This window comes from Grampus griseus, assembly GCF_964374135.1.
Source record: "Grampus griseus genome assembly, chromosome: 3".
Lineage (NCBI taxonomy): Eukaryota > Metazoa > Chordata > Mammalia > Artiodactyla > Delphinidae > Grampus > Grampus griseus.
In genome coordinates, this window is record NC_139019.1 from 166,033,682 (window position 1) to 166,176,183 (window position 142,502).

The window sequence follows — 142,502 nt, forward strand, 5'->3', positions numbered from 1 at the left end:
ACCTCCATCCACTTCCCCCACCCACATCTCAATCTTCCAATTGATAGAATCTCATTGCCATACAGAAATCTAGCTGCAAGGGAGTCTGGAAAACATAATTTTTAGCTTTGCAGCCTCTGTAGTGTAGGAATGCACACTAGGAGGTTGGGATGGTGCTGAGAGTCAATTCATTGTCTTTTGGTTTTGCTTACACAGGAATTTTTCCCTCTTTCAATGGTAAAAGTTCCATATCTCCCCCTGCCACATACACTTCACTCCCTTGTTTTCCATCCAATATAGATTGAATGAGGCTAACTCCACTTTCTGGGTCCAGAGGGGTGACCTATGAGCCAGGTCTGGTCAAGCCACATAATCAATTCCTCTGAAACCATGATTGGCTCAGGGATGGGCACATGACTTGGGATGGACCAATGAGAGACATTATTTTGCAAGCTCTCTTTTTGCTGAAGTTGCTGAGCTTGGAAGAGGTAAGCTCCTGGGAATTATCTTTAACACCTCCTGGCTAAAAGGGATCCCTTGTAGAGAATAGTAGAGATGATAAATGGAGAGAGACAAAATTCTGATGAGGTAACAGAACCCCTGGATCCAGCCATGCCTGAATTCCATTACCTCTGGATTTTTCTTTCAGTTATGTGAGCTAATAGATATTCTTTTTTTGTTTAAGATGGTTCAAGTTGCCTTTCTGCTACTTGCTATCAAAGGAGCCCTGAATAATATATGGAGGGGTCAGCAAGAGCAAATGTATGGGTAGACATGAATGGCCTAGATTCATTTACTCATTAAATTCTTCTTGATCATCTTCTCCATGTCAGGCCCTGTGCAGAGTATGCGAAAACAAAGGCCTGGACTGTTTCTTCCTCTGGCTGGACACATAGAGGGGTCACAGGTGAGTAAAGCCAATGGCTACCCAAGCATCAATTAAGAAAACCCAACGGCCAGCTGGCGAGAGTTGGCAGGGGTCCACTGCCCTTCTCCCCTGCCTCTGCACATTGTGGAGAGCAGACTGCGCAGTACCAGACCCCAAGCCTCCTGGTCCATCAGTTTTATTGTACAAGGTCCTCGAGAAGCTGATCTCTCTTCAGTGACGGTGCACAAGGCAGACATCATGCTCATCGTAGCACTGACCATGGTGCTGATCTTGAAGCTGACAACCGTACACCCGGGACACCGAGTATGACCCTGACCACAGTACAACACGATAATAATGCTGACCATAGCCTGGCCAGGTCACTGTCCAACGCTAGGTCAGAACACTGACCACAGCATGACCAGGACAGTGATTGTGACTCTGAGCCACACACAGCCAGGAAGCTGACCACCACACTGACCACAGCACAGTCAAGAATGACCAGTGGAGACCACAGTACTGACCACGATGCTGACCACAGTAGAACCGGGATGCTGAGGGCAGTGCAGATCACGGTTTAATAGAACATTGACACAGCATGATCAGGCCACTGGCAGTGCCACTGACCACAGCTGTGGTTACGTCTACAGCACTGAATGTATTGACCAGGGTCTAGTCAGAAAAACAAAGCTCACGCCAGATAGTTCAATAGCAAGAATTTAATATGGGGATTTAGTTACAGACGTGTTAGTTAAGCTTTAAGAGCAAATAGGGGGCGGTGAACCTACTCTAGGATAGCAAGCCACCGCCTTCCAAGATCTGAAGCAGCAAAGGGAGGAGGTGTTTACCAGAGTTACGGCCACCTGGCAGGAGCTGAATGAACCATGGTGGGGACCCTCAAAGGGGCTGAGACCACAGAGGCTGAGACAACAGCCACGGCCAGAGGCACCCAAACTGGAGAGAGAGGGAGAAATACCCTGGCTTCTTTTTTTCTCCGGTCCTCCAATCTCTCTCCAGGCTTCCCATTGCCTGAGCCCAGCCTGGGAAATGTAGTTTGTAGGGATCAAGGGAACCTGGGAAATGTAGTTTTCAGGGGCCATCTCTCCTGAAACAGAGCAGGGGAAGGGTGAGGAATGGACCTAAGGGCCTATTGACCCATGTCAACCACACAACACAGGCCATAGCTTGACCATACAATGACCTCCTCCGTGACCAATCCCAAGGAGAACATTGTCCGTGGTTCTGAAACACAGCACTAACAAGGGCAAGGAAAGGGACAGGGACGAGTAGGGCCCTCCTCCACCCGAGTTGACCACAGCCCACTCTTCGTCAAGAGCTCGTGGGTTCCAACAACCAATACCCCTCTCCTATCCCATGCCTAATGCAGGCTTGGCCTGAGGAGTCAGCAAAAAGATCATCTCGCATCTGGGAAAAAGAGGGAGAGGGATGACGAGATGCCTTTCCTGGCTCAGATTCTGTTTTGTGTCCCACATCCCATGGCCAGTGTCCTCAACCCCACGCTTCATTGTAGTAATGCCCTCTGGGGATTGGGCGCTGGTTAGGTGCTCTATTCACTCATAAGTCACAGAAGTCCCCAGCACCTCAAGAGGAAACAGGTCTCCTAAGAGAAGGAAAGCTCTTTGCCTGGGGTCACATGGCCAAGAAGTGACAGAACCAGGGTCGAACCCAGGTCTTATTGGATAACAAGCTCTTTCTCCTTGCTTTGACAAAACCATAACTTATCTACAGGGCACACAGTAGGGTAAGAAAAATGCCAGGCTTCCCCACTCCCAATATTTTATGGCTGATTTCTCTATAACCTGACTTGCTTGCTCCCTCACCCAATAAACCATAGAGGAACTTTGGTGAGGGAAGATATCTGGGGAGACCGATGAGGGGGGACAGGCAGAGAAAGTCCGGAGGCTGGACGAGGACGTCCTTCATATGCAAATAGCTTCGTGTGGAGGTGGCCTTAATATTTTGATTCTCTCAGGATCTGGTCTCTTGTCTTGGGCCATTGCAATGGGAAACAGAGACTGTCCCAGGTGTGATGGGGGAAGGAAGATGCCCACCAGCTGGCCATCCCCTTTGGCCTAGTCTGGAGATCTCCCGCCCCCTGTATCTGTCTCTCACTTTCTGTCTCCATCTCCGCCCCCGTCCCTGCAGTGATCCGTCCCTCGAAGCCCAATTTCACAGACTCTGTCTCAGTTTCTCTGTTGACTCCTGAGCTTTTTAAAGAGGAGGCCTCTCAATTTCTCTTCTTTGCTACCAGGCCTTCCTCCTACGCCCCCTGCCCCTTGATCCCTCTCCCAGCCCCATTTATAACGTGGGAAATGTCCAGGGAGGGTGAAATTGACTACCACGTGAAGGAACCCCCTCACCGTCCCCATCTCCATGAGCCACCCCCAGATTGGCCTTGGGGTTCTGGGTCGCAATCCCAGCTACCCTCTCGGGTGCCGGCTTCCCCCCCGCCCCGCTTCGCCGACCCCAGACCCCGCTCCTTCGGCGCCCTAAGACGAGCTGGGGGCGGGGCGGGGGGCGGAGCCCGCAACAAAGACTCGGAGCGAGCGAGGGGCGGGGGTGGGGCGGAATCCCAGCCGCCCGCGAGGCCGGGGAGGCGGCGGCATAGGGTCGCCCGGCCCGGCGGGCGGGGTAGCGCCTGGTGGCGGTCCCCGTGCCGAGGCGTCGCTAGGGCGGGCGGGGAACGGGACGCCGGGCCGGGGGCACGTCATGTGGCCGCTCACGGTCCCGCCGCCGCCGCCGCCGCCGCTGCCGCTGCCGCTGCTGCTGCTGCTGTGTTCAGGCCTCGCCGGACAGGTAGGGGCCCGGCAGGCAGGTGCGGGCGCAGAGGGCTCCAGAAGGGGCGGGGGCTCAGGGGGCCCCGCAGAAACGGGACTGGGGGCTCCATGAGCCCCCCGCGGCTGCGAGGGAGGGGGCGTCGCGGCGAGGGAGGGGCTGGGACGTCCACCCTGGCTTTGGGAATGGGAAGGGGAGCTTCAGATCCAGCCTCAGAAGTGGGATGGTTTGGGAGACAACCTGATCCCAGCTTTGGGGTTCTCAACCTCTCGGTGACCCGGAGCCCACACCCGCCATCTCGCTCGAGCTAAGTGGGGTCGTGGGGGGACTTCAGGGGGCCTTGTGTGTCGCTTATCCTTCACGTCCCCCATCATGGCAGGAGGTGCCCGGCTTTTATAGCCCCCCACTCCTCGCCCGCACCCCCAAGGTGGGCAAGGGGGCGGGACTCACGTGTGAGTGACTGACGGGGACGTGTGTGAAGTGCTGGAGGGTGCTGGGTAAACGTGTGTGCCTGTGTGTCACAGCTGGGTGTGACTGAGAGTTTGCGTGTGTGGCTGTGCAGGTGTGCCCAACCGTGCATGACCTGGGGCATGATTGGGGGAGGGTGTTTGTACCTGAGGCAGAGTCTGTATGTGACAGTGGGAGGTTGTGACTTGGAGGGCCGCTGAGGAAGGCTTGTGAGCCTGAGACCGGGAGTTGTGTATCTGTGTGCGACCGGCTGTGTGACAGCAAGTGAGGACTGTATTAATCCCAGCGGTATGTGGGCAGCTGTGGCCGTGTATAAAGGACGGTGTGTGTCAGTGTCCCCATGACCCTGGCCCATCTGCCCGGGTGTTGTACAAAATGTGGGTGACCAGGTGAGTGGCTGTGTGGCAGCTTTGGGTAACCATGTGTCATTCTGTGCCTAAGTCACTCTAAAAGCGGATGTGCGGGGCAAGGGCTGTGTGTGCGAACGTGTACATCCGTGTGTGTGTGTTGGTGCCTTGCACACTACATGCTTTCACAGGAGCACGTCTCCCTCTCCATGGTACCTCATCTCTTGGGCAAGAGATGGAGACTTTTCAAAATGCGGGGGGGTGGTCCCAGCTTTCTAATGCTATTGGGAAACCTCCTTCCTCCTCCATCTTGGGGGTGGGAACCCCCTAAGTTCTCCAAAATAATAAAATAATTATAATAACAGCTAACACTTATTAAGTACTTATTATATGCTGGGCACTGTTTCAAGCACACCGAATGAACTAAGACGTTTAATCCTCTGAGCGGCTTACCTTCATTTTACAGATGGTGGGGGCTGAGACACAGAAAAGTTAGGTCACTTGCTTAAGCTCAGACAGCTTGGGAGTGGCAGAGCTAGGATTGAACCAAGGCAGTCCGGCTCCTTAGCCCACACATTCACCCTGTTGTTAAATAGTCCACTCCATTGGTGTGAACAGTGCCTGTGTAAACACTAGGAGGGTTTCTGGGTAGAAGCTCAGAGGAAAAACAGTCCTGGCACCTTCTCTTTCCTGGCCAAGAGAAGAATCAGAACCTTGTACCCACCCTGAGGGGGGCTATTGGGAGGGATGGAGATCAGACTCTAGATAGAAAGATTTCCAGGCTACAAGGAGACCTCGTGAGGTCCCCTCCCTCACTCCTCTGTTTCCCTATCTCAGGACCCACATACTAGCTGGGATGGGAAGTGTGCTCAGAGGCCAAGCATCAGGCCACACACACTGGGTGCTCAACTGATATGTGAGCCCCAAAGAAGTAAAGAGAGTCAGCTGAGCGAGAGACGAGAGACCGAAAGAGGTATACACTTGAGAGAATGGTGCATAAAAATGCACCAGGAGTGAAGTTGAATTGGGTCTCCAAGGAGGATCCTTGAAGCCACTACCTGGGGATTTTCCTCCAACCCTGCCGGCCCCTAGGAAACTCTAGATATCCTGTTCGTTCTCCAAGATTGCCTAAGGGTGTGGGAGAGTGCAGTGAGAGGTGATGTTGGGTGACCCCAGAGGAGGGTGGGAGATGCTTGGGGGCAGGGCTAACATGAAGATGCACGAGAGCCATACCAGGCTCTTTAGCGGGGGGGAGGGGGGGGGACACTAAACTGGGTTCAGTGGAGGTGGGGCTAAATGGCCGGTGGGGCGGAGCTAAGCTGGAGTAATCAGGTGGGGTGAGACTGGTAGGGTCCTGCCACCAACTACAGTGCCTCCAGGCGGCCATGGGCACTACAGTGTTGCGTGCCCCAGCTTGCCCACCCAGCCTGGCGCCCCAGGGAAGGAAGAGGTCTGGAGAATGGATGCTCTGTCCCATCTCCGTCCCCTCCATCACTTCCCAGAACCCCCTCCTCGGTCCTTGATGGGCCCTGGTCTCCACCAGGGGTCCTTTCTAGAAATCATTCATTTGTCCATTCATTCAGCAGATATGATGAAACATTGGAGATATAGCCATGAGCCAAGTCATCAAATCCCTGCCCTCCTGGAGCTGACCTTGTTGCAGGAGAGACAGACAAGAATCGAATAAATATATAATACAATGTCAACAGCTAAATCAATATATAATACAATGCAAGTGGCCTGAAGAATAATAAACAGGGCAAAGGGGATTAAAGTGTGATGGTGGTGCAGTGGGGGGCTATTTTAGCAGGTGTGGTAGAGGCGGTGTCTCTAAGAAGGTGGTATTTGAGGCGACACTTGAAGGAAGTGAGAGAAGGATGCCTTCTGTATCCAGGAGAAGAGAATTCAAAGCAGAAATAGCAAGTGCAAAGGCCCTGAAAGTGGGAACAAGCATGGTATGTTTGGGGAGCAGCAGAGAGGCTGGTGTGGCTGGATAGGTGCGAGTGAAGGGGGAGTTGGGGGGAGATGAGGCCAGGGAAACCAGGAGGGACCGACCAAGTGGGAACTTGTGGGCCGTGGACAGCAGTTTGGATTTGACCCTGAGAACAGGGGAGTAGGACCTGTCAGAGAAGTTGTCCATCCCTCCAGTGTCTGGAGCTACCAGAGAGCTTGACAGGTCCAAGGCCCACCATCTTACCCGTGGGAAAGATGGTCCCTTCCTGACCACTGGGGAGTCCTCCTTAAGATCTAGCTACAGGGCTTCCCTGGTGGCACAGTGGTTGAGAATCCGCCTGCCAATGCACGGGACACAGGTTCGAGCCCTGGTCCGGGAAGATCTCACATGCCGCGGAGCAACTAAGCCTGTGCGCCACATCTACCGAGCCTGCACTCTGCAGCCCTCAAGCCACAACTACTGAGCTTGCGCACCACAACTACTGAAGCCTGTGAGCCTAGCGCCCGTGCTCCGCAACAAGAGAAGCCACCGCAATGAGAAGCCCGTGCACTGCAACGAAGCCCCGCTCGCCACAACTAGAGAAAGCCCACGCTTAGCAACGAAGACCCAATGCAGCCAAAAATAAATAAATAAAATAAATACATTTACAACAACAACAAAAAGATCTAGCTACATCTTTGGTACTATCTGGGTTTGGGGTCACCTCTTTCCTGGGGTCCCCACAGGATGGGACAAGAGGAGTAGCTCAGTTTACAATGCATGCCTCAGGACCTTTGCAGTTTGCATTTCCTCTGTCTGGGACACTGCTCCCCCAGGTAACTACTCAACTTCCTCCCTCTCTTTCTGCTTAAATGTCACCTCCTCTGAGAGGCCATCAAAAATAACCTCCCACCGCCACTTTCTGAGCTCTTCCTCTGTGTTATTTTTCTTCATAGGCTTTGTCACTACATTTCCAGGATTTGTTTCTTCACCTATTGTCTGTCTTCCCTTAGAGGGGCAGCTCATCAGGGTCCAGTGGTCTCTGTTGTATCCTCAATGCCTACAGCAGAGCCTGGCACATAGTAGGTTCTCAACAAATATCTGTTGAATGAATGGATGAATCCCCCTCCTCCTCCCACAGAATCTCTTTCTTTCTCAAACAGTGGAACTCTTGTGTCAAGGGAGGGTCGGGGGAACAACTCTCCCCTTGGGTTATCCCATACCCATTTCAAGTCAACCACAGCTCCTGGATCAGAGGCATCAGGAAAACCCATCTTCTTCATCTGTGCCTAAAATTCCACCATTGCAGGGCACCACTATTTGGGGTTAAGATGCTGTTTCTCCCAGGGCGCCTTTAGAAAATGTAAATGTCCCAGGTAGATGGAAGTAAAAGGAAATCTTGAGGACTCCCAGATAATAAGTGAACTGGACATTTTCTTCCTAAGGAATGGTGGTGTCGATGCTGAGCCGAAGATGAAGGAGCTGGGGCGACACCTAGTGGTAGAATGAGGTTTGTTCAGAGACTGTGTACGTCCCTGGGACTCTGGGGAAGACGTGTGGGCAGATGCCCCTGGGTGTGTGTGTCAGCCAGGGTCCTGATCAGGGTGTGAAGCAAACGGGGCACTTGCCTTGGGTGCAAGATTGAAGGGAGCGCCCAAAGCCTCAGAGACCAAGATAAATACTATTTAAATGCAATATTTTAAGAAACTCAAAATTAATGCAAAAGATCCATGATGAACAAAATATCAAAATTTAAATAAAGGCAGGATCTACCTCTGCTCTTGCATGACTCACCTCACTGTAACTCTGGCCCTATAGGAGTGTGTCTGTAGTGTCCATGGGTGTGTGTGTGTGTATGTTTAGGAACATGTTTGTGGGTGCGTGGGCACAGTGACTCTGTGTCCATACAGGTTGACCATGTGGGCGTGTGTGGATTTCTCATAATCCCAGCAGTTGTTGTTGGCAATGACTCCGTGTCCCCAGAATTCAGTGTCAGTGCCTGGGAGGCAGTAACTTGCTCTTTTCATTTATTCATGCATTCACGTATTCATTTAGAAAGCGTCCATTGTGAGCCTTCTGTGTTTTGAGCCTTATACTGGACACCAAGGCTGGGTGGCTGCTGGAGCTCTCAAGGACTGGGATGGAAGATTTAACTTCTCTAAAGTTGAGCCTGGCTGTGCTGGGGAGAAGGGAGTTGTGACAAGGGCAGGAGATTTTGTTCCCATTTTTCAGGAAGTCTTGTCCAAGAACACTGACATATCTTTACTCCCAGAGCGGAAGCCTGGTATGTCTCACAACCTCATCCATGCAGAGCTCAGCCACAAATCAAGGAGAAACCAGAGGAACAGAGGAGTCAGAATAGGTTCCATGAAGTCTGTGTGCAGAAACTGACTTGTGTTGCTTCTGGGAAACCCAGGAGGGTCTCAGTGCCTGTTAGCATCTAAGCCCTGCTTAACAGATGAGAAGACAGGGTGTCGCAGCGTGAGAAGAAAGAAACCAAGAGGCAAAGTCGGTTGAAGCGATTGAGTGAGATGGCAGATAGCTTCTTACCTTTTAGGTGCTGAGAGGATCCTGGTTGTTCCCAAGAAAAATACACGGGGAGCACATGATGAGCCAGATTCTTTCTAGTCCTAATTTCTCTAGTAATTCCTATGTGAATGACACCGAGCGAGGTACTGGGGAAGTGGAGGGGTGCGACACAGCCCACTGTGGAATCATTCTCAGGGCCAAGTAAGGGTGTGTGTGTGTGTGTGTGTGTGTGTGTGTGTGTGTGTGTGTGTGTGTGTGTGTGTGTTTAAATAAAAGCATTTTTTAAATTGTGTCAAAATACACAGAATATAAAATTTACCATCTTAACTATTTTTAAGTGTACAATTCAGTAGCATTAAGTATATTTGCATTGTGGTGCAAGCATCGCCACCATCCGTCTCCAGAACTCTTTTCATCTTGCGAAACTGAAATTCCACCCACTAAACAACAACTCCCCATCCTCTACCCCCAGCCCCTGGCAATCTTCATTCTACTTTCTGTCTCTATGAATTTGACTCCTCTAAGGACCTCACATGGGTGGAATCAGGCAGTGTTTGTCTTTTTGGTTTATTTCACTGAGGATAATGTCCTCTAGGTTCATCCACGTTGTAGCAGGTGTCAGAATTTCCTTCCTCTTTAAGGCTGAATACTGTTTCATTGTATGGTTGGAACACATTTCGTTTATCCATTTATCCTTCAATAGACATTTAGGCTGCTTCCACCTTTGGCTATTGTGAATAATGCTGCTATGAGCATGAGTGTGCTAATATCTCTTCAAGACCTTGCTTCTAACTCTTGGGTGTATACCCAGAGGTGGGTCTTCTGGATTGTATGATAATAATGTGTTTAACTTCCTGAGGAATATGCATACCATTTTCCACAGTGTCTGGACCGTTTTCCGCTCCCACCGACAGTGCACAAGGGTTCCATTTTCTCCACATCCTCACTAACACTTGTTAGTATTTGACTTTTTGATCCTAGCTCATCCTAAGGGGTGTAAGGTGGTTCTTCATCGTGGCTTTGATTTGCATTTTATTAAGAGTTAGCGATGCTGAGCATCTTTTCATGTGTTTATTGGCCATTTGTATATCTTCTTTGGAGAAATGTCTAGTGAAGTCCTTTGTTCCTTTTCAAAACTGGGATGTTTGCTTTTTTGTTGTTTAAATAGAAGGTTTTAAAGCCAGGAACGAGACATGGTTGGATTTGTGTGAGGGACAGATCCTTTGACTGAAACTAGAGTAGGGACAGTAAAGGTGTGAAGACAGAATTATTTCAGGAGCTAACAAGACCTGAGGCAAGTTGGTGACAGCCAGAGGCATAGTAGGACTGATATTTGGGGGAGGACAGGGGGAATGTACCTCTCATTGTCTGGTGTCCAAGGTCCTCAGCCAGGACTACTGTCTCCTTTGGAATCTCCTCTTGGAATTCTGAAGCAGGCAGGAAAGCAGAGATGGCAAGAGAGAGAATTCCAGGGAGAATTCAACACCATTTCCAAACATTTGCTGTAACCGAGCAAAAAACGAAAAGCAGGCATAGGCTAGAAGATTAACACCATTTGTGTTCCAAGGGGTGCAAAGCTGTGTATGTGCAGACGTAAATTCATGCCTTTCCTCTGTGTGAATGAAATACTGTGGAGACCAAGAAGGCAGAGTTGGTTGACAGACCATTTGGCTTCTAACAAAGGACAGTGAGTTTTGCTTGGTTTATGTTTTCTAGCTTTTCTACTGGAACTTCTAGCATTTTTACCTGCTGCACATCAAACAGAAATGACCCTTATGTTTTATACTTGATACCTTAATTCATATTTTTGAGTAAACTTCCTTCTTGACATAAAACATAGCTACAAAGAAGTATGCAAATCATAAAGGTGCAGCTTGATAACTTGTCTTGAAGTGACATAATGTACGAGGTCAAGAAACAGAACTTTGCAAGAATCCAGAAACCCCCTCATCCTCCTTCTAGTTGCCACCTGCCCCCTCAAGAGTAACAGCTAAGCTAATGTCTCTCACTCTGCACTGGTTTGACCTGCTTTGTAACTTAATGAAGTCATTAAGCATGTAGTTTTTGTGCCCAGCTTCTTTTGCTCCACATAATGTTTGTAAGATTCCTCCGTATTATTGCTTTGTGATTGATTCTCTGTTTTTGTTGCTTTATGGTGTTCCGTTGTGTGGATATATCGCATGTGGTATATCCATTCTACTGTTGCTTGGCATTTGGGCTGGTGAAGTTTGTGGCTGACACAAACTGTGCTGAAATAAACACTCTGACACGTGTCTTTAGTAAATGCTTGTTCACACTTCTGTTTGGTATATGTGTACAGTAGATTCTCTATTCGCAGTAATTATGTTCTATAAAGAATTAGTGAACACTGAATTAGTGAATACTGAATCATCGTGGGGTTAGATTCTTGCAAGCTTCTGGTCACGACATTTTTGTTGATCAAAGAATATGCAACCTTCTTTTATGAATGTTTCTGTTTAAAAACACCTTATTTCACATACATTGTTGATTCATTGGCAACAAACTCACTGCCAAAGGCACTATAACTCATGCTTGAGTGAAACTTATGGACAAGTTGTATTTTCTCTGGAAGACATGTTACAACCTTCTTGCGCCTAGAGCACTAGACAGAACCTAGCGCTGTGCATGGGGCCACTTAAAAGAGCGAGATCACCAATAAAAAGCACGAGAATGTGAAAATGTTGGCACTAAGTAGACTGTGAAAAAGACACTTGATTACAGTTATGAGAGCTAAAACAAAAAGGCCAGAGCATGGCTGTGGTGGATCTCCATTGGGAACCTGTGTGTCAGTGACTCAAGTTTTTGCTACCCTGTGGATGTCCGTGAATCACCACAAAAGCCCCATGAGAATTGACTTGGGGGTTACAAATAAACTGTAGTGAGTAGGCGAGTTTGACAATATGGAACCCACAAATCGTGAGACTCAAGTGTATATACCGAGGAGTAGAATTGCTGAGTCATAGGCGAGGAATATATTGAACTTCAGGAGATAACTGCTGAACAGCCTTCGAAAGTTCCAAAGACTCTTCAAAGAGTTTACCCATTTACTCTCTCACTAGTAGTGTCTGGGCATTCGAGTTGCTCTACCTCATCACCAACGCTTGGTGTTGTCTTTCTGTTTCACTTTAGACATTCTGATGGATGTTTAGTGCTATCACATTTTGTATTTAATTTACATTTCCTGATGACTAACATTTAAATACCTTTTCACATGCTTATTGACCACTTGAGTATCCCCTTTTGTGAAATGCCTGCTCAAGTCTTTTGCCCATTTCTCTACTAGGTTGTCTGCCTTTTTCTTATTAATTTGTAAGAACATGTGTTTTTATACATCCAAATTTTATATCTGTGTTTCTCTCTCTTTTACATAAATTAAAAATGAGGATATCGGTTATTTGTTGGACATAGGATTGCAAATATCTTCTCCTACTATGTAGCTTGTCTTTTCATTCTCTTAGTGATGTCTTTGATAAATAGAATTTCTTAATTTGAATGTAGTTTAAATAATAACTGTTTTTCCTTCAGGGTTAATGCTTGTTAGTGTCCTGTTTTAGAAATCTTTGCCTACCTCAGAGTAATGAAGATATTCTTCCATATTTACTTCTAAAAGATTTATTATCTCTCCCATTTTGATGTAACATCTACATGGAATTGATTTTTGTATGTGGCTTGAGGTAGGGATCAACATTTATTCTTTCCCCTTTGAATAGGGCCAAATGACCCAGGAACAGGCTCCAGACTCTGGAGCCTGACTGTCTGGGATAGATTCCTGGGGGCTGGGAAAAGTTTCTTAGCATCTCTGTGCCACTATTTCCTCATTAAAAAAAATGGAATTTAACCCAATCTACTTCACAGTGGTATTCTGAGGGTTAAATGAGTTATTACATGTACATTGTTGCAGATGGTGCCGAGCTCATAAGTACTCAATAAACCTTAGCAACTATTGTTATTGTTTCTGAGAGTTATGAACTTTTTTCCTCCTGATCATTTTCAGGTCAGGGGAAAAAAATTTCTTTTCATGGCACCTGGCCTTAGTGTGTTCAGGTTGCTATCATAGAATACCATAGACCAGGTGGCTTATGAACAACAGAAATCTATTTCTCACAGTTCTGGATTCAGGGAAGTCCAGGACCAAAGTGAAAGTGCTGTCAGGTTTGGTGTCTGGTGAGGACCAGTTTCTTGGTGTCTTCTCATATGATGGAAGGGAGAGGGAGCTCTCTGGGGGGGGTCTCTGTATAAGGGCACTAATCCCATACATGAGGGCTCCACCCTCTTGAACTAATCACCTCCCAGAGACTTCATCTCCAAATACTATCACATTGGGGATTAGCTTTCAACATATGAATTTGGGGAGGGATACAGGCATTCAATCTGTAGCACTCCCCAACACGATGTTTAGAGTAATGATGGTGACAGTGAGGAAGGGATTCTTTCTGGAGATATTTCTACATCAATTTCAGCTGGCATTGGTGATAATTTGAATGGAGTACGGAAAGAGAAGGAAGGTGAGAGGGGCACTATCTGTAGTTTCTAACTGTGGGTACATTTGGTCCAGGACCAGGGTGAGGCAAGCAAGAAATCTAGGGTGCAAAATTTAAGGAAGGACTCATTCTCATGTCAGTGCAGGGCTCCTGGGGGGCGGGAACTTGCAGGGAAAGTTTAGGTATATTCCTCCTTTTAAACAGTTTTATTGAGATATAATTTATATACCATTAAATCCACCTGTTTAAGTGTGCTACTCAATGACTTTTAGTAAATTTGCAGAGTTGTACAAACATCACCCCAATCCAGTTTTAGAACATTTCCATCACTCGCAAAAGATCCCTCATGCCGGGGGCTTCCCTGGTGGCGCAGTGGTTGAGAGTCCGCCTGCAGGGGATACGGGTTCGTGCCCCGGTCCAGGAAGATCCCACGTGCCGCGGAGCGGCTGGGCCCGTGAGCCATGGCCGCTGAGCCTGCGCGTCCGGAGATCCCTCATGCCATCCCCACCCCATCCCCAGTTCCAGGCAATCACTAATCTAATTTCTGTCTCTATATATTTGCTTTCTCTGGACATTTTGTGTAAACTACTCATACAAAGTGTGGCCTTTTGTGTCTGACTTCTTTCACTTAGGAAAATATTTTTGAGGTCCATCCATGCTGTAGCATGTATCAGTAGTTCGTTCCTTTTTATCGTTGAACGACATTCCATTGTATGCATGTACCACAGTTTGTTTATCCATTCACCAGTTGATGAGCATGTGAATTGTTTCATTCATTGGGAACAATGCTGTTATGATTATTCACATGCAAGTCTTTCCATGGACATATGCTTTCATTTCTCTTGGGTAGATGGAATTGTTGCATCTTATGGTAAATTTCAGTTTACATTTTAAGAAACTGCTAAATTGTTTCTTAAAGTAGTTGCAGCATTTTATGTTCCCACTAGAAAGCGGTTTAAGTTTCTCCACTGCATCACCGATACTTGGTACTGCCTGTCTTTTTTTTTTTTTTTTTTTTTGCGGTACGTGGGCCTCTCACTGTTGTGGCCTCTCCCGTTGGGAAGCACAGGCTCCGGACGCGCAGGTTCAGCGGCCATGGCTCACGGGCCCAGCCACTCCGCGGCATGTGGGATCTTCCCGGACCGGGGCACGAACCCGTGTGCCCTGCATAGGCAGGCGGACTCTCATCCACTGCGCCACCAGGGAAGCCCTTGCCTTTTGATTGAGGTTATTCTGGCGGGTGTCATATGCTATTAGTCCTGTGAAACACACAAGTGGAGATGTCCAAGAAGCAGATGGGCATAGGGGTTTGAGCTCTAGACGGAGATCTGGGCTGCAGAAATGCTTTTGGGAGCCTCAGCTGTAGATTCATTTAGTCAGTCAATAAACAATTTCTTGAGCACCGACTATGTGCCAGTCACTGTGCTAAGCCCTAGGGATGAGGCTGTAAAAAACACAGACATGTAGGAGCCCTTGCGGAACTGAAAGTCTAGTGGAAGAGACAAACCATAAACAAATAGAAGTACAATATAATGTCACATGGTGATAAATGTTGTTCAACAAAATAGAGCAGAGTAGGGGACGGGGGCAGAGGGGTTGCTGTTGTAGATGAGGTGGCCAGGGGATGTCTTTCAGGATACAGTAGCCAACTCGCTCAGAGACCAATCAGGGAAACAAACCAGTCTAGGTGTCTCAAAGAGAGGAAATTTAATATAGAGAATTGGTTAAGTGTGAGATGGAAGAGTTGAGAAGCCAGACTGATGGGATGATCAGGAATAAACCACAGCACAAAGCTACTGGCGGCACATGACAAAAGGGTAGTGTGATGAAGAAAAGTTTCTTGTGTGGGAGCTGGGATCATGGGATCATGGAGTAGGTATGGCCGCCGTCAGAATACACACCCCCACCCTAAGCAGAAAGAGAGAGAAGAAATACCCTGGCCTCTCCCTTCCTCCCCACTCTCCAGTCTCCCTCCAGTGCCTCTCATTGGGTGAGACTAATAGGAAGCCAGTGTGCCAGGGAACCTGGGAAGTGTAGTTTTCTGGAGAAGGGTAGGGCATTGCTCTGACTTGCACAATGATAGCGCAGAAATATAAATGAAGTAAAGGAACAATCCACATGTGTATCTGTGGTAATAGTGCTCTGGGTAGAGCAGACAGCAAGTGCAAAGGTCCTGAGGTGGGAGTGTGCCAAATGGAACCAAAACCCTACATGTGAGTGTGATGGATGGTCCAGGCACAGTATACAGAATGACAGTGGCTAGGGACCTGGGGCAAAGCCGTGGGAGACATTTAGGGATAAGGCAGGAGACAGTGATAGTGCAGCCTTTAAGTCAAGGGACAAATGACTTTCAAGAAGGAGGGAATGATTCATGAAGACTTACCTGTGAGAGTGACTAAATGAGGGCTTGTGTGAGACTGTGGGACCAGCAAATCGTAAGGTCACTGGTGCCGTTAGTGAGAGGAGTTTTGGAAGCATACAGGAGGTGGGACGTAAGGAAGCAGAGACAGCAAGTGCAGATGTGAGTGTAGACCACTCCTTGGAGGAGTTTGGCTGGGAGGAGGCAGGGCAGTTTCCTGCATCACCAATGGTGAGAGAGTGAGAGAGTATCATTGGGTTCCAGATTATCTAAACAGCAAGGGCTTGGAGCCCAGGTCCGAAATCAGACCCACCTAGGTCCAAATCCTGGGCTCCCATTTATGTGCTGGGTCACCTTGAGCTGGTCCCCTCTCCTCTCTGAGCCTAGTTTCCTCTCTTGTAAATAGGGAAGTTGCTGTACTGTTCATGGGAGGTTGCATCCAGTACTCAGCAAGTGTGTTTGCAAAGTGTTCAGTACTCATAAATGCAAGCTGCAGTACAAGTAGGCAAGGAGGTATCTCATTTTTTAAAGCTCATTATCAGCTGCAAATAATTACAATGTCAGCTACTATTTATGAAACACCATGTTCCAGACACCAGGCAAAGTGCTTTACAAGCATTATCTCTCCCCAGTCTGCCCCAGTTCACTCTGCTGCAACCACACTGGCCTCGTTCCTGTTCCTTGAACACTTATGCTCCTGCCCCAGGGCCTTTGCACTTGCTGTTCTTGGTGCCTGGAACTCTTCCTTCAGATATCCAAATGGCTCCCTCCCTCACCTTCTTCAGGTCTCTGCTCAAATGTCACATTCCCCAACCACCTCGATTAAAGTTTTACTCCCCTACCTAGTCCATATGCCCCTTCCTCCCGATACCCTAGGTATTTTACTCCCCACCCCACCCCCACTTGTTGTCTGACTTATTCCATAGAATGTTCATCTCCACATAGGCAGGCATTTTTAAAAATAATTAATTAGTTAATTATTTTTTGGCTGCACTCGGTCTTTGTTGCGTGCAGGCTTTCTCTAGTTGCGGCGAGCAGGGGCTACTCTTCGTTGTGGTGCACCGACTTCTCATTGCGGTGGCCTCTCGTTGTGGAGCACGGGCTCTAGGTGCGTGGGCTTCAGTAGTTCTGGTGTAGGGGCTCAGCAATTGTGGCTCGCTGGCTCCAGAGCACGGGCTCAGTAGCTGCTACACTGGGGCTTAGTTGCTCCACGGCATGTGGGATCATCGCGGACCAGAGCTCCAACCTGTGTCCCCTGCATTGGCAGGCAGATTCCCAACCACTGTGCCACCAGGGAAGTCCCAGGCAGGCATTTTTTAAATCTGTTGTTTACAGTGCTTGGGACATAGTAGATGTTCAATAAAGCTTTCACTTGATTCTCAGGACACAGGAGCCATTTACACGTATTAGGTCCATGGGTCCTTAAACCACCCACTTTGCAGATGAGGAAACTGAGGCAGAGAGAGGTCATTGCTGTAAGTCCCATAGGGGCAGAACCTGCCTCTCCCTGCTGTTAAGCTAAAAAAAAAGGATACTTCAAGACCCCCACCATCCCTACCCCCATGTTCAGTGCTTCTCCCGAGGCGAGCCCTCGGTGAGCTGCCACGGCCCAGGGAAAGGCCTGAGTCATCGCCGCCTCCATACGGCGGCGGCGGCCGCGAACTGAGGGCGACTGCAGCGGCCGCGGCGGCAGCGCGAGGTGATGCGGGGACGCCACGAGAGGGCGTGAGTGCAGGGAAAACAGAGGAAATTAAACCAGCCGGGCTCTCCTCCCGGCGGCCTCGCCGCCCCGCCGCCGGCTGGTGCGTGGGTGCAAAGCTGGGGCACTGCACTCCCCCTTCCTTCGAAAGGGCGGGCCCCGGAGCTGCTCCCTGGGGTCTGGAGGAAGGTCCGAAGTATCAGTTCCCCGCCCCCACCCCAAGTCCAAGTTGTGAGTGGAGACCCAGCTGGGACTTGCCGGCAAAAGGCTAGCTCCCGTGTCGGCCGTCCGGGGTTGTAATGCCGCCCCCTGGAGTCATGGGGGTCCTCCTGCTGCAGAAGTGACCCCACTCCACATATCCCAGTAATCGCCTGTTGCTTTCGGACCTGCCACTCTGCGCTTCCCGCGTTCGGAAACAACCAAGCGGTCCCCAAAGTGGTCCTGGTACCAGGGAAGCCCCTTCCCCAAGGGAAAAGGAAACACTTGGCCACCCGATTCAAGGGAGCGCACTGGAGCCCACCGCCCCATACCTGCTCTGCCGGGTTTTAGTGAGCCGGGGTCGGTGTCCTAACAGTAGGTGGGTGGGGACTTGCGACTCCGGCCCCCTGCCAGCTTTGGGTGCACGGGGTGGGGCGGTTGCCCATTTAAACGCAGGCCGAGCGCCCGGGGCTCTGAAAGGGGCTGTGAGCGGAGGGTGGCCCGGGAATACCTCGCTTCGGGGGGCAGGGGCGGGAACACCGCTGGGGGCGGGGCTGGGAATGCCGCGGCAGGGGGTGGGGGGCAGGTGGGGAATACCGCCGGAGGGGGCCCCTTGTGGGGTGGGGCGATCCCGGACAGAGGGGTTGAAAGGCCGGGGGAGAGGGGTGGGGACAGCCGGGGCGCCGCCCGCCCCCCGCCGGGCTCCGGGCCGGAGCCGTGACGTCACAGCGGCTGGAAGTGCCCGGCGCGGAGGCTGTGGGAGGCGCGGGAGGGGGTGGGGGGGGGCCGAGGCGGCGCTTTATAAGCGGAGCCCGCCGGGCGCGCCGAGCCGCAGCCCGCGTCCCCGAGCCCCCCCGGCCGGCCCCGGCCCCGGCCCCCCAGCTCGCGCTCGCGCCCCCTGGGCGGCTGGGTGGCAAGGGACCGAGCACCAGGCGGCGGGCGGCCGCGGGGCATGAGGCGGGGGCGCGATGTCGGTGCCGCTGCTCAAGATCGGGGCCGTGCTGAGCACCATGGCCATGGTCACCAACTGGATGTCGCAGACGCTGCCCTCGCTCGTGGGGCTCAACGGCACCGTGTCCCGCGCGGGCGCCTCCGAGAAAATCGTGAGTGGCCGCCGCGCAGGGGGCGCTCCCGGGGGGCGTGGTGCTCGCGCCGCCGCAGCAGCAGCCCCCGGGGGCCCCCGCCCCCCAGCTTCCCGGCGCGCCCGGCCGGGGAGCGCCCTCCTGGGGCTGGGGACTGGACGCGGAGGCGGAGGAGCCCTAGGACCCGCAGCCACCTCCGCGCCTTTTATTATTGTTATTATTATTATTTCTTATTATTAGTGTGCAGTGTCCGAGCGGCAACAATGTACTAGGCTCGCTCTGGCCCCGGGGCGCAGGCGGAAGGGCTGCGGAATTCAGCCTGGTCCCGGCTGAGTGGGGCGGAGCTGGAGGGTAGATTCGGGCGGCTGGTTGGAACCCTGCCTCCGAATAGGGAAGTCTCCGGGTCTCCGAGGGTCTCCACCTTCAGCATCTCTCCCTGTTTGTGTCTCGGTGTCTCTGAGTAGCCCCTTGTCTGTCTCTCTCTCCCCCTCTCTTCTCTCTGTCTCTGTCTCTATGTCTCTCTCTTTCTGTCTCTCTCTGTCTCACTCTATTCTTTTTCCTCTGGTTTGCGTCTCTATTTTCCTGTCTGTCTCTGTCGCGCTGTCTCCGAGTTTGTATCTTTTTTTTTTCTGTCTCTCCTTTTCTCTCCCCTGCACAACACCCCACCCCCTGCATCTCCCTCCTCATTACCTGCCTCACCACGTGCTGAATATTTATTCCCATAACTGACCCTCCGTAGGAGGCCCGGTCTCGTACTGGGGTGGGAGCCGCGGTTGGGGCTCATGCTGCCCCCAGAAACTGAAGGATTGCCCCCTCCCCCGTCCCATCCTATCCTCTTCTATCACCTTCATCCTCCAGCTTCCCAAGCCACAGAGTTTGGCTGGGGGGTGAAGGGGGGCAGGATGTGTGTGTTGGGGGGCACTCCCTCGGGGTTAATAATGGTGGTCCTGGGGTCCTGGGGAGAGGGGAGGAGACATCCTCCACTGTAAACTTCCCTCAGCCTCCTCCAGATACGCCCCTTCCGTCCCATTCCTTACCCTCTTCAATCTGGTTTCGGGACTCCTCCCAATACCTGGAACTGGGATTCATGGGGGCTCCCCCTCTTGCTTGATGTTCCGCCAACTTCATCAGCCCCCCTGTTTAGCCTCCAACTGCCACCACACTGAAAGCTAAGAGGTCTTTGCTCCCAAGCGTTGTGGGCAAGTGGAGAGGGGGGTGCCCTGGGCTCAGGCTTTGTCCAGCTCCTGGAGGGAATTGTCCCTGGGCTTGGCCCAGGTGAGGGCTTGCAGTTTAAATCCTCAGAATTGAAGCCAATGTGTGAAACAGTGTTGATCTGTCACATCAAGCGATATTTGAATATGTCCTGGTGTATCTATCTATGCATGGTGTGTGTATGGGTGTGTGTGTGAGTGGAGGGTGTGAGAAAGTGTATGTGCTTTGCTAGCATGAGGGCACAAGTGTGTCTGCCTGTATATGAGGGTGCATCCCAGAACGAGTGTGGGTGTGTCCCTGAGTACTCGCTGTATCTCGGTGTGGATGTGTCTGCAGTTGTATGTCCCTGACTATGGGTTTGCATGTATGTAATTGCATGTGTGCATATAAGTTTATATACATGAGTCCGAGACAGACTTCTTGCTATTGCCTTCTGAGGGGGGAGAGAGATGGTGTCTCATTGAAATCAGAAGTCAGATTCCCCTCCCCTACCATCTAAAAAGTTTGAGTCAGTGTAAATGTGTTCATGTATTATGTAGAGCATATGTGTAAATGAGAGCATGTATGTCTGGGGAACGTGTACATAGTGTATAAGAGCATGTCTCTGAGTTATGATTTTGTGTGTGTATATGTGTCTTTGCAAATATGTACAAGTACATGTTTTGTGCATATAAATGTGGACATGTATGTCTTTAGAAGTGTGCATATATGTTCAAGTGTGTATCTGTGAATGGTCTATGAATGGTGTGTGTGCCTAGTTTGTATGCATGTGGGTGGATTCCTGTGTGTTTCATGATTTTTCTGTAAGTGTGAGCGTGTGTGTGTACCCAAACTGACCTGGTCTTCACTCTAGCCCATCTGTAGCTAACAGGACCTTGATTCAATGCTTCCATGAAATCACCTGCTGAAAGCTAATAGTTCTCCCATTCCTGAACCCTACCCCATCCCTCAGTCTCACTAAGCCTTGCCAGAAGAGCTCTATGGAGTGAGATTCCAAGTAACTCAGGGTAGCACCTGGGAGGGGACTGTGACATGAGGGTGCTCAGGAAAGTGCCTTGGGAGTCTGATAGACATAGGTTGAAATCCAGACTTTGCCTTAACTTGCTCCACGACTTGCATTCTGGCCCAGTGACATCACCGTTCTGAGGTGCGGTTTCCCATCTATGAAATGAGAATGATAGTTCCTACCTCACAGAACTGTTGTGGGTAAGAGGTCTACCATCCAGCCCTTCATCCATCCATCCTTCCATCTATCTCTCCATCCATCCATCTTTACACTCATCCTTTCATCCACCGTCCACTCACCTATCCATCCATTTGCCCATCCATCCATCTCTCCATCTTTCCATCCATCTCTCCATCCAGCTCTCCACCCATCTATCTTTCCATCCACCCATTATCCATCATCTCTCTCTCCATCGATTCTTCCACGCATCCATCCTTCCATCCATCCATCTCTCTATCCATCCACCCATTTTGTTTATTCAACAAAATAATTGAGTACCTCCTCTATGTCAAATGTGTATATGCTTGAAAATCCCAGCTCAGTGCCTGACACAGTAAATGCTCAGTTAGTGACAGGACTCTGAGATGAATCTGGGTTTGAATTCTGGTCCTGCAATTTACCAGTGGTATGACCTTGGGGAAATTATTTAATCTCTCTAAACTCCAATAACCTCATTAGTCAAGGGGAGTTCAGAGTCCCCATTAAGCCACAGGATCCATGAGAACATCTGTGTTTTACTCACTATTGAACCCTAAGCCCTGATGCAGAGGAGCCCTACAATAGATATTTGTCAAGTGGCTGAATCAACAATCGCATCTTCATAAGGATTCCATCTTCAAATGGAAAGATAGCTGGGTGCATAGTAGGTGTTCAGTAAGGAGAGTTTGTAGCCAAGCACATAATAGGCATGGAATAAATATTTGTCAAGTGTCTAAATCAATAATGCACCTTCCTAAGGATTGGGGAGAACAAATGGAAGTGAGGAGGCACAGGGTCGATGCTCAGTAAGGAGGAGTTGTGCGAAGCTACACAGCACCGACGTGGGTAAGCTGAGGTGTTCCGGAACCCAGGTAGTGAGAATTCCCAGTCATGAGGCAGACAGTTGGATGCTGGTCTGGACTTTAAAAACGATCTCTGTGAGGTAGGGGTGAGCCCAGACCCTCAGGCCATTCTTGTCTCTGGTTTCCCCTCCCCGATCTGATCCGGAGAAACAGTTTAGCATGCTAAGAGATTCTGAGAGATGGTGTTACAGATCATCCCTGAAAGGGGGGCGGGGAGGGAGAAGCTGCCACTGCTACTCCCTTTGGCCAACTCCCAGCCATAAACCATCCCTGTGGGATGGAGCCTTCAGTGGAATGGCTTCTCACCTGGGGGGTCATAAATTCAGAACCAGACTAAGAATTGTCAGCCCCATGGCCAGCAGCTGCCATCATTACGGGGCCTGAAGTGAGTTACCTGCATCCTATATGTTATGCCCTTGTCCATCCCCTCCTCCTTGAGGGATGGAGGGAAGGAAGGGGAGATGCAGGAGGGATATTCTGTTTGGGGAGGACCCTTTTCCTCATGGGAGGAACAGGGAGGGTCTGAGCAGCTATCAGCAAGAGGCTGTTTGAGGACTTCCCAGTAAAAACCAAAGTTCAGAATCTATGTGTTTTCTTGACAGTTTTCTGTGTAGGGGGGAAGGACCCCAATACTCAGTATCAGTCAAGAGAGGCAAGGTAACACTGCCATAACACGTGGCCTCATATCTCGGTGGTTTAATACTGCACAGGTTTATTTTGTGCTTGAACTCTGTATCCATGTTGGCTGGAGAGCTCTGTCCATGGTCGTCATGGACCTAGAATGATGCAGGCTCTATGGTGACATGATCACTGAAGCAGGGAAAGGAAGGTACAGCGTAGCCCCCACTGGCTCCTAAAGCTCTTCCCTAGAAGTGACACGTTACTTCTGCTCACATTTCATTGGCCAGCACAAGTCACATGGCATGCTTAACCTCAAAGAGGGTGAGAAGTGTGGTCCTACTATGACCTGGACAGAGAAGAGCGGCCAAATATTTATGAACAGCCCTAAATACACTACTGATCCCTCTTCCTCTTATTCTACAACAAGAATTCTCTTGGAGGGTCTCTCCATTCATTCATTCACTCATTCATTTATTCAACAAATATTTATTGAGCACCTACTATGTGCCAGGCGCTATTCTAAGTGCCAGGGATATGACAGTGAACAAAACAGACAGAAATCCTTGTCTTTGTGGAGCTGACATTCTAGGGCAGGGTAGGGGAGAAATAAATAAGTATACAGATAAATTTATAATACATGGTGATACCTGTACTATGAAGAAGCATAGAGCAATATAAGGGGAGTGGAGAGTGCTGGGGGGGACTATTTTAGATTGAGTAGGTGACATTTGAGCAGAGATCTGAAGGAAGTAAGCAGAGGGAACAGCAAGTGCAAAGGCCCTGAGGTGGGAATATGCCTGAAATTTTGGAGAGTCAGTGAGGAAACCAGTGTGGCTGAAGCAGAGCGAGTGAGGTGGGAAAGTGAGAAGAGATGAGGGCAGGGAGGTGGTGGGAGCCACATCATGTTCGGGGGAGAGGGACTTGCAGGGATTTTAGATTTAACTTGCAACTTCTCATGCATCTCCTCATTTCACGCTTTCCTTTTCAACATGCACTTTTAACCTTCTAACATTCACTGTGTAGTTGATATTTATTTTGTTGTCTGATTCTCCCCACTGTAATGTCAGCTCCATGAGGGCAGAGATTTTTTTAAAAATCCATTTATGTTGACAGTTATAGTTCCAGTGCCTGGCACTGGGTCTAGCACATAGTTGGTGTTCAATAAATACTTGTTAAGTGAATAAATGGGATGCCAGGGAGGGTGCTAAGCAAAGGAGGGATGAGACTTAACTCAGGTGTTCACAGTTTTTCTCTGGCCCCTGTGGGGAGGACAGACTGTAGGACGTGAGGGTGAGAGCTGGGAGACTGGGGAGGCGGCCACAGCACTGGTCTAGGTGAGTGATGATGGGGGCTGGACCAGGGTAGGGACCAAGGAGGTAGAGAAAAGTAGGCCTATTGTGGATTTGACCCACACCTGCCTATTCACCTGTTCCTAACTGTGGACTTAATGGCTTTTGCTCAAACACCTCAATATGTCAGGAAATATTTATTGAGCGCCTGCTTTGTACTGGGAAGGGTCCTAGACTATGGAATGTAGAGATGAATAATGCCCCGGCTTCAATCAGATCGCTGTCTCATCAACAGTACTTGTGACACGACATGGTATGTGTAGAGACAGAGATATTTCTGGAATGCTGTTGGGGCACAGAAGTGGGGCACTGAAATCAGCCAGGTTGCAATGGAAGTTTCTTGGAGGTGGTGATGTCCAACTGAGTCTTAAAAGTGGAGAAGGAACTGGCCAGGTGAAAACAGAGCAACGGCATTCCAGACAGAAAGAATAGCACGGACAAAGGCTCAGAAGTGAGGAACATCCTGTTGAGGACGGACACTGCAAGCTGTTCGGAGTTGCTGAAGACAATGTGCCAGGTTGGGAAGAGTGTGGAAGTGGCCTGAGTGGCCAGAGGGGTCCATGTCACAAAGGGATTTGGACTGAGGTGTCTGTACTTCATTCTGAGTGTCAAAGGATGGGAAACTTGAAGGGGTTTGGAGCAGGAAAAGAATATGAGGCTGTCAGTTGCATTTTTCAAAAGAGCTGATTGTTAGAAAATCCTTCTAGATTGTGAGTATGAAATTTATCTCATTTTAACATTTTCCTGTCTCACTTGCACCAAATCTAAACTCCTTACCCTGGCCCAACTTGGTAAGCCTCAGTTTCTTCATCCATAAAATGGGGATAATAGTAGATTGTACCATATAGCATTGTGTTCAGCCATGTGCCTGGCATGTGGAAGGTGCCTATAAGGTTCGCTATTATTATTATCGCTAGACCCCTGCCTGAGTCTCAGATCTTGGATCACTCTTCCATCCCTTGCTGCTTTTCCTGCCTCTGGAACTTTTCACTTGTTCCCATCCTCTGGGAACATCCTTCCTCCAGTCCTCCCTCTAGCCAGCTCCTTCTCACCCCTCCTGTTCCAGCTCAAATGTCACCTGCTCAGAGACAGCTCCCCTGACCACCCCAGCTACAGTGTCCCCACTTTATTATTTGAACCTGTTCTATTATCTTCTCAGTACTCATAATGATCTGAAATCATCTTGGTAATTGTTTGTTTACCACCAACAGAACAGAAGTGCTATCTGAGTGAAAACTTTGTCCGTCTTGTTATTACTGGGATTTTCTCATTTGGGGCCATAGGTATTTCCTGAATGGTCTCAGTTCTGCCCCATGAGACCACTGCCCTTTTGTCCTCCCGGTGAAACTTCTGAGCCTTGATGAGTATTTCTGTGACCACTTAGTCTTCTCCCATTGCTCAGAAGTGTCTGCTTCTTATAGTTTTTTTTTTTATCGTGTCTTTGTTTCTCAACCCTTCCAACAAATGTGCACATTGTCACTTTCTCCATCTCTGTCTCTCGGTCTATGTCTGTCTGTCAGACATAGATCTTGCCACCAGAGAGCAGAGTCATCCCTGACTAGCAATCACTGAGCTCTTCTGTGTGCCAAGTCCTGTGTTGGGGGCTGGGGATACAGCAGTGAACAAGAGAAACTTGATCTCTTTCCTCACAAAGCTTCATAGGGAGACACAGTGAACTTGGAATTGTGCAGATGGCTATATAATTAAAGATTGGTGGGGGCCGTGAGGGCAGAAATTTGGGAAGGGTTAATCAAGGAAGGCTTCCCTGAGGAGGTGATGTTTGCCCTGAGACATGAAGGATGAGTAAGAGTTGGGCAAAGACAGAGCTGGTAACGTGGAGGGAGAGAGGCCAAGAGAACAGGGTGTGTGAAGATGTTGGGATGGGATGGCAGGTGGCGTGTGAGGATCTGGCGAGATAGGCAGATACCTGACTGCCACTCTAGACCCCAAGCTTGATGCAACACATAGAAATGGCTTGAGATGTTGCCTTTGCCAACAACAGCACCATGGACAGCTACCAAGGGAGGTGGTCTGGGCTTTGGGGCTGCTTGAGTGTAGTTAAAACTGGCTTCCTCCTCTTCCAGAGGGAAGCTCTGGTTTCTGCGTCTTGGTGTCTTCGTGCCCCCAGCATCCTTCTCACCTCCTGCCCTGGGCGGCTGACGCCTCTTTGTGAAACTCCAAGAGAGGAGCAACCGCAAAGCTGGGCGAGGAAAAAGCAGGCTTCTGGGGGAGGCTCAGGCGTTTTGAGAGAGTCTGATGTGGCGTTGGGTGTGTTTGTGTGTGGGAGTGAAGAAGTTGCCACTGGGAGATCTGAGGGACCAAGCTGGTTCTCAGTCCTTGTCTCTCTCTGTCTCAGCCTTGAGGCTTCTCTATTTTTAAACTTTGTATTTTGAGTCTGTCTCTGTGTGTGTGTCTCTCTCACATATCTCTGTCTCATTAGTTGTCTTTATTCCTCTCTGTCTTCACGATGTATCTACAACATATGATAGACTTTTGTTCTCTCTCTCTGCCTGTGTCTCATGTCTGCGTCTCTTTGTCTCTATCCTGCTCTCTGTTTTCTCTCCATCTCTGTCTTGTCTCTATCTCTGTCTCTAAGTCTGTTTCATCCTTTCTGTGTGTCTCTATCTCTATGTGTCTCTTTTGTCTCTGGTTCTGCCATCTCTGCCTCTTTGTGTCTCTGTCACTATATCTCTTCCATCTCTGTCTCTCAGTCTATGTCTGTCTGTCAGGATTCTGTTTCTCTCTCTCTAGAATTCTGTTTCCGTATCGCCATAGTTACTGTATCACGGTCCAGGACCCTGACAGGGAGTGGGGGAGAGACTCAAATTCTCAGACCTAAGAGAGCTCCTGAGACAGGACAGGGCCAGAATGTACGTTGGGTGTTGGGCAGGATTCAGTGAGTGGGACAGGATGAGCCAGACCAGCATCAGCCCTTGAAGGCCCTGGGGGGACAAGGGAGGAGATGTTTGTACCCCTGGAGATGCTGGGAATGGAGGCTGAGCTTTGATTTCAGCCTGGGGTAAAGGGTGGGTGGGTGCCCAAGCTCTAGGTGACCCTGTGCCCTCCCCCACCATTCCCACTCCCCTCTGCTGCCCAGGAGGGCATCCCTCTAGGACCCAGCCGCCAGGCCCCAGCGCTGGCTCCAAGACGGAACAGCTGTCTGGGCTGCAGCTGCAGAAGCTCATTTTGAACAAGGGAGATGATTGCAGGAGTGAGTGGGGGAGGGTGAGAGAAGGGGAGGGTTGCAAGGGCCAAAGAGGAATCAGGCTTGATTGTTGCTGCTGCTGCAGCGGGTAGTGTGCCCAGGAGATGGGAGACTGGGTGAGGCAGAAAAAGGCAGAGGGAGGTCTGTCGGCCCACGCGTGGCCCATCTGTCCCCACTTCTGGTCCTCCCTCGTGTGAAGTTTTTCTGCCTGTCTCTGGCTGTCTCTCCCTCTGGCTGTGTTTCAGAGCCTGCATCTCTGACTCTGCCTGTGTTTCTTATTGTGACACCTTCTGCCCTGTATTTCAGTTTCCCCATCTCCCTGTCTCTCTGGCTGCCACGCCGCCTGGATCTCTGTGTATCTCTGAGCCTCCTCGCCTGCCCCTCGGTGTTGTCTTCATTATCAGAAGCACGGCTAAGTCTCCAGCAGCCCTTCGGACTGCTCTTTCTTTTGTTGGCATTTCTGCGATACTCAGGGGTTGGAGACAAACAGAGATGGCAAATTCCCAGGAAATGATGGGATCGTGTCCTTCCATAAAGGGATATTTACAAAGATATCTCAATTAGGACTAATGAATTAAGCGAGTCACTTCCCCTGCCCTCTCCCCAACCCTGAGGTCCCGCCGTCTCCTGGGAGAAAACCAGCCAATGACTGGATGACAGTCTGGTGCTCAGGTAGCGTCTCAATGTTTAATTTATAACAGCCTTCTCCTTGCTGCCCTACAATCCATCGGGAATGGCAAGGTGGCCTCAGGCGCGTAGACTCAGGCAGAGGCTGGAGACCTGCTGGTCCCCCAGAGCATGCCAAGGCATGTGTGCATATGTTGGAGCCTTCCCTGCATGTCAGGGCATGTTGTGGCATGTTTGAACATGTTGGGGTATGTCTTCATGGCGAACATGTCCCTTCGTGTAAGGAGAGTCCGATGGCCACCAGGCATATCTGAGCACACGGGACATGTTGGAGCAGGTCAGAGCATGTCTCTCATGTGGGGGACGCCTGAGCATGAGGACCCCAACAGAGGATGTGGCACGTGGCAGGGCACAGGGCACAGGATGGCTCCTATGCCATGCAGTGAAGGTCTGCACTTGCAGGTTAAGCATTTATCCTCAAGTGCAAGGCAAACTATGTCTTGCAGAACCCCCCTGGCAGGGATAACAGAGCCATAACAATATCTACAACTTCCAGGAGGAACTGGTCACCCCCACCCGCTGCCACCCCTGCAGCTGTTGCACTCTGAGTTTCCACATCCCCTTCAGCACTGGTGGGTCAGGAGAGTTGAGTTCCAGCTCTTTTTTTTCTTTTTTTGCTGCACCGCGTGTGATGTGGGATCTTAGTTCCCTGACCAGGGATCGAACCCGTGTCCCCTGCAGTGGAAGCGTGGAGTCCTAACCACTGGACAGCCAGGGAGTCCCCGAGTTCTAACTCTCGATGCACTATTTGCTCCTCTGTCCTCTGTAGTTTCCCTCCGCCAGTGCATGGCATCAGGGTCCCCATTTCCCCCATTGCTACAGTCCTACCAGATCCCTTGGGATTACTTCTCACCTCTGCCTGCACCTTCCCACCCCACACAGTCTGTTGATGCAACCCTTAGTGTAGCTCCCATCAGAGTGATGCAGCCTAAGATATAATGACAAATCTGGAGATACAGTCCTTAGTGTGATGCCGGGGTAGTGTCGGGGCCATAAACTATCTTGAAATCTGACTTCAGTTCTGCAGACAGGCACTGGCTGGGACATTTGGTGCAGTGAGAAGGAAGAGAAATTTGCTCATTCTGGTGAATACATTCTCTTGCTATTCCAGGAAACAAGGATTCCCCAGACCTGTTGGCCGAAGCTGGCTCCATTAGCCCTTGTAAGTGTCATGTGACCTCAGCAGAACACCAGGCTTATTAGTAACGCATAAATTCTTCAGGAATATTTCAGGACTGACTGCAGTGCTAATGAGTTAGTCGGGGAGACCTAAGAGTGCAACTGACAGAATGTATACAGATGTCAGTTCCTACTGAGAAGAGTGTAGGAATGTTCAAGGCTACAGGATGGACACGAATGGACCTGGAGGATTATACATGGAAGGGTGCGGGGGGTTCTTGAAGGGACACAGTTGCGTAACATGTTTGTGGCTTCTGGATAGACCTACACATATGTACGTGGCTGTCCAGAATAGCACACAGAGGGTTGTGGGTATGTAGAGGGGGGCATTCCCCTGTGTGATGGGCACACTGTGGCAGAGCTGTTTGTGGGTTTAGGCAATGTGCGTTTACATAGGTGGCTACTCTTTATATAAAGAGTCCTCATGCAGACTGACTCGTGGGCTCACAAATTGTGCACAGAATATATGGGAATAGAATGCTTGTGAACACGTCTAAATGAAGGGGATGTACACGGCTATGGACAACAGTGCAAGAGGCATGTATACTGGCATTTGCTCACTGATGCACACCGGCATTCGCTTGAATTTACACAAACGTGCACCTATGCACATAGCTAGTCACTGATGTATCCAGATGTTCCGTATGTGTCCGGAATGTAGATGTTCACAGGTGCCTGTGGATAAACATGGATGCCCACAGACAGTCACAGAGCCCCCTGTGTACCCCAGTACCCACATGCCACTATTTGGGGATGCAAATGACCAACTCCCTCGCAAATTCCCCAGATTCCTGGCAAAGTGAGATCTCAGAGCAACAAGAGTGACCTTAGAACTGCCCCCAGACCCTTTTTGGAGGACCACGGAAGGGATGTCTCAAGTCACATGAGTGCCTGGGTGACCCGGCAACGCCATCCAAGAACACAGAGCCCTGAGCCAGCCTCTCTCAGGCTGTCTTAGCTGAGATTCTCACCTGTTTGACATCCACCTTGCATAAGGGCCAATTATGGCAGCCAATGCTCAGAAGTGGCTTACAGTAGCGCCCAGCATGTTAAGGAGCATCATTACCACTGAGTAGAAATGTTACTACCATTGTGAATATTCTCCTTGAAATGCAGAGAGATCCTGGTCCTCTGCATTTCAGTCCTGGCATCCACCGCAGTGTCCCACCAGCGTTTCAGCTTCATCTGTTTCTCTCCTGCTCTCGTTTGAGAGAGTCAGTCAGTCCATTAAAGCCGTGGTTTCCTCTCCCACTGTGCACTCTTCCCTGACATCTCTCTTCATTCTCATTTGCCTCCAAGCATCACAGTTCCAGTCTGTCTGCCTGGGGGTGGGGGGGTGTTAGAGAGTCTGTTTGGAATATAGAGCCCCCTAAAATGGGCTGGTGAAATAGGAGCTTTAGTTAAAGAATGGAGGGAGTCTCAGAAAACCCAATAGGTGGGGCTTGAGGGACTTGGAAGGCCGTCATTCACGCACTCATTTAGCGATTCAGTTAGCAAATATTTATTACCCACCTACTAGGAACCAGGTGGACAAGATAGACAGGGTGCTTGCTCTCGTGGAGCTGACATTTTAGTGGGAAGAGACCAGTAACACACAACGAGAACTTATCACCCAGTAAGAGCTCTGTGCAGACTTAAACCAGGGTGAGGGATGCGGTGGAGGTGGGGCTACTCTGGATTCAGGAGAAAATCCCCACTTTCCTGTCCTCCCCTCCACTCTGGAGGCCCTTCATTTCTGCACCCCTCACTTCAGCCTGCCCATGGCTCTGGTTTCTGCAGCCCCCAATCCCCCATGCCCCTTCAGCTCCAGGGCCCCCCTGGCTCCATACCTTTTCATTGCTTTGATCTCCATGTTCCAATTCCATTTCCCTGGACTGGAGGATTTGTCTCTTTCAACTTGTATCAGGAATCCACTTGTTGTCCAATTTGCCAGACACCTTGGGCACTTGGGAGAGCAAATACGTAAACAAGTTCATTTTGGATAGATAAGTGCTGTAATAAAAATAACAAGAAGTAAAGTAATGTGACTGGGGAACCTCATTTTGTCAGGACACTGGGGTAGTCTCTCTGGGGAGGTGGCTTTTTTCCCAGCTTTATCGAGATATAATTGACATATAACATTGTGTAACTTTAAGGTGTACAACAAGATGTTCTGATACATGCATGTATCACAAAATAATTATCACCGTAGGGTTAGTTAACCCCTCCATCACCTCACATAATTACCATTTTTGTGTGTGTGAGGTGAGAACATTTAAGATTTCTCTCTTAGCAACTTTCAAGTATATAATACAGTGTTGGTAACTAGAGTCACCATGCTATACATAATATCCCCAGAACTTATCCATCTTATAGTTAGAAGTTTGAAGAGGTGACATGTGAACACAGATGAGAAGGAGTCAGTGGTGGAAAGAACTGGGAGAGGAGCATTCTGGGAGAGGGAAGAGCATTCTGGGAGAGAGAAGAAGATTCTGGGAGGAGAGCATTCTGGGAGAGGGAAATAACTGGGAGAAGAGCATTCTGGGAGAGGGAAATGACTGGGAGAAGAGCATTCTGGGAGAGGGAAGAGCATTCTGGGAGAAGAGCATTCTGGGAGAGGGAACCACACTGCAAATGCTCTGACATGGGAAGGAGCTTCTTGCCTTCTGGAAAGAGGACCAGGTAGATCTAGAGGAGGAGAGGATAAGGTCTTATAGCTTGGCAGGAGACACCGCATGCAGGGCCTCACAGGCCAAAGTGAGTTGTTGGGTTTTATTCTAAATACAGTGAGAAGCCACTTGACAGGTTGCAGTGGAGAGGGGAGCCATGATCTGATTCACATTGTGTAAAGATCCCTCTAACTTCTGTGACGGGGAATGGATTCCAGGGAGTGAGCGTGGAAGCAGGGAGATCAAGGAGGAGGTGACTGCAATGGTCCAAGCAAAAGCCAGTGGTGGCTGGGCCGGGATTGAAGCATCCGGAATGGTGAACAGTGGGCAGACTTGGCACATGTCTTAAAGTAGAGCCATCAGGACTTGCTGATGGATCAGATGTTAGGGGTAAGAGAAAGTGAGGAACCGAGAAATGGGGTGATGTTTACAGAGAACCAGAGACCTAGGAAGCATTTCTAAAAGACCCCGGGGGGACCAGAGCAGACCAGATACCAGCTGGGTCACTCTGCCTCCTAATAACCAGGAAGATATAATGGCCTGAATCCCCTTCTAAGATCCATGGAAGGCCATTTATTCCCCAAGATTCCCCCACCCCCTGGAGGGCCTATAGTCTCTTGGTCATCCCTGCCTCTGACTTCCTGCTTCTGTGCAATTATTATTCTTCACTTGGTGTCTTGTGTCTTTTGGTCTCTGCTCTGACCTTTACCTGGACTGAGAGCTCAGTCCTTGAGGTCATGGAGAACCTCAAATGCCAGGGCAAGTCACCTAAACTTAATCCTGAAAGCATTGGGGCCATTTATGCAATCATTAATTTATTCAACAAGTACTTTTGAGGACCTACTGTGTGCCCTTGCTGGGAGATAAGATGATGAGCCAAGCAGTGCATGGAGCCTCCTTTGAAACAGGGAGACAGGTAACGATCAGATATTCACAGAGAAATATAAATTGCAACTGTGATAACAGCTTGAGGAAAAGATTCTTGGTGTTATAGGAGATTCTAATAAGGGGATTTGATCTAATCTGGAAGGTCAGAGGAAGTAAGAGCTGAGATCTGAAGCAGAGAACAAAGGGTATTCCAGGCAGAGAGAATTGCTCATGCAAAGGCTCTGAGGTGAGGGAAAGTGTAGGCAGTATAACAGAGCAAAGAAGGCTTTGGAGGGGAAAGACAGTGTAGGATGAAAGCAGAGAGGTAAATAAAGGGCAGACCTGCAGGGCCTTGTGACTTTGTTAAGGAGTTTTATCTGTATCCTAAGAATAAAAGGTGTCTACCAATGAGGTTTTGGTTGGGAGGATGATATCATCAGATGTGCCTTATAAAATTTCCCTACCCTCCTACACTGTTGCTTTGAATGTAAGTTGGTGCAGCCACTATGGAAAACAGTATGGAGGTTCCTCAAAAAAACTAAAGATAGGGCTTCCCTGGTGGCACAGTGGCTGAGAGTCTGCCTGCCGATGCAGGGGACACGGGTTCGCGCCCCGGTCCGGGAGGATCCCACATGCCGCGGAGCGGCTGGGCCCGTGAGCCATGGCCGCTGAGCCTGCGCGTCCGGAGCCTGTGCTCCACAACGGGAGAGGCCACAACAGTGAGAGGCCCGCGTACCGCAAAAAAAAAAACAAACTAAAGATATTATGGTTTTCTCAGGGTACCTAGAGTCTGTCATACAGAGTGAAGTAAGTCAGAAAGAGAGAGACAAATACCGTATGCTAACACATATATATGGAATTTAAGGGAAAAAAATGTCATGAAGAACCTAGGGGTAAGACAGGAATAAAGACACAGACCTACTAGAGAATGGGCTTGAGGATATGGGGAGGGGGAAGGGTAAACTGTGACAAAGCGAGAGAGAGGCATGGACATATATACACTACCAAACGTAAGGTAGATAGCTAGTGGGAAGCAGCCGCATAGCACAGGGAGATCAGCTCGGTGCTTTGTGACCGCCTGGAGAGGTGGGATAGGGAGGGTGGGAGGGAGGGAGACGCAAGAGGGAAGAGATATGGGAACATATGTATGTATATAACTGATTCATTTTGTTGTAAAGTAGAAACTAACACACCATTGTAAAGCAACTATACTCCAATAAAGATGTTAAAAAAAAACAAAACTAAACTAAAGATAGAGTTTCCATATGATCCAGCAATCACACTCCTAAGACATATATCTGGATATATTTGTCTGGACAAAACTATACTTCAAAAAGATAATACACCCGTATGTTCATAGCAGCACTGTTTACAATAGCCAAGACATGAAAACAACCTAAATGTCCATCAACAGATGAATGGATAAAGAAGATGTGGTATATGTATACAACTGAATACTTCTCAGCCATAAAAAAGGATGAAATAATGCCACTTGCAGCAACATGGATGGACCCAAAGATTATCATACTAAGTGAAGTAAGTCCAACAGAGAAGGACAAATATCACATGGTATCACTTACATGTGGAATCTAAAATATGACACAAATGATCTTATCTATGAAACAGAAACAGCCTCACAGATATAGAGAACAGACTTGTGGTTGCCAAGGGGGAGGGGGTTGGGGAGGGATGGATTGGGAGTTCGGGCTTAGCAGATGCAAACTTATGTATAGAATGGATAAACAACAGTGTCCTACTGTATAGCACAGGGAACAATATTCAATATCCTGTAATAAACCATAATGGAAAGAAATACGAGAAAAAAAAGTTCCCTGAGGCTCCCATGTGTGCAGTGGACTGGTAAGAGGAAGCGTAGAGCAAGGTAGACCAGATAGACTTTCTGAATTGTGAGGGTGGCTTGGACAATTGAGTGGTGATAGAGAGTGGTGAGTTGTAAAAATATCTAGGAGTTAAAGTCAACCAGACTTAGTGAGGGAGTGGAAATGGGGGTGGGGATAATGCCTGGGTATCTGAACCACTGGCCTGGGGGGATGGAGAAGGTGACATAGGGAGTATTGAATGAGAACTGGGCTCAAGAGAGATCTTGCATTTCATTTTGAGAATGTTGAAACTGAGGTGCTTTTGAGCTGTCCAAAGGTGTTGGGAGGAGGGGCTCAAGGAGTCAGATGTATATATGGATTTGGAGGACGTTATATGGACGTTATATAAGGACGTTAATGCACACAAGTGATGATATAAGATTTGGTTAGAGGAAGCATCCTTAGAGAAAGATTGACGTAAAGAGAGAGCCTAAGGCTGAGTCTAGAGCAGTGGTTCTCAACCCAGAGATGATTTTGCACCCAGGGAGATATTTGGCAATGTCTGGAGACATTTTGTTGTCACAACTGAGAGGGGATACTAGCGGTGTCTAGTGGGTAGAAGCCAGAAACGCTGCTCAACATCCTACAATGCACAGAATTGTTATCTGGCCAAAATGTCAATCGTGCTTAGGTTGAGTTACCCTGGCCTAGAATAACATTTAATGGCCAGGTAGAGGAAGATGAGTCTGCAAAACAGATGCACTGGGGTAGGAAGGAACCATGCAAACATATGTGATGGCAGCCAAGAGAAGGAAATATATCAAGAAAGAGAGAAGAGTCAACAGAGTTGAACCCTGCTGAGAGGTCAAGAGAGATGGTGGGCTGAAAAGCATCCACTGGATTTAGAAACGTAGAAGCCATGGGTGGACTTTGCAAGAACTACGTTGGTCGTATGATGGGGTCAGAAACTAGATAGGAGCAGTGGAGGTGCGAGTTCAGGAAGTGAGGAAATGGAGGCAGTTAGTGTAGGCAACTAAGAAGAGGAGCAGTAGACAGATGGAAGGAGGAGTCAAGTAAGGCGTTTTGTTTTTTCATAGGAGAGACTTGAGTTTATTTAAAATCCAATGAGAGGGCTTCCCTGGTGGCGCAGTGGTTAAGAATCCGCCTGTCAATGCAGGGGACACAGGTTCGAGCCCTGGTCCGGGAAGATCCCACATGCCGCGGAGCAACTAAGCCTGTGCGCCATAACTACTGAGCCTGCACTCTAGAGTCCACGTGCCACAACTACTGAACCCACGTGCCACAACTACTGAACCCATGTACCACAACTACTGAGCCCGCGAGCCATAATTACTGAAGCCTGAGCACCTAGAGCCCGTGTTTAGCAACAAGAGAAGCCACCGCAATGAGAAGCCTGCGCACCACAACGAAGAGTAGGCCCTGCCCGCCGCAACTAGAGAAAGCCCGTGTGCGGCAACAAGGACCCAACACAGCCAAAAATAAATAAATAAAATAAAATAAAATGCCTTGGAAAAAAAAGAGAAAGTTCGCTTGAGAGGGAGAGATTAAATATGTAAGATAAAGACAAGTAATATGATAGACAGATAAGTATAGACAAGAGACAGATAAATGCAATACATTGTATAAGAAGGCAGAAGAGGACCAAGGCGAGAAAAGCTGCGTGATCCTTACACGATGAAGGGCAGCTTCTCCACTGTAACAGGAGGGAGGGGCTGGGATGGGGCAAAGCTTTGTAAATTATGTCAGGGGAGAAGAGGGGGTTCCATTTTATGGCTCTTATTTTCCCTGGGAGGTCAGGGAACGTTGGAGGGGAACGGAGAATGTTTTGAGCCTTCCGTTGTAGCTGGAATTGCCCGTGATGGTGTGCAGGCCTTCCCCATGGTACACACCCATGAAGAAAGCCCTCTTCCACGTCTCTTACTGAACTCCTGTCCTGAGGTTTGGCATATGAGCCTAGATCAGATGGGGAGTGGGGTGTCCAACTCCAATATTTATGAGGTAAGACTCGTGATGGGTTCTCGTAAAGTCCCCAACTCTTGAAGATGAATGCTGTTTGTAATAACTTATCAAGAAAGCCTTGTAATAATCCTTGAAAGACCCGTAAAATCCACTCTAGTGAATTTTAGATAATGGCATTGGAGAAATAAAATCCCCCTACCCTTGTTAATCCTGGAACACACCAATCATTTGCAGTGGACATTCATTCAAGAGGCCTGAGCACTTGTGGGGGAAGTGATCCATGAGTGGGGAGACGCCCAGGAAGAGGAAACTTCAGCTGTTGATTTCCCACCTGTTGTTGAAAGCTGAGCTAGGGCAAGGTGGGCTCAGATACTAAGATAGATCTGGGGGAAGCTGGGTTCTGAGATAGATCAGGCTCAGCTCAGGTCCTGAGACTGGAGATGATTTCAAGTCCTGGGGCAGAGCAGAGATACACCCCTGAGGTCTTAAGATACTCCGTGGTTGACCCTGAGACAGGAGCCGAGGAATGAATCCAAGTCCTGGGTGAGTCAGGGCTACAATATGAGTTTGAGAGAGACAAGGGCAAACCCTGGTCCTGGGATAGACAAGAGTTGAACCTGAGTCCTGAGATGGTCCAGTCCTGAACCCATATCCTTAGAGAGACCAGAGCAGAGCTTACGAAGATACAGACAGAAAATGGGCTTCTCTTGGGAAAGCTGGAGAGAGCAGGCTTGCCCTCGGGGGATCTCCCAACCTGTTGAGCCACTTTGCTCTAACTGGTGAGTACCTCTTTGATTAATGTCCATTGTAAATGACACGGCATATCCCAGGACCAATGAGGGGGAGTGAATTTTATTTGCCGATGCCGGGTCATCCTAGGACCCAGGTCAGAGCCAGCTCAGGCCCATAGGCCTAGAAACACGTTCAGCAGAGCTGACAGCTTGGGAATGCCCAGGGTAGCCAAGCCTCCCCTCTCTCCCTGTGTTTTGTTTGTTTGTTTTCGTTTTTGCTTTTTTGTTTGTTTGTTTTTGTTTTTCGGGGTTTTTTGGTCGTGCCGCACATCTTGCAGGATCTTAGTTCCCTGACCAGGGATCAAACCTGGGCCCCGGTAGTGAAACCACTGGAGTCGTAACCACTGAACTGCCAGGGAATTCCCCTCCTTCCGTATTGACTGTGACCACTCTGATGGAGACTACAGTGACACTTACACTTCACACAGGCTCATCACACACAGGGGCTCATGCATTCACACTGCAACAGATACACACACACAGCACACAAACCCATGCATGTGCCTCAAACACACAGCAACACGCTTCGCACAAATACGCACATTGATACAGCTGCCATATACAAATCCTCACACACACACACACACACACACACACACACACAGAAGCACAGACCGCATCACAAATACACTACCAGCCAGCCAAGGCAGTGCATTCAGACATAGCCTCCCACACCGTAGTCATAACACTTTCATATGTACAACAGTGGCACCACTCTAGGGGACGTGGTGTTCTCTGAGAACAGTGCCCCCAGGAGTTGTGCATGCAGTGCCTTGCCGTTCACATTCACATTTTCTTACCCACCTGCAGAGTCTTGCACAGACTTAGTCCCTGTTTTATACACTGATATGTGCAGTTGCATACAGTTGCTGATGCTTTCACACTTAAGCCTGTACATGGCTACAGACTCACGTGTGTTCTTGGCCACACGGACACAGACGTGCCACTCGTCCATCTCACGCACTCTCAGGCTCTGTGCTAGTCAGCGTAGGCGAGGCTGTGCTGCGTAACACACAGTCCCCAAGTCTCAGGGGATTAGCATGACCAAATGAGCGATTGCTCATGCTACATGAGGGCTGGCGGGGGTCTCTGCCTTGTGTGGCCACCTGCTGGAGGCTTCTCATCAACACACAGTTCCGCAATTCCTGAGGCAATAACGTGGCAAATCCCACGCTGGATGTTAGAGCTCTTAGCCAGAGGTCACTTCCATTCACATGGCGTTGGCTAAAGGAAGTCCCAGGGCCACACTGGAGAAGTACAGTCCTATCATGTGCCCAAGAGAGAACTGGAAATTGTGTGAACAGTTCTATCAGCTGCCACAGTCTCTTACACATTCAAAGAGTTAGACATTCACAGAGGCAGGCCCATACGTGCACATTTTATTTTTCCCCATAAATAAAATATGGGGCACCTGTTCTCCTCCATGGGACGAGGCAGCAGGCCACACGTGCCCTGCCCATAGTTTGCCTCCAGAGCTCCATTGTTTCATGGCACATCTGAGGGATCTTCTGCTCCTTCCTGAGCTGCGGAGTCTCAGGGTAACAAGTTTCCAAGCCCGTGCTATAGTCAGAGCTGAGAAAACAGCATACATACCTTCTCTTCCCCCTGAGGAAGAAGAATAATAGGCATTGGGGGATCTCCGTATTGGCCGAGAACATTCCCCATCTTGCCAACTGCAGCTTGGAAAAGGAACCCCGAGGGGAGAAGGCGATTCCAGAGAGACCCCAGTCCTCTCCATCCACGTGTCCTCCCATCGCCACCAGGACCCTCTCCTTCCCCTCTCACGGCCCGCCCCACTCCTCCTCTGACTACTTAAATATTCCAAGGCAGGAAACTCATGAATATTTATAAGGGCCTGACAGTGAGGGAGATTAAAAAAAAAAAATTGGGAATCTATGAACCAGGATCCATCTATAAATAATCAGGCCCGTGGCTGGCGGGGCTCTTCCCTCACCCACCACATTCCTTCGACTTCAGGTCCAGCCCCATCCAAGCCTCCCAGAGCTACCCCTTCTCACTCCCCCCTCTACACACACAGCTTGGCTGTGGTTACGTGAATCCACATCGTCTGGTGCACTGTCACACACACACACACACACACACACACACACATTCCCACACAGCTGAGCACACAGACACACATTCACACCTGCCTGGGATCTAGCCCATTGCCTCCTTTCCACACAGAGACACGCACTTGCAAAATCGGCCTGAACATGTCCAGGCGGCCTCTTCCTGTGTCCACGTTCAGACAGATACAGGCATTTAGGCTCAGACCCGCACACACAGCACAAAGTCGCACACGATCACACACACCCAAAGAGATGCCTGTGGACCACTCCCTTAACCACAAGCCAAGCATGGCGTTTCCCCTCAGTGGGCCTCGGTGTCCTTATCTGTGTAGGGGGACACTCAGAGTCCCTGCCTCATAGGGAGTTGTGAGAAATTTTTTAAATTAAATTAATTTATTTATTTTGGGCTGCGTTGGGTCTTCGTTGCTGCACGCGGGCTTTCTCTAGTTGCGTCTAGCTGGGGCTACCCATCGTTGAGGTGCGCGGGATTCTCATTGCGGTGGCTCCTCTCATTGCAGAGCACAGGCTCTAGGCACTGGGCTTCAGTAGTTGTGGTGCATGGGCTCAGTAATTGTAGCACACGGGCTTAGTTGCTCCGCAGCATGTGGGATCTTCCCAGACCAGGGATCAAACCCGTGTCTCCTGCATTGGCAGGTGGATTCTTAACCACTGCGCCACCAGGGAAGTCCCGGGAGTTGTGAGAATTTTTTAAAGTAAAAAATGGATACCTGTTGTGGTCAAGGTACTATTCTAGGTACTGGTGAAACAGCAGTGAATAAAAACAGATGAAGATCCCTGCCTGACATTCTGGAGGGGAACAAAACATTAATGCATAAATGATGTAGTGTGTTGGAAGCTGATAAAGAAAAGAAGGCAACGGGTGGTGCTGAGACATTCGTAGTTCTGACTGGAGCAGAAGGGGCGTCAAGGAGGCCTTTTGAAACAATGACATTAAATAAAGGAGTTGGAAGGACATTCCAGGCAAGGGGAATAACGGGTGCAAAACCTCATATAGAAGCGTGCTCGGGGTGTTGTAGGAACAGAGAGGAGGCCTGTGTGGCTGGAGCAGTGAGTGAGGGGGAGCATGGAGGAGGCGAGGGCAGGGATGGGACAGGGACCGACTGTGCAGAGCCTTGTGGGCTGCAGGAGGACTTTGGCTTTTACAAGTGAGGTGGGAGTCATAGAGGCTTCTGAGCAGAGGAAGAATATGATCTGACTTGTGCTCACAGGCGCCCTCTGGCTGCTGCAGGGGGAACATACTGTGGGCGGCGAGGGTGGGATCCAGGGTACCAGGGCAGAGACGACTGCACCAGGAAGATGCCCATCCAGAGCGGGAAAAGTGCATAGATTCCGACTGTAAAGAGGTAAGACAAAGAGACAGTTAAAGCTGTCTCCAAATGAATGCATTTAAAGGATTCATTCTTTATTTCCAGAAATGTTTATTGAGCACCTACTGGGTGCCAGGCACCATTCTGGCTTGAGGACACAGCAATGAGCAAAGCAGTAAACATCCTTTGGGTGCTGCCCTTGGAATGTTGACAGCATCGCGGGGCAGACAGAGGAAGCAAGATAAATTTTAATGTAGGGTCAAGGGGCAGTACATTTTATGCAATAAAACGCAGCAGAGGGGCGAGCCTTGGGGAGTGATAGGGGCTGCACATTGTAGGTTGGGTGGACTGGGCAGAACTGGGGATACATTTTGACGTGAGAGCTGTTATCAGGATTGGTTGATAGATGGCGTATGTAGGTGGAAATGACAGAACCTGGTGCCTGGGTGTGAAGATGAGCTTTGAAGGGACACCCACATAAATACCCTCTTCTGTTGAATGTTCATTGTTTTCCCCCATCTTAGGTTGGGTTCCTGAGAAGCAGAACCCAAGACAGGGATTTGGAGCACATGACTAATTGTGAGTGGAGGGTAAGGGAAGTGGGACCAGGGAAGGGGACTCGGGTACATTCCAGGCTTGGCCTGATCCACAGGGATGGGGGGAGCTCTGGAACGTAAATTGTACCGCAGAGGGATGGGCTTTTGGACCCCTGCGTCAATCAATCATTGGCTGCTCCTGGGGGTGGGGGATGCCTCCGAGGCATCTCCAGTGTGTGGTAGCTCCCCAGAGCCAAGGGCAGGTCTCCAGAAAAGGTCACCAGTGCTAGCTGTGAGCCCCCACTCTCAGCAGCTGTGGGGTGTGTGTGCCCCATTATAAGAAGATTTAGGCAGAGCCCCAAGAGCATTGCCTACACCCCCAGGCTCCAACAAAGAGGGTCATGGCATTTATGCCAATCACAGCGCAGATGTCTGACACCAGAACCTGTTCTCAGCTCTCTCAGGATGAAAATCAGGCCAACTTGGCACTGGGGCTCCCCTCACACAGCTGAGATCCTTTCCGGATTCATTAACTGCTCGAGACTCAGCTCTCCACTGCCCAGACTTGCCTGGGAATTGCAGAAGGGAGCTGTGAGGAAGAGATGCAGCCCTGAAACAGATCCGAGTAGCTCATTTCGTTCTCCCATGGTCCTGTAGGAAGGCACTGCCGTTATGCCCATTTTGCAGATGTGGAAATGGATGCACAGAGAAGTTAAATCACTTGCCAAGGTCACACAGCTAGAAACCAGAGGAGCCAGGATTTGAACTCAAGTCGTTAGGATCTGGGGTCTATGTGCTTCTGAGCTACATTCAACTGCCTTAGACCCCACGCCCCCTTCAAAACCCAAAGCCCCTGTATCCACCCTGAGAGGAGTGGGAAGAAGGGAGGAAACCCTGAGAGAATAGAACAGAGAATATGTGAAGGGTGGGGGAGAAAGAGGTCACCTGGAGGACTTGGAGTGGGCAGGAGGCACTCATTCATTCATTCATTTGTTCGTTCATTCATTTACTCCTTCATGTCCTGGTGATGCCTGCCTACTCTGTCCAGCATGTGCTGGTGTTGGGACCTCAGCGGGAACGAGCACCCAACTCCACCCTTTTGGAGCTCAAGGTCTGATAGGGCACGCAGACACTCATCCAGGCAAGAAAATGTATCAGATATAAGAACCTTGTAAGAGGGAAGGGGTAGGGATTTTGGAGACACACACAGAGGGGATTCTGACCTGTCTGCGGGGATGGGGAGGCTTTTCAGAGGTGGTAATGTTTACTCTGAACCCTGAAGGATGCAGAGAGTTTGGACAGCCCTGGGGTAGTTGGCAGGAGGATGGCAGAGTAGAAACACCAGCATCTCTACAGCACCACGGAACTGGGTTTGTAATTCTAGCTCTACTATTTAATATACAGAGCAAGCAGCACCACGTCAGGGTTTAAAAAATATTGTACAAATATTTATTGAACACCTACTATGTGCCAAGTGCTGTTCTAGGCATTGGGAACATGGTAGTGACCAAGATATAAGGTCCTTGTATTTGTACACTTCTCATACACTACCCCAGCTAACAAATGTATATAGTATGATTTCTTCCACGACAAGTACCAGGCAGGGAGATGGGGACTGAGAAGATCTTCTTTAAAGAGGTAATCAGGGGAGGCTTCTTGAGGAGGTGACTTTTAAACTTAGGTGACTTTTTCTTTTCTTTCTTTCTTTCTTCTTCTTCTTCTTTTTTTTTTTTTGGCCATGCTGCATGGCTTTCGGGATCCTAGTTCCCCGACCAGGGATCGAACCCAGGCCCCTGCAGTGAAAACGCCAAGTCCTAACCACTGGACCACCAGGGAATTCTCATAAACTTAGGTGACTCTTAACTATGGATAAGAAGGATCCAGCATTATCACTGTTCCTTCAAAGACTTATTATTGTGAGGCATGAAATGGGACAGTTGACTGAAACAGATCCTCCCTAAGTGTGTAGCTTCGTAGTTAAGACAACTTTAGAGAGAGGCAGGCTGGGCCCTGAGTCCTGTGGGCTGGTCATTTACATGGTGTCCCTCAGATTCATTCCTTGCCCTCCCCTTGTTTTTGGTATCAGAGGGGGGTTGACCCCTGAAAACTACATTTCCCAGGTTCCCTTGCTCACTGGCTTCCTGTTAGACTTGGCCAATGGGAAGCCGTGACGGGAGTTGGAGGCGGGAGGAAGAGAGAAGTCAGGGGATTTCTATCCCTGTTTATTTGCTGCAGGCAGTGGCCTTGTTGTCCCCTCCTTGGGTCCAGCTCCACTAACCCCCTTTGCCCTGCCACCCTGCAGCAGTTTCTTCTTCTTCTTCTTTTTTTTTTTTTTTTTGGTCACGACGCGTGGCATATGGGATCTTAGTTCCCGACGAGGGATGGAACCCGTGCCCCCTGCAGTGGAAGCACAGAGTCTTAAGCGCTGGACCGCCAGGGAAGCTCCCAACCCTGCAGCTTCTTACAGTTGCTATTCTTTTGATCACTTCACCTTCCGCACCTACCCCATCCAGCCCTTCTGGCTCCTTGGCACCACACTCCCCATATTAAATTCCCTCCATGGAACCATCTAGCATAGCTTCTGTCCCTCAACAGACTGATGGCATGGTAGGCTCTGCCCCCTGCCTTTCCTCCCTGACCTTCAGCTTAGGACGCCCCCTACATCCCACAACTGTCGGGAGGTGAATGGAGGTGATCCTATCAGGAGCTGACCCTCCACAGTTCTTACGACGTATGGTTTGAAGCTCTATGTGCTCAGGCACTCATTTACCTCCACCACAACCCTAAAAGGTGGGTGCTGCTGTTAGCCCTGTTGTTTTGTTTGTTTGTTTTGTCTTCGTTGCTGCGCACGGGCTTTCTCTGGTTGTGGCAAGTGGATGCTACTCTTCGTTGTGGTGCGAGGGCTTCTCATTGTGGTGGCTTCTCTTGTCGCAGAGCACGGTCTCTAGGTGTGCGGGCTTCAGTAGTTGTGGCTCACAGGCTCAGTAGATGTGACGTGCGGGCTCTAGAGCGCAGGCTCAGTAGTTGTGGCACACGGGCTTAGTTGCTCCGCGGCATGTGGGATCTTCCCGGACCAGGGATCGAACCCGTGTCCCCTGCATAGCATTGGCAGGCGGATTCTTATCCACTGTGCCACCAGGGGAGTCCCGGCCCTGTTTTATATACAGGAAACCGAGGCACAGTGAGGTTCAAGGCCCTTGCCCAAGGTCACATGGCTGGGAGGTGGCACTAGGAAGTCCCTCACGCACGCACATGCCTGCATAGGACCTGGCACACGGACGGCACTCGGCAAGGCTGGTGATAATGATCATCATTACATGTAGAGCTGGTCTCTGCTGAGTGCCAAGACTGGAGGTGATGCTGAAACTCCACCTTAGACCAGTGCAGGAGCCGGCAGTCACAATGCATGCTGACTGAAGGTCCTTCTGGGATCCATGACCTGGTAGAACAATCCTCGGGCTCCTGCTGGCTCCTGTCCCAGCCCTGGTGGAGAGAGGGCAAAGGGCCTCTCTACAGCAGCTTTGGCTGGGAGCAGCTGCTCTGTGCTTAGCCAGGATCGATTTCCCTTCAAGCGGGCCATTTACACTAACAAAGGGCTCCGGTGACCCAGGTGGCCATCACTGCCTCCTGCCCTCCGAGCGGAGGATGTGCCTCGCGGCCGGAGCTGTTTTCTTTGAGATCCATTTCTTTGAAAGCTCTGGCAAACTTCAAAGGATGGGCCGAGTCAGACCCGCAATGTGCTCACCTGAACCTTGCTGGTGGATTTCTCTGCCTCTCTGTCTTGCTCTAACCAGCCCACCCTCAATGATCTTCCTGACCAGGTCTTTTCTCTGCTCACACGTGGTTATGGGCTGAACGATGTCCCCCCACACCCCACCCCACAAATTCATAAGTTGAAGTCTGCACCCTCAGGACCTCAGAATATGACTGTACAGTTAAGTCCCCTCTATACAAATGAGTTCTGTTCTGAGATCATGTTCGTAAGTCCAACAAAGTTAGCCTAGGTACCCAACTAACACAATCGGCTATATAGTACTGTACTGTCATAGGTGTATAATACTTTTCACACAAATAATACATAAAAAACAAACAAACACGAAAAATAAAGAAAACATTTTTAATCGTACAGTACAGTACCTTGAAAAGTACAGTACAGTACCAGCTACATCACCACTGTTTTACACTTGCTTCCGGTCATCCTGGGCTTGACATCCTGGGGAGATGCCCAGAGCAGCCACCAGTGTCAGGAGAGGAACGTTGCCACCCTGAAACCATTACTTGGCAGGAAGGGAACCAGGGGATTCAATACGCCAGACTCTGTCCTCTCTCCGCCCCCCACCCCAGTCTCCTGTGGTCACACTCACTGGCCAGACGTCGCTGGAAGCTGGAGGGCGGGGGCTTCTGGGAGGTGGAGGCTGCAGGGGTCAGCCTCCCGGAGCACAGAGCCGATGGAGAAGTGGGGAGAGAGGACCTGGAGGGGCAAACAAAATATCCAGCTCATCTCCTGGCCTCCCGATTTGAGCTTCAAATTCTGCACCATCTTCTCCCTACTGGAGTAGAATCTTGGCGAGAACAGGGATCTTTGCCTGTCTTGTTTGCTGCTGTGTCTCCAGTACCCGGCACAGAGTAGGTGCTCAATCAGTATTTGTGGGATGCCTTTGCCCATGCTGTTCCCTTTGCCTGGAACCCGTGTAACCAGGCTCCGTAGCCATCCTCTGCTCTTACTTGTGCTGGCTCCATCACGGCTTTGTCGCGCTGTTTTATAATCGCCTCTTTGTCTCTCCAATATTTTAGCTCCCTTAATCCTCAAAACACCAGCGTTGTCATCACTCTTCTCCGCTTTGAGGAAATTGAGGCGCAGAGAGAGTAACTCGCCCAAGGTAACCCAGAGCCAGGATTTAAATGCAGACTGTCTGAGCCCCAGATACCGGGCTGCCTTTTTGGTTCCCTGTCAGCAACTATTTGCCTTTTTTTTTTGGCTGCGCTGCACAGCTTGCGGGATCTTAGTTCCCCGACCAGGGATTGAACCCTGATCCTGGCAGTGAAAGCACCGAGTTCTAATCACTGGGCCACCAGGGAATTCCCTCTGTTTGCTTATTTTCATGCCACGATCAATTTTATTGCACTCACGTGTATATTACATTGCCGATGTTAAGCTATTCGAATACACTAACAACAACCTCAATGACATCACTGCTATTCTTAGCTCCATATCACTAGTGGGGAAACGGAGGCCCAGGGTGGCTAAGTCACTCGCCCAAGGTCACACAGCAGAGCTGAGATTGGAACCCAGGCGACCTGGCTCCAGATTCGGTGCCCTAAATGACCATGCTCTGTTGCCTCACCTTGGCTGGGGGAATTGAATGCCTGTCTTTGAAATCCTGAATGTGAGTCCAAGGTGTAGCCAAATGATAAAAGGTTTGGACCCCAAATTAACTTGCCACCCCCAGTGGCGCACACAGAGCCCACGGAAGTCAGTTTTCAGGCAGTGCTTATGCCTGGCTGTCTCTGTGAGTTATTAGCCAGCAGATCGGGCCCCTGTCACCTCCTGGCCACACTGTCCAGCCTTCAAGGCCTCCCTCCCTCCATCCCCCACGTGGGAGCCTCATAGCAAACACCTTCATTTTGTGCAGTGGCGTTCCTGGCACCCGGCGTGAGATTCCTGAGCCAGCCAAAGAAGGTCAGCTTCCACCGTGAGGACCTTTTCCGTGCACCGATGGATTGATTTCAGAAATCCAGCTCCAGCCAATGGGCCCATCCCCTACCGCAGGCACTGATGGCTGCAAATTTATGCCCAAGCCAGAAATTGAATTCCTATAGGTCGAGAGAATTGTCAGAAAACCTCATCCAGGCTCATTTTTACTTCTGACAAACGTCAGGAGAGAGATTAAACCTGGGCCGGTGTCTTCCAGCAGCAGGGACTGTGGTGGCGGGGAAATGACCTTGACGTGGGTATTTTTCTTACATTCCCTGGCTTCACCTTGGCCTCCCAGAGCTGAGAAATAAAAAGCAACTGGACCCACAGGCCCGTGTGGTTGAAGGGAATTCCCATTTCTGACCAGCTAATGTTCAAAAGGGGCAAGCTCTGTGTACCCAAAGGCAAGTCTCTTGGTCCCTGTGGCAAATATTGAGCCATTCAGAGGGATGGGAATCATGTGACAGCCAGGCCACTTCCTGCACCAGGTCCTGAGGGCAACTTTACAAGGTTCTAATTAATCTTCCCTGTGCTATGACAAAGAGGACATAAAAATGTGGATAATGGGATGGGACTACCCTGGTGGTCCAGTGGTTAAGACTCCGCATTTCCACTGAAGGCGTTGCAGGTTCGATCCCAGGTCAGGGAACTAAGATCCCACATGTCGCACAGCGAGACCAAAAGATTTCGTTTTAAATGTGGATAATTCCGTAGCCCCTCACCCCGACTCTGCTGCCTGCCCCAAGGCCGGGAAGGAAGAAACAGAAATCAAATGATAGCTCTGGGAAGGAAGAATCCCCGTCTTGCTAGAAAAAATCTCTCTCACTTGCCTTGAAAAATGAGACATCTGATGCAAATGTAGCTGCTTCCCTTTGGTACAAAAGCCCCTAAATATTAAAGAAATGAATCCTTGATGTCTACAAAGAAAGGATCAAAAACGAAACTTTCTGAAAGGAGAAGAGCTTTTATTTCGCTGTGAACCTTTCTAGATGTGGCCTCTGGCAGGGATGCCTGCAGAACATGGAGTGCGGGAGGATAAAGAAATAAATGACTGCCGTTCTTGTATTCATTCATTCATTCAGGAAGTGTCTGTGAAGCAGCTACTGCATGCCAGGTATTGGGCTGTGAGCCAGGGAAACCTCAGGGAGAAATTAGGACCTGCTTCCCGCCCTTCAAAGCTGGTGGGGCATTCTACAAAGTCTCTGACCTGTAGTCCTCAAAACTGCCAAGGTCATGAAAAGCAAGGAAAGATGAAGAAACTATTACAGACCAGAGGAGATTAAGGAGATGTGACAACTAAATGCAATGTGCAATCCTAGGTGGGATTCTGGACCAGAAAAGACATGAGTGGAAAAACTGGAGGAATCTCAATAAAGTCTGGAGTTTAGTAAGAGTGATGAACCAATGCTGGTTTCTTAGTTGTGACAAATATGCCATGGATATGTAAGATGTTAACAACAAGGGAAATCGGGTGAGGGGCGTATGGAAGTTCTCTGTCCTGTCTTTACAATTTTCCTGTAAATCTAAAATCCTTCTGGGACTTCCCTGGTGGTCCAGTGGTTAGGAGTCCACGCTTCCACCGCAGGGGACGCGGGTTCAATTGCTGGTCGGGAACTAAGATCCCGCCTGCCCCACAGCGCAGCCAAAAAATAAAATTAAAAATGATCCATTAAAAAGATAATAATTAAAAAGGTAAAAAATAAAATACTTCCAATATAAAAAGTTTATTTAAAAAAAAAGTTAGCAGGGGACATGGAACGGTTCTAGAACAGTGCTGGTTCCGTGAATTGATATGAAAGCTCCCACTGACTGGGCAGTCACAATGTACCAGGCACCATGACTGACTCTTGACATGTACCAATTCATCATTTTCACAAGAACCCTGTGAAGCCTGGCCGTTATTATCCCAACTTTTAGATGAGGAAATGGAGAGGTTAAGAAAGGCACAGAGGGGTTAAGCTACTTGCCCAAGGTCACACAGGAAGGAGTAGATCAGAATTTGGACTGAAGCAGCCTGTGTGATAAGATCTACAGCTGGCTGTTCATGCACAGTATTTACTGAGCAGTTACTATACCCTTCAGAGGCTGACCAGAGAAACAACTCTTCTAGGGCTTTTGGCGATTTTAGTTCAGGGGATTGGTTACAAAGATGATGGAAGAGATGAAAAACTAAACAGAGATGGAAACGAAAACCAGAGATTAGCAACAGCTGAGAGCATTTATCCCCCTAGGACGGGTGGTGGTGGGGTGTTGGATAGAAGAGGTGGTATAAACAGAGCCCAGGCCTGGGATTACCAGGGGGAGCTGAAGCCACGGAACCAATGCTGGAGCACAGGAGGCAGAGAAAGCAGGGAAATACCGCTGCTTCTCCCCTTGTCCTGCCCTCATATCCTCCATGAGTGCCTCCCATTGGCTGAACCTTTCTGAAAGCAAAGGAGTGTGAGAGCTGTAGTTCCCAACCGTATGCAGCAGAGCAGGGGAAGGAAAGGATGAAAATTCAGCCATCAGGCAGCTTACACTTAAGTGTGTGTGTGCATGGGGGGACTAGGCAGGAAGGGGATGGGATGGTTTTGGTTCCCATTTTACAAATGAAAGAGGCAAAGGGATCTGCTTAGAAACTCACAAAGAGGAAGTGGCAGATCCAGGATTTGGACATGTATTATGGGTTCAACCTCGTAGGGTTCTTCTGAGGATTGGTGAGAAATGAGCTGCAAAGCCCTTAGAATAGAGCTTGGCTTACAGGATATGCTCCATAAATGTTAGTTGTTATTGATGAGGAGGAGGATAATAATAATTATTATTACAACTACTGTCATTTTTATGATGCTAAAGGACCTTCCTTTGCATAGAACTGCTGTATCCCACTGTCACAGGACTCTGTGTGTGTATGGGTGTGTGTGTGAGGGGGTGGAGATGGGGACCATTTAAGAGAGGGGTCCATCCTGGAACCAGAACACCCCACTCTGCTGAGACCTGAGCAGGTTTTCCCCATGTGAAGGAGGAGAGGGAGAGTGTCCTAAGCAAAGAACACTGCGCGGACAAAAATGCAGAGGCAGCAAGGGGAACTGAAACAGCTGTATGTGGGTGAAGACAAGTAAGTAGTAAGGCTGAGAATTCAGCCGTAGCCCAGTGGGCAGGACTGGTGAGTGCGTCCAGGTGGCATTTGGGCTTTATACTGAGGGCACTGGGGGCCATGAAGGGTCCAATGTGGGGGGTGACACTTTGTAAATTTATTTATTTTTGGCTGCTTTGGGTCTTCGTTGCTGTGCGCTGCTTTCTCTAGTTGCGGCGAGCGGGGTCTACTCTTCATTGTGGTGCGCCGTGGCTTCTCTTGTTGTGGAGCACGGGCTCTAGGCGCGCGGACTTCAGTAGTTGCAGCGTGTGAGCTCAGTAGTTGTGGCGCGCAGGCTTAGTTGCTCCGCGGCATGTGGGATCTTCCCAGACCAGGACTCGAACCCGTGTCCCCTGCATTGGCAGGCGGATTCTTAACCACTGCGCCACCCGGGAAGCCCGGGGGTGACACTTTGAAAGCTGGCTCTGGCTTTTCTGGGGAGAATGGGTCGGTGGATGCAAGGCTTGAAGTCAAGCTTCCATGGAGAGAGAGAGAGAGTCTTCTCCCATAAGCATAGCGGCTAAGAGTGAGGACTTGAGAGTCTCACAGGCTGGGGTCCAAATTCCAGCTCAGACACTTGCTCTGTGAGTTTGGGCAACTAACTTTCCTCTCTCTGCCTCAGTTTTTCCATCTGTAAAGTGGAGCTAATGTTAGTACGTACCTCATTGGGGGAGGGGAGGCTACAAGGATTTAAAATTTGTAAAGCAGCTTAGAAGAGCATCTTAGTTCGTTCAGGCTGCTATAACAAAAATGCTGTAGACAGGGTGACTTAAACAACAACATTTATTTCTCACAGTTCTGGAGGCTGGGAAGTCCAAGATCAAGGTGCTGGCAGATTCAGTGCCGAGTGAGAACCAGATTCCTTGTTCATAGACGATGTCTTTTCACTGTGTTCTCACGTGCCAGAAGGGTTCAGGGAGCTCCCTGGGGTGTCTTATAAGGGCACTAATCCGACTCCCAAAGACCCCACCCCAAAATACCATCACACTGTGGATTAGTTTTCAACATATGAATTCTGGGGAGACAGAAAGAGTCTATAGCAAAGAGCACTCTATAAGTGTTAAATAAAGTAAAAACCCAGGGCTTCCCTGGTGGCACAGTGGTTGAGAGTCCGCCTGCCGATGCAGGGGATGCGGGTTCGTGCCCCAGTCCGGGAAGATCCCACATGCCACGGAGCGGCTGGGCCCGTGAGCCATGGCCGCTGAGCCTGCGCGTCCAGAGCCTGTGCTCCGCAACGGGAGAGGCCACAACAGTGAGAGGCCCTAGTACCGCAAAAAAAAAAAAAAAAATTAAAAACCAGTAGGAGAGACTTCTCATGGCTTTGAATCCCATCTCAATGCTGAGGGCACCCAAATATGTATCTCTAGCCAAACCCTCTCTCCTCCTCTCCCCAGCTACCTACTTGATATTTCCACTTGGAGGTGGTCACAAGCAGCATAAATGGAACATGTCTTCAGGCTGGACTCTTGATTTTCATCCCCCCTCTAATTTTCCTCCCCGCCCCACTCCACATGGGCTCCTCCTCCAGCCTTTTTCAGCTCAGTAAATGGTACCCCCCCATCCATGCACTCCATTGCTTGGCCCCCAAAAGTTGGACTCATCCTCAACTCCCCTCTTTCCCTTCCGCCCCACATCTAGTCCCTCAAATCCTGTGGGCTCTGCCTTTATACTTATTTATTTATTTAGCTGTGCCGTGAGGCATATGGGATCTTAGTTCCCCAACCAAGGATCAAACCTGTGCCCCCTGCAGTGGCAGCGTGGAGTCTTAATCACTGGACCGCCAGGGAAGTCCCGGGCTCTGCCTTTAAAACATAGGAATCTACCCATTTGCTGTCCCCATTCCATCTACCCTGGTGCAAGCCCTCATCATGGCTCACCTGGATGACTGTGGGGGTGAACAGCATGTTCAAAGGCCCTGGGGTGATAAAGAGCTCAGGAGTCATTGGGAATCTGAATGTAGGCTGGTGAGATTCAGGAGACTCGAGTGAGGGTTTGTTTCTTCCCTGAGGGGTCTCCTCAAATGGGGTGTTATTGAGTGCTGGGGACGGGCAGGAACTTGTCCTTTCTCAAAGCAAACTGGTCTGACGACTGGAGTGGCCCTCGTGTTGTAGCCTGGATGCAGACCTCTGTCCATCAGCCCAACCCTTAGGGCTGTCTGCGGGCATCCACGGTGTTTCCGACAGTCTGGGCCACACTGCGAAGGAATGGACTGTGTTTGTAAATTCTTGCACGAGGCAAGCCTCCTCCAGGGAGAAGGACCCCAGGGAGGGCAGTCAGTCAAACTCAGAGACCTGTGTCTCTTCCCACCTTTCCCAAGGAAGTCTATTTCATTCATTTTGGTCCACGTTGGCACTGTAATGGCAGAGCCTAAGACATCCAGGAATGTATGTCTGGACCGGGGCCCAAGGGGCAATGGGGGTCTTCTGCCATGGCTTGGCTGGCTTCAGAGGGTGAGAGGTGGTGTGTGCCAGCCTGAATAGCCTCTCAGGGCAAGATGGGTTATCTGCATTGGAAGGGAACGAATGAATAAATGAATCAGGAATTCCCTGGCGGTCCAGTGGTTGGGACTCAGTGCTTTCACTGTCGAGGGCTTGGGTTCAATCCCTGGTGGGGGAACTAGGATCCTGCAAGCCGCAGGACGCGGCCAAAAAAAAAAAAAAAAGAATGCATGAATGAATGAACTCACAGTCGGCCCCCCTCATCCCATCCCAGCCCCTCCCCCGGCCACGGGCTCTCACAGGCCAAGCCCCAGCTGCTCAGACTGAGGGAGGCTCTGGTTCTCCATCTTGGCACGGGTGAGCTGATATCTTCTTTAAAGGCTGTCAAGCTTATCACTCAGCAGGGATTTGCCCAATACCGCTAGGTTTGACAGGAGCAGCCTGCTGTCATCTCAAGCCCTCCAAAGGGACTCAGGCCCCATCACGGCTGAGACGTGGCAGATAGGTATGTCCCTGATCATTCATCACGGCCTTTCTGCCGTCCCTGCAGTCAGAGGGGAGCCGCCGCCGCCTCTGTGCCTGCCACAGATGATCTGCAACTTGATCTCAGACAGTCCCTCCCTGGGACAGGCGGAAACCGATTTGGTGGTGGAGAGGAAACGCATGGTGAATCCGTGATGGGCTGTTTGCCCATCAGCATCTAATTATTCAACAAACATTCATCATGCCAGGCCTGGGGGATTCAGCAATGAGCAAAGCAGACAGAACTCCCCTTTCCCATCCTCTTTCCCGTCGGGGGGCGGAGGCAGGCTTTGAGCCAGTGGTCACACCCAAGAGGTTCCAATGGCCATTGTGATCCGGGCTTGAAGGAGAACAGGGGAGGTGCAGCATGGTGGTGTAGACTGTGGAGCCATGTGGCCTGTGTTCAAATCCCAGCTCCACCACTTATAGACTGTGAAGCTCTGGGCAAGAGATTTGAGCCCTCTCTCCCCTCGTTTTCTTCACCTCTCAAAGGTGGATAATGACAGTGCCTGTCTCCTAGTGCCATGGTGAGAGCTCCACCAGTTAAAGCATGCAAAGTGCTTAGAACAAGGCTTGACATACAGTAAGAAATACAAGTATTAGGGGAAAAAAGCACAGGGTGCCTTGAGAAGTGGGTAACATGGGGAAGGGACAGCGGAGGCTGCTTTCGGAAGAGACATTTATGCTTGAGCCCTAGAAATGGGGAAGAGTTAGCCCAGCCATGAGATGGGGCAAGAGTTTTGATGGCTCAGGGACCAGCCAGTGCAAAGACCTGAAGGTGGGAAAAAGCATGGTGTGTTCCAGGAAAAGGAGGTTGCCTAGAGGATGGGCCACAGAGAACACGGCCGTGTGAGCCTTGGGGTTTCGTTGTTGTCTTTTTTTGTTGTTGTTCTTTTTTGTTTTGTTTTGTTTTGGCTGGACCGCATGGCACGTGGGGTCTTAGTTCCCCTATGGGATTGAACCTGTGCCCCCTGCAGTGGAAGTGAGGAGTCTTAACCACTGGACCACCAGGGAAGTCCCATGAGCTTTGTTGATTGCCTGTTACACTGAAGCAGGACTCCCCTCCACCAAATTACATCAGGGAGATGTAACTAGGACCAGAAACTGAACTGGCCGAGTCACGTGGCGAATAAGATGGAGCTGTGTCTCTGTCTGTCTTTGGTAGGACTCGACACCCTGTCTCTCCCTGTATCTCTTTCTCTCTCTCACTGCCATCCGGCTGTGACTTCTCATCATCTTGCATTCTCAGCCCCAAATCCAATGGACTTTCACCCATTCTTCCAGATCATCTCAGTTCAGTGCCCGCATCAGATTCAAACCATTTTGACTTCAGGAAGTTACCAAATTGGCTTTAGAGCATCGTGGGGATTATAACAATAATAGCAAACGTTTCTGTAGCACTTACTACATGCTGATGACTGTTCTAATTGCTCACAAGTATAGTATATTTTTTTTTTTGGCCACGCCACACGGTATGCAGGATCTTAATTCCCCACCCAGGGATTGAACCCGTGCCCGCTGCATTGGGAACGTGGCATCTTAACCACTTGACCACCAGGGAAGTCCCCTCTCGCATGTATGGTATTGACTCGTTCAAGCTTCCCAGCAACGCTGTGAGGTAGGTACAGATTATCGTGTCCAATTTACAGATGAGGGCAAGGAGGCACAGGGAGGTTAAACAACTCACACAGCAAGTGAGTGGCCAAGCCAGGACATCAACCCAGGCAGCCTGACCCTCAGACCCTGCTCTTAACCACCTGGCTCTACTCTACCAGCTGAGTAGGAAGAAGGGCCATCCAGAAGAAACGAGTCATTTCCATTGTAAGGATGTTGTCTGGAAAGATGCTGGTGACATCACACGGACTCCTTTTTGGGAGGGCCGTGGGAGAGATCCTTGCCTGTTCTTGGTACTAAAAATAGTTAAGTTTTCTCCTGAGCATCTGGTGTGTTTTTGTTTCAGGACACTGGGAGCCGCATAAATGACCAGCTTTCCCTTTTTGAGTTGGCTGCTAAGGAGCTTGAAGCCAAATTTATGGCCCAACCATATGCTGGTTGTTCAAGTTTTTAAGGGATGGGTTTTTCTTAGCCTCACTTCTGGCTCTATGTCCCCACTTTTTCTCTCTCTTCCTTGCAAAAAAAAAAAAAAAAACCCGCAAAACTTTAAACAGACTGAAAAAAAACTTCACAAGAACAATACGTGTCTATTGTAGAAAACTTAGAAGGTAAATTTGAAGATGGGAATAAAAATCCCTACTCGTCCCCGATTTTAATGGCTGCATAGTATTCCCTCGTGTAGAGTTTTAAAATCAATGCCCCTACTGGCAAACGACTGGAGGGGAAAAAAATTCCAGTTGTCCAATTTTAGACAACACTTTAATGAGCATTCTTGTAGCAATTGAGTACTTGTCACATGGTTTCCCTGAGCTAAATTCTTAGGCTCAGATTGGGGTTAAATACAAATGCAGAAACCTTAAGGCTTTGGATTGGCAGACCGCCCTCCAGAAATATCTAATTCCTGCTCTCCTATTTAATTGGAGCTATCGTGTGGTATTTTACATATCCTTGTAAACCACTTGCAGTCTTCTCTGGAACAAGGCAGCCAACAAATAAATATACAAGCCCCAAGCCACTTCTGCTTCCCGATTAAATTATCCAGCCTCAGACGCAATAATATCCTTGACTTATCAAGAGGCAGCTGCTTGCTCTAGTCCTGTTTGCTCATCTCCAGTAGCCGGTGCTCAATGGTTGGCTGCCCCTGGGATCCTGTAGCAATCCCTCGGCCCCCGGAAGAACCAAGAACTGTTTTTTGAACCAAGACTTAGGTGACGGAGCTGTAGGCTGAGCTGATGATCCCGGACGCGAGAGCTAGAAAATCTTTTCCTGCGTGTCCTGTACTCAGTCAATCCTGGACCTGTTACATAGACGGCTGCTTAATTGGGGCAGCAGCCTAGGTGAAAGCATTTGAAAAATCCCAGCCACTGTGGAGAACAGTATGGAGGTTCCTTAAAAAACTAAAAATAGAATTACCATACGACCCAGCAATCCCACTACTGGGCATATGCCCTGAGAAAACCGTAATTCAAAAAGAGTCATGTACCAAAATGTTCACTGCAGCTCTATGTACAATAGCCAGGACATGGAAGCAACCTAAGTGTCCACTGACAGATGAATGGATAAAGAAGATGTGGCACATATATACAATGGAATATTACTCAGCCATAAAAAGAAACGAAATCGAGTTATTTGCAGTGAGGTGGATGGACCTAGAGTCTGTCATATGGAGTGAAGTAAGTCAGAAAGAGAAAAACAAATACCGTATGCTAACACATATATATGGAATCTAAGAAAAAAAGGTCATGAAGAACCTAAGGGCAAGATGGGAATAAAGACACAGACCTACTAGAGAATGGACTTGAGGACACGGGGAGGGGGAACGGTAAGCTGGGACAGAGTGAGAGGGTGGCATGGACACATATACATGTGAGGTGAGACAGGCCACCAGATTAGAAGTGTCTGTACCGGGAGAAGTCTGCGGCTCTCACACCTGCTGTTATAAACATTTCCCTTAGGTATAGGCATTCTCTATCCCTAGGAGTGTGACCTCTGAGAATTTGTGACTTTGGTTTGAAGCTAAACCCAGTCTGGGAGAGCTGGCCTTTGGACTGTCAAACACGGAGCCTCCCGGGACATTCCAGTGGGTTCCCAAGGACATGAATTGACTGTGTGTTTGAACTTGAACCCGATGGGTGAAACTCAGGCTCTTTGCCGTGCTGAGATTTGGCAGCCAAACCCCGAGCATTTAATTACGCTGCTGCAGAGAACACTCCAGCGAGGTGCGTCCAACGCAGACAATTATTTTAGGAAAGCCGTGGAGGCCTTCTCTCTGCGCCGCTTAAATCATGCTTCTCTTTTACAATTCAATATTTCGTGTGTTGAGAGAAAATGGCTTGTTTGCTTCAAAGCACACGCTACAGAATGTAGGAAGGGGATGTTAATTATGTTGAACCGGGCTGCTTTGTCTCTGCACAAATGAGAATCTTCGGGGGGTTCTATCCAAATTGCTTGGGGATCAGAGCCAGGGGAGCACAGATGGAGATGTTTGGACTCAAGTTCATGGTTTTGTTTTTTTTGTCTTTGTTTTTTAAGAACAGTATTTGTCATGAAAAAAGGTGAAGCTAGTTCTGCATTCTCCTAGAACCAAAGGGGAAGGCATTCCTGAATCACTTTTCTTTTCTTTTTTTTAATTTTTATCTTTTACTGGCGTTTAGTTGATTTACAATGTGGTGTTAGTTTCAGGTGTACAGCAAAATGATACATATATCTATTCTTTTTCAGATTCTTTTCCCATACAGGTTATTACAGAATATTGAGTAGAGTTCCCTGTGCTATACAGTCAGATCTTATTATCTTTTTTTTTTTTTTTTTTTTTTTTTTGCGGTACGCGGGCCTCTCACTGTTGTGGCCTCTCCCGTTGCGGAGCACAGGCTCCGGACGCGCAGGCTCAGCGGCCATGGCTCACGGGCCCAGCCGCTCCGCTCCGGGAAGATGTGGGATCTTCCCGGACCAGGGCTCGAACCTGCATCCCCTGCATCGGCAGGCAGATTCTTAACCACTGCGCCACCGGGGAAGCCCTGATTATCTATTTTATATAGAGTAGTATGTGTATGTTAATCCCAGCCTCCTAATTTATCCCTCCCCCTCTGGGTCACCCTTTTTGTCTTAGGCCATCCTTCTCGGTTTTGGTCGGGCTTCTTCAGGAGCAGAGCTGGATGAGAGGAGTTGAGTGCAAATACTTAGCTGGGAGGCGATCCCAGGAGGAACCAGTGGCGAAAGGGAGATGGGAAATGAAGGAAACCCAGGCAGGGCAATCTAATGGTCCCACTGTGGGCACCTGGAGCACAGATCCCCATGGGATCCTCTGGGAAACTGCAGGCAGCAGGCACCCCAGCGTTCTCCCACTGGAGAGGCGAGAGGGCTGGTATTTATCACGAACTCCGTGGGGACTTCCGGGTGGGAGGTGCTTCTGCCTGCCCAGTGCAAAGGCAGGGTGGGCTCGGACCACCCGAGGAAGCCCTTGGCAGTGAGGCGCTCTGCAGTAAGGCTGGAGTGTGGGCTCCACCTGGACCATGCCTACATGCAAGGGAGCCTGGGAAGGTGAGTGACTTCATTCCTCCGCCGGGGAAACATGGACTTGTAAAGAGGGAGTTCCCTCAACCTCTGAAGTGAGTACGTAAGGCTCAAAGAATGACTAATGACAATAGTTTCAGATGGCATCTATGAATGTTTTCTTTTTTTCTTATAAATTAGCGGACGAGTCAAGCTCATCTGAACAGTGATATCACTTGCTCACATTCCAATAAGCTAAAAAAAAAAAGGCTTTATTGAGTGGGAGAGAAAAAGTGGGCTAACAGCTGGAGTCTCTGGGATTGCTCATTGCCCATTGCTCACAGCCTGGCTTATCTCTGCTACAGCTCATGGGAACAGCTTCTGCGGGGTGATAAGTAGCGGCTGTGCAAATGATCCATGATGGTGAAGCTTTGTTTCTCTGTAAAACACTTGGGGTTTTATCAGACTTTCTTCCCTGTCTTAGGAATGCATTCTGGATAGGACCAGCATCTTCTACTTCCCATCTCCTCAGTTTCCACCCATCACCGCTTGCCTGGACCCTTGCAGTCACCTCTGCCCTGGTTTCCCACCCTTGCCACCTCACACCCACAGTCTGTTCCCCCCCACAGCAGCCAGGGGGCGCTTGTGAACACCTGAGTCAGGTCCTGTCCATCCTCTGCACAGAACCCTCCTTGGCTCCTACCTCACTCAGAGCAAAAATGTGTCCTCCCCATGGTCCACAAGGCCCTGCACATGCTGTCCTGTCCCATCTCTGTCCTCATCTCCCCCACCCCGCGCACAATCTCTCCCTCGGTGACTCTGTTCTAGCTGAACTAGCCTCCTCCATGTTTCCCAACCATACCAGGCATGGTCCGGCCTCAGGGCCTTTGCACTTGCTGGTCTCTCTGCCTGGAGCATCCTTCCCCAGATATCCTCATGGCTCCTCCCTCACCTCCTTCAGGTCTTTACTCAAATGACATCTTCTCATTAAGCCCTTCCCAGGGCCCCTAAAATTGCAACCCTAACCACCCCCCAACCCTAGCATCCTCCATCATTTCTTCCCTGCTTTACTTCTCTCTATGGCACTCAAAACCCTTTAAATACTTGGTGTTAACTTATTTATTTCTGTTGCTCTCCACTTTAAAGTAACTCCTAGAGGAGCTTTTGTGTTTGTTTACTATGTTTTCAATGTCCAGAACAGAGCCTGACACACAGCAGGAGCTTAACAAATATTTGTTGAACAAATGAGACCACCATGCCCTGATTAAAAACGAAAAGACTGGGACTTGTGACTGACTCCAGTACGTTCTGGGGAAGCTCAAGGGGGCCTGATCTGGGGGCCCAACACGTTCCATCCAGTGAGGATTCAATGCTTTTTGAGCAATGTTTCTCCAATCCCTCCAGGTATTGGTCAGAATTTGTGTGCCAGAAGTGTCCCTTCCTCTCTCCCCTTCTCCTGGCTCACTCATCCCTCAAGTTCAGCTTACTTGTCCCTTCCCTGGGGCACCTCCTCTGAGACCCTCAGCCTGGGAGGGTCTGTTACTCTCTGTACTTTCTTTGTAGCATTCACTGCAGCATATAGTTCTAGAAGTAATGGTAGGATTCCATAATTCATGTCTGTCTCCTCCACATCTATGGGCAGCAATCGATATGCTTTCTTCGTCTCTCTCTTCCTAGACCCTATCCCAGACCCATGCCTGGCATAGAATAGGCATTCACTAGATATTTTCTAATAATTTTGGAAAAATATGGCTCTGATGAACATGAGCCATAGGACACATGCATCCCTTAAAAACCTGAACAACCAACATCAGTTCCCCGATGAAGATGAGCATTTCAAAGGTTCTGATAAGTCCTGCATTAAAGAGACTCGTTTCAGGAATTCCCTGGTGGTCCAGTGGTTGGAGCTCTGTGCTTTCACTGCTGAGGGCCCGGGTTTGATCCCTGATCGGGGAACTAAGCCCTCAAGCCGTGCAGCATGGCCAAAAAAAAAAAAAAAAAAAAGACAGAAAGAAACTCGTTTCACTCAGCAATGCACAAACATATTTGACCTCAGAGTACCGTCTTCCCAGCATGCCTGCTAAGATTGCCAGGGTTCCAAGGAGCATGGTTTGGGAAGCACAGCCATAATTGATCCCTGAATTATCTGAGCAGCATCAACTGACTTGAAGTTTAGTTTAGGAGGAGTCTAAAAGTGACGCCTTCTAGTCAAGGGCTTGGAGGTCTCTGTGAGGAGTCTGTCACCCTTTGGCCATCACCCTGCCTCTTCTCAGGAACAGGGGTTGGTGGAAGGGGGAATGACAATAGTAGAGTTATGCTTAGTGGCCCCCAAGATATATCCAGAACCTGTCTGTCACTGTGGGTTGAGAAGCAGAGAGGAATGTTCAGGTGTGAGGGTTGGTAGGAGTCTGAGTCTATGTTCTAATGGTGGTTATGGAGGCATTGTTGCATGCGTGTGCAAGTGTGTTTGAGAGAATGAATTCCCCTCTTTGGAAGGGCTCACATCCCACAATTCCTTGCCATGTTCCTTCGCCCCTCATACCTCAGTCTTATCATCTGTAAAATGGGGCTCCCTGAGGAGGGATTGAGATCACACACGTCTGGCACTTAGCACACTGTCTGGCACATTCCAAGGGTCCAGCAAAAGACCTCTGTCATCTCTCCGGGGCCCCTTTTCTCTCCCAGGAGCGATGGGGTGATTCCCCCATTGGGTTCCCACTCTCTGACTCCGACCTCCCCGCAGACCCTCTTCCAAAGCCCAGAGGAAGGCTGGCAGCTGTACACCTCGGCCCAGGCTCCCGACGGAAAATGCATCTGCACGGCCGTGATCCCCGCGCAGAGCACCTGCTCCCGCGATGGCCGAAGCCGGGAGCTGCGGCAGATGATGGAGAAGGTAAGAACCTTCCAGGTTCCCTTATGAAAATCTCCCAATTCCCACCCTGCCCTCTGCCCCCATCCAGATCAGCCGGGGCCACATCTAGCCAAGCAGATTATTCAGAACTGGTGGATGACCTGGCTCCCCTCCAGGTGGATATTTCGGTCAATATCTGTTTAGTGCTTTCTTTGGAGGAGAAGCTGAGCGCTGTATGGGGACAGGGAAGGAGAACCCCAGTGGCAGCATCTGAGTCTTCGGTGCATGAGCTCTGGCCCCACCACGCACTCAGCCAGACTCACCTGCTAAGACCCTTTCTCACCCTCCATCCCAAGAGACTTACATAAAGATGCCTTCCCCTTCTGATTGTGGTTGATATAAACTGGTCCCCATTCAGTACATTCCCAAGGATATTTCGGTGCCCTTTAGAGGCCGACTGCTGTCTCTTGCCACTACCCAGCTGAACTTCCCATTAGTCACCTCTGATGTCGGTGTTGAAAGGGACTAGCAACTTCCCACCGCCATCCTGTAGAGGAGGAAGCTGAGGACAGAAGGGACCCTTGTTGGCACTGGAGTCTTCCACCCATTAACTCTGTAGGATCCTGCCCTGCCCGTGACACCGGAACTGCTTTCCCCAACCGTGCAGAATGGCCATGTGGTGTCCCCTGATTGCTGACCATGACCATAAAAATGTTTTGTGGCGTCCAGGACGGGTATCAGGCTCTTGACTTTCTGAGAACTTCCAAGTGTCACGTGAACGATGGTTCAGGAAAGTCTGTATATTTCAACAAGCATCCAGTGTTGCCTCTGAGTTCACCTTGGCCGGGAGGAACTCAACTTAGCCAAGTGGAGGTGGGAGCTAGGGGGCCCTCGGTCTGGATTAGGAGAGGTCAGGGCAAGGGGAAGTTCAGTTCCCTCATTTAGCCTAAAGGTATTTATTGAGCATCTAGTATTTACTGAGCATTCAGCTGTGGACAAGCCAGACACTGGGTCTGCCTCTGAGGATCCCACCTAAAGGAGACAGATGAATAAGAATGTTCCAGGTAGTAGTCATAGCTGGAAGGAAAATAACCACGTAAGGGGGAGAGGGTGAGTGGCTGCTTAAGGCAGGGTGAACAGGGAAGGCCACTCTGAGGAGGTGATGCTGGAGTTGAGACATGAAGGATGAGGCGAAGCCAGCGACGAAGACAAAGGGAACAGCGCTCCAGGTAGAGGGATCAGCAAGTGCAAAGGCCCTGAGGACGGAAGAAGCTTCAAATCTATGTGAGCGAAGTTGGGCTGGTGGTTGCAGTGGATGAACACAGCGAGTGGGCAGGCAAAAGGGCAGGACCAGCTCACAGGGTCTGCAGGGGAAGGTGATCCAATCTTCCTTTTGAAAAACTCCCTCTCGGGACTTCCCCGGTGGTCCAGCGGTTAAGACTCCGTGCTTCCACTGCAGGAGGCCTGGGTTCGATCCCTGGTTGGGGAACTAAGATCCCACACGCCTCGCAGTGTGGCCAAAAGAAGAAAAAAGAAAAACCTCTGTCTGGCTGCTCTGTGGAGACTTGACTGCTGGGGACGAGAGTGGTGGCAGGGAGAGCAGGGAAGAGGGAAGAGGTGGGAGGTGGTGGTGGCCAGACTAGTAGCCAGTGGATGGATTGGGCCTGCCATTGGGAGGTCAGGTTGCTGGTAAGGTTGGGAGGAGAAGGTTGGTTGGGTGTTTGGCCTCTGGCCCCGCCAGGTCTTGTCTGTGGCATCCCGGGGACGGGGACAGGAGTGTGGCTCTTCCTAACCCTCCAAGTTCCTAGGTTCAGAACGTCTCCCAGTCCATGGAGGTCCTTGAGTTGCGGACGTACCGTGACCTCCAGTACGTGCGAAGCATGGAGACCCTCATGCGGAGCCTGGATGCGAGGCTCCGGGCGGCCGACGGGTCCCTTTCGGCCAAGAGCTTCCAGGTGGGTCCTTCTGGGTTCAGGTCAGAGGTCAAGAGAAGCATTGGGATCGGTGCCCATTAGTTCCCAGAGTGGGGGTCACATCTGGGAAGGACCGAGTGTTGGCTGGCCCAGATCTAGGGTCCAGTGTGGGCTGAATGCCAAGGGCCAGGTGTGCATCAGAGATAAGGGGTGAAGTTGTGGGTTGAAGCCTGGGCTCAGGTCTGGGCCACTGGTCAGGGGTTGGGATCAGCAGTGGTTCCACCTTGGGAGCAGGAGATGAAGGACAGGATGACGGAGCTGTTGCCCCTGAGCTCGGTCCTGGAGCAGTACAAGGCGGACATGAGGACCATTGTGCGCCTGCGGGAGGAGGTGAGGAATCTCTCCGGCAGCCTTGCAGCCATCCAGGAGGAGATGGGCGCCTACGGCTACGGGGACCTGCAGCAGCGGGTGATGGCACTGGAGGCCCGGCTCCACGCCTGTGCCCAGAAGCTGGGTATGCCTTGATGCTTGACCTTGACCCCTGGCCTCCACACCCAACCCCAAAACCCTCTGTGTGCCCAGGGCATGGTTTTGACCTCTAACTTCGAAACTTTGACCCTTGACCTCCCTACCCAAGGCCAAAAATAGACCCAGAAGCTGGAAATGCTCCTGACCCTACACTTCCAGTCCCTCACCCCCAACCTCACTCCACCTTGGGACCAGATTTCTGGATCCTTCCTCACCCCTGTTCCCAGCTCTTCAGTTTGATCACACTACCTCATCCTTGCCCTGCCTCCCTTGCGCTCTTCCCATTCTCCACCCTCATCCCCCCTGTTCCTGCCTCCCAGGCTGTGGGAAGCTGACGGGGGTCAGTAACCCCATCACCATTCGGGCCATGGGGTCCCGCTTCGGCTCCTGGATGACTGACACGATGGCCCCCAGTGCGGATAGCCGGGTGAGTGACTGGGCCCACACCAGGGGTCAGAACCTATACTGAGGAGGAGACATAGCCTGTGGCTGCCCCTAGGCGCCAAGCGATTCCGCATCAATGATTATCTTGTAAGCCAAAGTGTCCTAGGGTCTCCAGGGCCCTTGGACCTCCCCCTGACTGTCTAGCGACCACCAAGTGACCAAGAACTTTCCAGCCCTGTGAATCTGTAAGTCAGCTGACCTCCAATGACTGTATAGAGACTAATGGTTACTAGTACTAATGACCAGCTTCCAGTGACCACTGACCTCAAAGTAACCACCAGTGACCACTGCCTTCCCAAGGACTAGGACCTACCAGCACCACTCAATGATTTTTTTTTTTTTTTTGCGGTACGCGGGCCTCTCACTGTTGTGGCTTCTCCCGTTGCGGAGCACAGGCTCCGGACGCGCAGGCTCAGCGGCCATGGCTCACTGGCCCAGCTGCTCCGCGGCATGTGGGATCTTCCTGGACCAGGGCATGAACCCGTGTCCCCTGCAATGGCAGGCGGACTCTCAACCGCTGCGCCACCAGGGAAGCCCTCAATGACCTTTAAACTTCCGGTGGCCACCATGGTCACGATTGCCTATCACCTCTGATCCACAGGAACCATCTGTTAACTGCCTAGTGACTATCCTAGTGATGGATGTTGGTCACTGGGCAGCCATAGAGCATCATAGATTAGAGGCAGCAAATAGCCACTGCCCCACTGTGATCGTTGGCCTCCCAGGCATCATGGTGGTTCAACCAAGGGGTTACGAGCTTGGGTTTGGGGGGAACTGCCCGGTGGTCCAGTGGTTAGGATTGGTGCTTCCACTGCTGGGGCATGGGTTCAGTCCCTCGTCGGGGAACTAAGATCCCACAAGCCACGAGGCACCAAAAAAAAAAGAAATCAGACTTGGAGTTATATCCCGCTTCCACCAATTCTTAGCTGGGAAACTTGGGGAGGTTCCTTAATGTCTCTGAGCCTCAATTTTCCTTATCTTAAAAATGGTTATGATAACATCAGCGTTACAGTTTTTAGGTTGCTTAGCCCAATAACCAGCATGAGTAAGGGCACTCACAAACGCTAATACCATGGTGACAGCGAAAGACGTTGACGGAGAGGATGCTGACGTACAGGAATTACCCACGGGCGATGGATTCACGTGACCTCTTACCACCCAAGGGCAGCCTAATGACCACTAACCATCCCATATCCAATGACCAGTGAACTCCTAGGCCCAGTGAGTCGCCAGGGACTGCAGTTTCCCCGATTCTTGGGGATCAAGCACTGTCCTCTGAGCGTCTGAGACCAATAGCACTCCCTGACCAAATGATCCCAGTCACTGGGATGATGCCTGGTCATGAAAGGTCACTGGACATCCCATGACTGAGTAATGACCACTTAGTGACTGTTGATCCCTAATGACCGTATGATTCCTTAGTGGCTGCTGGGACCTTTGGGTCATTGGTGGTGGTCCACCAGTGACCAGCGGCTCTCTTGTAGGTCTGGTACATGGATGGCTATTACAAGGGCCGGCGGGTCCTGGAGTTCCGTACTCTGGGAGACTTCATCAAAGGCCAGAACTTTATCCAGCACCTGCTGCCCCAGCCGTGGGCAGGCACGGGCCACGTGGTGTACAATGGCTCCCTGTTCTACAACAAGTACCAGAGCAACGTGGTGGTCAAGTACCACTTCCGCTCGCGTTCCGTGCTGGTGCAGAGGAGCCTCCCTGGGGCCGGCTACAATAACACCTTCCCCTACTCCTGGGGTGGCTTCTCGGACATGGACTTCATGGTGGACGAGAGTGGGCTCTGGGCCGTGTACACCACCAACCAGAACGCAGGCAACATCGTGGTCAGCCGGCTGGACCCGCACACCCTCGAGGTCGTGCGGTCCTGGGACACTGGCTACCCCAAGCGCAGCGCCGGCGAGGCCTTCATGATCTGCGGCGTGCTCTACGTGACCAACTCCCACCTGGCCGGGGCCAAGGTCTACTTTGCCTACTTCACCAACACGTCCAGCTACGAGTACACAGACGTGCCCTTCCACAACCAGTACTCCCACATCTCCATGCTGGATTACAACCCCCGCGAGCGGGCCCTCTACACCTGGAACAATGGCCACCAGGTGCTCTACAATGTCACCCTCTTCCACGTCATCAGCACCGCTGGGGGCCCCTAGGGGCTGCCGTCGTCGCTCGCGCAGCCACGTGAGGGCCACGGGAGCCCTTTCTACTCCGCCTGTGTCCTTCCAAATTTATCTTTCTGTCTGTGTCCTGCCCTCTCTCTCTCTCTCCCTCTCCCCTCCTGTACTGTTTTTTCTCCCTCCACCTTTGCGCCCAGCTTTCATTCTCTGCTTCTGTTGTCAGTGCGTTTTCTCAGTATTGTCTCTTCTTTATTGATCTCTGATTTTGATACTTCGCTTTCTGTTTATTGAGGCCTCTCTATCTTTTATTCAATGTGACTCTCCAGCTATCTCTGCCTGTCTCTCTCCCTCCCTCCCTTCCCTCTTTGCGTCCCACTCAGTCCTCCTCCTCCTGGCTTCACGTCCCCTCCTCCCGACCCAAGGAGTTGAGTGCATGGATGTTTATTTTATTTACACCTTTTCTTTCCGGGTTGCTGGAATAAACGGGACCTTTGACATTTCATGCTTCAGCGGCTCTGTGTGTCTGGAAGGGGCAGAAGAGGCCAGGTGGAGGGTGAACCTGGAGGCCCACCCCAGCTGGGTCCCCTTGTCCCAGGCCACAAGCTTTGTGAACAGGGGCAGGTAAGCCCAGCCTGGGGGGGGGGGGTGGCTGAGGGCCCTGGCAGAGCCCTTTGGGAAGAGAGGAGAGGATACCCGATCCAAACTTGTTTCAAACAACATGATCCAGATAACCAAGAACTCTATCACAATGAAGACTGGCCTCAAATGAATATTCTTTGTCACTGTTTTTTTTTTTTTTCACTCGCTGATCACACAGGTGCATCAGTAACCCATCTGGCAGCTTTTAAAATGGGTTTTTAACAAGTTGGCTGCTTTTAAGAATATGGATATGAGAGGGTAGCACACAGAATTTTTCCTTTTTCTTCTCTTTTTTCTTTGTAACATCAAAATCATTTTGTATGAGTTGCACCTGTTCTGAGTTAGCTGATTAAGAAAAGACAGCAAGTCTGAAAGTGCATGGGGGCCCTTCCGCTGGACACACCCACGCCCCGTGCCCGGGCTTGGGCAGGGACAGTCCCTGACATGGGGACCTACATGGGGACTGGAGCTCCTGGAGGGGAAGGACGGGCAAAGCTAGCAAGTATCAGAGACAGGAAGGGAAGGGGTGTGTGAGCGCGTGGGGAAGAGACTGAAGTAAGCAAAGGCCAAGTCCTCAGGAACCTCAGCAGTGTGACTAAGGTGGGGTGGGAGGGGGTCATAGAAGGGGAAAAACAAAATGAAGGTTTTATTTTAGCCAGATCTTTGGTAGCCTGGGTGACAGACTGCAAGGAGATGGGGGAGACAGTCGCCTCTGAAGCTGTGGCCGGGAACAAAGGTAGTGCTGACCACTCCCCACCCCTGCGTACGCCCCAACACACGCTCCCCCCTGAAATCTCCAGCAGAAACATTGTGCAAACAGCCCACCGGCCCAGACAACACCCCCCGCCCGGCCCTGCTGAGGCCACGGAGGCCAAGCTTGCTCCTCTGGGAGGAACCCTCCCTCCCTGTCTCCCCGTCTCTAATTAATGGCCTGATTAAATCATCTCCGCTCCGTGATGGCATCTCCGGGAACTCGGGACACTGGGGCCATACTGCCGATGAAACCAATGAATAATAAATGCGACTGCCTAATGCACTCATTTAAAACCAATTTTTAAAGAAATCTTCAAGAAAAGCAATTAATTTCCATTTAAATTAACAAGTTCGACATTGAAGAGAATCGATTCCTGGATAAGCACCTTGAGAGGCACTTCGCTCTGCATCTGCTTTTAAAAAACAAACACACAAACAAAAAACAGGCACAGGGCGAGGGCACCTAGAACATCTGCGCCCCATCCCTCCGATTTGTATTGGGCATCAGACAGATGCCCACAGGCGCCCCTTCTCTCTTTCACACACACACAGAGAGGCAGGCCCAGCCCTCCTTATACTTTGGGGTTGGTGGCTTTTGTTCCAACCAAGGTAGGCAAGGAGTAATTAACCCCCTGCCCCTCGACCCAGGCGAGGGTTGCGTGTCATCTGCGTGTGTCCTAGGCTGCCTACTGCTTCCCCTGCTTCCCCTTTTGTGGAGGTGTGTCTGTCTACATCGGGGAAGCTTCGTAGCCCATCCCGTGGCAGTACGCGTGTTACCCCGAGTTGAAGTAACTGGCTCTAGCCCTGCTCTGCGGCCACAGAAGCCTGAGCTGGTGAAAACGGCAAGAGTGGAAACCAGCCCCCTGGGTCGAGTTTGGGCCGGGAGATGCCAGACCAGTGACAAAGAGTATACTCTCACCACGCTGAAGGCCTGGGATTTAGGGCCTCACTTCTGGGCAGGAGGGGTGTGGAGCAGGTGACACAAGCCACAGCTCGTGAATCACGCGTGCTGAGTGGGCTCTGGGGGCATGTTTACCAAAGAGCAACGTTCTTTTGTGTTGGGTTTTGGCCACTGCAGCTAGACAAAGGAAGAGGGAGGTCCATGGAGGCAGGTGGTCACTCCCAGACGGAGGGACCCCCGGGCCACACAGGAGCACATGCAGGCTTGGGCGTGCGCGTGCGCGCGCACACACACACACACACACACACACACACACACACCCCCGCACCCTCCCTTCCCCGGCAGCATCTCAGATGCCTGGGAGCCCAGGGAGACCTTCCCCAGGCCTTTGGTGCTGAGAGCGAGGCACAGGCCCACCCTCAGGCGGTGCCTTGGAGCAGGACCCTGAAAACCCTTCCGCCCCCAAGTACTCATTTCCGATCCTTCCCAGAGGCTCCTTTGGACCTGGAGGGGTGCAGTGGCTCCCCCGACACCACAGAACGGTTGGCGCAGACAGCAGGGCTGCTGCCTGCCTTGTGGCCTCCACGGGCGGTGGGAGAGGATTCTGCCTGGAGGCGCAGCCAACCATCCGGCTCTCCCCAGCCCACCAGAGCTGAGAGGAAATTCATTAAACCTTCCTAATGACAAACGCTCTGGCAGGCGGCAGGCAGAGAGCGATGGCTCCAGAAGCTGGCCAGATGGGAGTCGGCCCAGGTGGCTGTTTGAGACTCGGGGCTTTTATCAGAGACTCAGCTTCGTCGGGTACGGGGGTGGGGGGGGCGGGGTGTTCCCTGGTGTCAGGCCAGGAAGGGCTTTATTTTCCTCAGGTGCCCAAGCCCCGCTAGCCCGCCACCTGCCCCCCGCCCCCGCCCTGGGCTGGTCCCCGTGAAGCAGGTGGGCAGACCAGGCCTAACCGCCTCTCAGCAGCGCCGCAAACCTCCTGACTGACCTGAGCCCCCAGCCCAGGCCCTGGCCCCGGGGCAGCTACGAGGAGGTGATGCGCAAGAGGTGGGCCGCACCCCAGCCCCCAATCTGAAGAGGAGGAAGGGTCCCCCCACCCCCACCCCCATGTGCCATAGCGATTCCCTCTGCTCCACGGAGGCCCCTCCCCCAGAGGGCGGGGCAGGATCCCTGCTCCCAGAGGCGCCCGGCAGGAACCCCCACCCGCCTGGCCCCCTGCTGCCATGGTAACGGCGCCTGCAGAGGCCGCAGGACCCAAGCACAATCTTCCAGAGCGCTTGTGGCGACAGGGAAGCAGGCCTCAGGGTGCTGGGCGTAGTTCATTCTAACTCAAGTGGCCCACATGCGTGGAGGGAGTTGGTGGGAGGGGGGCGGCGAGAGCACCCAGGGCACGGGGGCTTCAGTCTGGCTCCCCGAGGATGCCCTGCTCCACCCGACCTGCTGAATCCAGAGCTGGGGGGTCAGGGCCCTTGAACACCCGAGTGTGAGGAGCGCTGGCGCTGAGCAATGCTCCAATTCCCCGAGAGTCCGGCTGCCGCTAGGATGCCCCCAAGCCCAGGAAGAGGAGAGGCTGCTCAGGGAGGAAAGGCGGCCTGGACACCTGGACGCCAGGGATGGTGGGAGATGATGGCTCCTCCAATCGACCCCACTCACCTCCGCAGGGAGGAAATGAGAGACAGGGACAGCAGAACACTGGTTCCAGGTTTAATGGAGGCCGGGGAAGGTGCTGCACTGCTGCTTAGAGAGGGCCCCCAAGCAGCAGGCAGCCCGGGCCCCAGGCGGAGCGTTTGCTTTTTGCAACCGAATAGAGGGAGGTGGCAAAACCAGAAATAACTCAAGGCCCTCCTGCCACCCCCCCCCCGTCCTGGACCTGGGGGGACACAGGGGGCGGCTCAGCTAACCAGGCCTTCTCTTTGGGACAGGTCACCCCCAGCCCTTGGATGTGGAAGCCCGGCGAGCCTCTCCACCCCGCGCCCTTCTGAAGTCAATTCCTAAAGGGGAGGGGAGTCTGGCAGGGAGCCCCCGGTGGTGAAGAGCCCCCCTCCCAGCCATTTTGGGATCAATAAATACTGTGTGACACGAGCAGGGAGGGGTGCCCACTGGTCAGCGGCAGCAGGGAGCGGAGTCTGCGCACCCGGCCACCCTGCCCCGCACCCACCCGGGCGGGGGCGGGGTGTGTGTGCGGCGGGCCTGGGCCGTCCACGCCCCTCACTCCGTGCGCAGGATGATGTGGATGCCGGAATCCGTGAACACGGGCCCGCTCATCTCCCCTGTCCGCAGTGCAAAGGAGGCGTCTTCAAACGGCTTCTGCATCTGACCTGGGGAAGGAAGCATGAGGGATGGCAGGTGGGGGGTCAAGACCCGGGCTGCAGGCCAGGACCAGGCAGGGCAGGCAGATGGGGCTCCCGCCTGCACCCCCGGGCGCTCATTTGGACTCATCTGTCACGTGCTTTAGGGCCCGGTCACAGTGGCGAGTGGGGCCCAGCTGAGGGCAGCAGGGCAATTAGGGAGGCCCCGGGAAGGCTGAGGACAGCAAGTGAGGGATGAGGGCAGAGCTGCGGTCTCTGCCGCGCATGTAGAGACGCGTTCTAGGGATGAACTGGTCTCCCCGTGCCGGTCCCCAGCCCCTGCCACACTGTCAGTCTCCCTTGCCTCCTGGGGCGGGCAGGCGGTCCACAGACCCTTGCTGGCTCCCTGACACCCCTTGCCCCATCCTGGGCCCCTCTCCGATGCTCTGTAGACCCCAGGGATGGAGTGGGAAGGAGGCAGAGGCCTGGTTCCCTCCGCCCCTCCCTTTCCACAGCCCCAGCTGGAGATGCCTGAACTCGGGGTTGTTGATCTGACCCCCTCCTCCCCTCACCCCTGGTTTCCCCACCCATGAGGGTGGGGCAGGGGATGCTGGGGGACATGCCCTGGGGCTCTAAGGGGCCCCAGCCTTACACCTCCAACAGGAGGAGAGGAAAATGGCAGCAAGTACCCACCTTGGTGGGCCCGTGATGGGGACAACTGAGCAGAGAGACACACGGATGGACTCCCCACCGCAAGAGAGAATGTCACCGGGGAGAAGGCTCTGCGGCCACGACCCCCAGCAGGGCGGCCTCTGAAGCCTGAGGGAGGGACTTTGCTGCCACCTGGTGGACTCCAAAGGCCCATGCGACAGGAGTTACCCCTCCCGATCTCTAGGTGGTGGGCAGGCGCTGGTGGGTCAGAGGGTCCTGCCGGGGTTTGGTGGTGCCCATTCCTCGCGCACCTCTGCTGAAGGCACCCAGGTCTCCCCTGGCCTTGGCGGAGCTGCAGTCACTGAACTGTGAGGCCAGAGATTCAAAGTCCTCTTCTCCCGACTTAATCTTCTGGATGTAGCCTGCAAGGGGGACACACAGGGAGACCTCCCCGTCAGGGGTGGGGCGGGGCAGAGGGCTCCAGGGAGGGCGGCACTCCACTCAGAAAGTGCCTTTCACGTGCATGCACACCGTGACCCTGTGGTGACCGCAAAAGCCAGCTGGTCTCACGTCCCATCCCAATACCGCCCGCTGTGTCACTCCCCACCACACATACACTCAGCAACATACAATGAACAGAGCATGGCCTCTTCCTACCCTCACACATACTCTGAGAAAATCTACCCCCCAGGCCCTTCTGGGGAGGACAGCAGAAGACAGGACAGAAGTTACAAAGGGACACTGGGACCCAGGGGTCCCCCAAGAGCCCCAGGGCAGTGGTGGAAGCCCCAGTGGAGAGTTTTCTAGAGGCTTCTAGGAGAAAGGCAGGAGGCCAGGGCACCAGCCCAACTCTGCCACAGGAGACGGCTGGGTCCTCAGCTGTCTCATCTGTCCAAAGTGTGAGGAAGGCCAGGGCCGCTTACTGGGGCATCGTGAAGAGACCCAGCGGCGGCCTAGCCGGGGCTCGGGAAGGGACACGCGTCATTCCCACAGACTGCGCCCCAGAGACAGCAGGGTGTGTTGGTAGTGCACCAGATTCACCCTCTGTGCAGCGCAAACTGTCCGCATTGGGTACCGATTCTCCCCGGAGGGACAGGGAGGCCGGGCTGATGGGAGGGAAGGAAAAGGATGACTGAGGCGAAGGGCTCCCAGCAGAGGGCGCCAGGGGGCAGCACCGAGCACCTGTGTGACTCTCCCAGACCCTGCGTGTGCGGGGGTAGGAAAGGGCCGCCAGCCACTCTCCTGAGTCCAGGCAGGAGCCTTTGGAGCAAGAACCCATCCTGTCCTCCCCAGACCACCACCGGACAGCCCCTTGCCTCGAGCTAGGCCTACGTTGGCTTCCCTGACAGCCACTCTCCTGGGGGGCATTATCCCTGAGGCCCCTGGGGGGACCTGGGACCACGCACCACCCCCAGCTTAGCGACGGGACACCAGCCCACGCTGGATGTGAGAGGCACCCTGTCACACCCACCGGTGGGTTTCTGAACTCCATGGTGACACCTCTACCCGTTGCTCCTGTCTGACCTAAACGAGGCTGTGACACGCCTGGTACCCGTCTGAGCACCACAGTGACACCGCGGATTAATCTACCTGGTGCTCTGAGGCCCAGACACGCAGCCAGGCCATCTGCCTCATGAGCGGCTGGTGCAAACTTCACCTCGGCCCATGGGTCTCCGACTCCTGTCCGACCTCAACATCACTGGTATCCATCTATCTCCCTGGAACGACGGTGACAGCACACCTATCACTCCCCGCCCACCCCCGTCTCACTGCATGTCACAGCAGCAACTGCGTGTCCAGGCATCTGATCTGCACGGCTGCTTCCACGGCTGTCCCGGTAACTCCTGCCTCCCCCGTGTCCCTGTCACTCTCGCTCTGTCCTGACCGTCCCTTTGCTTCTGAGCCTCAACTGTCAGCCATTTGCCAGCAGGCCACAGTGCCCCGCAGCACAGTGCCCGGCACAGACAGACGCCTTGACAAATGGCCCTTGCTGTCACCATCCTGTTCCCTCTTCCGTGTGGGCTGTGCCAGCCGGTGATGAGGCTGCCCCTACTTCTCTCTGACCTGCCCATCCCTGGTCCTCCTCGCCCGCACCTCGCAGTCTGCGCTGGCCGTCACCGTGACGCGCCGCCTGGTCAGGCAGGCTCTCCGTCGGATGCGACACAAGCCCCACCCTCTGTGGACTGCACGCATGCTGCAGTGGCTTCTGCCGTAATGCTGTGCTGTGCTCCCAACACCGCCCTGGGGCTGCCAGGTAGGTGATCCCCCTGTGCCAGATGCATTCACGGGTGACTGCGATCTGAACCGGATGTCACTAGGATACCCCTCCTCTACCTCCTCCTCTCCCTGGATTCTGGTTGTGCCCTCAGCCTCACCCGGGCAGCACCAGGATATCTCCTCTCTCTTCTGTCCGGACCTCAGTAACACCAGCCAGGGAATCCTGAGTGCACAGTGCTCCCCAGTGCACCTGCCCACCTCCAGGTACCTTGGCGGGCACTGCTGCACATGCCCAGCACTTGGGGAGTCGGGCCCAGCCCTGAGCCCCGTACAAGCACCCCCCTGCTGCATCCTCCAGCAGCTGGAGCTGTGGGCACAGTGGCAGGGAACCCCTGAGAGTAGGTGGCTTGGCCAAGGTGTGCACACAGTGCATGTGTGCAAGCAACAGCAGCCTAAAGACTGAATAAAAGCCAAGCTTTTGCCCCCCAATAGTTTTTTGTTTTGTTTTTTTGTTTTGCAGTACGCGGGCCTCTCACTGTTGTGGCCTCTCCCGTTGTGGAGCACAGGCTCTGGACGCGCAGGCTCAGCGGCCATGGCTCACGGGCCCAGTTGCTCCGCGGCATGTGGGATCTTCCCGGACCGGGGCATGAACCCGTGTCCCCTGCATCGGCAGGCGGACTCTCAACCACTGCGCCACCAGGGAAGCCCTGTTTCTTTGTTTTTTGGGGGTTTATCTGGCCAGCCGCATGGCTTGTGGGATCTTAGTTCACTGGGCCCTTGGCAGTGAAAGCGGAGTCCTAACCACTGAAATGCCAAAGAATTCCCATGTCCCCCATAGTTCATAGCACCCAAATCTTCCTCTGACCAGCCAACTCTCTCAGAAAATATTCTGCTTGGATGGGAGCCTGAAATGATTTTGTTTAAAGAAACAACGCTTCCTTCCTGAGCTTTCCTTTCAAAAGCTGACCTTCAGGGGTCTGGCCATAAGTCAGGATGCAAGGCTACATTCAGAACTCCCTGTGTCCCCTCAGCTCAGTCTTACACCCCCCATGGTGTCCCGCCCAGTCTTGCCCACCCCCGCCCCCCACCTCTCAGCCTTTGCTTAACCTTTGTTTAATCGTCTCTTCCCACCCGAAGCTCATCTGCTGTCCTCTGGTCCCACCCAGGAGTCTCCCTAAGTCCTCACTAGGCGAGGTGCCTCCCTGGGCCCTGCATTTACCCCTTTCCTGTTTGTGCGTCTGTTGCCGCCTCACACGGGGAGGACAGGGACCAGGTCGGCCTTGCTCACTGCTGTGTCCCCAGCTCCCCGTGCTGTACACTGAACAGGTGTTCACTAATGTTGAAGGAATTCGTGAATAAATGAGACAGAAACAGGTCATGGGGAAGGAGAGAGAGGGATCCACCACTGGGTTCTGTAGACGGAAATGCTGGAATCTCATGCCTTTTTTCTGTGAACCTCAGGCTCAAATGCTACAGAGGAGGCAAGAAAGGAAGTGCAAACCAGACACCCTGGGCTGTTCTCAGCAATGCCCTGCCTCACCTGACCGGCAACACCCCCTACCCAGACAGCGTCCATCTAACCCTCACCCAACGGGGCAGCTGAGGCAGAGCAGGGTAGAATGTGGACCCTAACTACTGTGTTCGGATCCCAGCTCTACTGATCCTGAGCTCTGCAACCCTGGTACGTGACTTCGCCTCTTGGAGCTTCACTTGCCTGGTCTGTAAAATGGGCGAATTATCAGCTCTGACCTTGGAGGGCTGCTGTGAAGGGTAAAGGAATTACTGCCAGAACAGTGCCTGGTGCAGAGTGAGCCCCTGACAATTACTAGCTGTCAGTCCATAAATAATACAGGTTGAATGTTTATGTCCCTCCAGAATTCATATATTGAAACCCTAACCATCCAATGTGATATTTGGACATAGGGCCTTTGCTGAAGTAATTAAGGTTGAGTGGTAAGGGAGGGGCCCTGATCTGACAGGATTAGTGTCCTTTTAAGAAGAGACACCAAAAAGCTCTCTCTCTCTTTCCCCACTGCATGCACTGAGGTAAGGCCTTGTGAGCACACAAAAGGTGGCTGTCTGCAAGCCAAGGAGAGAGGCCTCAGAAGAAAAGCAAACCTGTCGATACCTTGATCTTGGACTTCCAGCCTCCAGAACTGTGAGACATAAATGTCACCCAGCCTCTGGTATTCTGTCATAGCAGCCTGAGCTGCACCATAATTATTTCAGGGAAAGTGAGTGAACAAACGGACTGGTCTCTGACTCTAAAAAGGTTTAGATGGGACCTCCCTGGAGGTTCAGTGGTTAAGACTCTGAGCTTCCAATGCAGGGTGCGTGGGTTCTACCCCTGGTCGGGGAACTAAGATCCCACATGCTGCACAGCACGGCCAGAAAAAATAAAAAGGTTTAGAGACAAACTAGGGAAGGGGCCTGGACAGGGAAAAAGGTGACAGGATTAGGTCTGCCTTCCTTCAAGGCCCAAATCCCAGCAGGGGGTGCCTAGAGAGGCCAGAGACCCAGCCTGAAACCAGCAGGCTAGAAGGGAGCCACCCACCTTGGGTAGGGACACTGGGCCAAAGGTGCTCACCGACCCTCAGGCCCTGGGCACAGTTACATGTGGGGGGGGGGGGCTGCTGCTCACATCAGGGCCTCCCTGGGACCCTCAGGCCCTGGGCATGTGGGGATGGAGGGATGGGAGTAGGCAGGGAGGGCTTCTCCATGGCCTGGCTTCCTTACACAAGGACACTGGCAATGACAGGCAGCCGGTCCCCAGATCCCTGACAAGCCTGTGGCCGCAGCCCAGCAGCTGCAGAGAAGCCAGCACTGGGAAAAGGAGCCTCAGCAGAAAATGTGGACACGCTGCCGGCAGCCTGTCCCCTCGGGGCAACTGGGGAGCACAGGACCTAAAAGCGAACTGACAGACCCAGGCTGCCAGCTGCAGAGTGTGCCGCCCAAATCCTGGTCTCTTTATCACCTGGAACAAGCCCATGACGAGAACAGGGGAGGGGGGACAACATCCACTTTCACGAAAGAGAAAAACAAGCCCAGGCGCCCAAAGCTTGCTGATGTGCCACACAAGTGTTTGGTTACCGAGTGCACCATGGCCCGGGCCATCTCACTGCTCCCTCGTAATGACCCTCGAGGGGGCCTGCCTCAGGCCAAGGTCACTGGAGGGTCTGCACGCTAAACCCACCAGGCCTCCCACGTCCTGGCCCAGAGCTCCACCCATGGGCCATGGGGAAGCAGCAGGGAGCTCTTGGTAGGCGGAAGCCTTGTCCAGACCATGGTGCCCACCGCACACTCCTAAATGACTGGGGTCGATGCTCTGCTGTGTAGACAGGAAGCGTCCGACACCGAGCCCATTGCTCTGCTGAGCATTCAGCTGCTGGCTGGCCCCTGGATCTTCATGGCCACCCTGTCCCCATCCTACAGATGAGGCAACTGAGGCTCCGAGAGTAAAGACACTTGCTTGAAGCTACACCGCTGGCACCAAGATCCATCTCTGTGTGACTCCAGGGCTGGGCCACACTGGTTCTGACCTTACCCCACCCCTGCCCCTCTAATCCATCACCCTATCCTCCCGATTCTGCCTCCTAAATCTCTCTAGAATCTACTCTACCTGCTTCCTACCTGCCCCAAGTTCAAGTCACAGTGCTTCTAGTTGAAATTCCTCCCACAGCTTCCACCAGGCCCTCTGGCACAGGCAGGCATGTCGGACCCCTGCTAACACTCCCGAGTGTGCACTGACTTAAGGCTAGGCCCCAGGGCCCAGCTGCTTACTGGGCACACCCCCAGACACCCCTTCCCAAGACCCAGGCTGACCTCAGCACCGCCAGGCTCCCACTGCAGTATGAGCCCCACCAGACACATCCCTGTCCATTCTAGAGGTGGGTTGGGGGGCATCCTCACCTGCCACTCCCAGGCAGTCCCCAGGGCCCAACAGCTTTCCTTCCACGTGATGCTCAGATATCCCCATGTCCACCTGCCATCTCTGGCCAGGACTGTCGCAAGGGCTTCTGTCTCTGGCCTGCTGTTCCGCTGAATCCAGGTCCTCTCACAGTTGCCTTGCCAACGTCTCTTCCTCAGACCCTCAGATTTAGTGAGTCCCTCCCCAGACTGTGCCTCTTCCCAACCCCCTCAACCAGTGACGGACCCTCCTCTGCTCAATCTCCAAGTGCCCATCACCTCTTGCTCACTCTCATGTGGTTCGGAAGCCTCAGAACAGGGACCCCTCTAGGAGCTAGGAGGACCCAAGAGGTCATCTCGTGATTCCTCCGGGTTTCCTGCCACGTCCTCTTCCCCTGGGGCCGCCAGACCCCACTCACTGCTCACAGCTCACCGCTGGTCCAGCCAGCCTGGGCCCTGGGCCTTCTGGCTTTCTTGGTCCATCACCCTCCAGCCACACGGCTCTCTCCTAAAAGCCAGCACCACAGGACCCCCCTCCCAGTCACACGTGGCCATGTGTTTCCTGCGGTCTCTGGGAAAGGACCCAAACTCTTGGCCTCACTCTGGGCCGTCCTCCACCTGGCTGGGACCTGCCCTTGAGGGGTCTCATCCCTCTTCAGTCCCCTGCACAGCCTTCCCCTGAGTCCTACCTACAGCCCAGCCACAGGCCTTCATTTCTGCCACTTCCTCTGCCAGGGATCCTTCTCGCTTCCTCCTGATTCAGGAAACCGGGCTGCGAGCAATGCCGTGGGCCAGGCTTTGTGTTGGGTGGCAGGAATACAGTGGGGAAAGAGACAGATCCAGTCCCTGCCCTCACGGAGCTCAGGAGGTGAGCTCTTTGAATCTGCCTTCAAGATTCTGTGCAAGAGCTTGGCTCTGCTCTACAAGGCTGGGAGGTAGGAGGCTAAGAGGTGCTACTTATCAGGTGCCAGACACTGTATGGGGGGTGTAGGTGTGGGCAGAGGTGTGTTTAAGAATATCCCACAGGCCAGGGACTTCCCTGGTGGCGCAGTCGTTAAGAATCCACCTGCCAAGGCAGGGGACACGGGTTTGATCCCTGGTCCGGGAAGATCCCACACGCCACAGAGCAACTAAGCCCGTGCGCCACAACTACTGAGCCCGTGTGCCACAACTACTGAAGCCCGCGCACCTAGAGCCTGTGCTCCGCAACAAGAGAAGCCACCACAATGAGAAGCCCGCGCACTGCAACGAACAGTAGCCTCCGCTCGCTGCAACTAGAGAAAACCCACGCGCAGCAATGAAGACCCAACACAACCAGGAATGAATAAATAAATAACAAAAATAAAATAAAATAAAATCCCACTGGCCAAGTACCAGACCAGTGATGTCATAGCAAAACAACAGCCAATATAGACTGATTATGCCAGGGCTGTGCTAATAACAACCATCATAATCGCCACCAGCAATTACAGAACATTTACTAGATGCCAAGGCCGGTATTCATGCTTTACTGCATTAGGTCAGAGTCTTCCCAAGTACCCTATGCAGTGGGTCCTATCATCATAACTCTCATTTTACAAGTGAAAAGCCCGAGGCTCTGAGATGTTAAGTAACATGCTCAAGGTCACACAGCCAGGACCTGGCAGAGCTGGGTGGGCGCTCAGGCTATTTGGGCATGGGAGGGAGACGGGTTATGCGGGGTTGGAGGGCCCAGGAGGGGTCTGGGATCTCTGGTGAGAGAGGCTGAGTGGGTGATGAAACCACACGTGTGATCCAGACCAGCACTGTCCAACAGAACTTCCTGCAAGGATGGAAACATTCTCTATCTGTGCTGTCCGAGATGGCAGCCACTAGCCACATGTGGCTACTGAACAGTGTGCCCAGTGTGACTGAGGACCCAATCTTTAATATGACTCAAATTTAATTAATTTAAATGGAAATAACCACATGTAGGTGGTGGTGGCCACGCTGGACAGCTGTAGCCCAGGCTGCTGCAAACTATGTCCCACGGGTCAAATCCTGCTGTTTTTGTAAATAAAGTTTTATTGGCACACAGCCGCACCCATCTGTTTACATATCATCTATGGCTGCTATGGAGTTACCAAGCAGAGCTGACAGAGACTGTATGGCCCGCAAAACCTAAAATATTTACCATCTGGCCTTTTCAGAAAAAGTTTGCCTATCGACTGCTGCTCTAGACTGTGGAGGAAACACAGAACAGAACGAGGAACAGCCTCCTCCTTCAGGGCAGTTAATTCACCGACTCTACCTTTCCAACCTGCCTCCTGACCCATCCATACATGTGCCCCAGGACTCTGCTTGATGATACTACTCTCAAGGATAGCTCCCACTGAATGCGGACCCACTGTGTGCCACGCACTTTCTCATCTCACTGAGCTTTCACGATGGCCCTTGGAGGCAGGTATATGATGATGCCCATTTTACAGAGGTGAAAACTGAGTCTCAAGGAAGCAACGTGAATGTCCCAAAGTCAAGGAGCTTATAGTGGCATGGCTACCGTCTGAACCCAGGTCTGCCAGCCCCAAGGTTGGGTCCTCCACCCCTACCCTGGCTCACCCTCAAATACCAGCTGGAGAGGAAAAGGAGAGGCAGCCGTGGGAGGCAGGCTTGAGGCACTTCCAGGTCTGTCAAGGCCACAGCTGACAGCTGAGCAAGCTGGGGTAGAGAGTCTGGCATGATTTCTGCAAGGCCCAGTCTGGCCCCTGGGGAGAGGGACCTGCCCCCCACCGGCCCCCAGACCCTGTCTCCACCTCTGCTCACCATTGATCAGCTCCAGAGCCTCCTCCTTGGTCCGGGTGATCTTCTCCTGCCGCCAGGACGAGGGCCGCCGCGACTGGCTGTGCTTGACCAGCAGGTGTGAGCAGCGGACCCTGGCAGGCTCCCCTTGTCCATTTTTGCCGCCGCCAGTGCTATTGCCACTCGGCCGCTCCCACTGGCTGGCGTTAGTGATGTGATTGAAGTAGTACACCCGGCCTGGAAGAGGGGGGAGTGGAATTCAGCTGGGACCTGCTCAGAGGACACCACCGTAAGGCCGTGATAAGGGACTGGCCAGTGAGATGCCTCCATTCAGCCAACCCACTGCTGTCCACCAGTGCCACCAGGTCTTAGCGAGCTAACATTCTAGGTGGGGGCAGACAGACACCAAACAAGCAATAAGACCACGTTATAACTTCAGTCATTCATAACTTCAAGGGGGAAAGTAACCCCAGGTGAGGAAGAAAGGTTCCAAGCGTGCACTCAGCAGCCAGACCGCCCGTTCAAATCTGCCACTCTGCCACTCACTCACTGTATGATCAACCTTCCCTGGGCCTCGGTTTTCTCACCTGTAAAATGGAGATAACGGCAATACCTGCCTGGAGGGTTGCTGTAAGGGCTGTATGAGTTCATATCTGTAACGTCCTTAGGATAGCACCTGGCACACATCAGGAGTGTGGTAGCAACTATTATGTCCATTTTATAGACCACAAAACTAAGCAACATTTCCTGGGTGTTTACTCTGCTCCAGGCACATGTGGGGGAGGCAGGAACTGTACCCATGTGCGTCAGACACAAAAGCTCTGCTCTTTTCCCCTACCCAGTGTACTCTGCTGCAGAACTGGGGGCCAGCATTACTGGGGCCAGATGTTACCCAGAGACTAAGGAGCATGGAGTGAGGGCCGCAAACAATAAGCTTGAAGTAGGACCCAGTAGAGATAGGCTGTCATCCCAAGGGCAGAGAGTTTGCCTGGGTTACGTGGAGGACTTGTGCCCACCAACGTGAAGGGACGGATGTCACCCACGGGGAACACTGTTAGGGTTGCACTGGGAAGAAATGGAGGGAGTGGGGGCCCTGAATTGAGCAGAGCATCAGCTTCATGCTGCAGGTCACAGCCAGGGCTGCAGCAGGGTGCGTGACAGCTGAGCCACTGACTGCCTCTAACACCTTGGCAATGGGCTCCATCTCCCTGAACCTCAGTTTTCTCATCTGAAAAGTGGGGGTGAGGTGAGAGAATAAGGACATCAAACCTCATGGGGTTAATGTGGAGAGTCGATGATGATGTATGCAAAGTGCTCACCAGAGCTCCTGGCGTTCAATAAATCGGAATTCTTACTGCGACTGTGATTTACTGTGAGCTCTGGTCCAGCGGAGTGAAACACTGGACCTCAGTGTATCTCAGTGGTTTGCAGTAAGAAGGGCAGGGGGCTGTGGAGTCAGACTGACTGGATTCTAACCCAGTCCCCACCCCCCGAAATGAATGACCTTGAGCGAGTTCCTTCAGTTTTCTGGCCTCAGTTTCCTGACCTGCAAAATGGGAGTAATAACTACCTACCTTCCAGAATTGCAGCCAATCAGAGAAAGAAAACACCTAGCTTGGCACTGAGATAAACGTGCCCTATTATTGACATTATTATTGGGGGAAAAGCCTTAAATCGGGTCCCGGAGCACGGGGGGATGTTCTCAGGCAGAATACCACCGGGCGGATATCGCAAACTCAGAATTAGGTATGGATGGCAGTAGGCATGTTAGCAGTAGGAGGTTGTGGACCCGAGGCCGAGCAACCCTGGGGCCCCGCCCTGAGCATGGGGTTGGGGTGTCCTCCCCCAGGGGTGCCCCCTGGGCCCAGCGGGGTGCAAAGACCTTCTCCCCGGACGTCACGTGCATTAGGCCGAAAGAAAGGTGTCAGATCGGCAGGGCCAGGGCCATCGTCTGAGAGAGTGCCGAGGGATCACCGTCCCCCTATCACCCCGGCCGTGCGAGGGGCCTCTCCGGCCCCGCTCCTTGCCTCAGTTTCCTCAGGGTTCCCCACTCCTCAGGCTCGCAGCCCCCACGGGGTGAGCCGGGCCGTCACCCTGGGACGACGCGGAGGAGCCAAGACCCCACGGCAATCGAGGGGCGGCGCCGCGCCCGAGGGGCGAGCTCGAGCCCTGCTTCCGCGGGCCCTCGCGGCCCCGCCCCAGCCCCGACCCCCACGGCACCTGAGCTGCGGCTCATGCGCTTCTCCCAGCCGGGCGGCAGCTTCTCCTCGTCCGCCATCTTCCCTCCTGCCGCAGAGCCCGCTCCGCCTCCGCCGCACCGCCTCTGCCGCCCGCGCCTGCCCACCGCCGCTGCCGATTGGATGGGCCCGCCCCGCACCGGGGTCTAGCGACGACACTCATTGGACACCCCAACTGTCCGGACGGGCTCTCTGGCTTCCTATTGAGCAGAAGCGGGGGTGGGCGGGACCCCACACGGTTTTACCTGGGCCCCGCCCCCGGTCGGCCTCACCCAGGCCCCGCCCTCCTCCTTTCCTCGGCCCCTAAGTGGTGGGAAAGGGACACGAGCCCTCCTTGTCAACGCCCTTTGCCGAGCTTCAAAGAAGTCCTCACCTCTCCTTTGCGTCCTTCGCCGCAGAGCTCATCCGATTGGCTACTGCAGCAGCAATTCCCGCCTTCCTAAGCCGTACCCGGAGGGCCGCAGCTCCCCATGCGGAAGTGTCTGGTTTGTATGGAGGTAACTGCAGCAGAGAAGCTTCTTGGCAGAGGCTGTGCTGCCTTTGCTGTTGCCATAGCAACGCAGTTACCTTGGTGATGAACAGCTAGGAACCCAGAAGCCTAAATTTGGCTCCTGCATCCTCCGTCTTCCCACCTGTTTCCTCCAGATGTCCAAAGCTAGCCCACCTCCTTTTAATTTTTTGTGCAAGTCTCTTTCCCTATGCTACTGACCCATGACCCAAGCACCTTACATTTCCGTTGGAGTCTACTTTACTTCACGTATTTCCTCCCAGTCTGGCTCCTGCCTCCGTCCTGGGTGACTAGTGGGTGTTGGCATTGCCATTCAGATGGGAGGCGCGGATGGAAGGATGATGAGCTCAGTTTGAGTCAATTTATTTTTTTAATTTATTTTTTTATTTAAGTATAGTTGAATGAGTCAATTTAAAATTAAGTCTGTGGCACTCGTGGGACACTGAGGAGGTGGTTGGAGACCTAGGGCTGGAGATAGACATGGGAGTCAAGACACCAACAGGGAAGAGTTCAACTACAGTTCATCTATAGCACAGGCCCTTACATAACCGTTAAAAAGAATGAGGTGTAATGACATGAAACACAGGGAAACATGTCTATGACAAATTATAGAGGCAGGATGGGAATTGAAGGTTAAGAGCACTCAGGAGCCAGATTGCTTTAGATTCAAAGCCTGGCTCTACCATTTGCTATGACCTTGAACAAATTACTTAACTTGTGCACTTCAGCTTCTCCATCTGCAAAATGAGGGTAAGAAAAATACATATCTCATAAATACCTTTGATGTCAAGGTTAAATGAGTTAATCTATGTAAAGCACTCAAAAACAATGTCTGGTCCATAGCAAGGATATGTGTTGCTGGGTGAAAAAAAAAAGCAAGTCACAGTACAGTGTGGCAATTATAGTATGTATGAAAGCATAACAAAACCAAAAAAAATCAACAAAAAATAATTTAATTATGTGTATTATTACAGTATGTACAATTATCTCAATTGTGTAAAAACTAGTTTTATATCACAGAAAATTTCTGGATTTATTCAAATATGTTAATGACTAACACTGGTGATTCAGGTGAAGGAAGAAATGGGAACTTAAGTTCTAACATAACATTTTGATTCTTTTTTACAAGCATATATGAGCACAGTAGTAATAATACTTTTTAAAAGATAATTTTAGACTTAGGGCAGAGCTGCAAAAGTAGTATAGTTTTCAGTGTCCTTCACCCAGCCTTCCCTTATATTAGCATCTTACATAATAGAACAGAGGCTCTCAACTAGGGGTGATTTTGTTCCCCAAGGGACATTTGGCAATGTTTTAAGACATTTTTGATTGTCACAAATGGAAGAAAGGAGATGCTACTCGCATTTAGTGGGTAGAGGCTGAGTATGTTACTAAACATCCTACAATGCACAAAGAATTATCCACCCAAAATGTCAACAGTGCCAAAACTTGAGAAATTCTGCCACAGAATAATGATCAAAACTAAGAAATCAACATTGGTACAATACTATTAACTAAACTAGACTTTAAAAGAATTTCCCCAGTTTTCCCACCAATATCCTTTTTACGTTCCAGGATCTACATTGTCATGTCTCCTTAGTCTCCTCCAATATATGTCAATTTCTAGGTCTTTCCTTGTCTTTCATGCTCTTGATACTTTTGTAGAGTAGAATGTCTCTCATTCTGGTGTTTGGTCATGATGGGGTTTGTCTGGTATTTCCTCATGATTAGACTGAGGTTATGCATTATTGGGAGGGTTACCACAGAGATGATATGCCCTTCTCAGTGCATCATACTGGGTGATCAATGATGTTGCAAAGTATTACTGGTAGTATTAGAGTTTCAACTGCTGCATAACAAATTACCCCGCAATTTAGTGGATTAACATTTGCTATCTCAGTTTCCAGAACAGTTTAGCTGGTGTCAGCAAGGGTGTCTGTGGTCTTATCTGAAGGCTTAACTGGATAGGATCTGCTTCCAAGTTCCCTCCTATGGTTGCTAGCACGATTCAGTTGCTAAGAGGATACTGGACTGAGGACCACAAGTTCTTCACTGGCTACTGGCTGGGGGCCAGTAAGGCAGCTCACATGGCATCTGGCTTTCATCAATGAGCAAGAGAGCAAGCAAGATAGAAACCAGTCTCTTCACAACCCAATCTCAGATGTGATATACCATCACTTATGCCATATTCTGTTTGTCAGAAGTTTGATCTACCCTATACTCAAGAGGAGAGGATCACACAAGGGTATGAATACATGAGATCACTAGGGGCCATCTTAGAAGCTGCCTCTCAGTTGTGACGTTTTTGATCACTTGGTTAGGGCAGTACCTGAACTATTTTCCCCTTTGTAATGAATAACTACTTTTGGGAGAGATACTTTTGAGACTGTGCAAATATCCTACTTCTGCTTAAACTTTTGCCCACCAATTTTAGCATCTATTAATGCATCTTGCCTACAGCAATTATTACTACGGTGATGCAAGGGTGGGTGATTTCTTATTTCTCTCTTTCCTTCTACAACTAACTGAAATCCTTTTGTAATGAAGAGTTGTCCCTTCTCCCCCACTCATTTACATATTCAGTTATTTATTTATATGAGCATGGGCTCAAGGACATTTAATTCTTTGGGTTATAATCCAATACTATCGTTATTTTGTTGCTCAAGTTGTTCCAAATTTGGCCACTGAGAGCTTTTTCACAGGTTGGCCTCTGTGCCCTTTCAACATGCTTCCATCCTTTTTATTTGAGTACTTCTTACCTTCTGGTACACAAATTTTGGGGGGTTGTTTTTTAAGCAGACAGGTAAGGAGGATACTGACCTATAAGAGCAGGAAAATACGGGCTCAGCTTATATTTTCCCTGCCCTAGCTCTGGAATCAATTACTTCTCCTCCCCCCCACCCCCACCCGAAATTACTTCTCCCAGAAGCCCTGGTTCCTTTTATTGGAGAATATTATTTAGAAAGCAAGATCTGGCTGCTGGGTGTGCTCACTGATACTGGGGTGTCACGGCTTCTGGTCCCTCTAAGTGGGTAAAGGAAATATATGGATATATGCACATGTCTGTATTTCTACATGTGTCTGTAAACATATTAAACGAAAACCATGAGTCCACACTGATAACTCCCAACTCTAATCCAGCCCCACAGGGTTCATTCTACCCACTCCCTTCCACTGTACCCTCTCCTAGTTTTATTTGTAACTTCTTTCTCCAGCAGCAAGAAACCTGGCTCTAATTATATACAATATATTATCCAACCCTGTGTGTGTATACATGTACAAAACTAGTTTCAGATTAGCTAAGTTATACCACTGTAAGGAACACAGTTACCAACTACAGTGTTTGTGTATAATTCTTTTTTCTTTATCCTTACAGTATTAAATCAAATTACTTTTTCAAGGTTATTTAGGTCAGCTCCTTTCTCCCCTAACCCCTTTGGTGGGGACATGTGATTCATTTGTAATACAGGCAGATTTATTTGACAGCCTGCATTCCATCTTTCTCCCTATGTCCTGGTTGGCAAATGCTGAGTCCTGCATCCACCACTACAGTTCCAGCCATCACCACAAAAATCCCTGCATACTGCCCTTTGATGTAAAAAAAAAAAAAAAAAAAAAAATCAATAAAAATACTAATGAAAAAGAATGAAACAGATAATTTATATAGAAAGAAGCATAAAAAAGCAAACTGCTGAATGGTATGCAAATATTACATAATATATAATTATTCCAACTGTATAAAAACTATAGGTTGTATTTCAGAAAACTTCTGGATTCACTCAAATGTTAATTATTGCCACAGTCAGTGGGGATATTATAAAAATAAGAAACAATTTTTTCACAAAACATTTGGATTTTTTTTACAAGTAGTTATTGGCACAGTCTTTTTAAAAATAAAACTGAAGTTTATATAAATGCACTGAAAAAGGCCTGACCTCAGGAGAGAGAATGGGGCCAGGAGTGGGGTCTTATTTTTGGCCTGTACTTTTCTATGCTGATTTGAAAACAAGGACTCACCTTGTCAAGGTTGTCATGAAATTAAAAAAAAAAAAATTGGGGGGGTTTGTTTTTTAAGCAGACAGGTAAGGAGGATACTGACCTATAAGAGCAGGGTTACCAGAAAACAGAGATTTCTAACTTGTCCGGAGGAAGTGGAGTCCTAGGGACAGGAGGGAAGCCAAGGGAGCAGGTAGGGAGGTGGCCAATGGAGACCAAGGTGAGACCATCACCCCAGGCAGCCGGCAGGTCTGCATCCCAAGAAGCTTGGTGGCAAAAGGCAGGCAGGAGCCTGGGTGGGGCAGTGGGCTAGACTTGAACATGGTTATGTCCTGAGGAGGATCAGTCAAGTCAATACACAGAGAGGGGAGAAGGGATGGAGCAAGGTTCTAGGTGAAACTCTCAAAGCAGCTCCAGAATGTGGCTCTGGGAAAGGACAGGGCCAAGGTTGACCCCAGGGTCTGTGGCCAGGGGAACAGAAATGGAGTGTTTGGGGTCCTGTCTACTCAAACCTGAGGGAAGAAGGCAGGAGACAGCTAATAATGCCAGGCATCCTGCTGTTTTTTTTGTTTTTTTTGGTATGTGGGCCTCTCACTGTTGTGGTCTCTCCCGTTGCGGAGCACAGGCTCCGGACGCGCAGGCTCAGCGGCCATGGCTCACGGGCCCAGCCGCTCCGTGGCATGTGGGATCTTCCCAGACCGGGGCAGGAACCTGTGTCCCCTGCATCGGCAGGCGGACTCTCAACCACTGCGCCACCAGGGAAGCCCCATCCTGCTGTTTTAACTCCATTATCTCATCGTTATCCATTATCTCATCATTATCTCATGGAAACGTGATTGTCATCATGGTTCCCGCTTTTAGAGGAAGAAACTGAGGATCAGAGAGTCTGACTCCTCCAAATTCCACTGCTAATGATCAAAATTCAAACCCAGTTGGTCTGACTGTTGAGGCTGGGTTCTTCTTATAGCCTATGCCACACTGTTTCACTCTGTCCACAAGGATTTCATAAGCGCTAAGAACTGTGGCTGCTTAATCATGCTTTATCTCATCTCCACTTCACAACACACCATTGAAGTAAACACTGCCGGTTCCAGTTTGGATAAGGAAATGAAGGTTAAGGGAGATTAAGTAACTTGCCCAGGGTCACAGTTGGTGGCAGAGCTGGGATTCCACCCACAGTCTCTCTGAATCTAAACCTGTATTTCTAACTACTACATCTACTGTCCTTACCCAGAGGTTCCTTGGTCTATTAGGGTGACAATAATCCCAGGATCTGTTGACCTTCAGAGACACATGGCTAGCCCCAGAGCTCTGGTCTTCCATTCAGGCTCCCAGTCTACTGGCTCCCTCATTGATCCAATCTTGAACTCTTATTGAGCAGCTGGGTACCGAGAATATAGTGACGACCAGATGCCAACCCTCCCCTCAAGAGATAGCCCTCACTCAAAGATGACAACAGTGAATGAAGCAGCCTCTAAGTTTTTATTAACATGAGTTTTCAAACACAAGCATCCATATTAGTGTGGGGGGCGAGGGTGGGGGAAGAGAGAAGGACAGGGAGAAGGAATTCTGCCCTATTGGTAATAAAGCTCCAGGTTCATCCCATCATGGATTTCATCTGAAGTACAAGCGTTAAGGAATCCTCACTGTGGGCTCCATCCCCACCCCTCCCATCTGTCACAGTTGGGTCAGGGTGGCCACATTTTAGTTTGGATCATTTTAATTTGAAAAGAATCCAAACTTTTAAAAAAGTTCATGTTCCTTTTGCACAACAAACATGCCCGAGTCTCCCTCCACTCTGACCTCCCGTACCCAACTCAAGTGGAGCTCAGTAATAAATACTTTGACTGAAAAGTGTCAAAGTCTTACAAGCCAAGTCAAATCAAAACATTTCACCAACCACCCTCTTCCCCCAACAAAATAATTACACGGCTCCCATTTTCTAAATACTTAGCATGTGCCACATATTAAGTTAAACACATTATGTGCATAATCTCATATAGACTCCAGTACTGAACAAAGAGAACCAAGTCCGGGTATGGAGACCCTTCCTCAAGAAGTCAAAGGATACAGTCCCCCAGAGATACGTGGTCCTTAAAAATCGTGTACCTGCGGGATAAAAACTTTTCAGGAAAAAGCCTAAGGAGGCCCTTCAGCCTGGAGGCAAGCTGAGGAAGTTCTGTCTAAGCAAAGGGCTGGCTGCAGCCCTCCCCCAACCAAAAACTTCTGGCCTGCTCCTGTCCAGCCCCCAGCTCTACCCCTGTACTCACCACTTCTTCAATACGATCTTGTTCCAACGGGTGCCAGTTTGGGCTGCAATCAGCTTCTTAAGGTCCCCGATGGTGTCATCAGTACTGGGCGCAGAGGAATTAAGGAAAATGGAAGGGGGAGATAGAACGCGACGAGGACATTTCCAGTAGTGAATGCACTCTGCCAGGACCCCATTCCCACCCCTGCCCCCGGGTTTAACTAAAATCACCCTACAACATAGACTGAGTTGCCTGCCTCATTCATGTCAAGCACCCTCCGGAAGCCACCGCCTCTCGGCCGCCAGTGGATACTTGCATTTAACGCGGACCTTCTTCCCCAGACGGTCGTTGCAAACAACCTCGATCATCCTGGCTGGAGCTGCACAGGGCGGGGATAGAGGCAAAAGAATCAGGACTTCAGGATGGAGCTACACAGAGCGGGGACAGAAGCAAAAGAATCAGGACTTCAGGGGTCCCTCAGGCCCCAAGGCACCCGGTTATTGAGACTTAATGTTCACGCCCCCCTCAATCCCCCAGAACGCAGTCTTCCTGGGCCCCAAGTCCCAGGACCTCGGACCCCACGGCGACCGCAGACCCCAGGCAGCCGCGCGTCCCACCCCCCCGGCCCGGCCCAGTCCCATTTCAGGTAGCCTGAAGGCCGAGCCTCGCCTCTCGCAGGCGGGCGGATCCTCGATGGCCGGGTCCCATCAACTTTCCGCTACTCCGGGCCTCTCCACCTGGCCACCTCACCTTGAATCTCCTGGCACCAGCAGACGCCACAACAAGCTCGCTCGAAGGCAGAGCCCCGACCAGCGCTGACGCTAAGAACCGGAAGCGGAAGTGCGCAGCCGAAAGCTCCTCCCTCCGCTCCTCCCAGTGCCCGTCAACACCGCGCGGAGTACGCCCCTCCGGGCCGGAAGTGGGCTTGCGGTTCCCAGGAGCAGCTTTGGGGTCCCGAGCCTGAGTAGAGGGACACATGTGGACGGACCGTGGAGACGAATGAGGGTCCGGGCGGGGGAGGGGCGTGGAGAGTCAGAGGTCATGAACCGGCGCCCAGCCGTTTGGATGCAGTTAGTTGAAGGCTTTTCGCTGTGCTGAGACGCCATCTGGTGTGGCATCTCGGTGGGCGGGGATGACCTCTCGTTCCTGAGCCTGACGGAGCCTCTAACTGCAGCTTTAGGGCTTTGGGGAGCCTGGGTCAAGTCCTGCGGGCATCCCGTCCGCCCCCCTGCCTTCATTCAGGGCTGGGCCTCGGAAGCGTTTTGCTCACCCCTTCCCTCTGCTTATCTCGCCTGCCCCCAGGGACATCTTGGGTGCAGACTGCAGTCAATAAGTGAAGGAGCCTCCTGATCCTGGCCTGGATACCAGCACTTACCAGAATGGAGTTCACGTTGCACGCCTACCTGCAACTGCAAAATCTCCCAGGTCTGTATCTTCAAGGAAGGTCGCTCCCGCCCTACAGGGGGCACTGTGTACCAGTTCCCAACCTTGCCTTTCAGCGCCAAAGCAGCCCCTGAACTGGTCTGGTTCCCCAGAGCTGGTGGGACAGAGAACACCCCTCCCTAAGTCCAACCTCTCAATGGAACTGACTCTTGAACTGTTCCTTCTCAGCAGACAGGATTCTCCTAGTTTGGTGAGCCTAAAAGGATTCACTCTGAAAAGGGGCCACCACTTCTTTTTTTTTTTAATTTTTATTTATTTATTTTTGGCTGCGTTGGGTCTTCGTTGCTGCGCGTGGGCTTTCTCTAGTTGCCCCGAGCAGGGGCTACTCTTCATTGCGGTGCGTGGGCTTCTCATTGTGGTGGCTCCTCTTCTTGCGGAGCACGGGGACTCTAGGTGCACGGGCTTCAGTAGTTGTGGCACATGGGCTCAGTAGTTGTGGCTCGCGGGCTCTAGAGCGCAGGCTCAGTAGTTGTGGCGCACAGGCTTAGCTGCTCCGCGGCGTGTCGGATCTTCCCGGACCAAGGCTCGAACCCGTGTCCCCTGCATTGGCAGGCAGATTCTCAACCACTGCGCCACCAGGGAAGCCGCGGGGCCACCACTTCTGATTCACCCAATCCGCCTTCTCAATCTAGGATATGAGATTAGGTGGAAGACATGAGATGCTTTCCTGGGGAAAGGGAGGATGCTCTGTGATCCTGTTGGGACTGTCCTGCCTTAGGGAACTGGCCCAAGGAGTCCCACCTCAAACACTAGACTCAGGGGCCTTCCTGCCTCAGGACTTTGATCCGTTATTTCTCTGACCCCTGCAGAATCCCTCTGAGTGGGCTTGAGCGGGCAGGGAATCTGAATGGAAAGCTTATTCAGATTGGAGACACAGGCTTTGGATCCAGACAGATGAGTCAAAACCCCTTAATATTAAGCTGTGTGATCTCAACTCTTCCCCTCTCTGATTCTCATCTTCCTCACCTATGAATGGGGAGAGCAATCCCCACCCTAGGATTGTAGTAAGAATCGGTCTTGGACCAGCCCCTGACAGTCCTCTTGCAGAAGAACAGATGGGGCAAGAGGGGGAGATGGGAAGGTCAAGGGTGAGCTTGAGGGGACTAATGTGCCCGAGAAAGTTTGGAAGGAACACATTTTTGCACTCACATAGAAATACTAGGACACACCAGATGTTGATGGTGTTTACCACTGGACGGTGGAATTGCTGTGTCTCATGTTCCTCTTTTTGGTGCTTTTGGTGTTTTCCCAGATTACCTACAATGAACATATGTTACTTTTGTAATCAGAAGAAAAAGTAAATGTTATTTTTTTAAAACAAGAAGTTCTATTTTTTCAATGTTTGATTCAAAGATAGCTAGGGAATTCCCTGGCGGTCCAGTGGTTAGGACTCTGCGCTCTCACTGCCGAGGGCCCGGGTTCAATCCGTGCCCAGGGAACTAAGATCCCAGAAGCTGTGTGGTGCAGCCAAAAAAAAAACCCCAAATGTTTTTAAAAATTAAAAAAAAAAAGGGGAGCTAAGGCACAGGATGGTGATGCTGAGTTATGGGCTGGGGGAGATTGGAAAGGGGTGAGGAGTGCTGCTGAAAGGGGAGGAATATAAAGTCTGGGATTGTTGGGGGCTTGGGCTCCATGGGCAGTAGTGGGGATCTAGTCGGGGGCCGCCAGCCCCAACTGGGCTAAGGCATCCTGAGGAAGTGGAGGGGATGGGCAATGGGAAGTCCCAGGACTAGGCTGCCACTGCTGCACGGACTGCCTCCTCCAGAGCCAGGTGGGAGGGGGAAAGGCCTCAGGAGACAGGACACCTCACCTTAGAGACCTCTCTCCACATCCTGGTAAATATCATTCGGCGCTTCCCATGAAGGGCCTCAGTGCCTGCCCGTTGAGGGGCCAGGACAGTCCCATCCTCCCGTCTAGGCAGCCGAAGGACCTGCTATCAGAGCTGCTCTTGTGAGGAGGTAGATGCTTCCCAGGAGGGAGAGTTCTGGGTCAGAACTCAAGGAGCAAGCTGGGCAGGGCCCCTCTGCCCCTTGTTGCCTAGTTTCTGACCCAGAGGAAGGAGCTTATACTTTGGGATTCCCATCCCTCCACTCCTGTATGCTTGATGGGGAGAAGATGGTTCTTAGGAAACCCCTGTAACTGAGCTGGGGTCAGCGACACCTGCGTTCCGCTGAACTTAAAGGTTCACCAGAGGGGAAATAATCTTAGAGGTGGAGAGAGTTGCTCAGGAGGTCCCTTCTCCCAACATCTCAGCCTGTCAGCAGGCCTTGGAGATGCAGCAGTGTCCAAGGCCGACCTGCCACCCCAGAATTCAGTCTGATACAGGAGGAAGACAAGTAAAGAAGACAAGTGAAGAGGTCCTTGCAATACAGTGTGACACAGGTGCTGTGAAGGGGAAGCCCAAGGCGCTGGGAGCAGAGGAGTCATTGCCCCTGCGTGCTGGCATGGGCTTTCCAGAGGGAATCGGAGAGCACTGTGATAGAGGCCCACGCTCTGGCATCAGAAAAATCTGGGCTTGTGGCCCTGGCAAGCGACTTGACCTCTATGTGATTCTTTTGGTCTTTTCTCCCACAGTCGTAAAATGGTTGCCAGAGCATGAAGCATTTTTTTTTCTGTGCTCTTGTTTGAGGAAAAATATGAAAGGGGTTGGATTTATTAATAAAACATTTGGAACTTTCTTGCACATGGTAAAAATTCAAGCAGTACAGAAGTATTATATACAGCAGCATAAAGTTTCCTCACCCTCCAGACCCCAGGCCCTCCGCAGGGACAATTACAGTTAAAAGTTTTCATTTCATCTCTGTGTCTTCAAACATGTGATACAGAGCCTCCCAAGAAAATGATGAAACCTCTCAGATGTCAATAACGCGTTTCAATGGAGATAGGGACTTTGTATTTTCAAGTAACATACAATATTTTAAGTTGTGTCAAAGGGCAGAAATGAATGACTTTGTTTTCATACAGGCCTTTATGTATAAAATGAAACACAACAAATATGTATATCCAACGAGATCAAACTATATACACTGTTCTCTACACCTTTTGCTTTTAAAAGAAAACAATATCCTAGCGATTGTTCCAAACAGCACAGAAAGACCTACCTCATTCTTTCTGACAATTTGAGATCCTAGAAGTGGAATTATTGGGCCCTACAGGGGCTGCAATCTGATATTGCCAAACTGTCTTCAAAGATTTTGCATCAATTCTGCCCCATCTGCAGTGGTTGAGAAGGTCTACTTCCTCACACCAAGGCTAGTGTGGGTATTTTCTGGCTTCCTCATCTTAATCTGATAGGTGAATACCACAGTGTTTTACTTTTTATTTATTTATGGATAAGTGAAAGCATACAGATTTTTAAGCTTTATTCAGATATAGTTGATATACAAAATTGCACACATTTAACATATACTTTTTTTTTTTTTTTTTTTTTGCAGTACGCGGGCCTCTCACTGTTGTGGCCTCTCCCGTTGCGGAGCACAGGCTCCGGACGCGTAGGCTCAGCGGCCATGGCTCACGGGCCCAGCCGCTCCGTGGCATGTGGGATCTTCCCGTTCCGGGGCACGAACCCATGTCCCCTGCATCGGCAGGCGGACTCTCAACCACTGCGCCACCAGGGAAGCCCTAACATATACATCTTAATGAGTTTGCTTTCTTTTGAGGGGGGGCGCCGGGCTGCCCGTCATGCGGGATCTTAATCCCCCCACCAGAAAACGAACCTGCACCCCCTGCAATGGAAGCACACAGAGTCTTAACCACTGGACCGCCAGGGAAGTCCCAGTTTGCATTTATTTCTAAAACAGTTTTCAACGTCTCCAATTTCTTCTCTGTGTGTGTATTAAAAACATGTATTGCCAGGGAATTTCCTGGCGGTCCAGTGGTTAGGACTCGGTGCTTTCACTGCCCTGGCCGGGTTCAATCTCTGGTCGAGGAACTAAGATCCTGCAAGCCGCACAGCGCGGCAAAAACAAAACCAAACCAAAACAAACAAAAAAAACAACCCAAAACCATGTATTGCCATTATAGGCTCTTGGGAGTGTGATTTGGCAAAACCTATTCAGAATTAAACTTCACATGTCCTCTGACCCATCAACCCAACTCCTGGTTATTTATCCTATAGAAATAAAAACATAGGAGGTATATATTACATATGTATGTGTGTGTGTGTGTGTGTATATATATATATATATATACACACACACACACACATATGCATGTACATACATATATAAAGAGAATGTTTAGCGCCGATATTGCGGTGATAGAACTGGAAGCAACGTGAATACTCATCAATACGGGAATGTTTGAATAAATTTCACTGCCCTTATGAATTGCAACTTTAAAAGTGAGTAATATATTTAGAAAAAAAAGAGTGATATATATCTGGAGGGAGTGTCAGTTCAGGCTCTGTGGAGAACAATTTGGCGCCATCAATAAAAGCGAAAAATTCAACACGCCTTTTAACAAGCTATTTCACTTCTACAAATTTATTCTCGAACTCTCCACCTTGTCCTCTGCTCTTGGTTCCGCCCTCAATCCTTCCCTTTAGGGCTCGTGACCGCCCCAGCCACGCTTTCCCCCAGTCTCGTTCCCGCCCTTAACCCCGCCCCCGGGCCTCGTCACCGCTCTAGCCACGCCTTCAGGGCGTGGTCCTAGTTCCCCAGGCACGCCCCCCGAGTCTCGTTCCCGCCCTTAACCCCGTCCCCGGGTATCGTCATCGCCCTAGCCACGCCTTCCGGGCTTGGTCCTAGTCCCTAACCCCACCTTCGGTGCCGCGTTCAGATCCCGTGCTGGTCTGGCTCCAGGGCCCAACCACGTCCCCGCAAGAGGAAAGCCAGAACTCTGCCGGCTACCGGAAGCCACGACCACCTCCCTGCCGGCACCCTCACTTCCTGCCGTCTCTTAGGGGCTTCCAAGGCGAGTCAACGAGTCCCTTTCGCCGGAAGCGGAAGTGCGTGTCGGCGGGATCATGGCGACTTTTGCGGACTTGCCGGACTCTGTTCTGTTGGAGATCTTCTCTTACCTCCCGGTTCGGGACAGGATCCGCATCTCCAGGTGCGGCCCCGCCCCGCGCGAGGGAAGGGCCGGGCGGGGGGGGGTTGCACCAGGAGATGGACATCTGGTCCCCGCGGCGCCGGGACGTTCTAACGGCAGGTCCCCTTCCCCAGGGTCTGTCACCGCTGGAAGAGGCTGGTGGACGACCGGTGGCTGTGGCGACATGTCGACCTGACGCTCTACACGGTATGCGGGGCTGGCCGGGCAGGTCTGGGCCAAGGTCGGGCTGGCCCGACCTCGAGGACCACGCCTCCAACCCTGTGTTTCGAGCGAGGCTGTTCCGGGTGCATCCCGGCCGCGTCAGTTATTTGCTCCACTGTGACGTCCAGGCCTCAGTTTCCCCACCTCCAGAATGGGTGTTACCAAAGTCGTGCAGGGAAAGGGCTTATTGATGAGTTTTCATGGAGAAATCATTTTCCATAGTCAACTTATTTCCAGAATTAATCTCCTGAGTGGTGCAGGCAAACCATTTCCACTTTCTCCCATTTGCATTTTATTTTTTTCTTTTTATTATGAACTATTTCAAATATATGTAGAAATGTACAGAGGATAATATCTGAAACTATTTCCCCCCCTACCTAGATTTAACCTTTTTTAACCTTTGGCCTTATTTACTGCTGATCTTGTGAAACACACATACAAATGTTTATATATACACATATGCATACAACAGTTTTAGGTATATCTCTTGCACTTTTGAAACCCTCCTCAGAGGTAACCACTATCATAAAGTGGATTTGTATCCCTTCGCGTTTTTATTTACTTCTTATGTGTGTGCCCGTAAGCAATACACAGTATTGTTAACGTATTTCTAAAATTTAGATAATGCTGCTCTACTCTTTAGATAGTTAAATGCTGTTTTACTTGTATAACCAGCTTTATTCACACATCGCTTTTGAGATTTACTCTAATCAGCACTTGTAAATCTAATTCATTCCTTTTAACTGCTGTTAAATGAATATACCGCAAATTGTTTATCTATTTTCCTGTTGACAGATGGTTAGGTTATTTCCAACTTTCTACTGTTATGAACAGCCTTATAAGGCAGTGTCTCAGACTTCACTGTGCATACGAATCACCTATGGGGATCTTGTTAAAATGCAGATTCTGATTCAGTGGCCTGGAGTGGGGGCCCCAGATTCCAAATTTCTAATAACTTTCAAGGTGTTACTGATGCTGTTGCTTCTTGTTCCACAAGAATGTCCTTGTGTCTGTCTTCTTGCATCCAGGTACCAGTTACTCTGAAACCTAGAAGTACAATTTCTGAGAGGTAGGATCCTTTATATTTTCTCACTTTCAGTTCTTCATCTGCAATTCCAAAATCAGAAAGCCAGAAAAGTGAAAAGGTTTTTTGTAAGCTTGGCACAAATTCATTTGGTGGCAACACCTGATGTGAACTGGTGTGAGGCTATTAATGTCCTTTTCCTTATCCCACTTGGAATAAAAGTCATGTTATACTGAAAAATATTAATCTGATAACAAGGTGCTGCCCTTGACCCTTCTGATGGTATCATATATGGTATTTGTACCACATTAATTCTGAATTCTGAAACCCATCTGTCTTCAGGAGTTTTGGATAAGGAATTGTGGCCTTGTATAGAAATTATTTTTATTGAAATCACCTTTAAAAATGGTTATTTTTTCTGTACTAAAAAACTAACACATTACATAATAATGTAGTTCTTAGTTATTTTTTCTGCCATTTTATTATGAGAAATTTCAAACATATGTAAAAGTTGAAAGAATAGTACAGAGAGCACGAAGTTGCCCACTATTAGTATTTAACTACATTTGTTTTATCCCCTGTTGACCGATCCATCCATCCCTCTTTCCATCCATCAATCCATTTTATTTTTTAAATACACTTCAAAATAAGTTGCAGACAAGAGTCCACTTCATCCCTAAATGCTTTAGCGTACGTAATAGAGATTAACTAGAACATTTGTTTTGCATTTCTCTTTTTGAGGTTTAATTTTTAAAAATCACACAAGTCATGAATAATTCTTGTAAAAATGTTGAAGTAGTATAACTATGTGTGGTGATGGATGTTAACTAGACTTATGTGGTGATCATTTCACAAGATATACAAATATTGAACCATTGTGTGTACACCTGAAACTAATATAATATGTCAATTATATCTAAAAACAAAAAACCATTGAAGTATTGCCACAGATGAAGCTAAGAGCCTTTGACAGTCATCCCCTGGTATCTTCAACCCTTACCCAGAGTAACCACTATTATAAGTGTGGAATATTTCCTTCTATCCCATCTTCTATGCCTTTATATCCTTGGGCCTGTATAAGGGAAGGAAAGTAAAGTGGTTACAAGAGCAAGATTGGCCTTTGGAGTCAGGCTGTGTTGAATCATAGCTGTACTCTTGCAAGAACAAGATTCTGGCCACTGCATTTTTCCAGAGGTACCTGCTACACAACCAGGTACTGTGTGAGCTTTCTAGTTCAGTGCTCATCACTGCACCTGGCAAACAGTAGGTACTCAATACAAGTTAGCCATTATGGTTGGAATAATTGTACCCATATAAAATATATAGTATTGTTTCTTTTTTCTTTAACCTTTAAAGTATCATTTTGCCACTCTTTCCTGCATGTTTTGAGGAGTTACCAGGGTTCATATCTCTGGATCTACTTTGTTCTTAGTTACTACCTACATGGCTGTTATCTTATCAGTGGACATTTGGTTTTTGCTGTTAAAACCACGATGTCAGAAACTAATGTTTCTGTAGGGTAAATTCCACAAAAGAGGTCTTACTAGGTCAGGCAGAATGTGCATTTAAACAAACTGAAAAATTAGTTTAAAAAAATAATAAGGGGGGCGGTGCAAAAAAAGATATACACAGGATTCAAAAGGTACAAAATAATAAAAATTGGAAAGTAAGGTCTCCCTACTTCTGTCACCCAGGTCACCTTGTTCTTTCCCAGAGAAGCAGCAGATGCTCCCCACCCCCTTTTTTTTTGTGGGATCTTAGTTCCCTGACCAGGGATCAAACCCGGGCCCTCGGCAGTGAAAGTGCGGAGTCCTAACCACTGGACCGCCAGGGAATTCCTGCTCCCATATTCTTAAAAACAAAACAGGTGCCAGTGGGTGTCCACATTTTACATTTCAGTAAAACTCACCAGATCGCATTCCAAAGTATCCAGACCAAGTCCCACCAGCAGGACCTGAGAACTGCTTCTCCACATCCTGGCCAGTGTTTGATATTATGAAACTTAAAGGATTTTCTAATTTTGTCCTTTTACAAGTAAAAGGGATTCAACCTCTGGCTTCGTGGGCATTTAAAATTTTGCCAACGGTCGCTTCTACTTGTGTGAGTTCCCTTTTAGTGGGTAATGTTTCTAGTGAGTCCCTTTCCCTCGGCCCAAACTTGCAGGTCCAAATTTTATCAGGAAGATTTGATTCCTCTGTCAAGAGTAGTCAACAGGGAGAAGGGATAAATTAGGAGTTTGGGATTAAAATATACACACTACTGTATATAAAATAGATAACCAACAAGGACCTATAGTATAGCACAGGGAACTATACTAAAAATCTTGTAATAACCTAAAATGGAAGACAATGTAAAAAATATATATATATATATATATATTCTGAATCACTTTGCTGTACACTGAAACTAACCCAAGATAGTAAATCAACTATATTTCAGTGAAAAATTTTAAAAAAGAATTTAGGAATAAAAGGATTAGGGATACCAAGAACCCAACAGAAAAGGTGTAACTGAGAGGCAGCAAAATATCCTCTTGCCTGGTCGTGGATTTTGCTAATAAAAAAGTCATATTTACAAAAAAAAAAACTCGTCAACAGATTTTATGGTATGCAGTTTCTTTTTAATTTTATTTATTTATGGTTGCGTTGGGTCTTCGTTGTAGTTGTGGAGAGCGGGGGCTACTCTTCGTTGCAGTGTGCGGGCTTCTCACTGCAGTGGCTTCTCTTGTTGCAGAGCACGGGCTCTAGGCACGCAGGCTTCAGTAGTTGTGGCATGCAGGCTCAGCGTGGCTTGTGGGCTCTAGAGTGTAGGCTCAGTAGTTGTGGCGCACGGGCTTAGTTGCTCTGCGGCATGTGGGATCTTCCCGGACCAGGGCTCGAACCCTTGTCCCCTGCATTGGCAGGCGGATTCTTAACCACTGCGCCACCAGGGAAGTCCCTACAATTTCTTTTTTCTGTCCTTTTTTTTTTTGAAGCTAAAATGTACATATAATGAAATGCACAGGGTACCAGTTAGTTATAGTTCGTTTGTTTGTTTTCTACTAATTTCCCAGGGTTAATTTTTGCAGCTTTCACTATTACCAAGCTGTGATTTTTATTTTTTTCTTTTAACCTAGATCTGATTTACCCTGGGCAGTTTTAGCCTTTTTCAGTTTTATTTTATGTTGTTTATTTCTATGAGGAGGTAGTCATTAAGAAAGGGATAAAAATATTGCCAGGTGGATTTACTTTCTTGCTTACTGCAGAAGATAACTCTTGCTAGAGACAGATCTGTTATGGTCTCTTACCGCCATTGCTTTTGTTTCAACCTAGAGGTCAACACAGATTAAATCATCCTGTTGCTCCTGGGGAGGTATCTGGTGGCGTGAGGCTGGTGAGGGAAGGACAGAATTCCCAGGGAACATCAGAGCCCCAGCTGGGGACTGCCTGTCTCCAGGCAGGTGGGGGCCTTGGAAGATGCCCCACATCTCTCCCCCAGTCACAGCCCGCCCCCCACACCCCGTTTCTGGTTCTTACAGATGCGGCCTAAAGTCATGTGGCACCTCCTTCGCCGGTACATGGCATCCCGGCTCCATTCCCTGCGGATGGGCGGCTACCTGTTCTCGGGCTCTCAGGCTCCCCAGCTGTCCCCCGCCCTGATGAGGGCCCTGGGCCAGAAGTGCCCCAACCTCAAGCGCCTCTGCCTGCACGTGGCCAACCTGAGCATGGTGCCCATCACCAGCCTCCCCTGCACCCTGAGGACCCTGGAGCTGCACAGCTGTGAGATCTCCATGGCCTGGCTCCTCAAGGAGCAGGACCCCACCGTGCTGCCCCTGCTCGAGTGCATCGTGCTGGACCGTGTCCCCGCCTTCCGCGACGAGCACCTGCAGGGCCTGACGCGCTTCCGCGCGCTGCGCTCGCTGGTGCTGGGCGGCACCTACCGGGTGACCGAGACCGGGCTGGATATGGGCCTGCAGGAGCTGAGCTACCTGCAGAGGCTGGAGGTGCTGGGCTGCACCCTCTCGGCCGACAGCACCCTCCTGGCCATCAGCCGCCACCTCCGAGATGTGCGGAAGATCCGGCTGACCGTGCGGGGCCTCTCGGCCCCTGGCCTGTCGGTCCTGGAGGGCATGCCGGCCCTGGAGAGTCTGTGCCTGCTGGGGCCGCTCATCACCCCAGAAATGCCTTCCCCGCATGAAATCCTCTCCTCCTGCCTCACCATGCCCAAGCTCAGGGTCCTTGAGCTGCAGGGGCTGGGCTGGGAGGGTCAGGAGGCAGAGAGGATCCTGTCTAAGGGGCTACCCCACTGTATGGTCATTGTCAGGGCCTGCCCCAAAGAGTCCATGGACTGGTGGATGTGACTGCACCAGCCGAGCCTGAGACCCCTCTCAGCTTTTATTAATGAGTCCCAGACCCTCTGAGCAGCACCTTACCATGGGCAGGTAATCCGGCTGGAGAGCTATGAAGGCCACAGGTAGAAAGAACCTAAGCCTTGGCTCCTCCAGATCATTAGAATCATGGTTTGCCAGCTGTGTGGCCTCTGTGACATCAGCCAGCCTCTCGGAGGCCCTGTCCTCACCTCCAGAAATGAGGAAGACCATAGCTACCTCTCGGTTATGTTGCAAAGCCTTACTCTTTACCAGCCCTGAGGCCCGAGAAGGTCCTGGATGAAGAGCCATTCTCAGGAACAGGACAGATGTGGAAGGGTGGGTTAGGAGTTAGGGAGACCTGAGGGGTCAAGGCCCCTTAGGAAGCCTGGAAGGGCTGTCAACGCATGTGCACCAGCACACTGACACATCATTGACACGCCGACACACCACTGACACGCCGACACACCACTGATAGTCCTACATGCACGCAGGAGACACGGAGAGAAGGGCAGATACAACTCATGCTTTGATGTTCGAAATGTTAATAAAGTTTCTAAGTTGTCCTTTCAGTATTTTGTATTCTGTATTTTCCAAGTTTTGCGCAATATATATTATTTTGCTATTAAAGAAAGATAATCACGTTTTTCAAAAAAGCATTTGGTTTATTCATTCAACAAATGTGCCTTCAGCCTCCGCTCTCTTGCAAGCATGGTTCTAGGCACTGGGACCACAGCAGTGAACAAAACAGACAAGGAAGAAGACAGGATGATAAACAGGTGAACACACGCATGGAACGGTTTCAGAGACTCTGAGACAATAAACCAGGGCCACGTGATGGGGGCACACGTGTTTGGTTGAGTGGGCAGGGTGGGCCTCTCTGAGCCCAGAGCTGAGAGGTGAGGAACCAGCCCCGGGAAGCGCTGGGGAAGACAGAAAAGGCAAAGACTTGAGATGGGAGTGAGCTTGGCAATTTCCAGGGATGGGAAGAAGGTCCAAGTGGCCGAGGGAACAGGGGGTGAGCAATCAAGAGTGAAGTCAGAGATGATGGGGAGAGGTTAGAAGGGCCTCACAGGTGGCTTTGGTTTTAGGGGTTCAAAAGGTAGCAACTCCTTTTCCTGCCCTTTGAGTCTGAACCACTTGAAAGATGCAGGTGGCAGACTGATAGTGATCCTAAGTAACTTAGGATCACTGCCCATGAAATGAGCATTATTTTTTTTTTGAAGTATAGTTGATTTACAATGTTGTGTTAATTTCTGCTGTACAGCAAAGTGACTCGTGACTCAGTTATACATATGTATATACTTTTTTTTTTTTTTTTGGGCCACGCCACACGGCATGCAGGATCTTAGTTCCCCAGCCAGGGATCAAACCCGTGCCCCCTGCAGTGGAAGCGTGGAGTGTCAACCACTGGACCTCCAGGGAAGTCCCTGTCATCTGTTTTAAAATGTACCTGGACAATAGTGCAGCCTTGGGACAGGGTCCTGGTACACCCCCCTCAAGGGATATACATAACAATATCTTCAAGTTGTTTTGCAGATACTGAAACCTCCACCAGGTGGGAGAAGTTAACTAACGGTATGGTGCCCACAAGCATTTAGACCCCAGAACGGTTAGAACCAGAAGGTTAATGATGCTGACTCCCACCTACCTCACAACCAACAAATCAGAAGAATGTCCACGAGCTGATCACGCCCTCCTCTTTGAACCATTACTATAAAACTCCTCACTACCCCACTCCAGGTCGGGACACACAGTTTTGAGGACATTAGTCTGCTGTGGCCCCCTTTGCCTGGCAAAGCGAAAAAGCTATTTTTTTCTAATTCACCCCCACCAAAATAAAAATAAAACAAGACAGAATGTACCTGGAACTTGTTTTAATCACGTATAGTAAGGTGATAGACGTGGAGACAGCGGTTGTATGGCCATTAGCATAACTGACACCATCTTGGGCCCTGTTCCTCCTGTCCTTCCACTGACCCTATGTAAGACTGTACTGTACAGTAAATGACTTCTCTGTCGTCAAGGGCTTTGTAGTTAATACTGTTTCATAATCATTAGGTTCAGGTGGCCTCTATGCTCTGTTAGGCCCCAAACAATGATGAAAACTTTCACTGCTGATGTATTCCCGGCACCCATGAGACTAGTTACCCATTTAAAAATCTTGACTTAGGAACGCACATCCTGTTTCCAAGCACCTTCCCCCACCCCCTAGGTTAACTATAAATTGTCCAAATGGCCCCTCGGGGGTGTGGAGTGAGGCTGTGAATGCTTCCGGATCGCTGTCCAATTGATCCCACCCTGTGAGTAAGTTACCCTGTAATAAACGGATCCATTGATTATATGGAGCTGCCTGCCTTGTTTTTCGGTCTCAAGATGCTTTCTTATTTCGGTGGTCTCTTCATTCTCTCCATCCTCCAACAACTGTCCTTTAAAGAAGGGCTTATTACTACAATTCCCAAGAGCAGGGGCATGCCATGCCAAGAACGGCCACACGGGGGCGCACCAGGACTGGTCAGCAAGAGTGAGGGAAAAGCATGGGCCAGAGCCTCTGTTATAGTTTTTGCTGGAAGGAATGGGAGAGGCAGGGGAGGCCAGCAGAGCAAGCTAAGAATTGGATGGTTTAAATAATTTCAGTGGGGGACTTCCCTGGTGGTCCAGTGGTTAAGAATCCGCCTTCCAATGCAGGGGACGTGGGTTTGATCCCTGGTCGGGGAACTAAGATCCCACATGCCGTGGGATCACAACTGAGCCAGCAGGCTGAAACTAGGGAGAGAAGACCATGTGCCACAACAAAAGATCCCGCATGCTGCAAGAAAGATCCTGCGTGCTGCAACTAAGACCCAATGCAGCCAACAATTAAATCAATATATATAAAAATAAATAAATATGTTTTTAAAGGCATTTAAATAAATAAATAAATAATTTCAGTGGGTTCTAGGCTCTAGGGGTGGTCCCTAGTTGCATGCTACATGGTCCTGGGATGATTTAGGGCAGAGGGAATATTGGTTTAGGGTCCCAGGGTTAGATAAAGGAGGTGATCGGATTGGCTGGTTTGCATATGAGAAGCGGGCTCCCAGGCATGTGGTTTGCTATCTCTAGGAACTAGCTAACCCTGGGAGGGGCGGTCTTTCCCCAGGTTTGCAAGACCTAAGATGTCAAAGCATCATAAAATGTAGAAAATAAAAAACATGATTAATACACCCTCCCATGGGAATTCTCTGGCTGTCCAGTGGTTAGGATCCGAGCTCTCACTGCCAAGGGTCCAGGGTTCAATCCCTGGTCGGGGAACTAAAATCCCACAAGCCACGCAGCGTGACCAAAAAATAACCCCCCAAAACAAAACAAACAAAAAATACACCATCCCATGAAGGTAAGGTATCATTTATCAAGTGCTTGCTTATTGCATGTCAGGTACTGTGCTCAGTCCTTCATGTACAGACTCCTATCAGCAGCCCAGTGAGAAAGGCACAGAGGAGGAAACTGAGGCACAGAGAAGTTAAGTTGCCCAAAGCCACACAGCTAATGACGTAGCAAAACTTGAGTAATCTTATTCCATGATCTTAACCATTATGTGAATTTGCTTTGTTGACATGGAACATTATGTGAAAGGATGGCCCAGTAACTGTGCCCCATTAGACAAAAAAATTTTTTTCGTTTATTGAGGCATAATTAATGTATAACAAACCACATGTTTAAGTAATTTGATGACTTTTGACATATGTGCACTCATAAAACCACCACTACAATCAAAATAACAAACATTTCCATCACCCCCAAAAGTTTCCTTGTGGCCCCTCATAACCCTCCCTCCGTTCTTGTCCCCAGGACCACTGATCTGTCACTATAGATTATTTTGCTTTTCCTAGAATATTATATAAATGGAATCATATAGTGTGTTATTTTCTCTGTGTGTATGGGAGGGGTCTTGTTTCTTTCACCCAGCGTAATAATTTTGAGATTTATCCAGACAGTTGCAGGGATCAAAAATTTGTTCCCAGGAATTCCCGGGCAGTCTAGTGGTTAGGACTCCATGCTTCCACTGTAGGGCGCCCCTGTTTGATCCCTGGTGGTGGGGGGAACTAAGATCCCGCATGCCCTTCAGCGTGACCAAAAAAATAAAACCCAAAAAACTTAAGAAAAAAATTTGTTCCTGAGTAGTATTCCATCATACGGCTAGAGACAATTTGTTATCCATTCACTGATGGATGGTTATTTGCGTTTAAACATATAATTCTTGAGAAGAAATGAACACAACATTGTAAATCAACTATACTTTAGTTAAAAAAGTAAAGTATAAAATAAGCCTTGGGACTTCCCTGGTGGTCCAGTGGTTAAGACTCCGCAGTCCCAATGCAGGGGGCCCGCATTCGATCCCTGGTCAGGGAACTAAAGATCTCACGTGCTACAACTAAAGATCCCGCATGCTGCAACTAAGACCCAGTGCAGCCAAATAAATAAATAATTTTTTTAAAAAGAGCCTTAAAAAACATATAATTTCTGGTTAACAAGAAATTTTCCTGATGTTGAAAATAATACCTGCTTGTAAATAATTTTAACATTACAGAAATTGAATCTATTTCTAATCTCTGGCCCGGGAGGGAATCATTGTAAGTTTGGCTTATCGTCTTCTAAAATTTTCTTTGTCTTGTTGACTGAAAAAAAAATGCACAGTGTGAGAGTTGTGAGTTAAGTTTTATTAGGGACAAAATGAGGACTATAGCCCAGGAGACAGCCTCTCAGATAGCTCTGAGGAACTGCTCCCAAGAGGTGGGGGAGGAGGTCAGTATACGTATGACTTTAATGAAGGGGGATACGTGCAACCAAGCACACATTTGGTAGAAGGTCACTGCTAGTCGCAAGGGGCAGATGTCTCCGTTAATAATTTTAGTGCTTTTCTAAATATGAGAAGATGGAAGAAACTAGACTGATAAAATCTTCTGAAAAATCTGACTATCGGAAGACCTGTTCTGCCAGTTTTTCCCAGAGCACAGAGTGCCTCATTCCTGATCTCCACCCTGAACTTCTTGCAGGGTGAGATGAAGGTCAGCCACTGCAGTGGCTAGTGACTTCATTCCTGTAGAACCAGAAGGCAAGTGACAATTTTTAGTTGGCAGTCTATTATTGTGACTTTGGACAAAAAAAAAACGTGGGCATCTCTTCATTTCCCTCCTGAGTTTGAGACCAGTCACAGGAATCAGCAATGAAAACATCAGCTTCATGGCCCATAAAAGCAGGACTGAAACACGTGGCTCCACTATGCAGCCTGGTGGGTTTTCTGATATTTCACCCCTAAATTTGCCAGACCTACTTGGGCATGGCAGAGCTGGTCAACCACAAGGCTCCTGTAGATGCTTACTGCATGGCCCCAGCCTGATCAAAATACCCTCTGTCTGGGGCCCAGAAGACTCCAAAAGGCAGAGAGAAAGGGTGTGAACCGTTCAGACTCAGCTCCTTCTTCCAAACCCACTATTCAGATAAAGTGTGTGCACGTGTATGTGCAGAGAGGGATCAGAACTGTTGCTTCAGCTGAAATTCCCCCCACTCGGACCCAGGGAGCCAGAGGAATGGAGTTTCTGCCCTAACTCAGACTAAAGTGATGCATACCTGTTTAAAAATTTTTTTTTGATTTTTTAAAAATAAATTTATTTATTTACATATTTTTGGCTGTGTTGGGTCTTCGTTGCTTGCACGCTGGCTTTCTCTAGTTGCGGCGAGCGGGGGCTAGTCTTTGTTGCGGTGCGCGGGCTTCTCATTGCGGTGGCTTCTGTCGTTGCGGAGCACGGGCTCTAGGCGCGCGAGCTTCAGTAGTTGTGGCACATGGGCTCAGTAGTTGTGGCTTGAGGGCTTAGTTGCTCCACGGCATGGGGAATCTTCCCGGACCAGGGATCGAACCCATGACCCCTGCATTAGCAGGCGGATTCTTAACCACTGCGCCACCAGGGAAGTCCCCATACCTGTTTTGCGTCTATCTCAGCCTATCGACAAGGATGCTATCAGCTAGGGATGCCTGGAGCACTCACCTGGGCCCAGACTAAATGCAGCGAGCCTCCACAGACATTTCCCCAACCTGAGCCACTGCTATGTGGCTGGACTGGCCCTTATGGTTTCTTATTATGATTGTGATGAAATAAATTTATTTTAAGGCTGGACAAGAAAAAATTAAACATAGATTCTCTCTCTGCCCATTTGGGCCACTACCTCCTCTCCTTCGTGTACAACGTGCTTCTGCATTATACATTAACCAGACCTCCTCAGAAGACACAAGAATACCTGCCCGATTGCAAAGAGCAATTTTCTCCTGGCACCAGCAAGGTAACTCCTTGGGAGATAACATTCCTTTCTTAATCTTGTAAAAGGTCACAATGACTAACTATTTGCCTTGTACGTGCAGATCTGTACTGTGTGAACTCTCAGCATGTCACTTTGATGTATAACCTTTTTCTCAAAAAAATGTACATAACTGTGCTTTGACCTGTAGCTGGTGGAAAAGTCCTCAGAGCTTTCTGAAAGACTGTCTCCCAGGTTATAATCCTCAGGTTGGCTAGAATAAAATTCTCTATTTCTTTATTAGATTGGCTACTAATTTTTTTTTCACTGAGAATTTCAAGAAGCACCTCAGCAACAATCGACAGGGAACTTGAAAAAACAAGGTTTATTAGTCACAGGTCCTAAAGGGTACGAGGGCATGCCTAAGGTCTCAAATAGAAGGAGATAGGAAGCACAGACCTGGGTTCTGTCTTTCTTGGGGTGGAGGGTGGGGTGACAAGTATTTTAAGGTTTCATTGTGTATTGGTGAATTTAAAACATAAGAGCAGGAACTAGGGGGCAGGAAGAGAAAAATGCGATCACTTAAACAATCAGTTATCTAGGTTGCCCAGGGATCGCTAAAAGAGGACCTTCGTGGATGGGGCAGCCTTGTTTCTATCTGGTTGTTTAGCTAGTAACTGTGTTATGCAACTGGTAATAGATTTATCTGAAACGGATATCTTTGAAATAGATGCCTCAGCAATCAAAAGCTAATGTCAGCCATGTACACTGCACCTCCTTAAATGCAAAGATATCCCTGAGCTTCTTGGGGAGAAACTCCCCCAACAAAAGAAGAGCCTTTTTCTGCCTAACTCGTTAAGATGCTTGCAGATCTCGTCGGAGTGTTCTCCCTCTTGCAATAACCATTTTGAATAAAGTCTCCTCTTACCAATGTCCAGAATTATTTTTATTTGACAATACAGAACAAACAAAAATCCTCATTTTTAAAAGTATCTATATATTTCTTTTATTATTTGGTTGCGCTAGGTCTTAGTTGTGGCAGGCGGGCTCCTTAGTTGTGGCATGTGAACTCTTAGTTGCAGCATGCATGTGGGACCTAATTCTCTGACCAGGGATTGAACCTGGGCCCCCTGCATTGGGATTGCAGAGTCTTAACCACTGCACCACCAGGGAAGTCCCTCAGAGTCATTCTTGACTCCTTGCCCCCAAACTACACAACAAATCCATCAGCAGACAGTCATTGGCTCTGCCTTATTTCTAGCATCAGAGCACTGTCCCACTCCTTCCATCCTCCCCTGCTACCTTTGTCCAGACATCTTCATCTGTCATCAGGATTATTTCCTTAACTTTCTAATTGTCCTCCCCAATTCTATATTTGCTTCCATGGAGTCACACACAAGACAGAGATCTTTTAAAAATATACATCAGATAATGTAGCTCAAAACCCTTCAGGGGCTCCCCACCGCACTCAGAGTAAAACCCAAAATTCTTACAGTTGCCCAGATGGCCTCATATGATCTGACTCTGTTACTTCTCTGATTTTATCTCCTGCTGGTCTCCAACCTTCACAATTCACTTCAACCATTTTAGGTATTGAGCTTCTGTTGTTGGTCAAAGAGGCGAAACTTTTCCTGCCTCAGGACGTTTGCACTTGCTGTTCATTCTTCCTCCAGAAATTCTCACAGTCCCCAAATTCCTTCAGCCTGATTGCTGGGGGTAATGTGGAAATACTGTGTCTAGATAACTCTGGGCCTTAGTTTTCCCATTTGCCAAACCGTCGCTCTTCCCCGCTACAAGCCCAAGCACTAAACACTGTTAGAACCCAAAGGTATAGTGGTAAGGAAAAATGCTTTTTTAAAAAAAATCTTTTTTCTCTTTTTTTGTTTTTTTTTCTCTTTTTGTTTATTCTTTTCTTTTCTTTTTTTAATTTTAAAATTTTTATTATTTTTATTATTCTTATTTATTTTTTTACTCAGATGGCATTCTCTCCCTTTCACTCTCCCAAAGGAAGAGAAGAGCGATCATCAATGGCTAATGGCAGCTGCAGAAGCAACACCAATAACCAGCTTCATGCTCAGGACAGAACACCACACCTCCTCCTCGTGGTTTCAGGTGCTCTAACATTCAGAGAAACTTCTCTAGAAACGACCTATAGAAATGATCCCTGAAAGTACAGTCTTGAAAAATGCTTTCTTAAAATGAGAACTTTCCAATACGGAAAGGGAAGTTTTATGGTTGATTTCAAAAGTAGCCAGTTGAGATAGAATCTAATACCCTTGATTCCCAGCAGATGGCAGCACATCACCAAATTTGCCATGTAAATTATTCACTATAACTTCTTGGGACTTCCCTGGTGGCACACTGGTTAAGAATCTGCCTGCCAGTGCAGGGGACACAGATTCCAGTCCTGGTCCGGAAAGATCCCACATGCCGCGGAGCAACTAAGCCCACGCACCACAACTACTGAGCCTGTGCTCTAGAGCCTGTGAGCCACAACTACTGAGCCTGTGTGCCACAACTATTGAAGCCCGTGTGCCTGGAGCCCATGCTCCGCAACGAGAAGCCACTGCAATGAGAAGCCTGCACACTGCAAAGAAGAGTAGCCCCTGCTCTCCGCAACTAGAGAAAGCCTGTGAGCAGCAATGAAGACCCAACGCAGCCAAAAATAAATAAATTTATTTGAAAAATATTATAACTTCGTAACACAGGAATTAAGAGAAGCTGCTAACATTTGTATTCCTCTTCACCCTTCATAAGGGGAAAAATGAAAGGAATTCGTATTTGTTGAATATCCACTTTATCAGCAGGATACTCTGACTTACACCTATGATTTAAACCAGAGCACATCCCTCATCTCTCAGAACTCCCCAAAAATAGTCAAATGGGAAATGAAACGAAAATTTAGATGTATGTATGTACAGTGTCTAGGAGTTAACCTAATAGAAAGATACAACCCACTGAAGAAGAAAAATTTAAACTTTAACACCCTAAAGAAGAAACAGGGTAAACAGAGGATGATCCCTTTGTGGACAGATACCTTCCTAAACCTGGTGTTCTGTTGTATAAGGGTCTCGGAATGGTAGAGAAAAGGAGCAAGAAAAGCCTGTATTGGATATCCTGAGGACTGGCCAACTAGAAGCGAGGCCCCGCCCAAGCCCCGCCCTCACACCTGAAACCCTCCCCCAGCTCAGACCCTGAGCCTGGAGCCTGGCTTAGCCCCGCCCACCAGATCCTGTACTTACGCCCAGCCTCGCCTTCTAGGATTGGTCTTCAGCCCCGGTCACGCCCCCAGGCCTTATCTCTGCCCAGGCCACGCCCTCCAAGAATCTTTCTCCTCTCTAGCTCCGTCCACTTACCTTGGTAAGTGGCGCCAGGCTGGAGCGATTTCAGGAACATGGCCGTCCCTCTGGCTTCTTTAGGCTCCTCCCTAGGGCCACGCCCCTTTCCGGCTCACAAAACCGGAAGTGAAGTGGGAATCAGCGCCTGCAGCCTCAGCGAGCGTAAAGGTCACTCAGCAGAGGTATGGACTGCCGGGTTGGGGGGTGAGTCAGGGTCACCGGGTAGGTTCAGTCCTGCCCCAGTAGTGCTTTTTTCCCGACCCACTGGGTGGAGGAAGAGCTGAAGTGGAATTACGTTCAGGTGACGCTGGGCCTTTATTTTCTCATCTTTCAAACTGTTGTCCACGCTCCCGTCCACAAGCACAAGGCAGATGTTATAACCCAAAGGTATGGTGGGATGAGAAAATGCTTCTTTAAATGAGAACTTTCAAAACGACATGGGCATGGATGATGGCAAACTACCTGCACACACCCTAATCTTGTCAGCAACCCCACCCTTGAACTATTGCTGTAAAACTCCTCATCAAAAAAACCCCCCAAAACCAAAAAAACAACAAAAAAAACTCCTCATCAAATCCTCCTGGGTCGGGACACATAGTTTTTCAAGGCAGGAACCCGCTGTGTCCCCCTTTGCCTGGCAAAGCAGTAAAGCTATCCTTTTCTACTTCACCAAAACTCTGTCTCTGAGGTTCGATTCGGCACCAGTGTACAAAGAAGCAGAGCTTTCGGCATTGATTGCCTCACCACCAGCCAATCAGAAGAATGTCCACGAGCTGATCACGCCCTCCTCTTTGAACCATTACTATAAAGCTCCTCACTACCTGATCTCAGATGGCCTCCGCCTGCAGCGGCTTGAAGCAGGATTTTTGGTTCCCTGGCCAGAGATTGAAGTCAGGCTGTGGCAGTGAGAGCACTGAATCCTAGCCACTAGACCAATGGCCAGTGATAAGGCCCTGGCCCATCAGCTTTGTAGAAATAAATTTCCACAAAGAGACAAAGAGTAGTGAAAGAAATAAAGTGTTTATTAGGAGGAAAAAGAGTACGTGTGGATAGATACACGGGCGGACTCGGAGAGTCGTGCCCTCATGGTAGTTTGAATCACGTATACAGGGCATTTCTTCTGAGTTTCCTTTGGCCAATCATCTTGCTTTGCCTGGTTCTGAGTCCGTATTTGGTTTGTCTTAGGGCCCTCCCATGTGTGCGAGGGCATCTCTTAGCTGAGATGGATTCCAGTGAAGAGGCCTATGGATAGGTTGACATCACTCCCTTTTTGACCTCCAAGGAGACTTTCTGCTCATGTACAGTCGGGAAGGTCTCCTTGACCTTGAGAATGAGAAATATGGGAGAAGTTAACTGTATGCTGCCCACAAGCATGGTCTTTATCTTTTATTTGCACAGGGTTCAGCCTCTCCTATACTTCTGCTATTTTCTTCATCTTGGAGTATCTGCCATGCGAAAAATAAAAAACAGAATAAATACTCAAGGAAGAAAAACACATAGGTAACAGAAAAATGTCACTACTTTGAATACACAAAGAAATCAATGATAAGAGTTTGGTACGGTGACCAATATAAATTTTTAAAAAAATAAGGGGAAATAAAGGTTAAATAAAGGATTGATTGAATGGAGGAGATGATGCTGAAAGCTCAGCTTCTCTGTACAAAGGTACCGAATCAAACCTCAGAGATAGGGGTTTTGGGTGAAGTATCAATAGAAAAGTATAGTTTTATTGCTTTGTCAGGCAAAGGGGGACACAATGGGCTCCTGCCTTGAAAAACTATGTGTCCCCTCCCAGGAGGATTTGATAAGGAGTTTTATAACAATACTTCCCAAGGGTGGGGTTGCTGACAAGATTAGGGTGTGTGCAGGGGCTCAGGTAGTCTCCCAATCTTGATGAGCTTCTCTGGTCCCTTTAATCTTGCCTCAGGTGGTTTCTTGGCTGCTCCTCCCTTGATTGGCAACTGTTTGAATCTGCTCTTGGGAAGGGCATAGAGTCTGGAGTCTTGCCTACAAGAAATGGGGGACAAAAAAGAGACCTCCATGCCCCAGGCCCTCCCGCTCAGTTTCATAGATAGCCTATCTCATGGATTGGCAGCCTTATCAATATGGGAGACTCATTCTAAAGGCTCCAGGATGTTGAGGACAGGCAGGTAGATAAGCTTTTGAGGAGCGACCTGGTGGGTGAGTGTCCACCCCAACCTCTCCTTTCTGATCCCTAAGCCAGCACTGGGCCTCCTCCTGCACCAGCACCACTTCTGGGTATGGGACCGCCCTCTCCTCACAGCCCCGCCCACAGGCCTAGTTCTAGCCTAAGTTTGGCTTGTTGGGCCTGTTTCTGCTTCCAGAACCCAGGCTGAGCCAACTTCAAGACCTCCAGCACCAACTACAATTCCCTGCCAGCAATGGTTGAACTTGATTGGCAGCCAGAGTCCCGGGGCCTCGCCCCCTACGGCCGAGGCAGGAAGCGGAAGTAGCGTCGCTGGTCGGTGTCAGTCTTCTGCCTCGTGTCCGAGTTCCTGGTGTAGCAAGTCGTTGTAGTCGTCGTGTGATTCAGCGTGTCCTTTGTGAGGCTCGCGTCAAGGGAGGGCTCTGGGATGCGAGGAGGGCGATAAAGGACAGGTTTGGACTAGGCCACCACGGCGCTGCCTTAGAAAGACCTGGTCCCTCCGCTTGCGTCCTCCGGGACCTGAGCCACTGCGTTTAGCCGGTGGGACTTGCGGTAAGGGCGCTTCTGCGGCGTGTTGTCATTCACTGTGTTTCCCTATTCTAAAGCCTCCACTCTGTTTTTTGTGACTTTCCTCCACGAGGAAAAGAATTTCCGCTGTTCTGGTCAACAGTTGCTCCAGCTCCCACCTCCTCCGGGTGTCAGGAACCTGGCGATCCTAACGTGTTGTTCTGAGTATTAGGGAAGAGTTGGTTTAAAAGGCCGGTTCTTTTTGTATGAAAAAGAATGTTTCATCTGAGAATTTGGGTTTGTCTTCCCGTGTTCTTTATTTTTGAATATTACATAGAGGTAGATAAAATACTTTCTCAGGTGTCAAGGGTGGGCATATTTCTGTATATAAATGTAAACGTATGTAGATCACAGATCTTTCTTCTAATAAAAAGCAAGAGTACTTAGTCTTCTCGTCATCTGAGCTTCCTGGGGCTGTACATGCCCACAGAGTGAAAACGAGCCTCCAGGAGATGTGGCGTAGGCTTTATGATACTAGTTCCAGAATGAGGAACCATAGACAGGGTGTTCGTACTAAGCGTGTTTTTTCCGCATATATATATATATTTGTAAAATCTTAAACCTCAAGAAAATGTGAACATCCAGTACAAGGAATGTTCTTTGTAGTAGATTCACTTATTTTTAGCATTTTACATGTGCCAACTTAAAAAAAATGCACAACGTGAGAGTTGTGAGTTAAGTTTTATTTGGGGCCCGAGAGACAGCATCTCAGATAGCTCTGAGTAACTGCTCCAAAGAGGTAGGGGGGGAAGGTTAGTATATATGTGATTTTGGTATAGGGGGAGTACATGCAATCAAGCACATATTTTTTTGCAGAAGGTTTCTGCTAATCTTGTGAAGGTTACTGCTAGTCACGAGGAGCAGAGTCACTATGAAAGATTTTAGTGCTTTTCTAGATATGAGGAGGTATAAGAACTGGGCTCATAAAATCGGTTCCTGAAAATATCTAACTATCTGAAGACCTGTTCTGCCAGTTTTTCCCAGAGCACAGAGTGCCTCATTTCAGGGGGTGTTGAAAGTCAGCAGCTGCAGCAGTTCATGATTTAATCCTTGTAGAGGTAGGTGGCAAGTGCCAATTTGTAGTTGACAGGGTCCCCTCATGGTCATAAATTCGACCATGCTTTGGGAGGCATTTCATGACCATTTTGTCCCACGGTGCTAGGAAGGCTCATTCCTAAGTTTGGCAAAGATTTTGCTGATAGGCCACTCAATGTGCTATTACTGGACTAGGTCTTATTAACAATAGCCAAAGGTCTCTGGATCACCTGTCTTACTAGTCTGTTCCAAGAAAAAAAAATTCTCTCTTATTGTATCTTCCCATATCTAGAGTTACACTATTACAATCATTGATCCCATACAGAATTATATACTTGATCAACTGCTTCAAGTTGCCTAGTCATCATTATTTTTGTTGGAGGCTCAGTCACACATTTGGAAATACAAGAAAAAGTAATCCTGTTAAACAGGCAAAATACAAATAACATAGCTAGCAGTATTATTAAAGTCATAAGTAAGAATTAAGCCAAGAACTTCCATTAGGTGCGGCCCAGTATATTCCCAGGTCATCTGACTTAGTCTGTTCTGTACCAATCCTTATCTTTCAGGGAAATTATGTGTTGGCATTGTCCATAAGGCTCCCAGCCCAACTTCCTGGTGTTACTAGGCTGGTTATCCTTAGTATCATTTAATTGTTCCCAAGATAAAGGAGGGTCTTAAAACTTCAATGACCATAGCCTGGTGTTAACCACATAAATCCATACCATAATTGTGAGAGGTTTTATTCCTTGGCTGAAATTTTGCTTGTTGCTCTAACTGAGCTTGAGTAACTTTAGAGGAAAATTCATTTTTATGACCAGTGTCAGAGCAGGTATTATTAATTGGCTAGGTGAGAGGATCCCACCTAGTATACCGATAGTGGCTTGAACAGGACTATAATTTCTTTCTTTTAGAATACATTTCCTAAGGGCCAACCAATTAGAGCCTTGGAGTGGAGAAATCCACCAAGGTAATCCAGAAGTACTAGACAAAGATAATTGGTCACAAACCCAACAATTGGGTTGATTTTTAAAAGTAGCATAGGATCATGCCCATGATAGGAAAACATTTGATTCATATGCAATGGTTCAAGAAGTCAAGAAAACATTATAAATGATCATACGAGTCAGGCCTAGTATCTTGGGCTAGCTGTCTACTTCTGATGTTGTCTTCTTCTCGTCCTGGTAGGAGTGTAGTTTGGACTAAGTGTGTTTTTTACTCACTTTTTTTTTTTTGGTAACATCTTAAACCTCAAAATGTTAACATCCGGTACAATGAATGTTTGTTGTAGTAGGTTCACTTATTTTTAGCACTGTGCAGATTTGTTCTCTTGTAGATTTACGAATACATTGTATAGTGAGGTGTTTGAGTGTAAGTTGAAAATAAAATGCATACATGGTACTTGACTTATAAGAACTTGGTAAGGCTTCTCCTAAAGATATGGGCATTATCCTAGTAAAATCATAATATCATTATTTCACACAAGGAAAGTAAAAATAACAATGTATTCTAATATCTACTCTAAAAGGTTAACTTCTCTACGTTGTTCCAAAATATGTTTTGGGTAGTTTTGGGATCTACAACCCAATCAGGGTTTATATATGACAATTGTTTATGCCTTTTAGTCTGTTTTAACCTAGATCACTTGCTGTTGTTTGTCTATTATATTAATTATATTGACTCTTTGACGAATCACATGCCTTCTTTTAGAAAGTCACACATTTTGATATTCCTGCTTCTATTTTCACAGTATGTTTAAGTTTTCCTTCATGTCTTGTATTTCCTGTCAGTTAGTAAATGGGTTCAGAGGAGAGGTTGGCAAGCTTTTGGTATGAACAGGTCCAGATAGTAAGTTCTTGATGCTTTGTGGGCTGTAAGGTACGGAATTACTCAGCTCTGCCTTTGTAGTGGGAGAACAGCCAAAGACCTAAGGAAACAAATGGGCATAGCTGTGATCCCAAGAAACTATTTACAAAAACATGCCTGTGACCAAAGTGTGCCACCTCCTGGTGTAGAAGCTTCAAAAGGTCATTTCAAAATATTTTGAAGGTGATGTTGTGTACATCAAATTGCATTCCATTGGGAAGATGTAAACTTATGACATCCCTTGGTTAGTGTGCTAAGTTAGATTACTTGCTTAAGATAGTAATCACCAGAGCTCTCTATTTTAAAGATAGACTTTTCCATAAGAATAAAAGCATCATATGTGGGGTGATATTTTGATACTCAGAATCTTCTTCCCCTAGCAGTTGTTTTAGTATCTGTTAATAACCTGCAGTAAATAAGTTTCTAGGATGTTTTTCTAGGTCAAAGGCAAGTATACATTTACTTTTGTTGGCTATTACAAATTCCCTTCCATAGATCTTGTGCCATTTTGTAGTTTCTGATCAACTTTAAAAAAATCTAAAATTTATTATGGAGAAACATAAGGAACAAATTTTAGTTTTTTTAAAAAAAATTACCCATTTTGTTATGGTTCATTATCAGAAATAATGGATACCTCTAAGTTTCTTGGTGGAGAATCCATCACACCTAAAACATGAAAATTATGTAGTACTCAGTATCTAATAACAGGGAAGAGGAACAGTGGAATCAACAAATATTTAATAATAGTGATGACAGTTGCTTGGCTCTGGTTAAGATTTCCTTTTAAGTGTAACAAATTTTAGTTTTAACTTCAAAACACTTGTTTTCAAAAAGAATATCCTATCCACTTTCAGTTTTTAAAAAAAATTTATTGAAGTATAGTTGATCTACAATGTTAATTTCTCCTGTACAGCAAAGTGACTCAGTTGTATATGTATGTGTGTGTGTGTGTGTGTGTGTGTGTGTGTGTGTGTGTGTGTGTGTATATATATATATATATATACATACACACACACACACACTTTTTCATATACTTTTCCATTATGGTTTATCACAGGATATTGAATATAATTCCCTGTGCATAGGACCTTGTTGTTCATCCACCCTACTAGTTTGCATCTGGTAATCCCAAACTCTCAATCCTTCCCTCCCCCACCCCTCTTCCCCCCTTGGCAACCACAAGTCTGTTCTCTGTTTTTATTTTGTAGATATGTTCCTTTGTGTTGTATTTTAGATTCCACAGATAAGTGATATCATATAGTATGTGTCTTTCTCTTTCTGACTTACTTTGCTGCAAATGACATTATTTTTATGGCTGAGTAATATTCCATTGTATGTATATACCATATCTTCTTTACCCATTCATCTGTCAATGGACATTTAGGTTGTTTTTTTTTTTTTTTTTGCGGTAAGCGGGCCTCTCACTGCTGCAGCCCCTCCCGCTGCGGAGCACAGGCTCCGGACGCGCAGGCCCAGCAGCCATGGCTCACGGGCCCAGCCGCTCCGCGGCATGTGGGATCTTCCCGGACCGGGGTACGAACCCGTATCCTCTGCATCGGCAGGTGGACTCTCAACCACTGCGCCACCAGGGAAGCCCCATGACACTTTCTTTTTTTTTTTTGACACTTTCTTGATGATACTTTCTTGAGGCTAATCAAACCATTGTAATAATAATCCAAATCACACTTAAAACAAAGCCTGGACTGGAATTAACCTCTAAACCTTCATTTATACATATTAATATATGGAGTAACGTGTCATGTTTGGTTCCTTTTTGTGTATGCATATTGCTATTTGGCCTATCTGTTGACCTCTTTAATTATTGGCAGTGACACTAATTATCAGCAGATTAGTCTTAACTCCCTTGAATTCAGTGTAATGGATTATAAACTAGCCCTGGATGACATTCTGATTTTCTGGAATAAGACCTATATTTCCAGTAGAATTTGTTGCAGTTGCCTGAGTCTGAGACCTCATGGGTCATGTTAGAGGTTTATATTCAGGTTGGCCTCATTCTGCTGCTTCGACTCCTAGTGATAGTGTCATCAACAAGTGCTCACTGAGATGCACGAAGCAGATTTCATCCCAGCTTTTGTTCTTCAGTGGCTGACCAGATGTCATTTGCATGTGAAAATTCTCCATAAGCCAAGTTGACGTGTCAACCAGGAGTAGCTTTTTGAAGACCCCCCTCCGTGCATCACTCTTGCCCCTGCTCATCATGTTGTACATGTGAATACAAGGCTCTGACCCCTTTTTTTCTCAGAATTGAGAAACGCAGTGAGGAGCTTGGAAAGACGACATCATCTCTCCCATTGAGACTACAAGCAGGCTTGGTTCCTGCTTCAAAGAAACTGAAATAAATTCTACAACCTCAGCATTGCTCTCCTGTAAGACAACCCAGTGTATGTGTAGACTCCACGTGGGCCCTCTGTGTCACTCCTGAGAGACTCAGGGACAAAGGGAACCAATACAAACAGGCTAACTTTCCTTGGAGGAAGGGAATAATCAAGTCACTGGTCCAACAGTTTTGGTGATGGAGACGTGGCTTCCTGGAAGAGGCAGAACAGTAGTGGCCAGGCTGGGTGGAAAGACAGAAAAGCATCTGGAATCCAGTAATGAAAGCTCTTCCCCAGACATTTGCCCATGTTTGGGGCAAGAAGAGGGAACAAGGATCCCTGCTGTCCTACTTCTTAATGAGGCTCAACAGTAAGTGTATCAGTAGTTATATCAGTTTCCTTTTCCTTAATTTCTTAATCTTATTGTAGCATTACTTTTTATTTATTTATTTTTTTTGCGGTACGCGGACCTCTCACTGCTGTGGCCTCTCCCGTTGCGGAGCACAGGCTCCGGACGCGCAGGCTCAGCGGCCATGGCTCACGGGCCCAGCCTCTCCGCGGCATGTGGGATCCTCCCGGAACGGGGCACAAACCCGTGTCCCCTGCATCGGCAGGCGGACTCTCAACCACTGCGCCACCGGGGAAGCCCTGTAGCATTACTTTTTAAATGTCTCTTTTGATATAGACATTATATTGAGTCTTAAGATGCCCTGGTATTTGAAATGCAGTCTTAAAATCCTTTTTCCCCCCTTGGTATATTTATAATATAATGTAATTACTAATAATTTTGGGTTTGTGTCCAGCATCTTATTTTTTCCATATTTATCTCATTTTTCATCTTTCTCTGCATTGTTAGTATATTTTCATGTAAATGATTTTACTGTCGATGATTGAAATTTATATGCTCCACTAATTTTATATTAGTTTTTACCCTGAAACCTTTTAAATTAATGTCTTTCATTGAAGTCTTAATACCTTTTCCCTCGTACAAAGTGTAGTGGGACTTGTGAATACAGCAATGCCCATCGTCAACTCCTCAGCAGCACACTGACCCAGAGACCCAGAAATCAGTCCACAGTTAGAAGAGCCACTAAACAGACCCAGGTGGGAAAAAGAACCAACTCCCCCTTGAGAAGTGGCAGAGCCCCACCTTCTTGGGAGAGGTTACATCTGAAAGGGACTTGGATAGCCCTGTAGGGAAGTGCTCAGTACCATCAGAAACAGTGAAATGAATGCACTTTTGTGAGGTAGATTGGCCTTCTCCATAGGGGTACAGCTGTGGAGACTGCATGATTGCCCCACTGTGGACCTAACAGTAATGACGATGGAAACGGCTGTGACTGGTCCCCAGCTTTCCTGGGTCATGAAGGCTTCATGTTGGCCTTTTCTATCCCAGATGACTTTGGACCTGGCTGTCTCTCTCAGCCCCCAGTGGTGCATCCGTTGGGTTTCCCATTGGCTTTGTCCCCTGGCCTTTCTGGGACCCTGCAGTCAGTGCAGATCTGGCCCTTTCTTCACTCTTTACCCAGACCTGCCGCTGTCACAGGCAGCTGTCTTCCTGCCTCCTTCTCTCCCTCTGACTGCCCTGTCACTTGTCACATAACGGGTGGCCTGTGGGTCCCTGGTGATGGGGACATTATATAAGACGTTATTATCCCTGAGCAGTATGTCTTTCCACATAACAGCAGAAAGTCATCTCTTTAGTACAGGAGCTTTGAGGCGAGGAGTGGGGAAGATTATTCATTAGAGTGAAGGGCGGAACAGGGTCAGCTTTTGTTTGTGCTCCATGAGGGGAGGAGAGATCTGCACCCTGAGCTTCTGAACCAGTTCACTTGTGACCCATTGGAACACAGCGCCTTTCACCATTATGAATCACTTTCGTCAGTGGAATCAATTTCATCATTCTTATCTCAGTGTTCATGGAAAAGTTAAGGGACAGGTTGGGGATATCTTTCCGCCTGAATCTATCACGTCTTGTCTCTAGAACAAGGCCCAGAGTTCTTGGTCACGGAACATGTTTAGACAGGTACACCGTTCAGCCCATGGTGACTCTGGGGGCACCAGGCCCCTGCGCTGGCCTGGAAGGCCATGTGATGCCTCAGCAGCCAGGCAGATTGGAGCCCAAATATCTACAAGGGCAGCTCCAGGAGCTACTGGGCTCCCCTCAGCTGGGAATACAGAACACTGTATTGTGTGGGCTTCTTCCTTGAAGCACTTCTTGGTGGCTGATTGGTGTCAAAGCCCACCTTCCCTCCCCAACCACCGGCTCTCAGTGATGTGTGTCTGATGCTCTCCCTGCATGACCCACTGCATTTGGCCTGCCCTCTGGTGCCTGCCTGGGAACAGGGTGTTTCTGTTTCTGAATGGCTGAGGCAGCTGTGCTTGTGAGGCTACTGACCTCCCTGTGCCAGCCACCTACAGGAGTGACCCTGCACGTGGGCATTTGAAAATACTGTTTTGTGGTAGGTGTTTTGTTCAGTGTTTTAGTCTTTGAAATGCCAGCTAAACAGTTTTATTTTTATACTCACTTTTTTACACTCTGCATTTCCCCATTTAGGGTCTGAGTTTAGTAGTTAAAAACAAACCTAGCCTTTAAAAAAATCTGACTTTTGATTTGCAAATTGATTTAAAATGTCCATTTTAAATAAACAGCTCAGATACATAAATTTAATATTACTAACGAAACCTCCAGTACTTTAAGGTCCTTCTTTTATGGGCAGGTATCTTTTTCTTTTTTTTTTCACTCTTCACACCTTTTATTTTATTATTATTTTTTAATATCTTTATTGGAGTATAATTGCTTTACGTTGTTGTGTTAGTTGCTGCTGTATAACAAAGTGAATCAACTATTCATATACATATATCCCCATATCTCCTCCCTCTTGTGTCTCCCACCCACCCTGCCTATCCCACCCCTCTAGGTGGTCACAAAGCACCGAGCTGATCTCCCTGTGCTATGCGGCTGCTTCCCACTAGCTAGCCATCTTACATTTGGTAGTGTATATATGTCAGTGCTACTATCTCACTTCGTCCCAATTTACCCTTCCCCCTCCCCGTGTCCTTAAGTCCATTCTTTACATCTGCGTCTTTATTCCTGTCCTGCCCCTAGGTTCTTCAGAACAATTTTTTTTTAGATTCCATATATATGTGTTAGCATACGGTATTTGTTTTTCTCTTCCTGACTCACTTCATTCTGTATGACAGATTCTATGTTCATCCACCTCACTACAAGTAACTCAATTTCGTTTATTTTATAGCTGAGTAATATTCCACTGTATATATGTGCATCATCTTCTTTATCCATTCATCTGTTGATGGACACTTAGGTTGCTTCCATGTCCTGGCTATTGTAAATAGTGCTGCAATGAACATTGTGGTACATGACTCTTTTTGAGTTATGGTTTTCTCGGGGTATATGCCCAGTAGTGGGATTGCTGGGTCACATGGTAGTTCTATTTTTAGTTTTTTAAGGAACCTCCATACTGTTCACCATAGTGGCTGTATCAATTTACATTCCCATCAACAGTGCAAGAGGTTTCCCTTTTCTCCACACCCTCTCCAGCATTTATTGTTTGTAGATTCTTTGATGATGGCCATTCTGACCGCTGTGAGGCGATACCTCATTGTAGTTTTTATTTACATTTCTCTAATGATTAGTGATGTTGAGCATCCTTTCATGTGTTTGTTGGCAATCTGTATATCTTCTTTGGAGAAATGTCTATTTAGTTCTTTTGTCCATTTTTGGATTGGATTGTTTGATTTTTTTGATGTTGAGCTGTATGAGTTGCTTGTATATTTTGGAGATTAATCCGTTGTCAGTTGTTTCGTTAGCAAATATTTTCTCTTTGGGCAGGTATCTTACACGGCTGGGTCTCTAAGAGAGGCACTGCCAACCAAACTGGTTCTAAATTTCTTTTCCCCCAGATCTGTGGTTTTTGGAGGATCCGTTAAATACTTCTACTACTAATCCTGCACTCACAATCTTCTACTGTCCTAAAATACACATCATGTAAAATTTACTAAACTATTTTAAGTGTGCAGTTCAGTGGCATTAAGCACACTCTTATTGTTATGCAGCCATTGCCACCATCCATCTCTAGATGTTTTTCATCATCTCAAATTGATACTTGGTACTTATTAATCAATAACTTCCCGTTGCCCCTTGCTCTAGTCCTGGTAACCACCACTGTACTTTCTATCTTGGGCTCTATGAAATAGACTCCTCTGGTTACCTTATGTATGTGGAACCATATACTACAATTGTTCCTTGAACAGCATGGGTTTGAAATGCGCAGGTCCACTTATCCTTGGATGTTTCCTCAATAAATAGTATGGTACTACATGATCCACGGTTGGTTGAATCTGTGGTTGCAGAACCACGGATTCAGATGGCTGACTCTGGGACTTGAACATCCCTAGATTTTGTTGTCCCCAGCAGGTCCTAGCAGTAGTCCCCTGTGGATACTGATGGATGGCTGTATTTGGCTTTTTGTATTTTGCTTATTTCACATAGTAGAATACCTTCAAGTTTCATCCATCGTGTTTCATGTGACAGAATATTTGTTTTTAAGGTTAAATAATACTCCATTGGATATGTATACCACATTTTGTTTACCCAGTCATCCATTAATGGACACTTCGGGGGCTTCCATCTTTTGGCTACTGTGAATAATGCTGCTGTGAACATGAATGTGGATAGAACTACCAAGTTCTTTCAATTCTTGGTGAAACTCAGGAAATCGCTGGATACTACGCTAGGTCTCTATGTATCCTCGTTCACTTTTAAATCCTACCTTATCTTGACAGGTATGTGATTCATAGGGATATTTGGAAAAAGTACAAAATGGGAGCTTTTGACATATAGAAATTCTGTCAGTTGTGTGTAAAGATGTAGTGTAAGAGCCTCTAGAGCACTAGAGCACTGTATGTTTTTGTTTTCTGCATTTGCCTCTAGATGGGTATCTATTATATCCCATGGTGGACTGTGTATTACATCAAGCAACCTAAGAGCCAGTGATTTTGCTATATCTAGGTCTCCTTTACCAATCTTGGGAAGAATCTCAGTTGTGTGTTAGTCACAAGTCCCTGGGTTCCCTCAGTGAACAAGGCTCTATGCAAGGTACTATGTCATTGGTAACCAAAAGACACAAAAAAAGCCATAATGTGCAAAAACTCTCCAAAAGAAAGTAGATCCTAATGCCAGATGATGTAGATTTATTTTTCCTGTTTTTTGAATTTTTGACCACACTGTGTGGCTTGTGGCATCTTAGTTCCCCAACCAGGGATTGAACCTGGGCCCTCAGCAGTGAAAACTCTCAGTCCTAACCACTGGATGGCCAGGGAATTCCCAAGACAATGTAGACTTTGAAGCATTTCTACAGGTAGAGTTAATCAGATAAAAGATTCCAGTCCTTCAAGATAGGAAAAGTTGAGATGTGTCTCCACTAAATATTTTTGTAAAATATATAAAGGAATGTTTGAGAGAAATAAAAGGATGAAGAGATAGTACAGAGTTCCACAGGGGGACTTAAAATGTTTCTCCCAGAATGTTTCTCCAAACAATAGAGGAAAAACAGGACATATATATGAGAACAATGAGTAAATGCCTAATATCTGTGTACCAAATACTGTATCTAGTAACTGTTAGAAATCGGAAAGTGCTTGTCTGGGGATGAAGGTGAGGGGATGGACTAGAACAGGCAGGAGGGCTTTGGGGGAAGATAATTACGTTCTATACCTTGCTTCCTCTGGTGATTATGCAAGTATATGCAATTTTCAGAAGTCATTCCCAGAATGCTTACGTGTACATTTCATTGTACACTAATTGTATCTCAGTGGGAAAAGAATGTAAACATCCTATGCAGTCACCAGGAAAATAGGTCTCTGGGCCTGTGCAGTACAAGGTTTCCTAGTTTGAGGAATGTGGCATTAAGTAGAATCTCTACTAGGAAATAGAGAGCTGATTTTTACCCGTGACCCTGTGTTACTTCAGGGTTAACAACAACAACAAAAATTGGTAAACAAAAGACATATGATGCTGCCTAAGACATGTAAAATCTCTCCACAAGAAAGCAGATCCTAATGCCAGACAACATAGACTTGACATATATGGTTTCAGGCTTCAGGCTTCTCATTTCTGTGGTTATTGAGATGGTAGATTTGGTTCATGGATAGAAATTGGAACTTTCTGCCTTTGTCATTCTAATACTATTGTGGAGATGACCATTAGGCTGCTCTTCTGTATTTTATTTATTAAAGACTGTGATTGAGTTTATTTTATTTTTTAAATTAATTTTTATTGGAGTATAGTTGATTTACAATGTTGTGTTAGTTTCTGCTCTACAGCAAAGTGAATCAGTTATTCCTATACATATATCCACTCTTTTTTAGATTCTTTTCCCATATAGGTCATTACAGAGTATTGAGTAGACTTTCCTGTGCTGTATAGTAGGTCCTTATTAGTTAGCTATTTTATATATAGTAGTGTGTATATGTCAATCCCAATCTCCCAACTTGTCTCTTCCCCACTTCCCCTTTGGTAACCATAGTTTGTTTTCTACATCTGTGACTCTATTTCTTTTTTGTAAATAAGTTCACTTGTACCATTTTTTTAGATTCCACATATAAGCGACATCATATGATATTTGTTTTTCTCTGACTTATTTCACTCAGTATGACAGTCTCTAGGTTCATCCATGTTGCTGCAAATGGCATTATTTCATTCTTCTTTATGGCTGAGTAATATTTCACTGTATATATGTACCACATCTTCTTTATCCATTCATCTGTCAATGAACATTTAGGTTGCTTTCATGTCCTGGCTATTGTAAATAGTGCTGCAGTGAACATTGGGGTGCATGTATCTTTTCGAATTATGGTTTTCTCTGGATATATGCCCAGGAATGGGATTGATGGATCATATGGTAGGTCTATTTTTAGTTTTTTAAGGAACCCCCATACTTTTCTACATAGTGGCTGTACCAATTTACATTCCCATCAACAGTGTAGGAAGTTTTCCTTTTCTCCACACCTTCTCCAGCATTTATTGTTTGTAGATTTAAAAATTTTTTTTAATTTAATTTTATTTATTTTTTATACAGCAGGTTCTTATTAGTTATCTATTTTATACATATTAGTGTATACATGTCAATCCCAATCTCCCAATTCATCCCACCACCACCCCCCGCCACTTTCCCCCCTTGGTGTCCATACGTTTGTTCTCTACATCTGTGTCTCTATTTCTGCCCTGCAAACAGGTTCATCTGTACCATTTTTCTAGGTTCCACATATATGCATTAATATATGATATTTGTTTTTCTCTTTCTGACTTACTTCACTCTGTATGACAGTCTCTAGATCCATCCACATCTCTACAAATGACCCAATTTTGTTCCTTTTTATGGCTGAGTAATATTCTATTGTATATATGTACCATATCTCCTTTATCCATTCGTCTGTCGATGGGCATTTAGGTTGCTTCCATGACCTGGCTATTGTAAATAGTGCTGCAATGAACATTGGGGTGCATGTGTCTTTTTGAATTATGGTTTTCTCAGGGTATATGCCCAGTAGTGGGATTGCTGGGTCATATGGTAATTCTATTTTTAGTTTTTTAAGGAACCTCCATACTGTTCTCCATAGTGGCTGTATCAATTTACATTCCCACCAACAGTGCAAGAGGGTTCCCTTTTCTCCACACTCTCTCCAGCATTTGTTGTTTGTAGATTTTCTGACGATGCCCATTTTAACTGGTGTGAGGTGATACCTCATTGTAGTTTTGATTTGCATTTCTCTAATAATTAGTGATGTTGAACAGCTTTTCCTGTGCTTCTTGGCCATCTGTATGTCCACTTTGGATAAATGTCTATTTAGGTCTTCTGCTCATTTTTTGATTGGTTTTTTTTTTTTTAAATATTGAGCTGCAATATATATATATATATAACTGATCCACTTTGTTATAAAGCAGAAACTAACACACCATTGTAAAGCAATTATACTCCAATAAAGAAGTTAAAAAAATATTGAGCTGCATGAGCTGTTTATATATTTTGGAGATTAATCCTTTGTCGGTTGATTCATTTGCAACTATTTTCTCCCATTCTGAGGGTTGTCTTTTTGTCTTGTTTGTAGTTTCCTTTGGTTTGCAAAAGCTTTTTTAAGTTTCATTAGGTCCCATTTGTTTATTTTTGTTTTTATTTCCATTACTCTAGGAGGTGGATCAAAAAAGATCTTGCTGTGATTTACATCAGAGTGTTCTTCCTATGTTTTCATCTAAGAGTTTTATAGTGTCTGGTCTTACATTTAGGTTTCTAATCCATTTTGAGTTTATTTTTGTGTATGGTGTTAGGGAGTGTTCTAATTTCATTCTTTTACATGTAGCTGTCCAGTTTTCCCAGCAGCACTTATTGAAGAGGCTGTCTTTTCTCCATTTTATATTCTTGCCTCCTTTAGCAAAGATAAGGTGACCATAGGTGCATGGGTTTATCTCTGGGCTTTCTATCCTGTTCCATTGACCTGTATTTCTGTTTTTGTGCCAGTACCCTATTGTCTTGATTACTGTAGCTTTGTAGTATAGTCTGAAGTCAAGGAGTCTGATTCCTTCTGCTCCATTTTTTCCCCTCAAGACTGCTTTGGCTATTTGGGGTCTTTTGTGTCTCCATACAAATTTTAAGACTTTTTGTTCTAGTTCTGTAAAAAATGCCACTGGTAATTTGATAGGGATTGCATTGAATCTGTAGATTACTTTGGGTAGTATAGTCATTTTCACAATATTGATTCTTCCAATCCAAGAACATGGTGTATCTCTCCATCTGTTTGTGTCATCTTTGATTTCTTTCATCAGTGTCTTATAGTTTTCTGAGTACAGGTCTTTTAACTCCTTAGGTAGGTTTATTCCTAGGTATTTTATTCTTTTTGCTGCAATGGTGAATGGGATTGTTTCCTTAATTTCTCTTTCTGATCTTTTGTTGTTAGTGTATAGGAATGCAAGAGATTTCTGTGCATTAATTTTGTATCCTGCCAACTTTACCAAATTCATTGATTAGCTCTAGTAGTTTACTGGTGGCATCTTTAGGATTCTCTATGTATAGTATCAAGTCATCTGCAATCTTGTTTGTAGATTTTTTTGATGATGGCCATTCTGACCTGTGTGAGGTGATACCTCATTGTAGTTTTGATATGCATTTCTCTAAAAATTAGTGATGTTAAGCATCTTTACATTTGCTTTTTGGCCATCTGTATATCTTCTTTAGGGAAATGTCTAGTTAGATCTGCCCATTTTTTCATTGTGTTTCTGTAATTATTTTAAACATTTAGAGTTGACCTTTAAACCACAGAATGTTAAAAGATATCAAATAAGGAAATCTGAGGGATAAATGAACAAAAAATAAAAGTAAAACAAAAGAACTAATAAATAATACCCAAAGGTAGTTCTCTGAGCAGATTCACATTGAGGAGACCCATTAAATACACAGATATTGGAGAACATCTGACTTGGCATTTGCCCTCTGCAAAGATGAGAGGGAGAGAGCAGACCTGTTTCAATTGGATTTTCCCAACTAAGATTTTCTTCATGTTTCACAGTAGTTAAGATTTATTCAGAGTGGTTTTTGCAGGGAAATCTTGACATTGTATTTCTAATCTTTTTTGGTTAAAGGTGTAATAGTCCATATTTACTTTCCTGTCCTGCCTTTATCTGCCCCAGAATATTTATGCCACTGTGGGTGTGTATGTAGGACCTTCCTTATTTTCTTGCCTCCTTCATTTCCCTCATATCACTTTTGAACTGATATATTAATCATTACTTTATTATCTACCTCCTACATTATATGGGATCGTCTAGGCCTCATACATTTTTTGTATACCTTGCTCATGTCTTCTCAGTTCCTAGCACAGGGACATAACTTAATTATTTGCTGATAGATTAAAGGAGAATGCCAGAGGGAAGAACTTAAAAGGAGATACAGGCCTCCAGGCTTCTCCAAGCTCCTTCATGGGAACATCAACTGGGTCAACTGAATAAAATATTTCACTCTTTTTCTCTTCATAATGCCTAGCAGCAGTTTTTACTGTGTAAGCCATATATAGACTTTAAATTTTTTATATAACCACAAGAAACCAAAAAGAAATAACTGAGATCTTTTTCTTTTCTTTTTTCTTTTTTTTTGGCTGTGATGAGTCTTTGTTGCTGCGCGCAGGCTTTCCCTAGTTGTGGTGAGCGGGGGCTCCTCTTCGTTGTAGTGTGCGGGCTTCTCATTGTGGTGGCTTCTCTTGTTGCGGATCACGGGCTCTAGGTGCGCGGGCTTCAGTAGTTGTGGCATGTGGGCTCAGTAGTTGTGGCTTGCGGGCTCTAGAGTGTAGGCTCAGTAGTTGTGGCGCATGGGCTTAGTTGCTCTGTGGCATGTGGGAGCTTCCCGGACCAGGGCTCGAACCTGTGTCCCCTACATTGGCAGGTGGATTCTTAACCACTACGCCGACAGGGAAGCCCCTGAGGTCATTTTTAATAAATTTTATTTAACCCAAGATATCCAAAACATTTCAACATAGTAAGTGGTAGTGGAGCTATTTAAATCCTTCATATGAAGTATTCAAAATTCACTGGATATTATATATTCATCAGATGTAACTGATTTGTGTTTAGATCTCAAAAAATTACAGTTGAAAGGATAGCTTCCAATACCCAAAATATTTGCAATAATTGTCTGCATACAGGTGTGAGGCCAGGCGCTCCGGAGCCCTGGGTGCAGATTTAGCCTCGGACTCCGGTGTCCTGAGTAGATCACATGGCCTCCAGACCTTCCCTCTGACCCAGAGTGCCAAGAGTCACCACAGGATGAATACAGCACATCAGTGAAGGGTGTGTGTGTCTGAACAGGTTTACTGACCAACTGGAAATATCCAAATATCCGTGGATAAGCAAAATGTGGCACAGCCATACATTTGAATACTATTCTACAATTATAAGGAACAAAATACTGATGTGTGTTTTTCACATGGATAACTATGAAAAATCATTCTGCTAAGTGAAAGAAGCCAGATACAAAAGATCATCTATTGTATGATTCCATTTATATAAAATAGCTAGAAAAGGCCAGTTTATAGAGACAGAAGCAAATAAGTGGCTGCCTAGGACTGAGGTGGCAGTTGATGTTACCTGCAAATGGGCACAGGAGAACTTTCTAGGGTGACAGAAATGTTCTAAAACTGGATTGTGGTGATGATTGCATAAGTAAAAATTTATCAAAACTATTGCCCTTATGCTTTAAATGGCTGAATTTCATGATATATAAATTATCCCTCAATAAAGCTATTAAATAAATTTTTAAAGTTTTATTCTGGACTCACTCAAGGTGAATTGAAAAGTTCTACCTTTGTTTTCAGCATGCATTATTACACACCAATATTATTACGGTTACCACTCTGAATTGCAACATGTTTACCTCTTTGGTCCCCAGTTTTGTTCATATGAAGTAGGCAATAAAAACACTATGGATTAAACTTAGTGGAATCAAATTGAATTAAAGCCACACTGAATATCTCTTTCCCAAGGGGGGAAAGCGGGGGGTGGTGGTGGGATGAATTGGGAGATTGGGATTGACATATATACACTAATATGCATAAAATAGATAACTAATGAGAACCTGCTGCAGAAAAAAATAAATTAAAAAAACCCACTATGGATTAAACTTAGTGGAATCAAATTCAATTAAAGCCCCACTGAATATGTTTTTCCTTACTAATAAATTACGATTTTCCAGTAATTTGAAGATCTTACTATATACCCAGTATTTGTTTTGTGTTTGTTTTTGTCGTTTTTGCCCCCAGAGTCCTTTGTTCCATTCATGGTATTGTTTGGATATTCTTAATAGTCTTCATCACGTGTCTCAGCTTTGGTTCCTCGGAAGCAGGTGCCGAATCAAGGATTTATGTCGAAGCACATTATTGGAAGGAGCAAGGACCGTGGAACATAGGTTAGAGAAAAGGGAAGTGGTACAGGGCAGAAAACACATCCAATAAAGCTCATCTTAAGTTAGCTTGCACACGAGTGAGCAGAGTTTTCATCCTGTAGGGAAATTCTGGAAAATGGCACAAAATCCAAACTTCAGAATGATCCCAGCTAAGGGGTGAAGAAGACAGTATACCCCACACCTGTCCATCAAGAACTGTCCCTCGTGGGGCATAATTCTCTGTCAGGTCTGCCGTCACACATTGGGAAAACTAGGTTCTACCTGGTGCTGACAGTGACAGTCAGGCTGCTGTGCAGTGGGGATGGTGAAGGGATCCCAGGGAATGTAGGAGAAATGCTGACAGCTTCTACCACTCCACCCTTTGCTGCAGACTCAATTCTATCAATATTCTTCTCAAAAAGTGGACTAAGTTCTGAAAACACTCCACAGGTGTGTGATTACCACTCCTGCTGGCACCTCTAAAGAGTGCCCTCCCCCCAAATAAGCCACAAGAGAAAACAAGTTTTATTCTATTGCATTCATTATTAGATGTTTTAGGATATTGGGGTATATCTTAAAACAGCAATGATAGCAAATAAAGGTCCAGCAAAACAAAAGAAAGAGGAGAGGAAGGGAGGGAGGGGGAGGGAGGGAGGAAGAAAGAAGGCAAAGAATGAAGCAATATCTCATAATTATTCTATGCTATATACTTCTATGAATCATGTGAAAAAACTAACTCAAAACTAGATTCCCACTCTTGAAGCTGAAAATCTCACAGTCTTCAGGAAAATGTTGGATAGCAAAGTTAGGAATGTGGGCATAGTGTTAGGTTTTCAGGGTAGACTCTATTCCATTCCCAATCTGTTTGAAAAATGAGATAAATGAGAGAAAACACCTTTTGAAATTTTGTCAAGATAACATAAAACGTACACAGAACAAGAACAGCCTTGGTATGTGAAGCACTTTGGTTATGACTGTTGTGTGATTTTCATTCCATTTCTTCCAGAGAAAAGCAAACACACAGAAAAATTAACATGAAGAACATGAACATTTGAGAGGATAATTTGGGGGGAAACCATGCCATACGTGGTATAAGTGCTTCAAATCTAATGTTGGAAATCGCCAGAATGGCTGTAAGAAACCCAGCCCAAGATGGAAATGTATGGGCTGCAAATAGGAAGCAAAAGTCAAAAGGAATTACTGAGGAGGGTGTTGAGCAGAAACTAATACAAACACAAATAAAAGCAAAGTCATAATTGCTTTGAGAATGGAAGAAATGAAGCATGTCTTTTAAGGGAAAAGAAAATCAGGACATATAAATTCACAAAATTTGTTTTTGCAGCCCACAGTGTCCACTTAGTTCTGAGGCCAGTGGCCCCTCACAGACAAGTGGTGCCTAAACCAAGGAGCCTTCCCAGGGCCCCCTTCACATCCTTGTTCCTCAGGCTGTAGATGAAGGGTTTCCGCCTGGGGGTGAGCACGGTGTACATCACTGAGGCGATGGAGCTTCTCTGGGGAGAATGGGTCACAGCAGAAGTGAGATAGATCCCCACGCCTGTCCCATAGAACAAGGAAACCACAGAGAGGTGAGACACACAGGTGGATAATGCTTTATATTTGCCCGCTGCAGAGGAGATTTTCATTAAAGAGGAGACAATTCGAGAGTAAGAGAAGAGGATTCCAATGCGGGGAAACACACCCAGCAGGGCAGTGGCCACAAACAAGAAGATGTTATTGATGAGGATGTCAGAGCAGGCCACCTTGAGAATCTGAGCCAGTTCACAGAAGAAATGTGGAATTTCAGTGCCAGTACAGACGTTCAGCCGCCTCAACAGTAGAATATGAATCAGGGGAACCCAGAAAATGACGAGCCAACACATCAGAACCAGGAGGACACAGAAGCGGGGGTTCATGATGACCATGTAGTGCAGGGGATGGCAGATGGCCACAAACCAGTCATAGGCCATCACAGTCAGGAGAAAACTATCCATTACAGTAAAAATAAAAAAAAAATACACCTGAGTGAGTCACCCTATGTAGGAGATGCCTTTGCTCTGTGTCTGGATGTTCACTAGCATCCTTGGGACAGTGGTGGAGATGAAACAGATGTCAACAAAGGACAGGTTGGCGAGGAAGAAGTACATGGGGGTGTGGAGGTGGGGGTCTGAGCTGATGGCCAGGATGATGAGCAGGTTCCCCAGCACAGCGACCAGGTAAATGGACAGGAACACTCCAAAGAGGAGGGGCTGCAGGTCAGGATCGTCTGAGAGGCCCAGGAGGAGGAACTGTGATACTCCTGTATGGTTTCCTGCTCCCATGTCGCTGGTGCGTCTGCTGGGGAAGGAGGCAAAAGCAACATTCAATGAACAGCCAAATGGCACCTCAGCTAGTCATCACTTATGATTCCACTTTGAGGTCGATATCCTTCACCCTCTATTAGTCCTTCCAATGACAGTGATTCACTCAGCCAAATGGTAGACCATTTCCATTTTAAATATATTTATTTAGCTGTTTTAAAATATAGCAGAAAAAATATTTTTATCTCCTACTCACTGGTTCTTTTTTTCTTTTTTTTCTTTTTTTTTTTTTTGCGGTACACGGGCCTCTCACTGTTGTGGCCTCTCCTGTTGTGGAGCACAGGCTCCAGATGCGCAGGCTCCAGACACGCAGGCTCAGCGGCCATGGCTCACGGGCCTAGCCGCTCGGCGGCATGTGGGATCTTCCTGGACCCGGGCACGAACCTGTGTCCCCTGCATCAGCAGGCGGACTCTCAACCACTGCGCCACCAGGGAAGCCCCAAAAGTCAGATTTTTTAAAAAGGCTAGTTTTTTTTTTTTAAACTACTAAACTCAGACCCCAAATGGAGAAATGTAGAGTGTAAAAAAAGTGAATATAAAAAAACAAACTGTTTAGCTGGCATTTCAAAGACTAAAACACTGAACAAAACACCTAACACAAAACAGTATTTTTATTTATTATTATTATTTTTTTTTTTTGCGGTACGCGGGCCTCTCACTGTTGTGGCCTCTCCCGCTGTGGAGCACAGGCTCTGGACGCGCAGGCTCAGTGGCCATGGCTCACGGGCCCAGCCACTCCACGGCATGTGGGATCTTCCCGGACCAGGGCACGAACCCGTGTCCCCTGCATCGGCAGACGGACTCTCAACCACTGTGCCACCAGGGAAACCCCAAAACAGTATTTTTAAATGCCCACGTGCAGGGTCAGTCCTGTAGGTGGCCAGCACAGGGAGGTCAGTAGCCTCACAAGCACAGCTGCCTCAGCCATTCAGAAACAGAAACACCCTGTTCCCAGGCAGGCACCAGAGGGCAGGCCAAATGCAGTGGGTCATGCAGGGAGAGCATCGGACACACATCACTGAGAGCCGGTGGTTGGGGAGGGAAGGTGGGCTTTGACACCAATCAGCCACCAAGAAGTGCTTCAAGGAAGAAGCCCACACAATACAGTGTTCTGTATTCCCAGCTGAGGGGAGCCCAGTAGCTCCTGGAGCTGCCCTTGTAGATATTTGGGCTCCAATCTGCCTGGCTGCTGAGGCATCACATGGCCTTCCAGGCCAGCGCAGGGGCCTGGTGCCCCCAGAGTCACCATGGGCTGAACGGTGTACCTGTCTAAACATGTTCCGTGACCAAGAACTCTGGGCTTTGCTCTAGAGACAAGACGTGATAGATTCAGGCGGAAGGATATCCCCAACCTGTCCCTTAACTTTTCCATGAACATTGAGATAAGAATGATGAAATTGATTCCACTGACGAAAGTGATTCATAATGGTGAAAGGCGCTGTGTTCCAATGGGTCACAAGTGAACTGGTTCAGAAGCTCAGGGTGCAGATCTCTCCTCCCATCATGGAGCACAAACAAAAGCTGACCCTGTTCCGCCCTTCACTCTAATGAATAATCTTCCCCACTCCTCGCCTCAAAGCTCCTGTACTAAAGAGATGACTTTCTGCTGTTATGTGGAAAGACATACTGCTCAGGGGCAATAACGTCTTATATAATGTCCCCATCACCAGGGACCCACAGGCCACCCGTTATGTGACAAGTGACAGGGCAGTCAGAGGGAGAGAAGGAGGCAGGAAGACAGCTGCCTGTGACAGCGGCAGGTCTGGGTAAAGAGTGAAGAAAGGGCCAGATCTGCACTGACTGCAGGGTCCCAGAAAGGCCAGGGGACAAAGCCAATGGGAAACCCAACGGATGCACCACTGGGGGCTGAGGCAGACAGCCAGCTCCAAAGTCGTCTGGGATAGAAAAGGCCAACATGAAGTACCCAGGAAAGCTGGGGAACAGCCACAGCCATTCCCATCATCATTACTGTTTGGCCACAGTGGGGCAATCATGCAGTCAGTCTCCACAGTTGTGTCCCCTTATGGTGGTGGTCAGTTTACCTCATAATAGTGCACTAATTTCACTGTTTCTGATGATACTGAGCACTTCCCCACTGGGGTATCCATTCCCTGTCAAACATAACCACTCATAAGACGGGGCGGCTCTGCCACTTCTCTGGGGGAACTTGGTCCTTTTTGTCACCTGGGCCTGTTTTGTGGCTCTTCTGACTACAGACTGATTTCTGGGTCTCTGGGTCAGTGTGTTGCTGAGGAGTTGACAATGGGCATTGCAGTATTCACAAGTCCCAGTACACTTTGTACAAGGGAAACGGTATTAAGACTTCAATGAGGGCTTCCCTGGTGGCGCAGTGGTTGAGAGTCCACCTGCTGAAGCAGGGGACACAGGTTTGTGCCCCATTCTGGGAAGATCCCACATGCCACGGAGTGGCTGGGCCCGTGAGCCGTGGCCGCTGAGACTGCACATCCGGAGCCTGTGCGTCCGGAGCCTGTGCTCCGCAACGGGAGAGGCCACAACAGTGAGAGGCCCATGAACCACAAAAAAAAAAAAAAAGACTTCAATGAATTAAGAAAGAAAAAGAGTTCAATGAAAGACGTTAATTTAAAAGGTTTCAGGGTAGCAACTAAAGGAAAAGTAGTGGAGCATATAAATTTCAATAATCGACAGTTAAATCATCTGCATGAAAATACACTAACAATGTAGAGAAAGATGGAAAATGAGATAAATATGGAAAAAATAAGATAGACACAAACCCAAATTGATTAGTAATTTATTATATTATACAGTAAATGCTCCAAGTAAAAGAAAAGGATTTTAAGATTGGATAGCAAAAACGTAGGTATTTTTAAAGTTCACATAATGTCTGTGTATAAAGTGACATTAAAAAATTAAGCATAGGGCTTCCCTGGTGGAGCAGTGGTTGAGAATCTGCCTGCTAATGCAGGGGATACGGGTTCGAGCCCTGGTCTGGGAGGATCCCACATGCCGCGGAGCAACTAGGCCCGTGAGCCACAACTACTGAGCCTGCGCATCTGGAGCCTGTGCTCTGCAACAATAGAGGCCACGATAGTGAGAGGCCCGCGCACCATGATGAAGAGTGGCCCCCGCTTGCCACAACTAGAGAAAGCCCTCGCACAGAAACAAAGACCCAACACAGCAAAAATAAATTAATTAATTAATAAACTCCTACCCCCAGCATCTTCTTTAAAAAAAAAAAAATTAAGCATAGGACTTCCCTGGTGGTGCAGTGGTTAAGAATCCGCCTACCAATGCAGGGGACATGGGTTTGATCCCTGGTCTGGGAAGATCCCACATGCCCTGGAGCAACTAACCCATCGAGCCACAACTACTGAGCCCATGTGCCACAACTACTGAAGCCTGTGCAGTCTAGGGCCTGGGTGCTGCAACTACCAAGGTGGTGTGCTGCAACTACTGAAGTCCATGGGCCTAGGGCCCATGCTCCGCAACAAGAGAAGCCACTGCAATGAAAAGCCCGCACACAGCAACGAAGAGTAGCCCCCACTTGCTGCAACTAGAGAAAGTCTGAGCGCAGCAACGAAGACCCAATGCAGCCAAAAAATAAATTATAAACTAAAAAAAAATTAAGGGTATTATAAGATTGAGAAATTAAGGAAACGCAAACTGATATAACTACTGATACACTTACTGTTGAGCCTCATTAAGAAGTAGGACAGCAGGATCCTTGTTCCCTCTTCTTGCCCCAAACATGGGCAAATGTCTGGGGAAGAGCTTTCATTACTGGATTCCAGATGTGTTTCTGTCTTTCCACCCAGCCTGGCCACTACTGTTCTGCCTCTTCCAGGAAGCCACGTCTCCATCACCAATACTTTTGGACCAGTGACTTGATTATTCCCTTCCTCCAAGGAAAGTTAGCCTGTTTGTATTGGTTCCCTTTGTCTCTTTGTCCCTGAGTCTCTCAGGGGTGACACAGAGGGCCCATGTCGAGTCTGCACTACATTGGGTTGTCTTACAGGAGAGCAATGCTGAGGTTGTGGAATTTATTTGTTTCTTTGAAGCAGGAACCAAGCCTGCTTGTTGTCTCAATGGGAGAGATGATGTCGTCTTTCCAAGCTCCTCACTGCGTTTCTCAATTCTGAGAAAAAAAGGGATCATAGCCTTGTATTCACATGTACAACATGATGAGCAGGGGCAAGAGCGATGCACAGAGGAGGGTCTTCAATAAGCTACTCCTGGTTGACACGTCAACTTGGTTTATGGAGAATTTTCACATGCAAATGACATCTGGTCAGCCACTGAAGAACAAAAGCTCGGATGAAATCTGCTTCATGGATCTCAGTGAGCACTTGTTGATGACACTATCACTAGGAGTCGAAGCAGCAGAATGAGGCCAACCTGCATATAAACCTCTAACATGACCCATGAGGTCTCAGACTCAGGCAACTGCAACAAATTCTACTGGAAATATAGGTCTTATTCCAGAAAATCAGAATGTCATCCAGGGCTAGTATATAATCCATTACTCTGCATTCAAGGGAGTTAAGACTAATCTGCTGATAATTAGTGTCACTGCCAATAATTAAAGAGGTCAACAGATAGGCCAAATAGCAATATGCATACACAAAAAGGAACCAAACATGACACGTTACTCCATATATTAATATGTATAAATGAAGGTTCAGAGGTTAATTCCAGTCCAGGCTTTGTTTTAAGCTTGATTTGGATTATCATTACAATGGTTTGATTAGCCTCAAGAAAGTGTCATCAAGAAGCTGCACCCTGGGGACTTCCCTGGTGGTGCAGTGGTTAAGACTCCACGCCCACAATGCAGGGGGCCCAGGTTCAATCTCTGTTCAGGGAACTAGATCCCACATGCATGCCACAACTAAGAGTTTGCATGCCACAACTAAGGAGCCCACCCACCACAAGTAAGGAGCCCACCTGCCACAACTGAGACCCAGCAGAACCAAATAAATAAATATTAAAAAAAAGAAAAATAAGCTGTACCCTGATTGGCTATACACGATGTAACCCAAGGCTGCTCGAGCATGAGAACTGTGTAACCTTTCATCAGAGGCTGAAATGAGGTTTTTACTATTAGATAAAGTCCTAGGAAGGCAGAACCTGGGTTCTGGCTAACTGACACCTGGCATGATGTGGGGTGCAGAAAGCTTAAGACTGGGGAGGGCACAGAGGTTAGGCATACCTGCTGGTAAATGCATCAGACCTGGTAATGCAGTAGCTGGCTTCATTGGTGGCACATAAATGAGGGACTGGCTAGTTCTGGTGGCAATAATGGTGCAGTTGGTACACCTGTACTGAGGACATTACTGACAGCTGGTAGAATTGAGCCAATAAAAAATCCAGGGGGCTTCCTGGTGGCTCAGTGGTTGAAAATCCGCCTGACGATGCAGGGGACACGGGTTCATGCCCTGGTCCGGGAAGATCCCACATGCCGCGGAGCGGCTGGGACCGTGAGCCATGGCCTCTGAACCTGTGTATCCGGAGCCTGTGCTCCACAATGGGAGAGGCCACAACAGTGAGAGGCCCGCGTACTGCAAAAAAAAAAAAAAAATCCCGACAGATCCTGTTCAATTTCTGTAATTCCCAGCGGTGACAAAGATTGGGGAGTAACTGAGGAGAGACGAACCTCCGTAAAGCCATCTTTAAGAGGAATAATAGGTGTACTAGTCATTTGTCTGTGTCTGAACCCAAAGCCCACCTTCAGGAACTGCCAGTCATGGCATCAAGCAGCGCACATTATCAGGAGCAGCCAGTCACATGAGTTTTTCACTTTTCAAGCACTTGGATTGGAGGACAAACCCAGAGGGAGGACATGTCACCTACAGCAGACAATGCTTGATCCAGACACATGATATGATTGTTTTGCATGGGTGTGGAGCTAAATATAGGGGTGAAAAGGAACAATCTCACCCTCTTCCTGCAAGGCCTGAGGTTGAATGTCCTGCACAGGTGTCGGGGTGTTGTTCTCCCGCAAAGGTCAGGAAATCAGGGTGTCTCACATTAGTAGATGAAATCTCACTTCCTCTCCACTCATCCCATGCTTGACCCTGACCCTGAAAGGATCAGGTGTGAGAGAGGACAAAGCCATCTTTACAAGATTTACAGAGATGTACTATATCCTCCACTTTGGCCATTGGGACTTGATGTAGATGGACTTGGTGAGCCTCATACATAGTCAAGCAGTTCCTGTCTTCACAATATAAGACCAGGTCCATCCAACAGGAAAAAACAGGGGCCCTAAGTGTGAATCCTGTAGGCCCACTTTTGGCCAGGTTGTGACCTGGAAAACGTAGCAACTAGACTGGCCTGGCCTGATGATGAGGGAAAGACATATCACTGCCCAGGAAAGGTCACGGCCAAATGAAAAATGTTCAAAATAGATCTTTGGGACCACCTGGAACAGTATCCTTTCTCAGAAACCCTAAGATTTCAGACTCAGGGTAGCATTTCCCATATTTACTACACTGTTTCTCTTGCCTGTGAATCACCCCATGTTTATTCAGCATGAGCAACAATCTAGTGGAAAAAAATGATGACTCTACAATATTTCTCACATTCCTAATGTTCTTCTCCACAGTGAGATCACAAGTGAACATCAAAGTACTCAAGAGATGTACAGTTTTCCAGAAATCTTATATCAGTAGAGTTCCTCTGCATTGAAAGATCTTTCATATTTCCCTGAGCAAACAGTAAAGTGCTTTCCATGTTTCTTAATAGTATGGCTTCACTGTGAGCCCTAACAGGCTGTGTTGTGAGATGGATGGCTTTCCCACATTCCTTATGCTTGAAGACCATCTCTCCAGTGTGCTCTTTTCACGTCAAGTGTATCAGGGCAACTGAGGGCTTTCCCACATACCTGACATCAGTTAGACAAAGCGATTTCTTACAAGACAAATGAACAAAGAGAACTGAAGGCCTTCTCACATATTCTTCATTTATAGGATTTTGCTAGAGGGTGAGTTTTTCCTGAGGAGTTGGAATAACTGATGGATTTCTCACATTGTTTACATCCTCAGGTTTCTTTCTCTCCACCATGAGTTTGGACATGTTTAGAAAGGTCTGATTTCCAAGTGAAGGCTCTCCCACGTTTCTCACATTTGTAAGGTTTTATTCCAGAGTGAATTGTCTTGTGACGATGAAGGTATAAGGAATGTTTAAAGGATTTTCCACACTGATCACATAGAAAGGGCTTATCTCCAATGTGAGATGTTCTATGGTCCCTAAACTGAGATTTGACAAAAAGTTTTCCACAATCTTCACATAAAAACTTTCTAGCATGAGTTTCCATGTGTTCAGTAAGTACAAAAGGCCTGATGAAGGCTTTACCACATTCCGTACATTTATATGGTTTTGTTCCAGTGTGAATTCGATTGTGAATCTTAAGATATGAAAAACTTTTAAAGAATTTTCCACATTTTTCACATGGAAAAGGCCTCTCTTCACTATGAGATTTTATATGTTCTTGAAGTCTATAGGAAGTAAGGAAGGCTTTCCCACACTCCCTACATTTATGCACTTTTATTTCACTATGATTTTGCATGTGATCATTAAAGAATAAGGGATAAAAATAGGATTTTCCACTTTCCTTATATATAAAGGGCCTCTCTCCAGTATGAGATTTTATATGGCTCCTAAGGTGATCAGCTCTAATGAAGGCTTTCCCACATTCCTTACATATAAAGGGCTTTTCTCCAGTATGAGATTTTTTATATGCCTCTTAAGTTCATAAGCTATAATGAAAGCTTTCCCACATTCCTTACATTTATAGGGTTTCTCTCCATTGTGGGTTCCCATGTGAATTTTAATGGATATATGATATTTTAGACTTTCCCACGCTCCTTACATTCATAACTTTTTTTTGTGGTGTGATTTCGTATATGTATACCATGCCTTGTGGAGTGAACAGAAGCTCTCCCATGTTCCTTCTGTTCACAGTGTTTTTCCCCATTCTGAGTTACTACTTGTGCCTGAAGAGAAGGCTGATTCACACAAGCTTCCTCACCATCACTGCATTCGAAGGCTTTCTCTCCCATGCAGGTTTTCCTGTCCACAATATTTGGAGTCAGGATGATGGCTTTTCCACAGTGATTAAACACAAAATGCTTCACAACCGTAGAGGTTTTCTTCTGCAGAGTAAGGAAGCTTTTTCCATACTCATTATGCTCGTAAGTGTTGCCTCCATTTTGAGTTCTCCTGCCTGTCCTAAGGCTCAAGTGTTCATTGAAGTCTTTCCTATATTGCTCACAGTTACAGAGTTTCCATCCATTATGCATTCTTGCCTGTGGATGGATAGATGAATGATGATGCAAAGATTGCTCAGACTCATTAATTGATCCTACTCATCTCAAACTTGAAACATCATTACAACGATGAAGATGACTTTTACCATTTCTACTACATTCATACACCTCTGCCCTGTTGATTTCTTTCAAGTTGACGGATGGAATCCTTCAGCCAGAATGATGTTCCATCTACTCCAACCTTCAAATAATCCTGTACAGCTTCATGGATTGTTGTAAAATCTCAAATGTCCTGTTACATATGTGGAAATGAGGACTTATGGGAACTCTGAAGCAATAAGTATCAAGCTAGGTTTAGGATATCCCCAAATTCAACCTATTCAGAGTATCTCACCATAGACATTGCTCTCCCCTGGTGACTGCCACCTATTGCAAACATCTATCACTTGTGCTCATGCTATAAATGAAATTCCCTTTCTTTTCTGAATGTGGAAAAAGAGAAATATGATGTTTTAAACTTACCAATGTTACTGTTTCCATCCCAACAGATGTTTCTCCCCCAAGATTATCCTGCTGAATTGCTGAGCCTTTGGTTTTAAGTTGCATTTCCCATAAAAAAATAATAAATGTAAGAGTTTGTAGAAAGAAACAGGAGGCTGAAGGAGTTAAAAATAATAATACTCGTTTGTATTGGCTTCCAAATTAAAGATGCTAAAAATATCAATACATACATACTAGATTTGAGGAGTTTGGCTATGCCAAATATTTAACAATGATAGGAACGCAGTCAAAATTCAGTACCTGATTAAAAAGAATTCTATGAAAATTAAATATGATGGGGAAAAAAACCTGAATATTATCAGTGAAGGAAAAGAGGAATGTTAGGAAAAATAGCCTACATCAAAATGATAAAGTTAAAAAAAGAAACAGAACAAGCCATTTCGGATAAAGATGTGGTACATATGTACAATAGCATATTACTCAGCTGTAAAAAAGAATGAAATAATGTCATTTGCAGTTACATGGATGGACCCAGAGATTATCATATTAAGTGAAGTAAGTCAGACAGAGAAAGACAAATATCATATGATATCACTCATATGTGGAATCTGATTTAAAAAAATGATACAAATGAACTCATTTACAAAACAGAAACAGACTTAAAGATATCAAAAACAAACTTATGGTTACCAAAGGGGAAATGTGGGAGGGTGGGATAAATAAGGAGCTTGGGATTAACATACACACACTACTATACATAAGATAGATAACAACGACCGAACATATAGCACAGGGAACTCTACTAAGTATTCTGTAATAACCTATATGAGAAAAGAATCTGAAAAAGAATGAA

General features: G+C 48.4%; 5 protein-coding genes and 1 long non-coding RNA gene across 8 annotated transcripts; 2 read left to right on the top strand and 4 right to left on the bottom strand.

The window, feature by feature from the left end:
* Window positions 1–3,577: 3,577 nt before the first annotated feature.
* OLFM2 (olfactomedin 2) lies at window positions 3,578–66,270 on the top strand (the record flags this gene model as incomplete). Of its 2 annotated transcripts, none has more annotated exons than XM_082652494.1 (6): window positions 3,578–3,664; window positions 60,739–60,888; window positions 62,655–62,801; window positions 63,054–63,273; window positions 63,608–63,714; window positions 65,216–66,270. In XM_082652494.1, the coding sequence occupies 6 exons, from the start codon at window positions 3,578–3,580 to the stop codon at window positions 65,891–65,893; spliced, it is 1,389 nt and encodes a 462-aa protein (XP_082508620.1). In that variant the 3' UTR covers window positions 65,894–66,270. The 2 variants fall into 2 exon arrangements, with proteins under 2 accessions (XP_082508620.1, XP_082508619.1); XM_082652493.1 differs by lacking the exon at window positions 3,578–3,664 and adding an exon at window positions 18,647–18,781.
* Window positions 66,271–69,847: 3,577 nt separating this feature from the next.
* On the bottom strand, window positions 69,848–82,273 carry PIN1 (peptidylprolyl cis/trans isomerase, NIMA-interacting 1). The gene is made up of 4 exons (XM_082649991.1): window positions 82,190–82,273; window positions 79,994–80,206; window positions 71,401–71,511; window positions 69,848–70,468 (listed from the first exon to the last, which is right to left on the bottom strand). The coding sequence occupies exons 1-4, from the start codon at window positions 82,245–82,247 to the stop codon at window positions 70,359–70,361; spliced, it is 492 nt and encodes a 163-aa protein (XP_082506117.1). The 5' UTR covers window positions 82,248–82,273; the 3' UTR covers window positions 69,848–70,358.
* A 5,900-nt stretch (window positions 82,274–88,173) lies between these two features.
* UBL5 (ubiquitin like 5) lies at window positions 88,174–89,818 on the bottom strand. Of its 2 annotated transcripts, none has more exons than XM_082651379.1 (5): window positions 89,710–89,818; window positions 89,272–89,387; window positions 88,981–89,064; window positions 88,782–88,819; window positions 88,174–88,328 (listed from the first exon to the last, which is right to left on the bottom strand). In XM_082651379.1, the coding sequence occupies exons 2-5, from the start codon at window positions 89,325–89,327 to the stop codon at window positions 88,285–88,287; spliced, it is 222 nt and encodes a 73-aa protein (XP_082507505.1). In that variant the 5' UTR covers window positions 89,328–89,387; window positions 89,710–89,818; the 3' UTR covers window positions 88,174–88,284. The 2 variants fall into 2 exon arrangements, with proteins under 2 accessions (XP_082507505.1, XP_082507504.1); XM_082651378.1 differs by having other exon boundaries at window positions 89,272–89,338; window positions 89,710–89,814.
* A 342-nt stretch (window positions 89,819–90,160) lies between these two features.
* Window positions 90,161–101,653, top strand: FBXL12 (F-box and leucine rich repeat protein 12). Its single transcript, XM_082650949.1, has 4 exons — window positions 90,161–90,384; window positions 95,306–95,454; window positions 95,568–95,640; window positions 100,197–101,653. Exons 2-4 carry the CDS (start codon window positions 95,369–95,371, stop codon window positions 101,016–101,018), a joined length of 981 nt encoding a protein of 326 aa, XP_082507075.1. The 5' UTR covers window positions 90,161–90,384; window positions 95,306–95,368; the 3' UTR covers window positions 101,019–101,653.
* On the bottom strand, window positions 99,196–110,695 carry LOC309820276. Its single transcript, XR_014296498.1, has 3 exons — window positions 110,651–110,695; window positions 99,966–99,986; window positions 99,196–99,569 (listed from the first exon to the last, which is right to left on the bottom strand). It is a non-coding gene; the product is annotated as an uncharacterized lncRNA (long non-coding RNA).
* A 20,501-nt stretch (window positions 110,696–131,196) lies between these two features.
* Window positions 131,197–137,326, bottom strand: LOC309819754 (olfactory receptor 7D4-like). Its single transcript, XM_082650202.1, is given in 3 exon segments — window positions 131,197–132,575; window positions 132,579–132,882; window positions 136,573–137,326. Coding segments are annotated over 3 exon segments (1,014 nt in total). The 5' UTR covers window positions 136,635–137,326; the 3' UTR covers window positions 131,197–131,927.
* Window positions 137,327–142,502: the final 5,176 nt, after the last annotated feature.

Excerpts from the sequence above, each read along its gene's own strand:
- PIN1 (XM_082649991.1), bottom strand. The coding sequence starts at position 82,247 with ATGGCGGACGAGGAGAAGCTGCCGCCCGGCTGGGAGAAGCGCATGAGC. Across the intron at positions 71,512-79,993 it reads GGCTCTGGAGCTGATCAATG|GCTACATCCAGAAGATTAAG; the intron begins GTGAGCAGAGGT and ends TCCCCCTTGCAG. Across the intron at positions 70,469-71,400 it reads CCTGGGTGCCTTCAGCAGAG|GTCAGATGCAGAAGCCGTTT; the intron begins GTGCGCGAGGAA and ends TTCCTTCCCCAG.
- UBL5 (XM_082651379.1), bottom strand. The coding sequence starts at position 89,327 with ATGATCGAGGTTGTTTGCAACGACCGTCTGGGGAAGAAGGTCCGCGTT. Across the intron at positions 89,065-89,271 it reads AAGGTCCGCGTTAAATGCAA|TACTGATGACACCATCGGGG; the intron begins GTATCCACTGGC and ends CTCTGCGCCCAG. Across the intron at positions 88,820-88,980 it reads AAGATCGTATTGAAGAAGTG|GTACACGATTTTTAAGGACC; the intron begins GTGAGTACAGGG and ends TTTATCCCGCAG.
- FBXL12 (XM_082650949.1), top strand. The coding sequence starts at position 95,369 with ATGGCGACTTTTGCGGACTTGCCGGACTCTGTTCTGTTGGAGATCTTC. Across the intron at positions 95,455-95,567 it reads GACAGGATCCGCATCTCCAG|GGTCTGTCACCGCTGGAAGA; the intron begins GTGCGGCCCCGC and ends CCCCTTCCCCAG. Across the intron at positions 95,641-100,196 it reads TCGACCTGACGCTCTACACG|ATGCGGCCTAAAGTCATGTG; the intron begins GTATGCGGGGCT and ends TGGTTCTTACAG.